Below are 140638 nucleotides of genomic sequence, written 5' to 3'. Positions count from 1 at the left end.
AGTCTTCCAGTCTCTGTCAGGGACCTGGAGTAGAAGATGAAGACAAGCTGGAGAGAGAACTTCCCGGGTTTTATAGGCTCATAATTCACCTACTAGATGTCACTCGCAGTTCAAATGAAAGACATCTCCAATAACAAACTGGTACATCTGCGGCAAGAGAGAGCAGCCCCGGGGGGCTGGGACAACTGCTTGCTGGGGGGCGGATGGGTTGCAGGAGGGCTTGCTGGGTTAACAAACGCCAGCTGCCTCAGGGGAGTTCAGAGAGACCAGGGCAGAAAGTGAAGACCGCAAAGGGAAGTGAGAGCCACGACTGGGCTAGGGGCCTACTTCTCAGGTGGCACAAAGCAGCTGGCAACCCTGAGCTCAGACCCTCCCAGGATTCCCCCTGGGCAAGGGAGAGCTCCAGGGAGCTAACCCGTCCCTTTCCCAGCCCCCAGCAGAGGGGGCACTTCTGGGGAGAAGGCATGGCCGGAGCAGCCTTACTCTTGGCTGTCAGAACAGCCCCTTGGGTCTGGGGGCTGCTCTACCTTGTGCCAGAGGGCTAGAGCCAAACTGCAAAATCACCTGGATCGCCCTTCCCAGATCTGTGCGGAGTCCCAGAGAGTCTGGGACCAAGCGCAGGAAGAGAGACTCTTCTCCCCAGGAAACACTGGGGACCTGCCATGCCAAGAGACGGGGAGACAGAAGCAGCCACACGAGGCCAGCGCTCAGGACAGAGAAGCTCCACCCTAGACAGCTATAATATCGCCAACCCTCTGCATTCAGGTCATGAGTCAGCCCCCTCTTCACCACCACCCCAATCATGGGCTTGGGCTTAAAAATCATGAGATTAGAAAAGCCACAATAGGGTGGGTTTGTTTATTTATTTATTTGCCCTCCAGTTTCTGAGCCCATAGGTTACACTCAGACCATGTCTTCAAGATTTCTTCCTCTGCAACCACAGGGTTGAGAAACTTTTTAAAAAAAACAAAAGCCGAGATCCTCAGAAAACACATGACTCCAGGAGCTGAGGCTTTAAGCAAGATACCAAATACGACGGCACAGTCACTAGAATTGCAAGAGCAACCCTAGATTTACGGCAAGCTGGGGACGGCTGTGTCTGGCCTTATTTCACACACGTCAGGGACGCTGCTGGGCTAGAACAGAAAGTCAGTGGAACTTGCGCTCTGGAGTCACATAGGGGTTTGAGAGTCCCATTCTGATTGCTTACTGACTGAGGATTCCTGCTTGTAGCGGGGTGGTCACCCTGCTCCTGCCCGGAGGGGTTAAAACCAGCCCTGGAGAGGGCTGTGGCTGGGGAAGCAGGCACAACTATGGCCACGCCCCAAACAGACCTCAGCTAGCCCTTATAAAAGGGCTGTGAGTCAGAGGCTAGACGAGAGAGTCTCTCTGCCTGTAGAGAGGGAAGGGCCTGGCTGCTTAGGAGCTCACACGGTACCTGGAGTGGAGCAGGGCTGGGGAAGGCCAGAGGAGCTGGGGAGCTCCGGTCTGGAAACCCCTCCAGGCTGCAGGCCTTCTTAAAGGCCCAGAAGGGTACTGGGGTTGAAGAGGGCAGCCCAGGGGTAGGCCAAGGCAGCAGGTCCAAACCCCCCTTGCCAACGATGAGTGGCAGACTGCCCCAGTGAGCGGGAGCTAGATGGTGACTGGCAGTAACCGAAGACTGAGGCGAGGTGGGGATAGGGGATTGGGGGTTCCCTGGGGAGGGGAGACCCAGTGAGACTATGGGGTACTGCAGGGGGCACCCCAGCCTGAAAGGGGCACTGGGGTCCAGGAGGGACTCGGGACTCAGCGGGAAATGGGACACTGGCCTGCAGAGGGCACTCTGGAGCTGGAAAAAGAGCTAATTCCCCTGACACCAGCAGAAGGCGCCACAGGGGTGAGTCCCGCCACGCAACACTGCTCTAATCAGGAACGCCGCCAGCTTTTCCGCCGCCCTAGGCGGCAGAAGGTCCCACCCCGAAATGCCGCTCCCCCACAGAGGTGGCGGAAGATCCCGCCGCAGAAATACCACCACAGTCGCCGCCCCCCAAATCACAGCGCCCTAGGAGACCGCCTAGGTCGCCTAATGGGTTGCGCTGGCCCTAGCTCTAATACCACCTCCTTTTCATGTGGGCCCCTTAGCCCATAACCCTCCCAGGAGGCAGTCAGCCAGTTTCACCTGTATTCTCTCCTGGGGCCTGAGAACATTTCCCTCTGGTCTTGGCAGGGAGAGGGGAAGCCCATCTGATTAGAGCAGAGGCCACAGCTGAAGAAGCAGTGTAGGAAAGTCCATGATTAAATATCAGAAGAGGTCGACTTCCCTTCCTGTACCAGAGGAACATGGGCCTCGCAGTGTGACACTGGTGCCCTCTAGTGTAGCAATGTGGGGGAAGCCAGGGCTGAATGTGGGAAATTCCTTTTGCCCCAGGGGACAGTGAGCGATGAAGGGCTCTCGCCAGGGCACAGCAGGGCACGGCCAGGTCTGTGCAGCTGCTGCGGCCCTTGGCTGTAAGCAGGAGTTTGTTACAGTTCCAGCCGTATATTTTAGCTGCACAAATATCCCCCACCCACCCAACACATGGCCTGAGCAGAGGTAAAACTGGCCATGGGGCACTCAGCTCACATCACTGATACAGCTAGACCAGGGGTCAGCAACCTTTCAGAAGTGGGGTGCCGAGTCTTCATTTAGTCACTCTCATTTAAAGTTTCACGTGCCAGTCATACATTTTAACGGTTCTAGAAGGTCTCTTTCTATAAGACTATAATATATAACTAAACTATTGTTGTATGGAAAGTAAATAAGGTTTCAAAATGTTTAAGAAGCTTCATTTAAAATTCAATTAAAATGCAGAGCTCCCCAGACCGGTGGCCAGGACCCAGGCAGTGTGAGTGCCACTGAAAATCAGCTCGTGTGCCGCCTTCGGCACCTGTGCCATAGGTTGCCTACCCCTGAGCTAGACACTCAACAGATAGGAGACGCTTGGTGAGCGCAGTGCATCCCCCATCCAGTATAAATACTGGATCATGTAGAGATTGTCAACATATCTATGGATGACTTAAAGAACATTAATGTTGAAATCCAAATTATGCCATGCCATCTGCCGCTGGGAATTCTCCCTAGGTTTGCAGTAAGGCCTCTGATACAAACGATGCATGCAGGTAAATGATTGGGTGCATTGTAAATATCTAGGTAGATGCAATCAGCCAGGTAGCCTGGTGCAGTACTAGTACTATGCACTCCACCTTCCATCTGCGGATCGCAGAGCACAGCATAGAGAGCAATGCAGTTAGACAAAGGGCTGGTCTACACTGGGGGGGCGATCGATCCAAGATACGCAACTTCAGTTACGCTATAGCTGAAGTCGAAGTATCTTGGATCGAATTACCTGGGGTCCAGACAGCGCGGGATCGATGGCCGCGGCTCCCGCGTTGACTGTGCTACCGCCGCTCGCTCTGGTGGAGTTCCGGAGTCGACGGTGAGTGCGTTCGGGGATCAATATATGAAGGAAGGCTGAAAGAATTGGGTTTGTTTAGTTTGGAAAAGAGAAGACTGAGAGGGGACATGATAGCAGTTTTCAGGTATTTAAAAGGGTGTCATAAGGAGGAGGGAGAAAGCTTGTTCATCTTAGCCTCTAAGGATAGAACAAGAAGCAATGGGCTTAAACTGCAGCAAGGGAGGTCTAGGTTGGACATTAGGAAAAAGTTCCTAACTGTCAGGGTGGTTAAACACTGGAATAAATTGCCTAGGGAGGTTGTAGAATCTCCATCTCTGGAGATATTTAAGAGTAGGTTAGATAAATGTCTATCAGGGATGGTCTAGACAGTATTTGGTCCTGCCATGTGGGCAGGGGACTGGACTCGATGACCTCTCGAGGTCCCTTCCAGTCCTAGAATCTATGAATCTATGAGACGCGATATATCGATCCCAGATAAATCGATTGCTACCTGCCGATACAGCGGGTAGTGAAGACGTACCCAAATATTCAGAGCCCCATTTCACAGACAGGGAAGTGGAGGCACAGAGTGGTTCTATGCGTTGCCCGAGGTCACACAGTGAGTCAACAGCAGAACTGGGACTAGAACCCAGCAGTGCTGACTCCCATCCGGTGCTTTAGCCATAAGACCCTCCTTCCTCTGATGGGGAATTTGTTTTGTACAATCCCTAGAAGTTTGTTAGGTTAAAAGAATAAAGTGAATGACTGAGGCTCCTCCGGTTCTAAACTGGGTTTATTCCAACTGAGTGTGGTTCCTCCCCGCACCAGGGAGCTCCACTAAGGTGCACACACACCTATATAGCATTACACAAACTCAAACTCTCTACTTGGAAGGTGCAGGAGGGAGGCCAGCACAGAGCTTCAGGGAGAAAATTGCTCCAAGGTTCCAAGCGACGTTCAAGGCTTCAGTCCTGATCTTCATAGTACCGCTTGGAAGAGGCTAAAGCTACCCAAGGGGCTTCCTCACACTCTGATCCCGATTGCCCTTTGCAACAATGGACCCATCACGTAAAAGGGAAATGCCAAGTGCTGGGGACACAGCTCTCTCAGAACGACTATGCAACTCAGTCCCAGTGGAGACAAACATCCACAGGTCTGGCTGCTGGAAGAACGTAACATGCTTCCTGCCTCTCCTCCCCCCACCCCCAACAGCAGCAGGCACAAGACTCTCCACACACAGACCAACTGACCGTGGGCATTTATTAATCCAGCCAGCATTTAGAAGGTGCAGTGGAAAGCAGCTATCCAACTCCCAGTCTGATGCCTGTATCCTCAACACCCCCGAGAGACCGAGCAGGGCTGTTAGGCCCCCTGTCCGGGGGTGGGGGGGAACCGGGGCATCCGAGAAGCTAAGTGACTTGCCTAAGGGAATCTGTGGCAAAGCAGGGAATTGAGGCCAGGTCTCCCAAGTCCTAAGCTAGTGCCTTAACCTCTGAGCATCCCTCGTCTCTGCCTCTGAGCCCCAGCCCTGCTGTACATTATTCCTGCATGTATCTCGGTTTTTCCTACGGGGTGTTACTCACTTTGTTCCCTTTCAGTGGTAGCTGGGGAACAAGCCCAGGGGTTAAGTAATGTTTTAACCCCTCTAGGCACCAGCTCTGTTAGAGAAGCTTCTCCTAGAGGGCATGTCCAAAGAGCCAGCTAGCTTTAGCCAACAGAGGGCATCTCACTTCACGTGCAGGAGCTCCATCACAGCCTAGTGTCTGAGCAAAAGGCAAAGGGGTGGAAAGCCCAGGGTGGAAACCTCACAAGCAGGCAGCAGCTCATGGCCCAGCACAGAGACAAGGCTGGACTTCGGGAGCCCAGCGTTGGAAAAAAAAATTAGGGGTGTTAAGACTACTCCAATGACAGCTGCACAAACATTTTGCCAGTGCTACATGGTGACTCATTCACTTGTGCAGCACATGGAGGGTCTGCTGGCTGCCGGGGGCAGGGCTCTCAGGCATCGGGGTGGGGTTCTATCACCTTGTCACAGACATTACATTATAACCAGGCCGGCTTCATTCTCAGTGCAAGCGGTGGGTGTTAATAACTGGTATGTTACAGAGACACTGAAATGCAGTTGGGTTCAGGACTACTATTGACAGTAACACTCATTTGTTTTCTGCTTTAGATTCAGAGCAGGGGAAACCAGGAGTTCACCTGCTACAGACACCAGTAACATTCACTCAGTTCCCCAAGGCAAGTCCCAAAAAGATGTGACCCCCTTGCCTATCGAGAGCCAGCCAGGATCGATCGCTGGCTATGTCCTTAAGGTGGCTGGATAATCAGTCCATCTTATCACACCAGGGCTTTCGGCACCCATCCGATCACTGCCGTGTAGTGGATTCTTTGGTAGTGTCGCAATTCACTGGTCTCCATTCTAACAATACATCCATACCAAGAAAGCCGCCAAAACCGAACTAGTGCTGATGGAGGTGACTGCTGCGTTCAGCTTTGGATTTCCTCATTTCTGATCTTGTCCTGCCCATGATGAAGATGAGAATCACGTTGCATCATAGCGATTCCATTAACTTCTCTGCATCTCTGAAAATGGCCGAGAGACTGGGTCTGTCTGACTGGGTCTGTCTAAAGCCAGTGCCTGGCCAAGTAGGGGTCACATGACAATCCTTCTCTGTAGTATGTTCGGTGGGGCGTTAGTCATCGTTTCATTAGAAGGTGGCTTCTTGTTAATAAATATGAAAACTAACTTTCAGATTCCTTGTTTCCCAAAGATCCCTGGTTAGAATGTGCCATTGCCCCAGAAGTAAAAATGGGAACCATAATGGATGGTAGGAACATAGGAACAGCCGTTCTGGAGAGGACCACCTAGGCCTGTATCCTCTCTCCACCAGTAGCCAGTGCTAGTTGCTTGAGATCCAGGTGTAAGAAACCCAGAAGTGGGCAATTATAGAATAACCCATCAAGAGGAGGAAGTTTCTTTCCAACCCCTTCAGTCAGAGGTTGGTTTATGTTCTGAAGCAGGGGGGTTTATATCGCTTGCTTTTGAACCTTACCCTTGTAAGTCTGGATGTCCTCATTACCCATAAATGCCAGTCTTTAAACCCTGCTCTGCTCTTGGCCTCGATGATACCCTGTGGCAGTGAGTTCCAGGGGCCAATCATGCAGTCTGAGAGAGACATTTTTGGTAGTACCGAATTGGAGCATTAGTTTGAAGTGTGCTGCCTTTCATTTTCATCGATTGTCTTCATGTTCTTGTGCTAGGAGAATGGGCGCTTCTACGCCCCTTACCTACCTTCTCGATGCAACTCACCTGTCCTTTTCTATCCCAGTCATCATCTTATAAAGCTTTATTTGAGCTGATTAAAAAAAATTGGGGAATTTTGAAATTCCAATGAGATGTTGACCTTTGAAATTTCAAAATTAAAATGAAAAATTCAATTTTTTCCTGAAAAAAAATTCTAGAGTCAGATAAATGTCAAACATCACAATATAAAGGAAACATTTTCGTGACTTTTTTCTCCCCCTCTTCTTCCCTCCCCCTCCCCCCCAAACTGCTATCATGGCACCTCTCGTGCTTATAGCAACAGAGAGTCCTGTGGCACCTTTAAGACTAACAGATGTATTGGAGCATAAGCGTTCGTGGGTGAATACCTACTTTGTCAGACGTAATGCCCACTTTGTCAGACGCGGTGGGTATTCACCCACGAAAGCTTATGCTCCAATACATCTGTTAGTCTTAAAGGTGCCACAGGACTCTCTGTTGCTTTTTACAGCTCCAGACTAACACGGCTACCCCTCTGATACTCTCATGTTTATGTAACCCTTCTGCCCGTGACAGTTGGCAGCAACAAGGGCCGGGTTCACTATCTAGGGGTCCCGTTTCAATAACACAACGCAAAACCGACTCGAGCCCCCACCCAGTGACCTGGGACAATTACATACCACCCCTCTGGTCACCTCTAAGAGGCACTACTTCCCCTCTCACAAGCACAGAGTCTGAGTGTAGCAAAAGCCTTTTAATAAAGGAGGGAAACAATGTGGCATTATATGGGGAAACACCACGGACAGGATTCATAACACAAACCATGAGCAAAAGACCCACCCCCCAGTAAGTTTGGCAGTATCCTTTTCTCCTCAGGGTCTTAAGTCCAGCAACCCAACAGTCACCCCACCCCACTTGGTCAGTGCAGCCCCCAGAGTTCAGAAGTTCATCTGCAGAGTTTACCTCCCAGCCTGGGTGGAAGGGGGGATGTATGGGGGGGCCTTACATGCTCCGCTGCTTGGGTCGACAGCCGATTGCCACGCCTCTCCATGGGGTTCTGCTACAGTCTTCACCGCCAGCCGCGCCTCTCCAGCAGCCGCCCAGCTGGCCGCTCCTCTCCGCTAGCCCTCCTGCTGGCCACTCCTCTCCACTAGCCGTTCTACTAGCCACTCACCAATATGTCTTCAGCCCACCCACCCTCCACTTAACACAGCGCTCAGTGATTTCAGCTCTTAGTAACTTGAGCTCTCAGTGATTTTGCTGTTAGTCGGGGAGCCTCCGTGCTGGTGCACTCAGAGCCACTAGCCCAGTAGTTCTCAAACTTTTGTACTGGTGACCCCTTTCACATAGCAAGTCTCTGAGTGTGACCCCTCTTATAAATTAAAAATGCTTTTTTATATATTTAACATCATTATAAATGCTGGAGGATTTAGGGTGGAGGCTGACAGCTCACAACCCTCTGTGGGGTCCCAACCTCCAGGTTCAAAACCCCTGCACTAGCCCAAAGTAGTTCTAATGCTTCAACCTAGGTATCAGTGATTTCAGCTCTGCGGCATGTAATAAGACTCCTATTAGAGTCAAAATTAGCTCTGTTATTACACTGTAGAGAAATCAAAGAAGAGCCATCACAAGACGCTCATACTGCCAAGTACACATACATGTCCCCAGATTCCCTCTGAATTCACTGGGCTTTGGAACCTATGTCCCTTGCCTAGCGAGTGCTACTTAGGTGAAGGCGAGTCCCTCCGTCATAAAATGCCAAGTACAGTTCTACTGTCCTTGATTCACATAACCAGGATAACAACCCTTTATTACTCCTGCCCTGATAACAAAGAGATGGGGGTCCCACAGCAGCCGAAGTGACCATTTGGGCAAGCAGTCCATCATGCTAGGCAGGGTGGGTGAGCCTACGCAAACGAGATCAGTCCCTGAAGTCCTTTTCCACAACTCACCACCAGATGTCAGGGTAGAGCTCATTCTGACTCTGCTTATTCTTACGAGTACACACCGGCAGGAAGAAAGGAGATGCAGCAGCCAGATGCAAAATGATCACTTTAGAGCTCTAGTGACTTTGTGCTGACAAATATAAAGGGTCAGCCCCAGACAGGATGCCGGAAAAAGCTCCCTATACAACAGCAGTCCTTTCCTGGGGAGGGAAAGCAGGGACTGGGTGGTTGTGAAGGAAGGTGCAGGTAGAAGAGGCTGTCTCTGGGTGTTGTATATCACCACTACATCTCACTCCTCCTCTTAGGGTGAAGCTCTGACCTCATCCTCCCCTTGGAGCATGTGAGTGTGCTGCTCATTCAGATGTCAGCGGTTCTCAAGCTGTGGGTCGGAACCCCAAAGTGAGTTGCAACCCTGTTTTAATGTGGTCGTCAGGGCTGGCTTAGGCTTGTTGCCAGGGGCAGCTCTATGTGTTTTGCCACCCCAAGCACGGCAGTCAGGCCGCTTTTGGCGGTGCGCCTGCGGGCGGTCCGCTGGTCACGCCGATTCGGCGGCATGCCTGCGGGGGTCCGCCTGTGCCGCGCCTTCGGCATCCCCGCCGCCGAATTGCTGCTGGCTCCGCGGGACCAGCGGACCTCCCGCAGGCATGCCGCCGAAGGCAGCCTGACTGCTGCCTTCACAGGGACCGGCAGGCCGCCACCTTCAGCTTGCCGCCCCAGGTACGCGCTTGCTGCGCTGGTGCCTGGAGCCGCCCGTGCTTGCTGTGGCCTGGGGCTGAAGCCAAAGCTTCTGCCTCACCTTCCGGGATCAAAGCTGAAGCCTGAGGCCTCTGCTCTGAGCAGCGGGGCTCAAGTTACCGGCCCCCTGCCTGGGGCTGACGCCCTTGGACTTCCGCTTTGGGGCAGTGGGGTTTGGCTTTGGCCCTCCTAACCCAGGGCAGCGGGGCTCGGACAGGCTCCGGCTTTGGTCCCCCATCCTGGGATCGTGGAGTAATTTTTGTTGCCACAAGGGGGCCACGGTGCAACGAAGTTTGAGAACCCCTCAACTAGCTAAAGATTCCAGACGGGAGGGCAGATTAGTCAAAAGGTTCCTATGGGACAGAGATCCCTTTGGGAGCTGGGTTACCCTGTCACTCCAATCCCCACCAGTATACACCACTTCCGACCTGATTGAAAGTCAGGTAGGTAGCAGAGGGCGCCAATTAACTCAGTAGTGATACAGCAGAGGTGCTAATTGGGTGGAAGTAACTCCAGCAGGCACAGCTGGGATTACATAAACAGACAGGAAGTGCTAGAGAGGAGAGGAGTGAACCTGAGGCAGGACTGGTGACTGCTAATTCTGTCCCCTTCCTGAAAAGCAAGTGGGGACATGTCTTGATTGACACTCCAGGCTGTGGCTTGCTGAAGGGATGTCAGAAAGCACAGAGGTGTAAAACACTTGGGTTGTGGTGGTCATTTACTGAGACTGGAAAAGACTTTCAGGGGACCATCCTGTGACAAGCTGTACAAGAGATTTCCCGGGATGGAGGGGAGAAGAGCGGGAGCAGATATGGCAAAAATAAATACAGTGGAAAGTGCAAAATTCACTCCTGTGCCGAGGGGCCCCTCTGAAGTCCCACTGAATCCCCCAGAATGGGGCCGGAAGAGTGTGTGGGCCGTGGGGCAGCCCACTGCGCAGGGTCACTCTGATCTCCTGGATACTGTGCTTGTGAAAAGCAAGAAGAGGTGGTACATGGTGAGCTGCACCAAGTCCCCCCCCGCCACCAGTTAGTCACGACAGCTGCCTGTGCAAGCTAAGCTTGGGAGAGGGCTGAACAGAGGAGATATAGAAATGGGTCCACACTAGAGCTGGGTGCAACTTTTCAACCAAAATCCCCCCCTCCCCGAGAAAAAGGCAGATTCGGGGACATCTAAAAATTTCATGAACTTGCATCAATTTCACCTGCCTGCACATTTTGATTTTTTAGGATACTTTTTTCAAAGTCAGTAAGTTTGAAACAATGCTATTCTAAACACATTTCCCTTCCCGGTTATTTATGAAAAAAATGAGCAGCATTAAAATGCTCAAGATCACAACGAATATTTTGTTCGACCCACAATGATTTCTCACCCCAATTTCTCAGAATTTCCTGGGAACAAAACAAAAACAAAACAAAAAAGAAAAACAAGAAAAAAATACAACCTTTATTTGCTTACCTCAGGTAATCACTAGATGGCAGCCACACACCAGGGAGCTGCTGCGGAGAACCCGCCCGTCTGTCTGTGTGGTTGATTAAATTGAGATCATCAGCGGTTAATGACTTTGGTTCTGCACGGTGCTTCTGGCTTCCTCTGGGACAGCACAAAGTTCAGCGTTGACTGGTCTCGCGATTGTTCCTTTGACACACGCATTAACTAGATAGTCCCTGCAACTGTTCTGGGAGGCAGGCAACTGTACTCATCCCATTTTCACAGATTTGGGAAGTTGACTCAGAGATGGAGGCATTTCCTCAAGTCGGCACGCTGAGTCAGAGCAGAGCTCATCTCAGTGGCTCCTGGCTCAGGCCACTCCCAATGACTCTGCCTCTCACAGGAAGGTGACAGAAGGAAGACTAAGGAAAGATATGAAAAAAAAAAACATCAAAAATATCAAGGCAAACGTTATTCATGAAGTACAACACATCAGCAGTATAAGCCCTGAAGGAAATCCCTTATGGAAAATTCTTACAGAATTTAATAAAGAGGGAGACTATTTCTATGGAATTTTGGGACCATCCTAAATACATGAACAGATTTCTATCCCTGCTATAGAATTCCATAGGATTATTCAGAAAACCTAGAGAAAGAACTGAAGGGAGCAGGGGTACGGGAACAATTTTTATAGTGGGGGCGCTGAGAGCCATTGAACCAAACTGTAAACTCTGTATATAATGGAATCCACTTCCAGCCATTTCCACACACACACCGCCCCAGTTCCAGCATCTATGGAAGGGAGAGCGAGAACCTATAGGTTTTTAATTGTCCTATAGGAGTGACTATTGAAGTTCTATAGAACGTCATCACTATTCAGTCTGATGGGGCTCTTCAGTTATGAGAATGAGTGGGGTCAGGGTACCTAGCACCAAAGAGGCCAGGGAGAGCTCAGAGTAGCAAAACGATGTCTCGCCACTTGCAGTTGCGGCCAGAGATGAGGAAGTGAAGTGCTGGAGAGGTGATTAAAAAGAGACGTGATAAGAAAAAAACTTATGAAATTTAGATTGAGTAAATGTGCAGTGTGACAGACCCAGACCAGTGGGGTACAGGAGTCTGGTAGAGGGCAAATATACTGGTCACTGGATGAGTAGCTTTCTGTTCCCTGAGTGACCAGAGCAGGGGCTGCACTAGAGTAATCAGGAACCTGCTAGAACCAGTTAAGGCAGGCAGGCTAATTAGGACACTTTAGAAAATTAAGAAGAAGCTGCTAGAATCAATTAAGGCAGGCTAATCAGGGCACCTGGGTTTTAAAAGGAGCTCACTTCAGTTTGTGGTGTGAGTGTGAGGAGCTGGGAGCAAGAGGTGCGAGGAGCTGAGAGTGAGAGGGTGTGCCGCTGGAGGACTGAGGAGCACAAGCGTTATCAGACACCAGGAGGAAGGTCCTGTGGTGAGAATAAGGAAGGTGTTTGGAGGAGGCCATGGGGAAGTAGCCCAGGGAGTTGTAGCTGTCATGCAGCTGTTACAGGAGGCACTATAGACAGCTGCAGTCCACAGGGCTCTGGGCTGGAACCCGGAGTAGAGGGCGGGCCCAGGTTCCCCCCCAAACCTCCCAATTGACCTGGACTGTGGGTTCTTCCAGAGGGGAAGGTCTCTGGGCTGTTCCCCAACCCACATGGTGAATCTCTGCGGCAAGAAAATCCGCCAATAAGCGCAGGACCCACCAAGATAGAGGAGGAACTTTGTCACAGCAGAAGTAAACGGCATTCATCTCCCTTCCCCTCCCTCACCCCCACCCCCACAGTCTGCAAGGCACAAAAAGACTGAAGTACCAGTAGCTGGGCTTCACACATCTCATTTGTCATCAAAGACCGTTACCGCGGGTGACTTATGTCAGGTAGCATGACTCCTAGTTGAGAAAGGATGAGGAGCTCATTAATGGAGCACTAAGCACTGGAATGACTAACAACAGGGACAGATTGCTGTGATTTCTGGAAGTGTATGAGGCATCTTTCTAACCTGCTAGAATTTGACAACTGCCCAAATACACAGTGGCTAAAGGATCCTGACTACATAAGTCTGATTAGACATTTTAAAGCTGCTTTGGGTAGAGGGACTGCCCAGAGGGTATTAAAGGGTGGTTACGGTGACTGAAAATGGCATTGTGGGGTCCCATATTTACTACCTCTGAGAAACTCCAGAGAAAACAGAGGTGGCTAAATGCTCTTCAGAGTTTACCAGACCCAGTGGAGGGAGATGAGCCAGAGACATCATGAAGTCCCCTCTTCGACAATTTTATGTGGGAGGCAATCAGACCTACAATGAAGGCACCAGTACAAAACTAAGATAGAGAAATGGCATTTTTTGTCAAATTATATGCATTGGGGTTTTTTGCAGTATCCAATGGCTCTATTTGGCCAGGTCTACACTACAAAATGATGTTGACCTAAGTTACATCAGCATACAGCTGCCACAGTGATTACATCACCTCTGAGTGTCCACACTACACGCTTTATGTTGGCGGTGCGCATCCTCACCAGGAGCGCTTGTATCGATGCAGAGTGTGGTGCACCGTGGGTGGCTATCCAGCACAGGGTGTTTTGGGACGTTTTTGCCTCGCCTCATGGGGCCAAAACAAGTCGTTGGAAGCCTGGGTTCAACTTCCCATCATGCCGTGTTCTCCATCCCATAATTTCATTTGCATCCCATACTATTTCGCGCCTCTTTTCAAAATCCCCGGAAACCTGCGTGTCCCTCCTTGCTATCTGCCATGAGCAGTGTGAGCATGGGTCACCTGATTCTGCAGTATTTGCAGAGCCGCAAGAGGAGCTATGGGGAACCTGATTCCTTGGTGCCTAGCTTGCTGTGTGACGTAGAAAGGAGCAATTCAAGATTGTTGGCGGCGCTCACGGAGCAGCTGCAGATGGTGGGGCGCTGGTTCGGGGCCCGAGAAACAAGCACTGACTGCTGGGATCGCATTGTCATGCAGGTTTGAGATGACCAGCGGAGGCTGGAGAACTTTGGGATGCACAAGGCCGCATTCCTGGATCTGTGTGCTGAACTCACCCCAGCCCTCCAGTGCAGGGACACCAAAATGAGAGCTACCCTGACAGTGGAGAAGCGAGTGGCAATTGCACTGTAGAAACTTACAATGCCAGATTGCTACCAGCCAGTCGGGAATCAATTTGGAGTTGGGAAATCCACGGCGGAGGCTGTTGTGATGCAAGTGTGCAGGGCAATTAATTGCCTCCTGCTATGCAGCACTGTGACCCCAGGCAACATGCAGGACATAGTGGATGGATTTAGTGCAATGGGGTTCCTAAAGCATGATGGAGCGATAGACGGCACGCGTATCCCTATTTTAGCACCAGACCACCTTGCCACAGAGTACATCAACAGAAAAGGCTACTTTTCCATGGTTATGCAAGTGCTGGTAGATGGCCAGAGATGCTTTCCCAACATCAGTGTTGGCTGGTCAGGGAAGGTGCATGCCACTCTCATCTTTAAGAACATAGGACTGTTCAAAAAGCTGCAAGCAGGGACATTCTTTCCCGACTGGCAGATTACCATTGGGAATGTTGAAATGCCAATAGTGATCATGGGAGACCCAGTCTACTATCCCTTGCTCCCTGGTTCATGAAGCCATGCACTGGCCACCTCAATTACAGGCTAAGCAGGTGCAGAATGATGGTTGAATGTGCCTCTGGTCATTTGAAGAGTTGCTGGTGTTGTCTACTTACGAGATTGAACCTCAGTGAAAAAAAAATCCCAATGGTTATAGCTGCCTCCTGTGTCCTGCATAATATCGGTGAAGCAAAGGAGGAAAAGTTTCTGCCAGGATGGAGGTGGAGCGGCTCTCTACTGAATTTGAACAGCCAGATTCAAGGGCTATTAGAAGAGCTCAGTGCAGAGCTATACGGCTCAGGGAGGCTTTGAAAACCCCTTTTAATAGTGAGCCTGAGTAATGTGTCAGTACTGGTTGCGGGCTCCTAGGCTGAAGAGCCCATTTCCAAAAAGGGGTAACAGTCAGTTCCCAGGCAGTGTCCCAAAGAGGCCAAGGAAGGGACCAATGCTGCAGCCTGCTGAGGGATCCAGAGAAGAGAGGCTTGGATTCTCCCTCAAAGCAAACCTAATGGGTGGGCTGGAGGAGACGGTCGCTAGGATCTGTGGCTTATAGACTGATGAGTACTGGGTTTGCCTTCTGGAGAGATCACAGCTATCTAGTCATCCCTGTAGATACCTCAGTAGTGGCCTCCGCTTTAGATACAGCTTAAATAGTCATTGTAATAAAAGTAAGTATATATGTACAAAGGGTAAATGCAATTCATAGGACTCAAGAGTGGGCCAGATTCTTAGCTTTGCTCCATTGACTTCAATGGGGCTATGCTGACTTACGCCAGCTGAGGATCTAGCCCAATATCTGCATTTATATTTGGTAGGCTAAAAGAGGAATATCTATTCTCATGCTCTGGGGCATAAAATGACCTCCAGAAGAGGTCAGGAAGTAATTTCCCCCTATGGTTTAAGGTAACGTCTGGACAGGTGCATTATGGGTTTCCTCACCCCCTGGTGACACATCCAGCTGAGGCCACTGTCAAGGACAAGATGGAACCAATGCCCAATATGGCAATTCCTTGTAAAGTTAAAATGTCTGAAGATGAGAACGCTGACTGGCTACTGCTCTCCAGTACTGAGTAGGAGACCTGGGTTCAAGTCCCAACCTCCAGCTCCTCTGGCCACGAACATGAGTAAGACAATGATGTATTCTCATGGTAGAGAGCAATGCCTTCGGTTTCTCAGTGTAGTGACTCCTTCATCCTACTGCTGATTAGATAGTCTTGAATGGCCTCTGCTCAGTTCATTGGCTCAGAGCTAACTGACTGATTCCAAGGAGTAGCTGGCCACTTGGGCCTGCTGAAGAAAATCATGGGGAGTTGGCTTAGGACCTCATGCTGCCCAGCCTATGACGGGGAGCAGTTCCAGGCCCTGTTCTTACTACAGCTTTTAACAGAGTGTAACCAGCTGCTGCATGGTTGACTCCAAACATGGTTTGCATTCACCCACAATAGGAGTAACACTCTATTAGTAATCATGATGGCTAGCGGTGCGTTAGCTCCACAGATGGCTACACCGACACATGGTACCTTCCTGTAATTGGTCCAGCAAGCTGTCTATTTACAGACAGGACCCTGTAACTGTGCCCTGTAACCAAGTTGCCAGGTCCCCCATCCTCACCCTCTTTTTGTGGTAGGGCATCCCAGCATGCATTGCTCCAGGTGCTGCTGCTCTGAGCACCCTTTCTCACGCTGAAGCCCTGACCACATATTCCCAGAATGCAGTAATGCAAGAAGGGTTAGACTGTAGTAGGGGTGGGAGTACAAAGGGCAGCTGTGCTGTGACAAAAAGGCTGTTTCTCTGACATTATTCAACAACGCTGAGTGTAACAGGGTCAGATGAGTGTGTTATGAGCTGGCTACAAACACATGGTTCTGCTTGAACTGTAGAAGAACATGGGGATGCAGAAGGAGACAGAAATAGACCTTGGGGGAAGAAGAATATGGACTTGGCAGCAGCACCAGAGTAGCTTGCTAACCGACACTCAGATGGGTTCAATCCTGCTCTGTTATTCACCCATGCAAATCCAAAACAACTTGACACCAGAGCCAAGAGCAACGTTTGGCCCAGAAAACACACTAGGGTGCCTGCCACTAGTGCTGAAGGAGCCAGGCAGATAAACAGCTTATCAGTGATTCTGTTTTTTATGGAGTCCTTCCTTCCTCCCTGTTAAATGGGAAGGCAGACGATTTGTGGGAACATAAAGAAGTCACTCACTCTCTTTCTTTGTACGGTGAAAGAGAGAGTCTTACTTTCAATTTCTCCTCTTAGGGGTGATTATAAATTCATTCCTTCTCGGCTTGCCAGTTCCTCTTTGGGGAGTTTCAGCATTTCATTTGCTATGTCAGCTGGGCCACAAAGTCTCCAAGGGGTTCACACTTCAGGAGGTTTCCTTGATTGCTAAGGGCCAGTCTAGAGGGGATTTTCCTCTCCTCAGGCACCTCCCTTTCTCCAAAACAAGCTCTTTCTATTCCCTCAGACAGTCTTTTACTTTCCCTATCTTAGGCACTTATATGGTCCCCATTACTGGGGTACCTCCACTCACCCCTGTGAGGTGGGGAAGTGCCATTATCCCCATTTCACAGATGGGGAACAGAGAGGTGAAGGCTCAGATCCTAACTCTGACTGATTTCAACTGGAGGTTGAGCTTTGAGGATCTGGATCTAAATGACTTGCCCACCATCACGCAGGAAGTCTGTAGGAGAGCACAGAATTGAACCCAGCTCAACCAAGTCGTAGCCTAGTGCCTAAGCACTGGACTCTCCTTCCTATCTTTTCTTCACCGTGGCTTTCTTCTCCCTCTCTCCTCTTTGCCTTCACAAACTGCCCCTCTTCCACTCAAGCTGTCCCCTTCTGCAGTGTTACAAGACAGCTCCAGGGCTGGACCCATGCAAGTTCCCATGTTAAATCACTCCTGCATAGACCACACTTGATGCCAAAAAATAATTCAACGCCCATTTCCAACGGTGGTTTGAAGAGTTGTCTTTTCACGACTATCCAGCAACAGCTCTCTAGAATCCTGAGTGAGGAGGAATCTAGAGGTCCAAGATGTGCTTTTAAGAGTCACTTAAGAAAAACAGCTGTGTGACGTTGCACTCCCTATGTTTTATGGAAATATGTTTCTAAGTGTAAATATGATGTAACTGGAATATGCTTCATGCAAAAGGTCTCTTGTAAGGTATCATTACAAAGCTTATGATCTACCAAGTGTGTTCATCCTATTTGTTTGCAAGTATGAAATCTGTCTTGAGTTAGGAGAATAAAATATAAACTTGTATTACTGATGCAAACATGTTAAGTGGAAGCCATTAAGAGTGCTTCAGAATCAATGAACTGTGAATGGGTTTGTTTTTCTGCAAGCCTTCCTATGTACCTGTCTTCCAGCTCCTAGGTAATGAAGCAGGAGGTCTTACAGTGACATGTGATCATGTCACCTGAACTGGAATCCATCTTTAACCTGGTGCTTTTCCATTTAGAGGGAGGGGTGGGAACTCAGAGAGAGACAAAGGATTCCGGCCTTGTGCCAAAGCTATAAAAGGGGGTGGAATGGAACACAAGGGGCTGCCAGTCATGAGAAATCCCCGAGTTACCACCTTACCTGGAACTAACAAGGGCTGTACCAGGGGAAAGGATTGAGGTCAGTAGCGTAGCTAGGGGGGTTCAGGGGAAGCAGCTGCTTCCCTCAGTACATTTTTCAAAAGCGGCGCCTGCCGGGCCGCCGCTGGGGTCCTGCAGGCAAGTGGGGGGGCAGCACGGCCGGACTCCGGAGGAGCCATTGGGGGGGGGAGGGGGCGGCGAGTGCGGCCAGAGGAGTCGGCTCCTCGGCCATTGCGCCCCACGCGGCCTCAACATCGCTGCCGCGGCCACCTTCTGCGGCAGCTCAGGGCCGAGGGAAGCAGGAAGCTGCTGGGGAGAGGGGATCTGCCCACCAGCTGTGGAGCGCTCGGCCACTGAGCCCTGAGCCGCCGCAGGAGGCGGCCACCCTGAGCGTGGGGCGCGATAGCCGAGGAGCCCAGCCGCTTCACTCCTCCGGCCGCGCCCGCCGCCCCCGCAAATGGCTCCTCTGGAGTCCGGCCGTGCTGCCCCCCCCCCCCCCCCCCCCGTTGCCTGCAGGATCCCAGCGGTGGCCCGGCAGGCTCTGCTTTTGAAAAAAATGCTGGGCTGCCTGGGCCGAGGGAACCAGGAAGCTGCCGGGTAGAGGGGATCTGCCCGCCAGCTGCTGCCTGCCCCACTGCTCCACTCCCCCCAGCCTCCGGGAGAAGCGAGCAGTGCCCACCCGCCACCCCTGCCCCCGCACCCAGCCCCCCCACCGAGCCCCTCTGAGCGGGGGCAGAGGAGCCAAGGGGGGGGGGCGCGGAGCGGCCAGAGGAGGAGCCAAGGGGGGGGCGCCTTTTTTATGTTTGCTCCTCCTGCACTGAGAAGCTGGCTACGCCACTGATTGGGCCCAGACTAGGAAGGAGTCTAGTTAGTGAAAGAAGCTTCTTGGAACATCTCTGAGGGTGAGATTTACCTGTATTCAGTTTCTTAATGTATTAGGCTTAGACTTGCGTGTTTTGTTTTGTTTTTTTTGCTTGGTAACTTTGTTCTGTCTGTTATTACTTGGAACCACTTAAATCCTACCTTTTATACTTAATAAAATCACTTTGGTTTATCAATCAACCCAGAGTAAGTGATTAATACCTGGGAGAGCAAACAGCTCTCTATCAGTGTTATAGAGGGAGGACAATTTATGAGTTTACACTGTATAAGCTTTATACAGAGTAAAACGGATTTATTTGGGGTTTGGATCCCATTGGGAACTGGATGTCTGGGTCTGGAGATAGGTGACCAGATGAGCAGTTTTTGGTTAAAGTCTGCAGCTTTGGGGGCATGGATCAGATCTGGGTCTGTGTTGCAGCAGGCTAGTGTGTCTGGCTCAACCAGGCAGGGTTCTGGAGTCCCAAGCTGGCAAGGAAAATGGGCTCAGAGGCAAATTCAGCACGTCAAGTGACAGTCCCAAGGGGGTCTCTGTGACCGAACCTGTCACAAGCTGCCTCTGTGGTATTTTATCATCCTATCGTCAGTCTGAACCCACTATTGCATCTGCTTGACACAAACCGAAGACCCCATCCAATTAAAGAAACTGCATCATCTCTAGAATCCTCAGAGTCAGGACAGCAGGAGCACATGCGCTGTGAGGTGCTTTAAAGCCCTTTGCTGGCACAGGCAACAGGTTGGACAAACAGCTGCAGGGATGGTCTAGGTTTACTGGCCCTGCCTCAATGCCGGGGCTGGACTTGATGACCGCTCCTCATGGTCCCTTCCAGCCCAACTGTGACACCGCACCCCATATTCTTCACAGTGATATTATTAGGACACGATTATGACATAGATATGATGTATTCTATGCAAGATAAGTCATGTGAGATGTCACTGGAAGGGTTAGGATTTGCTGAATATAATTATCCTATTTGTATGCATGTATCATTTTTGTATCTCATGTTATGAATATTGACTATGTATCTATTTCACACATAGTTACACCTGGGTAACGCCCACTAGACAAAATGTTTTCATTCTAGACAGTGAGTGGGGAATGGGCCATTCGGAACACAATAGGCCTTTGGAAAAGCTTATCTCCCACCTGTGGAATCTTCCTGAGAATGCTACAGACAGCCTCTGAATATGGCTGTTATGACTCTACAAGGACATGTGATATGATCACATGTCTTTAGACTCCATCTTGGAATGTCCGTGTTTTTCCACAGACCACTCTGGGAACCAAGCTTTGGAACAAAGGGTTCCTGCCATATGAAAAAGCTATAGAAGGCGGAGAGAGAGACTGGGGCTCTTTGCGCCCCACACAAGAAGACCCCTGAAAACACCTGAGGAACAAAGACTGACCTGGGGGAAGTGCTGGACCCAGGCTAAAGGGATTTTTAGCCTGCGAATGGAACACGTGGGGATTTCAAGCTGTAAGCAAGTGCAGCTTGCCCCTTCAGAAGCTGCAGCCTGCTTGTACCATCACTTAGGATGAAAATCTGCTATTCATATCCCATCTATTTAGTATATTAAACGTAGTTTGTGTTTTCTGCTTATTTACTAGGTAATCTGCTTTGTTCTTGTGTAGTTAATACATTTGTTTTTGCTTTATCTAAACCAGTCTGTGGGAATCCTAACTCGGGGGCAGAAAGCTGTTGCATATTCCTCTCCACATTGAGGGAGGGGGCGAATATCGTGAGCTCCCGCTGTACAGTTCCCCGTGCAGTGCAAGATGGTATAATTTGGGGTTTATACTCCAGATGGGGTGTGTGCCTGAAGAGCTGGTTGTTGCCCTAGCTGTTGCCTGCAGCTGGGTGTGTTCCTGCCTGTATGTATGTTGGTGAAAGTGCAGGCTGAAGCCTGGAGGCCTTGACAGCTTGTCACAGCAGTACAGTGTAAGAGAGCCCAGGCTGGTGGGTGAGGGAGGCTCAGTGGTACCCCACTTCCAGCTGGCACCCCAGGGGGAATCCGTCACACCAACGTCTCTATGATTCTACATAATGAACTAGAGGAGAGTAGCTGGGGCAGGCTGGGATGCTATTATGTTAGAACAAGGCTGTAGATGGGAATGCAGGGATGGGGTTTATCTGTAACCTCGCTCCCAGTAAACTAAACGTTTCAAAACTGAAACTGTTGCTTCGAAACTGGGGACAATCAGTACGTGCACAAGACAAACTCAGAACCACAGACCCTGGGGGACCGGGAACAGATATTGCTGAGAGCCCAGATATTGGTTAGCCAATTGAGTCCGGGATGTTTCTTCTTTTCTCTTTACTAGTAAAGAAGCCCAAGGTTAGGGTTCAAGTTCAGCAGATGGGGGGAGGGGAGGAAGCTTACCCTGATCAAGGCAGAGGGGAAAAACAACTGAGGAGAGTTGGCAGTTTTTCAAAGGGACACTATTAAGGGCCCAAAAGCAAGCTATTCCGCTGGTTAGGAAAGATAGAAAATGTGGCAAAAGACCACCTCGGCTTAACCACGAGATCTTGCACGATCTAAAAAATAAAAAGGAGTCATATAAAAAATGGAAACTAGGACAGATTACAAAGGATGAATATAGGCAAACAACACAGGAATGCAGGGGCAAGATTAGAAAGGCAAAGGCACAAAATGAGCTCAAACTAACTACAGGAATAAAGGGAAACAAGAAGACTTTTTATCAATACATTAGAAGCAAGAGGAAGACCAAAGACAGGGTAGGCCCACTGCTTAGTGAAGAGGGAGAAACAGTAACAGGAAACTTGGAAATGGCAGAGATGCTTAATGACTTCTTTGTTTCGGTCTTCACCGAGAAGTCTGAAGGAATGCCTAACATAGTGAATGCTAATAGGAAGGGGGTAGGTTTAGCAGATAAAATTAAAAAAGAACAAGTTAAAAATCACTTAGAAAAGTTAGATGCCTGCAAGTCACCAGGGCCTGATGAAATGCATCCTAGAATACTCAAGGAGCTAATAGAGGAGGTATCTGAGCCTCTAGCTATTATCTTTGGAAAGTCATGGGAGACGGGAGAGATTCCAGAAGACAGGAAAAGGGCAAATATAGTGCCCATCTATAAAAAGGGAAATAAAAACAACCCAGGAAACTACAGACCAGTTAGTTTAACTTCTGTACCAGGGAAGATAATGGAGCAAATAATTAAGGAAATCATCTGCAAACACTTGGAAGGTGGTAAGGTGATAGGGAACAGCCAGCATGGATTTGTAAAGAACAAATCATGTCAAACCAATCTGATAGCTTTCTTCGATAGGATAACGAGTCTTGTGGATTAGGGAGAAGCTGTGGATGTGGTATACCTAGACTTTAGTAAGGCATTTGATACGGTCTCGCATAATATTCTTATCGATAAACTAGGCATATATAATTTAGATGAGGCTACTATAAGGTGGGTGCATAACTGGCTGGATAACCGTACTCAGAGAGTTGTTATTAATGGTTCCCAATCCTGCTGGAAAGGCATAACGAGTGGGGTTTCGCAGGGGTCTGTTTTGGGACCGGCTCTGTTCAATATCTTCATTAACGACTTAGATATTGGCATAGAAAGTACGCTTATTAAGTTTGCTGATGATACCAAACTGGGAGGGATTGCAACTGCTTTGGAGGACAGGGTCATAATTCAAAATGATCTGGACAAATTGGAGAAATGATCTGAGTTAAACAGGATGAAGTTTAACAAAGACAAATGCAAAGTGCTCCACTTAGGGGAAAAAAATCAGTTTCACACATACAGAATGGGAAGAGACTGTCTAGGAAGGAGTACGGCAGAAAGGGATCTAGGGGTTATAGTGGACCACAAGCTAAATATGAGTCAACAGTGTGATGCTGTTGCAAAAAAAGCAAACATGATTCTGGGATGCATTAGCAGGTGTGTTGTGAGCAAGACACGAGAAGTCATTCTTCCGCTCTACTCTGCTCTGGTTAGGCCTCAGCTGGAGTATTGTGTCCAGTTCTGGGCACCGCATTTCAAGAAAGATGTGGGGAAATTGGAAAGGGTCCAGAGAAGAGCAACAAGAATGATTAAAGGTCTTGAGAACATGACCTATGAAGGAAGGCTGAAAGAATTGGGTTTGTTTAGTTTGGAAAAGAGAAGACTGAGAGGGGACATGATAGCAGTTTTCAGGTATCTCAAAGGGTGTCATAAGGAGGAGGGAGAAAACTTGTTCACCTTAGCCTCTAAGGATAGAACAAGAAGCAATGGGCTTAAACTGCAGCAAGGGAGGTCTAGGTTGGACATTAGGAAAAAGTTCCTAACTGTCAGGGTGGTTAAACACTGGAATAAATTGCCTAGGGAGGTTGTGGAATCTCCATCTCTGGAGATATTTAAGAGTAGGTTAGATAAATGTCTATCAGGGATGGTCTAGACAGTATTTGGTCCTGCCATGCAGGCAGGGGACTGGACTCGATGACCTCTCGAGGTCCCTTCCAGTCCTAGAATCTATGAATCTTCCTCGGGGCTACCACGATGCAGCCACTCTGTAGGCTGCAGGAGCCGTAGGGGTTTACTGCAATGCTGTTCTGTAGAACCGGCAGATTCCTTGGCCACAACTTCCTCATCCCCCCTCGCCCCCCCATAAACACTCTGCAGGGAGCCCACCCCCTCAGCACAGTGGGGACTCAGACCCAAATCCTACATCCATCTGCAGTGCAGTTGCATTGGTTCCACTGCATCTGGGGCCTTCCAAAGCTGTGGAGAAGGGGCAGGATTTGCCCTGCAGAAGTGAAACCGCAGGTAAAAACAAGCAGGAGGATCTTGGAACACTGGGCCAGATACTCAGCTGGTGCAAATCAGCCTATCTACGCTGCTAACAACGGAGCTATGTTGATTTACACCAGCTGAGGAACCGGCCCCAAATGTTCCCTTAACCTAAATATAGATTGGGGGGGGAGGGGGGAGGGGGGGTTGAAGTTAACAAAGCATTAGAAACTGGCAATTTTTGCAAAAAAAAAAAAAAGTCTCCTCTGAAACACAGAGAAACACAGTTATTGTCTCGGATCTTATCATGGCAGATGAGGTGGTTTGCCAGCCCCAGCCCACAGCATCGACCTCGCGCAGCTTCTTTTACATCAATGGCTGTCTGAGATAAGCCCGAAATATCTTCTAGCCGAGGCAAGCTGCTGGGTCAGACAAAGCAAGCAAGGCCCCCGCTGCCTCCGTTAGCGGAATGACACACTAGAACCCTGCAGGTTTGGTGCACATCCCACCTGCGGTAACACACATGCTTGCACAGCTCCCCCCCCACCCGACTAGGGAAAACCTGCTGCTTATGTCTGTTCTGCTATCTGGCCACAAGTCAGCTTACACAGCAAGTTGCATTATACGGGTCAAATTCAGGGCTGTCATGGAAGTCAATGGAGTTGCACCAGCTTACGTATGGCCCATGCTTCCTCACAGCTGAGGGAGGAGCCGTTTCCCATCACAGGCCCGGCCGTGCGGCTGACTGCTAGGAAACTAGGAGGAGAGGGTGACAAAAGACGCCTTTGTTACCTCCCTTCCTATAGAGCTTTCAGTGCAGCCTTTCCTCTCCCTCTGCTCCTCTGGAGACAGACGCAGAGATCCCAGCGCTTACTCGTAACTTCCGAGGCTTGGAACTTGTCACACACCTCAAGAGAAACCTCACCCGCACAAACACACTGACAAAGAGGAAAGTTCCTTCTGTCTCACACGTGGTAGCGCTACTGCGAAACAGGGCTGTGCTCAGCGCAGCAGAGGGAAGCATCAGACTTCTGTGCTTTACCAAAGCCACTAGTACGCGCTGAACAGCAGTTCAACCAATTCCATGTGTATTTGTATTTCAGTCGCCTCTGGAAGTCCACCCCATGGTGTTAAGTGCTGTACAAATGTAGAACTAAAGGCAGTCCCTGCCTTGAAGAGCTTACAGTCTAAGACAAGATAGAACAGGTGGACACTGGCAGATAATAGGGCTAAGGAAACAATGTGACTTTTGCGGAGGGAAGAGATTTTCTGAGGTTTCATAATTGTGGAAGAGGGAAATTGAATCGTAATACAGCTGAACCTTGTTAGACCGCACTAGCATCTGGAAGACCAGCTGTGAGTCACCACAGTCACTAACCAGTGCGATAGGGTCCCATAGGGCCTTCTAATTTGGTGAGTGTGGTGGGGGGAGGTAGCAAAAATTCCCCCCTCTGTACCATCATAGAGTTACATTGGTGTAAAAGAATGGAGCACCAGTCCCCTGGTCTGGGGGTGGTGGGTGGGGATCCAGGGAATGGGGAGGGCCAGCTCTGTGGCATGCTTCTCTTTCCCCTGACCCAGCAGAAGCCTCTCCATGGGTTCACCATGATGATCAGGATCTGTAGGCGGGGAGGGGATGAAACAACTGCTGTCTACATCCTCAAATCTCCCATCACCATCAAGCCTGACACTGCAGTGCAGACATACACCGAATAGCCTTAAAAATGGATGACCCCCAGCCAGAGCAGCTACGGTTTAAGACCAGCAGGACCTTGGTGTGGACAAGGCCAATAAGGACGCTGTGGATTTTCGATTTTGTTCTAGCTGTTGCTTATCTGAGGCAGGTGGGAAGCTAGACAAGAGCCAATCAATCTGTAATAATATCAGTAATTTGCATATTAATTCCCATCCTTTCTATACTTCTCACTGACTTGTTAACAGAGCCGTCCTCTCCTTCCCCTCCTGCCTGGGCCTCACACCAGGGTGCAGTTATCAAGCCATCCATTTCAGTAATGATAAGCAGTGCATTAAACACTAGTGCATTAAACCTCAGGGGACGGTGAATACTGGGGAGGGAGAGATATGAGGTACCGTCAGTGTCTCTCTGGCATGTGTGTAGGGGTCTGAGGGTGCCTATGTGTGTGTGTAGGGATGTAAGGGTGCCAGTTGTGTGTCTGTGTGTAGGGGTGTGATGAAGTGGGGGTGCGTGCAGGACCCTCTGGCTTCCCCAGAACCCCGCCTGGGCGGACTCGCTATGGGAAGTGCACGGAGGGGCATATGCTGAATGCTCCAAGGTCAGATCCAGGAAGGGCCGTGTGAGCTTCTTGCCCTGAAGACAGTCTGCTCCAAGGGAGAGGAGGCTCCCCAAAGTCCTGACTGGCTTTGTGGGGAGCAGTTCCAGAGCATCGCCCGGGGACTCCGTGACAAGGGGTCATCTGAGAGTGCCTGTGTGTGTGTGTGTGTGTAGGGTGTTTGGGTACGAGAGTGCCTGTGTGTGTGTGTGTGTGTGTAGGGTGTTTGGGTACGAGAGTGCCTCTGTGTGTGTGTGTGTAGGGTGTTTGGGTAGGAGAGTGCCTGTGTGTGCGTGTGTAGGGTGTTTGGGTAGGAGGGTGCCTGTGTGTGCGTGTGTAGGGTGTTTGGGTAGGCGGGTGCCTGTGTGTGTGTGTGTGTGTGTGTGTGTGTGTGTGTGTGTGTAGGAGGTGTGACAGTGCCTGTGTATGTGACAGTCTCTCCGTGCAGTGGGAGCTGCTGAGGGCTCAGGGTGGCAGGCAAGCAGCCAGCTCCGAGTCCCGCCTGTCCTTCAGACACGCCAACCCCCTGCTTCCTCCCCCGGCCGGGCGCGGGACCTCAGTCCCCGTCCTCGCTCGCCTCCGCCGGAGACTCCCCGCCGCGCTGCTCCCATCGCCCGCCGGCCTCAGCGCCCCTCGCCGGAGCACAGGTACCGGCTCTGCCGCCCCAGCGCGGTCCGGTCCGGTCCGGCCGGGCCAGGGGCGCCAGCGATCGGGGGTTGGTTAGCGGGGGGTGCAGCGATCAAGTCGCTAAATAAGGCGGCGCCAATCCCCCAGGACTCTTCCCTTGTGCCCGTGTGGACGCACTGGGCTCCGCTTGGGCAGGGCTGGGCTCTCGCATTGCCCCCCGGAGCCGTGTGGGGGGCTGCACCGCTCACCTGGGCCGAGGCGGGGCTGGTGAATCCCTTAGGAAGAGGCAGGTGTGGGTTTGCCTGGCAGAGGTGGGCAGCGCTTGGCACGGGGCGAGGGAATTGCCCTTTCAATCCCCAGGTGCCCGCCTGGGGAACCGCTGGCCCGCCCTTGATTGCAGCCAAAGGACGCTGCACCCAGGGGACTCAGCCGCCTGCAGGACTCTCGCATGAGGGGGCTGGCCGGGAAGGGGGCTAAAGTCCCACTTCTTTGAGCTGCGCTGCTGTGAAACTAGGAAAGGGGAATTTCCGTCTTCACAGGGTATGTCTACACTGCCCTTGGGAGCGCGCCTGGCTCGGGCTAGCTGCCGGCGTCCAAGCTCCCCCATCCCCCTTTGTCTGAGCTCCCCGGGCTAGCCTGAGTTTCTCCTGGAGCTGCAGTGTCCACACCCTTATCTTTAGCACACTAGCTCGAGTAAAGACTGTGTGCTCTGCTTTTCCAGTCAGCAGGAGCTAGAGGATAAGGGGTTCAAGCTGGGGGGGGGAACTTCCTTTGGGGGTTTGTATTAAAAAATCCAGAACGTTGCCAGCCCCGGGGTGTATGACAATGTGCTGCGAGTGGCTCGGGTTAGGATGCAAGGACAGTTCGGTGTGAGAGTGACTGAGTGTGTTTTTCCCATTTAAAGCTGTTTGTTGCCCATGCCTGCTGGAGCTGTCTGGCCAGCCCCTGGGAGCCCCCAGCTAAGGGTGGGATGAATTCCATTGCCATTAAACAGCAAATCCTCCAACTGCCCCCCACACCTACAGCTGCTCAACGCAGTTGAGCTAAAGGAACCTCGAAAAACTTCCCGTAGCAGCAGCAGGAGGGTAGGGCTCAGCTGTGTGAGCAACTGTGGGTCTGCTGACAAGGCAGGCCGGTATGGATAACCCGGCCTGGGGGCTGTGAAGGAGCATTAGGCAGTAGCTTCATTCCAGCTAGGGCCGAGCAATCACTTTAGTCACTGATCCAGCCACACAAGGTCTGAGTGCAGAGCCTAGTCCAGTGTTTTTCAACCTTTTTTCATTTGCAGCCCCCTAAAAAGTTTTGAGTGGAGGTGCGGACTCCTGTGGAAATCTTAAACCACTGGCCTAGTCCCAGCAAGTCAGTCTTTTCCCCTGCCAGGGGCCCTTCCATCGCTTGTCCCTATGACCCTGTAGCCGGTTCACCTCAGCAGACATAGTCTGGTGGTGTTGGACCGTGTTGAACTGTCCGGCGGTGCCAGCCCTGAAGAGATCTGCACTCTGAGGATTCACTGAACTTCTGGGCTCACCCACCCCTGCATTTTAACAAGGAGGACTGCATCTGCCCCTCCTAGTACCACCTCAAGTGAGGTCTACTCGGCCTTCCCTCGCAGAACACGGACACCCCAGAGAACCCTTGTTCTCCCAAGGGATGCCTAGTGTGGATGTCAGATCATGCCAGCTGGCTCCTGCTAGTTCCAGCTAGCAGTTAGGATTTGTCCAGAGCAACAAGTGCTTTGATCTGCTGGTTGCTGATCTTCCAGCAGAAGCCACAAGAAACCAGTTAGAATCCTCGGAGAGGTTCCTGCAATGACTGCTAGGCATAGGTCTCTGCTCCAAATTTCTGCCTTGAAGGGGCATAGCTGGAGTTTGCACTGTTGTATCTGTGTTGATGACAGGATATTAGAGACACAAGGTGGGTGAGGTAATAGCTTTTATTGGACCAACTTCAGTTGGTGAGAGAGACCTGAATAAGAGCACTATGTAAGCTCGAAAGCCTGTCTCTTTCACCACCAGGAGATGGTCCAATAAACGAGATCACCTCACCCACCTTGTCTCTCTAATAGCTGGAATTTGTGTATTTCCTGTCTTGTACATCACAATGCCCTGCTAGAAACATCTTTAATGCACTGAGAGCCACCTGCGTTTCTGTAGCCCCACATGACCTCAGTGGATGGTTCTCAGAAATAGGATTGCAAAAGGCAAAAGGCATAGGTCTCCAGGATAGCAGTAATGCAGTTGTAACTTTGTGTATTTTACCATTTACTTACTATTTCATTGATTTTCATAAAAAGTCTTTAAGGCTATATCTGCTTCAGTGTGAGCTTCCTGTCATACCCGCGAGAGTCCTTTATAAATTCTGTGGAGCCTGATTCGGGACAAGAACTTTTATCTTCTGATCAAACAGATTGGCGAGCCTAAAACCCATACTATTAATATTAATAATTAATTACCATTAATATTACGAATTAAATTAAAATTACATTGATAAATTAAATTAATCTTATCAGTACACCCTAAATCAGGCTACAGACTGGTGAGCCAGCCAGGAGTCTCGAGAAGTGTGTGACAGGAATTTTCAGGGATTCCAGGCATCCTTAGACCCCCTAAAAATCTCACCTGAGGCATACGTAAAAAGTTAAAGTTACAGGGAGTTATCATAGTGTACTTAGATTTCCAGAAAGCCTTTGACAAGGTCCCTCACCAAAGGCTCTTACGTAAATTAAGCTGTCATGGGATAAGAGGGAAGATCCTTTCATGGATTGAGAACTGGTTAAAAGACAGGGAACAAAGGGAGGAATAAATGGTAAATTTTCAGAATGGAGAGGGGTAACTAGTGGTGTTCCCCAAGGTTCAGTCCTAGGACCAATCGTATTCAACTTATTCATAAATGATCTGGAGAAAGGGGTAAAAAGTGAGGTGGCAAACTTTGCAGCTGATACTAAACTGCTCAAGATCATAGAATATCAGGGTTGGAAGGGACCTCAGGAGGTCATCTAGTCCAACCCCCTGTTCAAAGCAGGACCAATCCCCAGACAGATTTTTGCCCCAGATCCCTAAATGGCCCTCTCAAGGATTGAACTCACAACCCTGGGTTCAGCAGGCCAATGTGTTACCCGGGGTTCTTTCAACCCAAAGCTCTTGGTAACTTTTACTCTGTGCGAGGAGGTGTCAGGAAATAAATCAGGGGAGACACAGCCGTCCGACCGATAGATGGCTGGCACAAATAGGACAACACAAGAGTTTCACTTAAAGCTAAACTTTACTTAATCTCAAGCACTTACACAAGTCTGCAACAAGATTAGTAAAACACCCCCAACCCTTGATAATTACCAAAGCTGAGTGTGGCTTTCGAGTGCTGCTGGGGAACACAAGATGAGAGGCCAGTCCTGAAGAGTCCCACTATCTCAAGCTTTTCCCCCTTATTTATACATTAGTAATACAATGACATGTCCCTTAAAGAAAACTTGTCAAGCAAACAGTTCCAATGGGCAAGCAAGAGGCTCCTTCTGATTATTGATTAACCAGGTGTGGGTTTTTCCAGAGTCTGCAGCCTTGAGACCCCAATAGACATTCCTGAGGGTACATCCTGCTCTTTTAAAATGCATGTATCAGCAACTTCAACACAGTTCTTATCAGGAAGGAAGCGGGGTCAAGCTGCCCTTTCTGTGGCACCCAAAACCCCCTCCCCTCCTGCCTTGGTGAAGCTGAGACTTGCTTTTAACAGCTTGCTTTTAACAATAAGCCATAGCACTTTACTGGTTTGCCAAAGTCTCCCCGTACAAATGCTTAATCTGTGTCCCCCCCCCCCCCGATAGTTAAGACTAAAGCAGACTGTGAAGAACTTCAAAAAGATCTCACAAAACTAAGCGATTGGGCAACAAAATGACAAACGAAATTTAATGTGGATAAATATAAAGTAATGCACATTGGAAAAAATAACCCCAACTATACATACAATATGATGGGGGCTAATTTAGCTACAACTAATCAGGAAAAAGATCTTGTCATCGTGGATCGTTCTCTGAAGACGTCCATGCAGTGTGCAGCGGCAGTCAAAAAAGCAAACGGGATGTTAGGAATCATTAAAAAGGGGACAGAAAATACGACGGAGAATATCTTATTGCCCTTATATAAATCCATGGGATGCCCACATCTTGAATACTGCATACAGATGTGGTCTCCTCATCTCAAAAAAGATATACTGGCATTAGAAAAGGTTCAGAGAAGGGCAACTAAAATGATTAGGGATTTGGAACAGGTCCCATATAAGGAGAGATTAAAGAGGCTAGGACTTTTCAGCTTGGAAAAGAGGAGACTAAGGGAGGATATGATAGAGGTCTAGAAAATCATGAGTGATGTGGAGAAAGTGAATAAGGAAGAGTTATTTACTTGTTCCCATAATATAAGAACTAGGGACCACTAAATGAAATTAATGGGCAGCAGGTTTAAAACAAATAAAAGGAAGTTCTTCTTCACACAGCGCACAGTCAACTTGTGGAACTCCTTGCCTGAGGAGGTTGTGAAGGCTAGGACTGTAACAGTGTTTAAAAGAGAACTGGATAAATTCATGGAGGTTAAGTCCATTAATGGCTATTAGCCAGGATGGGTAAGGAATGGTGTCCCTAGCCTCTGTTTGTCAGAGGGTAGAGATGGCTGGCAGGAGAGAGATCACTTGATCATTACCTGTTAGGTTCACTCCCTCTGGGGCACCTGGCATTGGCCACTGTCGGAAGAGAGGACACTGGGCTGGATGGACTTTTGGTCTGACCCGGTACGGCCGTTCTTATGTTCTTATGAGAGTTAGAGAGCAAGACAGCGTGTCTTACTCATTCTTAAGAACACAGGAACCTCATTTCCTGTGGCTGCGGCTTGGCAGCAAGCTCAATATTTCCATTTTGTATTGTGGTTTAACTTAAAGTTTTACTTATAAATTTTGAAATTTAATCTTGCAAGATAAAGTAATGATATTATTTCAAGTAATAGTGTTATTATTTACATAATGATATTATTTAATGTGATATGCGCGTTTAAGGGGCTTTGTTAAAGGTTAAAGTTGTAACAAATGGTACCAATAAGATATTAACAGTAGCATCGGGCTCAATGATCCACACTAAGTGGTGGCAGGGGAGTTGATAAATATATGTATTACTTGCCGCCAAAAGGCTGCAATAACTCAGAACTTGTATAGTTCTTCAGTCCCCACAACTCTCCCGGGCTGCACCTCTGATCCGTCTGCCTCAGTTCCCCAGCTGTTTGGCAGGTCCCGACAGAGCGAAAAGACCTCTCAATCAGCTACGAGCCATCAAGGGAAGAGAGGGGAACATGCCCCCACCCCTCTATCATTTACTTGGGACTTATTAAACTAGGTGTAAAACCGGTTTGGGGTATTGTTTCCTGTTGTTTCTGTGAAGGGACCCCTTCAGTTACAGGGTAAAACAGAAGAGCATTCATTATAGTTTATTACATAAGCTAGTGAAGCTTTAAAATTCAAATTAGTTCTATGTTACGTGTTAAGGTGAGTGGAGCAAGGGCAAGAGTAAAGTCTGTTGGCGTTACCAGCAGTCTGGCTTTAAAAAACTTTGCCAAAAAATACATTCAGGAACACGGAGGAGGTTTAGAACAGCTAAGAATAGCGAGATAATATCTAAGCATTGTAACCCATGGGGTTTTGTAAGTGAAATATTTAAAGAAAAGAAAAGAAAAGCTAAACTGGTGAAGGGAATAGCCGTTAAATGTCTGCTCGTAGCTTATAGTTCGCTGGGAAAGAAATTAAATAAAAGCTTTAGAGTTACTCAGGAAAGCTCAGCAAACTTTGGATGCCAGTTGAAAATCGCTGGACGACTATAAATCAGACAGTGGTCGGCTGTTGGAAAGAATCAAAAAGTTTAAAAAAGATAAGAAATGTGTTAAAGAAGAATAAAAAAATCGGTTCCCATCCCTATTGGCATGGTGGAACCGACGGAAACAAAAAAATCTGCAGGGCCAATTACTAGAAGTAGTGTGAGAGAGTTAGCTCAGGCTAATACAGTACTTTTAGAAGCGGAATTGGAGACTAAGTCTGAGAAGCCACAGAGAAAGTTAGCAGTGCAGATGCTACTAGCAATCTGCAGGTAGGAAAGGAAGTCTCAAGGTGGCACCACAGGAGGTGGAGTTAAGTGTAATCATAAAGGAGGTGACTAGTCATGTAAAGGATAAGATAAGAAAAGCAAAGGGGGAGAAAATATCCTCTCCTCTATTAGTGTCCACCCCGATAGTAAAAACGGAGTGCCTTTAAAAACTGTGATTGTTCAGGGACTAGAAGATGCGGTGTCACAAGTGACATGGTAGCTAGTGCCTGTAATATAGTAATCTCTAGGTTACAACAGAGAAAGATATAACAACCACAGGATGCAATTCCTGCTCCTCCATCCAAGGGATGCATTGGCACCATATAGATCAGAAGATCTAGCCCCTTTGGGTGGACATTTATTGGCATTTTGGCAATCATCCTCATTGCCTCGGTCCCTAGAATTTTGTGAACCCTCTACACCCACTTGGTGTATGCTGGTATCACCTGATGTACCGGATTAAGGGACCCAGGGTTAGGCCAAGGTGTTCCTAAATTCCCTAAGTACCAGCATTGGCAAAATGACCCTAACCCACATAGTAACCCTGGACTCGACAGGGTTATGCTTTTAAATCCATATAGGGGCCCGGGACCATGTTCCTTTCTTTCCAGATGCCGCACAAAACAATTCACGCCTGCAGAGACCCAAGTCAAAAATGAGAACTCAGTTGTAATGATGTTTAAGCAGACGCTTGAGTCTCAATGATGGGATATCCAGAAACTCTGAGCCCACACGAATAAGCTAATAATGGAAGGCCAAGGCCAGGCACCCTGGAACCATCCGGTGGCCTCAGTTGACCCATTTCCTTCTCTCCGGTGGACAGCCTCTGGAGAGATAGAAGGAAAACCTGTAGACTATTTGTCTGCATACTCTACAAATTACTTGGCATAATGCCAGTCGGCCCTGAGCGTAGTCATAGCCCCTTTAGGCAGGGATGCAAGAGGAAGACCCACAGTATCTGCAGTAGTAGGGGGCCACCACAGGAATTTTAGTATAGATACTGGGGCAGCAATTAGTAATATCCATGTCAAGGATCCTAGATCCTTTTCTCTGTTAACAAAGCATACGAAAACAGTTGCAACTTTTGCAAGTAATCAGGTTGTTACCACACTTCTTATACCCATTAAAGTACAAACTGGTCATCTAAAAAAGGTTCATACGTTTGCATTGATGAAATTAGCAGACCCAGGGAATTGTCTATTGGGAACTAATTTCCTATACAAACAGGAATGTGTTCTTCATTTGGGTGACCAATCGTTGGGTCTTACCGTAAAACAGGCAAAGGATGACTCAACAGTAATCAGACCTGAGTGTGGCATAGTATCTCCAGTGGAGGACTCTGAACCTGAGGGGTATGATTTAAACAAAATAGTGACTAATCAGGCAGACCAACCAGAGTTACAGGCTTTACTTCGCAAGCATGCAAATGCCCTTGCTAAACACAAACATAATTGATGTATGGCAGTCACTATTGTTGTAGAAAAAGGAGATATATTAGCCCAAAGACAATATCCTTACCCAGAACAGGCAAACCCAGTCTTTATTGACATGGGGAGTGCTACGTAAATGTACTTCAACTGCCAATTCCCCTATTTGGCCCATAAAAAACCCCAATTCTTGGCATTTCACAATTAATTACAGCTGCCTGAATCAGGTCACACCCGCTTGTGCCCCTACAGTGGCCAAGATGCCAAATTTAATCAAGTCATTTGATCCAGAGGCTGTGTGGTTTACTGTCCTTGACATCAGTAACCACTTTTGAACATTACCATTGGCACGAATTTTACAGTACCGTTTTGCATTTTGTTTCCAGGGAGTCCAATATTCCTGGACACATTTACCCCAGGGCTATAAAAATTCTCCAGTTTTATTCCATGTGCAAATAAGGCAGGTACTGTTGCAATTTTTCCAAACCAAGAGATTTGTTTTGATATGTAAATAACCTGTGTTGTTTATAAATAACATATCCTGCAGATCCTAAAGAAAGCAGGGCTAAAGTACAATCCAGCACAGCGAATGGCCAACCATGTCTCTTTCTTGGATCTCACCCTGACAAAATGGGGTAGAACCCCAGCGCAACAAAAAGTAGATGCAATCCAAACATTGCCTTTACCACAGGACCCTTTAAAATCCTTTTTGGGGGGTTTAACTGGGTACCACAGGAATTTCATTCCCAATTTTGCTTCCATTGCAGGTCCCTTGTACCAACTATTAAAATAAGGTGTCTGATGGAAATGGACTGAGCAACACACGGAAGCAGTGTCCCAACTGAAACAGGCCATTGTCAAGGCTCTGGTGTTAATCACTCCAAATCCTGAGGTACCCTATCGTCTGGAGGTAGTGGTGAGTGTTAATGCGTTAGCGACTGTGGCGTCCCAAGAAAGGCATGAAAAAAATCAAATCTGTGGCCTATGCCTCACGTTTAATGTCATCAATTGAACTTAAGTATGACAATTGTGAAATGGGTCATACAACACTTTTCTTTTCTAATTGGCCTCAGTCCAATCATATTACACTCATCGCACACTCCCCTTCCATTCTTACTGTCCAAGAGGGTAAAAGATGGGCAAGTCTCAAATGCTCACCGAGCCCACGGGGCATTATTGCTGCAAGAAAAGATATTGCAGTAAAACCTATTAGGACCCCATCCTTGTTACCAACTGCCCTACTGTATCAAGGAGAGCCACGTGTGTGTCCCAATCTTGATCAATTGGATCTAAGGGGGGAGGAAAAACAAAAGCTTTTCCAACCATTAATGTAGGAAACAGATTCTGTTAATAGGTATCATTTCTTTGTTAATGGTTCTAGTTATTACCATCAAGGTAAACCTCAGACCGGATTTAAAAAAAAATGCAAAAATTGAATAAAAACATAGTAAAAGTGACCCTAAAGCTTTCCAAAACAAAAAAGGATCACTAACAATAGATCCTTTGTACAAAAAAAATGCACCATTAAAATCTCAGAAATAAGAAGGTCCTTGGATGGCTTTGCAGATTGACTTTGTAGGTCCTTTGCCAAGGACTCAAAAAGGTAACCAGTACCTATTAGTGGTTATCAATCCTTTTTCAAAGTGGGTAGAGGGATTTCCTCTTAAAGCCAATACGGCAAAAGCCACTGCCAAGGTCCTAGTAAAGCAAGTCTTCTCTCTATGGGGGATCCCTGCAAAGGTAAAATCGGACCAAGGATGACATTTCAGTAGACAGTTCTTTAGAAACTGTCTTAAATTAATGAAAGTCTCACAAAAACTACACATCCCATACAGACCATAGTCATCTGGGATGGTAAAACAAACCAATCAAACTATAAAAGTAATATTAACAAAACTGGCTAATGCCAATGAATGTAACTGGGACACTCTCATGCCTCTAATTTTAATAGCGTTGAGAGCGACACTGGCTGCATCTACTAATAAAACACCCTTTGAAGTGATGACAGGCCAAACAATACCAAAACATTTAATTTGGCACCTCAGTGGCACTCAATTAAAGAAAATAAAAATGGGTACCTACCTGCAAAAACATTTAAATCAAATACACTTGCAGGTAGCAGCTAAATTGGAAAAATCCAAACAAAAGGCAAAGGCTTATTTTAACAAAACCAAAAAGAAAATACTTGGAAGAGGAAAAAAACAAGTAATGTTGTTGTTGTGTAAATCACCAGAACGTGGGCTGCGTAACTGATGATTCAGACCCTTCCGAATCATCGATAAACTCAGTTCAGCAGTGTATAAAATTAAACTAACAGGAAGCAAGTGTACTAAAGACAAAATCTATCATACCAATCAGTTAAAGCGGAATAGATCATCCAGGTCGCAGGAACAATTTCCTCTTCAGGACGTAAGTAAACAGCAGCCAATGGAATCATGATAACTGGAGCCCAGCAGATTGCAACCGTAAAATAAACATTGAAATGTCTGATTTACTACACCCGTATCGGTGCTCTGAGGGTAAAACTAAGCCAAAATCACAAATTTGGGACTAAACCGTTACAACCCCATGAAACCAAACAACACGGACGTGCTCAATTGCCTGAGCATGTACAACAAAACATACCAAACACAAAGGAAACGAACTATTATACTCAACCCAGGACTTATCCACAAAAAAAAAAAACAATTTACTGTTTATAATATGTATAACATAACATAACTATTTAATAAGACCCAACGTAAAAGTCATCAGCTGATCACTTTAAACAATGATCAGCACAGGAAATCAACATTTAGAAAAGAAAATTACATGCTCTGCATATGGGAAATACGTCATAAATGCAATAATTCTCGGCTCTCTATGAGCTGAGGGGTGAAAACATTATCTACTATCTGATGCATTACGATCCTTAAGATTGGGAAAGGTTCCTAACTTAATTTAAAATGAGCAACTATTAAGTTAGTACTGTCCCAAGTGTTTTCAAAAGCTGGGAAAAGGAACAGTCCATATGTTTGGATTCATGCCAGCATTTATCAATAAGTGCTATAAAAAAAATAGAATCTGTAACACCTCACCCCAACCGAAACAGTTGTTTTCTTTCTAAAAAATTGTATAATGGCATGATCCTTGTATGTCTCATTTACAGTCTCGTCACCAGTATTTGACCCAGACAAGGACGTGTACAGACAATTGGCTGCTGTCCATTCTATAGGTCACCTTGAAGACGACATCTATAGGAAATGCATTAATGCACCGCCCCTGGTGGTCTATCACACTCCAACTCAAACTTGAAAAGTGCCACAGATGTTGCTCTAAAAAAAGCCTCAGTACATTTGTAGGTGTAACGTGTTTGAAACAAACACTGTTCTGTGTGGACTGCAGGGAAAAAAATACAAAATTCATCATCGTCATGCCTGGTGAGGCTAACCAAGAGAGACTCCGATGGATAGGGTGACCTATGCTGGAAATAACCAAGTTTGCGTGGTTACCAACCAAAAAAGTTATCAATATAGTCCCTTGGAGTGTCCTGTCACAGAACCAAATTTTTGTTTTACTCCAAAGCAACCTACTTTAATAAAAAATTAAGTTATTTCCCCTATTCCCACTTTTGAAAACATTACTATTATTCAGTCCGACCCACATCATCTTTATAAAAGTGGCGTTGAAACTGTCCCCATAAATACTTAACCATCTACATCCTACCTGTGTAATGCAAGAGACCTACAGGCCATATCCTGTATGTTAAGCTAAGGCAAAAGTTAGCATATCTATATTAAGACCTTTTACTCAGAAAGCAAAGTTGACCTGTACCTTGTTACCTAAAGAGATAAGTACCCACACCTATGTCCATGCCCTTTTATCTAGACCAATAGACAATGGAGAATGGCATAGGCGTTTTTTCAGTGTTGTACCCACAGACTTAACACGTACACTTCAAGTGCGTACATACATGTGATCCATACGCACATACATAATAGCCCATGGGGTAAGCGTACCCTAACATTTTGTGGTTGAGGAATGAAATTTGGGCATAGGAGGAAGGATTTCCGGTACTTTGCCCTATAAAAGAGGTGACCCACCTCGCTAAAGTATTCTCACTTTTACTCCATTCTCACTTTATTCTGCTCTATCATTCTCACTTGCATCATATTTCTACTCTCTCTCTCTCTATTCTATCTATTTATGATGACTGCTACTATTGGTAGGCTGTACTTGTTCTTAAACTTTACGTTTCAAGGGAACTAGGCTAAGCTTGGTTTCCCTAAGTTTTATTCTTAGTTTATTAGGTTCTGATTTTAAGTTTAAGTTAGTCAAGTAAACCCTAAGTAGCATTAGCTTTTTCTAAGCACTGCATCCCTCACTCAAGAATTGAAAAACCTGAACTGCAAGGCTGGTCCTGTGTCTCTTACCACCAGGTTATCAAGGAAGGGTGGGAGTATATTAACCAAAGCTTTGTTGCATATAATACTATATTATCATATGTATCTTTTGAATAGCAGTAATGCAGTTGTAACTTTGGGTATTTTACCATTTACTTACTATTATTGATTTTAATAAAAAGTCTTTAAGGCTATATCTGTGTGAGCTTCCTGTCATACCCCCGAGGGTCCTTTGTAAATTCTGTGGAGCCTGATTTGGGACAAGAACTTTTATCTTCTGATCAAACAGATTGGCGAGCCTAAAAGCCATACTATTAATATTAATAATTAATTACTATTAATATTATTAATTAAATAAAATTAAATTAATTTAATATTATCAGTACACCCTAAATCAGGCTACAATATTTCAGTGTGTTAGAACATAAATGAGCCTGTGTTGGCTGGTTTTATTATCTGAGAGCAGTAGCGTGGGAAGGCTGATCTACAAGTGCAAAGAACTCGCTGTGAAATCCTCCAGCCTCAGAGAAGCAGTAGAGTGGAGGAAGAAATCACAACCCCGAACGGGCAAACAGACTCCCCCTGCGCTCACACGTGATTGGTCAGCTAGTCCTGCTGGAAAGTTTGGTTAGTTGCTTTAGTGCTGGGTTAACAACCCTTGAGACTGGAGTCGTCCCTTGTAGCCACAGAACAGGTACAACAGGGGCAGTAGCAAACTTCCCTACCGCTCTCCCGCCAGTCTCCATGGCTTCCCTGCTGAGAGACCCTCCAAGGAAACATCACTTATGGGAAAACAGGAATCACCAGCCTGGATCAGATCAGTGATTCAACAAGGAACCTAAGAGCAGACCAGTGGAGAAGCCAGTCCAATATCCTGTCTCTGGGTATGTCTGCCCTGCAATAAGCTGAATGCAGCTCCTATAGCAGAGGTGGGCAAACTATGACCCATGGGCCACCGCGGGACCCTCCTGCCCGGCCCCTGACCACGACCCCCTCCCCTAACCAGCCCTCCATACAATTTCCAAAACCCGATGCGGCCCTCAGGCCAAAAAGTTTGCCCATCCCTGTCGTATAGGCGAACTCCCATCTGCACACTAGCATGGCTAAAAATAGCAATGCAGATACAGCAGCGTGGGCTGTACAAGCACACCGGGGACCCTGGTTTCCTACTCACATTGCTGAAACCCACGCTGCTATTGTTAGCCACGACAGCGCGGGTATATCTGCTGGAGCAGCCTCGCTGCTTTGATTTCATGATAGGCCTGGTCTACACTACGAATTTAGGTTGACATTAGCAGCATTAAATCGAATTAAGCCTGGACACGTCCACACGACGAAGCCCTTTCTTTCGACTTAAAGGTCCCTTTAAACCGGTTTCTTTACTCCACCTCCGACGAGGGGATTAGCGCTAAAATCGGCCTTTGCGGGTCGGATTTGGGATAGTGTGGATGGAATTCGACGTTATTGGCCTCTGGGAGCTATCCCACAGTGCTTCATTGTGACCGCTCTGGACAGCACTCTCAACTCAGATGCACTGACCAGGTAGACAGGAAAAGCCCCGCGAACGTTTGAATTTCATTTCCTGTTTGCCCAGCGTGGAAAGCACAGGTGACCATGCAGAGCTCATCAGCACAGGTAACCATGATGGAGTCCCAGGATCGCAAAAGAGCTCCAGCATGGACCGAACGGGAGGTACGGGATCTGCTCGCCATATGGGGAGATGAATCAGTGCTAGCTGAACTCCGTAGCAGTAAACGAAATGGCAAAATATTAGAAAAGGTCTCAAAGGCCATGAAGGACAGAGGCCATAACAGGGACGCACAGCAGTGCCACGTGAAAATTAAGGAGCTAAGGCAAGCCTACCACAAAGCCAGGGAGGCAAACAGAAGGTCTGGGGCAGAGCCACAAACATGCCGCTTCTACACGGAGCTGCATGCGATGCTAGGGGGTGCAGCCTCCACTACCCCAACCGTGTGCTTTGACTCCATCAATGGAGAAACATGCAACAGGGAAGCGGGTTCGGGGTACGCGGAAGATGATGATGATGAAGACAATGAAGATAGCTCACAGCAAGGAAGCAGAGAAACCGGTTTCCCCAACAGCCAGCATATGTTTATCACCCTGGACCTGGAACCAGTAACCCCCGAACTCACCCAAGGCATGCTCCCAGACCCAGAGGGCACACAAGGGACCTCTGGTGAGTGTACCTTTGTAAATATTACACATGGTTTAAAAGCAAGCGTGTTTAATGATTAATTTGCCCTGGCAATCGCGGCCAGTACAGCTACTGGAAAAGTCTGTTAACATGTATGGGGATGGAGTGGAAATCCTCCAGGGACATCTCCAGAAAGCTCTCCTTCATGTACTCCCAAAGCCTTTGCAAAAGGTTTCTGGGGAGGGCTGCCTTATCCCGTCGGCCATGGTAGGACACTTTAGCACGTAGTCTGGAATCATTGCATAACAAAGCATGGCAGTGTATGGTCCCGGTGTTTGCTGGCATGCAGACAACATCCATTCCTTATCTCTTTGTTAACCTCAGGAGAGTGATATCATTCACGGTCACCTGGTTGAAATGGGGTGATTTTATTAAGAGGACATTCAGAGGTGCCCCTTCCTGCTCAGCTGAACAGAAATGTTCCCCGCTGTTAGCCACGCGGTGGGGGGGAGGGGTGAAGTGATCATCCCAGAGAATTGGGTGTGTTTGTGTGGAGGGGGTAGTTGGGTTTGTACTGCATGTTAACCCGGAAACCCCAGCCCCTCCTTTTACATTGCAAACCCATTTTAAATGGCCAACCCAATGGGTCCTTGGTATGGGAAATGAGGGTGCTGCTGTTTGAAACCATTCCCACATGTTATGAAGGTTAAAAAAGACCAAAGACTGTGGCTCACCATGGCTGCCTGCAAGCCGAAATCTGTTGCCTGGCACTGCGTGAGTGATCTCTCACACCAAACCGGCAGGCCCTCAATATAAGAGGAAAAATGCGACCTTGTAACGAAAGCACATGTGCTGTGTAATGTGAACAGCAAAATTTAACGTGAAAGAGTGTACCCATTGTTCTCTAAAATGTGTCTTTTTTAAGCACCTCTCCCTTCTCCTCACCCAAACGCCCAAGAAAACGGTGGGGGGCCCTCTGGCCACCCAGTCACTCCACCCCAGATGATTGCCCAAGCATCGGAAAGCTGGCCTTCAATAAGAGTTAAAGTTTTAAACTGCAGTGTGTCCTTTTCCTTCCCTCCTCCCCCACCCATCCCGTGCTACCTTGGCAATTATCCCCCTAGTTGTGTGATGAATTAATAAAGAATGCATGAATGTGAAGTAACAATGACTTTATTGCCTCTGCAAGCAGTGCTCGAAGGGGGGTGGGGCGGGTGGGGTGGTTGGTTTACAGGGAAGTAGAGTGAACCAGGGAGGGAGGGCGGAGGGTTCATCAAGGAGAAACAAACTGAAGTTTCACACCGTAGCCTGGCCAGTCACAAAACTGGTTTTCAAAGCTTCTCTGACACGCACCGCGCCCTGCTGTACTCTTCTAACCGCCCTGGTGTCTGGCTGCACGTAATCAGCGGCGAGGCGATTTGCCTCAACCTCCCACCCCGCCATAAATGTCTCCCCCTTACTCTCACAGATATTGTGGTTCGCACAGCAAGCAGCAATAACAATGGGGATATTGGTTTCACTGAGGTAGCTCACAGCAAGGAAGCGGAGAAACCGGTTTCCCCAACAGCCAGGATATGTTTATCACCCTGGACCTGGAACCAGTAACCCCCGAACTCACCCAAGGCATGCTCCCAGACCCTGAGGGCACACAAGGGACCTCTGGTGAGTGTACCTTTGTAAATATTACACATGGTTTAAAAGCAAGCGTGTTTAATGATTAATTTGCCCTGGCAATCGCGGCCAGTACAGCTACTGGAAAAGTCTGTTAACATGTATGGGGATGGAGTGGAAATCCTCCAGGGACATCTCCAGAAAGCTCTCCTTCATGTACTCCCAAAGCCTTTGCAAAAGGTTTCTGGGGAGGGCTGCCTTATCCCGTCGGCCATGGTAGGACACTTTAGCACGTAGTCTGGAATCATTGCATAACAAAGCATGGCAGTGTATGGTCCCGGTGTTTGCTGGCATGCAGACAACATCCATTCCTTATCTCTTTGTTAACCTCAGGAGAGTGATATCATTCACGGTCACCTGGTTGAAATGGGGTGATTTTATTAAGAGGACATTCAGAGGTGCCCCTTCCTGCTCGGCTGAACAGAAATGTTCCCCGCTGTTAGCCACGCAGTGAGGGGGAGGGGTGAAGTGATCATCCCAGAGAATTGGGTGTGTTTGTGTGGAGGGGGTAGTTGGGTTTGTGCTGCATGTTAACCCGGAAACCGCAGCCCCTCCTTTTACATTACAAACCCATTTTAAATGGCCAACCCAATGGGTCCTTGGTATGGGAAATGAGGGCGCTGCTGTTTGAAACCATTCCCACATGTTATGAAGGTTAAAAAAGACCAAAGACTGTGGCTTACCATGGCTGCCTGCAAGCCGAATTCTGTTGCCTGGCACTGCGTGAGTGACCTCTCACACCAAACCGGCAGACCCTCAATATAAGAGGAAAAATGCGACCTTGTAACGAAAGCACATATGCTGTGTAATGTGAACAGCAAAATTTAACGTGAAAGAGTGTATCCATTGTTCTCTAAAATGTGTCTTTTTTAACCACCTCTCCCTTCTCCTCCACCAGCTGCAAATGTTTCTCCTTCGCAGAGGCTAGTGAAGATTAGAAGGAGAAAATGGCGGACTCGGGATGATATGTTCACGGAGCTCCAGATGTCCTCCCACGCTGAAAGCACAGCAGAATGCGTGGAGTCAGTCAATATCAGACTACAGAAAAGCACAGTATGAACGAGAGGAGAGGTGGCGGGCTGAATCGCGGGATGAACAGAGCAAGTGGCGGGCTGAAGATGATAGGTGGCGTCAGCTTGCAGACAGAAGGCAAGAGTCGATGCTCCGGCTGCTGGAGCATCAAACTGATATGCTCCAGCGTATGGTTGAGCTGCAGGAAAGGCAGCGGGAGCAGAGACCGCCGCTACAGCCCCTGTGTAACCAACAGCCCTCCTCCCCAAGTTCCATAGCCTCCTCACCCAGACACCCAAGAACACGGTGGGGGGCCCTCTGGCCACCCAGTCACTCCACCCCAGATGATTGCCCAAGCATCGGAAAGCTGGCCTTCAATAAGAGTTAAAGTTTTAAACTGCAGTGTGTCCTTTTCCTTCCCTCCTCCCACACCCATTCCGGGCTACCTTGGCAATTATCCCCCTAGTTGTGTGATGAATTAATAAAGAATGCATGAATGTGAAGTAACAATGACTTTATTGCCTCTGCAAGCGGTACTTGAAGGGGGGTGGGGCGGGTGGGGTGGTTGGTTTACAGGGAAGTAGAGTGAACCAGGGAGGGAGGGCGGAGGGTTCATCAAGGAGAAACAAACTGAAGTTTCACACCGTAGCCTGGCCAGTCAGAAAACTGGTTTTCAAAGCTTCTCTGACGCGCACCGCGCCCTGCTGTACTCTTCTAACCGCCCTGGTGTCTGGCTGCACGTAATCAGCGGCGAGGCGATTTGCCTCAACCTCCCACCCCGCCATAAATGTCTCCCCCTTACTCTCACAGATATTGTGGTTCGCACAGCAAGCAGCAATAACAATGGGGATATTGGTTTCGCTGAGGTCTATCCGAGTCAGTAAGCTGCCCCAGCGCGCTTTTAAACGTCCAAATGCACATTCCACCACCATTCGGCACTTGCTCGGTCCAGACTACTGTCCAGGCTGCCTGTGTACGGCTTCATGAGCCATGGCATTAAGGGGTAAGCTGGGTCCCAAAGGATAACGATAGGCATTTCAACATCCCCAATGGTTATTTTCTGGTCCAGGAAGAAAGTCCCTTCCTCCAGCTTTCGAAACAGACCAGAGTGCCTGAGGACGCGAGCATCATGTACCTTTCCCGGCCATCCCACGTTGATGTTGGTGAAATGTCCCTTGTGATCCACCAGGGCTTGCAGCAGCATCGAAAAGTACCCCTTGCGGTTTATGTACTCGGTGGCCTGGTGCTCCGGTGCCAAGATAGGGATATGGGTTCCGTCTATCGCCCACCACAGTTTGGGAATCCCATTGTAGCAAATCCATCCACTATGACCTGCACGTTTCCCAGAGTCACTCCCTTGATATCAGCAGGTCTTTGATTGCCCTGGCAACTTGGATCACAGCAGCCCCTACAGTAGACTTGCTCGCTCCAAATTGATTCCCGACTGACCTGTAGCTGTATGGCGTTGCAAGCTTCCACAGGGCTCTCATCGCCACTCCCTTCTCAACTGTGAGGGCTGCTCTCATCCTGGTATTCTGGCTCTTCAGGGCAGGGGAAAGCAAATCAAAGTTCCATGAAAGTGCCCTTACGCATGCGAAAGTTTCGCAGCCACTGGGAATCGTCCCACACCTGCAACACGATGTGGTCCCACCAGTCTGTGCTTGTTTCCTGGGCCCAGAATCGGCGTTCCATGCCATGAACCTGCCCCAGTAACACCATGATTTGCACATTGCTGGGGCCCGTACTTTGTGAGAGGTCTATGTCCATGTCAATTTCCTCATCACTCTCATCGCCGCGCTGCAATCGCCTTCTCGGCTGGTCCTGGTTTTGCTTTGGCATGTCCTGGCTCTGCATATACTCCAGGACAATGTGCGTGGTGTTCATAGAGCTCATAATTGCCGCGGTGATCTGAGCGGGCTCCATGATCCCAGTGCTATGGCATCTGGTCTGAAAAAAGGCGCGAAACTGATGGAGGGAGGGAGGGGCGAGTGACGACATGGCGTACAGGTACAGAGAATTAAAATTCACAAAGGTGGCTGTGCATCAGGGAGAAACACAAACAACTGTCACACAGAATGGCCCCCCCAAAGATTGAACTCAAAACCCTGGGTTTAGCAGGCTGTTGATTTCACGGAGGGAAGGGGAAGCAAATGAATACAGAACAAATCTGGTCCATCTATTTTTTACATCTTAAGCTGGTAGCAGACGGTGCAGCATGACTGATAGCCATCGGCATCTTCTGGGTGCTTGGCAGAAGATACTGTACTACGACTGCTAGCCATCATCATCAAGACAGTTCAATAGGACTGCCGGCAGGACTGAGTCTCCAGGAGACAAAGCATGTTTGCCCAGGTGCCTATGTTTGAACTGGAGTACGACGATGACGGATACCAGTCGTAATACACCATCCACTGCCAAAAGGCAAGGAGCTGCTGCTGTGTAGCAATGCAGCCCCACGTCTGCCTCTGCCAGCACCCAGATAGCCGATGAAGGCTACCAGTCATACTGCACCGTCTACTGCCAAAAGGCAATTAGCTGCTGCTGTGTAGCAATGCAGTACCACGTCTGCCGGCACCCAGATGACATATGGTGACGGTGAGCTGAGCTGAGCTGAGCGGGCTCCATGCTTGGCGTGGAATGTTGTCTGCACAGGTAGCCCAGGTAAAAAGGCGCGAATCAATTGTCTGCCGTTGCTCTGACGGAGGGGGAGGGGCCTGATGACATGTACCCAGAAAGCCCCGCGACACTGTTTTTCATCATTCAGGCATTGGGATCTCAACCCAGAATTCCAATGGGCGGCAGAGACTGCGGGAACTGTGGGATAGCTACCCACAGTGCAACGCTCCAGAAGTCGACGCTAGCCTCGGTACTGTGGACGCGGTCCGCCGACTTCATGCACTTAGAGCATTTTATGTGGGGGGACACACAATCGACTGTATAAAACCGATATCTATAAAACCAGCTTCTATAAATTCGACCTAATTTCATAGTGTAGACATACCCATAGACTTATCCTCTGGCAATGGCCAGTCCCACTTGCTTCAGAGGAAGGAGCCAAAACCCGGTGTTGGAATATTGTGGACTGACCCGCGCAGAGGGGCAGTTACTGTCCGTTGCAGCGATGGGTTTTGCGATGTGGACACCTGTCGTTTAGGAGCTGGATCCAGACCAGTAGCTCTTTCCGCACATGCCACTGAACAGCTGTCAGAACATTCTGTTCTTTCCTTGTGCTGGATTTCACCTCGTTATAATTTCAGCAGCGCCGCGAATCAAAAGGGGAGGAAGGAAAGATAGGAGCGAGCCAGGAATCAGGTGTAATGCAGTGAAATGGTTATAGAAAAACAGCTGGGGCAGACCTGCTGGCTGTAGAAGTAGGGGTTGAACTAGAGCAGGGTTTCTCACTCTGTGAAGCGCAACCCAAGATGGGATCGCTAGAATGTATCAAAACTTTGTGGGGCAGGCTGGGCTCAGTTCCCCACTCTGGACATTGTGACCTGGTGCATGGGGTCTCGGTGCCACTACGGTTTACCCCAGCCACCCCTCCATCATGATGACATGGGGACAGCTGGGCCAGATTGGAGTGAGTGGTCCTGCAACCCCAAGCACCAGGTCACAACTCCACTTACACAAACTTGGCCTGGCCAGGCCAAACCTGAGCAGCACTGCGACCCCAGAGGTCACAACACCCAGAGTGGGGAGCTGAGCCCAGCCAGCCCTGGGGACTAAGAGCTGGGAGAGAGCAGCTGGTGTCACATTCTCTGATAAATGCTTGCACTCCAACGTACCCCCAGCCTGCAGGACCTCCCAATGTACCACTCCCTTTGGCCCGTACTGCTTCCCGCAGCTCCCATTGCCCGGGAACAGCGAACCGCAGCCACTGGGAGCTGTGGGCAGCCGTGTCTGCGGACGGTCAATGTAAACGAACTGTCTTGCGGCCCACCAGCGGATTACCCTGACGGGCCACAGGTTGCCCACCACTGCTCTAGTGGCAGATGACAATAGAACAGTTGTGTCCAGCCTTCTTGCACGGATAGAGTGTCGTGGTCAAAGACACCCACGCATTGATTTTAGTTTACAGACTCAAGCCTGAGGCCAGTTTATTGACATACATACCCGTGCACTGGGGTGCAGTCCGAAGACTGACACACCTAGGTCAGCACGCAGGCTGCCTTTATTTCGTTAAACCGCAAGCACAGTACAAACAATATGTCATGAGTTAAGAAATTGGGGTTGGGATCCGTTCCCCCTTCCTGGCACCTTCCTCATTATTTTCTGAGAATTGGGTGTTTTATTTTGGTACGGGGGTGCTTGGTGGTTTTCCCCAGGGGTGGTACTTGGCACCACTTTAGGGCTATTTTTCGTCAGGGTACATATTATTTTCCGGGGCTTTACGGTTATGGGCACAAGGGGGTTAACATAGGACGCTCAAAGAGGATACATGATTGGCTAATTTTGCAGATAGCTGGAATCACAGGAGAAGTTGGCATTTGCAAAAGCAATTTCTTCATACAAGCGGTTATTATATTTCATAAACTTGCGGTTATTAGGTTGCCGAGGCCTTTACCGCTGTTACTTCCTCCTCCCTCCCTCCTCTGGTCATGACCCTTGACCGAGTTTGGCAGAGAACTGTGTTGTTCCGTCTTGCTCAGGCCTAGGCCTGTACTGCTTTGTGTAAGGGTAGTTAGAATAACAGATCTCTGTTGGAGGGTTTATTTTGGGGCCTTCAGATTCAAAGCTTTGGCTATTAAAAAGAAGGCCCCCCTGTTCTATTTCCCCACAAGAGCTACCATTCTGTCTTCTCTCTGGTACTCACAGGAACACAATTCCTGGCATTTGCAGGTGTCCCACACCTCGCGTGGTAGCTCAACTCAGCCCATGCCGATGCAGAAAGAACTACAGGCTTTTCTGTCTGTTCCAGGCCCTGAGCTGTGAAAAATTCCTGCAGTTCTCTAGACAAACTCACTCTGCTGTTGTGTGCTTCTCTCTCTCAGGGTCAAAGTCTCTCACTGAGGAACGTCAAGAGCTGGGAAAGCCGCCCACGATGGATCGCCTCCTTCTGGCTCTGCTTTTCCTGTTGCAAGGTAATATTCTCCCTGGTTATTGCCTCGCCTCTACGCTGGTCTATATGGCTTACAACAGCCAAGATGGCAAGGATGTAGCATTATCAACCTTCTGCCCCACCGCCAGTGCCAGGATAGCACCTGTTAGGAGGAAGCAGTGGTCCCAGTATGGTTGGAGTGAGGTGGGGGGCAGGAGGTATAGAGGGACTTTCCCTCTAATTAAGTTTCCTGAAAGACAGAGAGACCGTCATTGTGTTCCGAGATGGAATTCCCCTCTCCTTCCAGGACAGGCTGGAGGCATGTAGATGAATCAGGGCAGGAATAAGACTGGATGTACATGGAGAATGCATTATTGTTATCTGTGTTCCTCATGTCCTACAGCACACCTGGGAGCGATCAGCCACCTGGGTGAGGTTAGAGTCCATTTAGAGGAAGGATGGGCCTGGCCTGAGCCTCAGGAGAGCTGGGTTCCCATGCTTGTTCTGAAAACACCTCCCTGGGTGACCATGGGCAGTCACTTAGTCTCTCTGGGCCACACTTGCCCATCCATACCATGGGGATAACAGGCCTGCCCTGCCTCACTGGGGAGTGTGTGGCTGAAGACATGAAAGACTGGGAGGCACTCAGACACTATGGTAATGGGTTCTTCCATGGCTCCCAAGATTTTCAGAGCAGGAGCTCTCTCTCTCTCTCTCTCTCTCTCTCTCTCTCTCTCTCTCTCTCTCTCATATATGGGCAGAACCTACCACATTGGGGCCCCCGATGCTTCCTGTGATCCATGTAATAAATAGACAGCTGTGTCATGTGGAGTCACCGAGGTGAATAACCTGGGGAACTCCTGGCATATGGAGCCCCTCGGGCTGAGCTACACCTTACAGTGCGGTTTTGTGTAACGCAGGGGTCGACGGAAGCAGCCGCCATGGAGAAGACTTTAGATTTTGTGGCGAAAGAAACCAAACGAAGAAAAGCCATATCACTTATCAGATGCGGCCAGAGAACATCACCATCGAGAACAGTGCTGACACGCTGAAGATAAGTGCGCCATTCCCACCAAACCTTGTAAACTTTTCTTTACCCGACAAGCTGGGGAACTACTACTTCTGCCTCTACTGGTACCAAAGGGATAGGATTTTCAACCTCACATATGGCAGAAACAACTACACGCTGAGTACCGAGGCAGAGCCTTCCTTCAACATTTCAAACCCAAGCGCACCGCAGAATAGAAGTGGGGTTCCTGTGCTTTCCAGAGTGTCCTACGCCTACGGCAAAGGCCTGCGGAACACCTCCCTCAGCAGCGCCGCTGTTTACTCCTTCTCCATCCGTGGTACAGTTAAATCAATACGTTAAATGGGTTAGAGAACTTGCAATGGTACCACTGCAGCCTCTGAGCATGTTCAGTCTCGGAAGCTAAGCAGGGCTAGCTCTGTCTGCCCATGGATGGGAAGGTTCTGGGAAAACCCCCGAGGCAGCTGATGCTCCATTAGGAGGTAGAGAAGGGCAGCTGGCTTCTCCACTGGTCACTAATTCCATCATTTTTCAAAAATGGCCACTAGTTTTGAGTTCCTCATTTTTGGGGCACCCACATGCAGCGCTTTGTGGCCGATTTCCCCACGGTGTCGAAATCCAACCTCTCCCAGTGACAAGAACTGGAGTTGTGGGTTCTCAGCATCTCTGGAAATCCAGCCCAAAGTTTCTCTATGTAAGCACACAAAATAAGTGGCCACTTTTGAAGACGTGGCTGCAAAGGTCCTGCATTTCACCGGATAACCCCTCATCTAGTCACAATGTCCCACCTTTAATGGCCAGTTGTGCTGCCTTCCGCAGTGCAGGGGTCCTCAGGTCACAGCTGTATGGGAGCCTTATAGGGATCCATCATGACACCAGCAACACTCCATCCTTTAGAACAGAGGTGGGGAAACTACAGCCCGTGGGCCACATCTGGCCCACGGGACTGTCCTGCCCAGCCCCCGAGTTCCTGGCCCGGGAGGCTAGCCCCCAGCCCCTCCCCTGCTGTTCCCCACCCCCCGCAGCCTCAGCTCACTCACTCCGCCTCCGGGGCAAGGCTCTGAGCGGCGGGACTGTGAGCTCCTGGGGCAGCGCAGCTGCAGAGCCCGGCCTGACCCGGTCTCTGAGCTGCGTGCTGGAGGCGGTGAGGGCAGCGTGGCCTGGCTCCAGCCGGGCGGCACGGCTGTAGCGCTGCCAGCCACCAGTGCTCCGGGCAGCGCGGTAAGGGAGCAGGGGGGGGTTGGATAGATGGCAAGGGAGTTTGGGGTGGTGGTCAGGGGGCGGGGGTGTGGATAGGGTTTGGGGTGGGAACAGGGGGTTGAATGGGGGCAGGAGTCCCGGGGGTGGCCGTCAGGAATGAGAGGAGGGGGTGGATGGGGCGGCGGGGGTCCGGGGGCGGTCAGGGGACCGGGAGCAGGGTTGTGTGGATGGGGCAGGGGTCCCAGAGGGGCCGTCAGGGAACAGGGGGGTTGGATGGGGCAGGAGTCCCGGGGGAGCAGATAGGACAAGGGGGCCGGGCTATGACCCCTTCCCCTAACCAGCCCTCCATACAGTTTACTAGGGTTACCATATTTCAGCAAGCAAAAAAGAGGACGGGAGGAGCCCCGCCCTAGCCCCTCCCACTTCCCGCCCCCCCAGAACCCCCAACCCTCCCCCCGTTCCTTGTCCCCTGACTGCCCCCTCCTGGGACCCCTGCCCCTAACTGCCCCCCAGGACTCCACCCCCTATCTAAGCCTCCCTGCCTCTTGTCCCCTGACTGCCCCAACCCTTATCCACACCCCCACCCCCAGACAGACCCCTGGGACTCCCACGCCCCATCCAACCACTCCCCACCCCCTGACAGCCCCCCCCAGAACTCCCAACCCATCTAAACCCCTCTGCTCCCTGTCCCCTGACTGCTCCGATCCCTCTCCCCACTCCTGCCCCCTGACAGCTCCCCCCCAGAACTCCCAACCCTCCACACCCCACCCCGCTCCTTGTCCCCTGACTGCCCCCTCCTGGGACCCCTGCTCCTAACTGCCCTCCAGAACCCCACCCCCTACCTAAGCCTCCCTGTTCCTTATCCCCTAACTGCCCCCTCCTAAGACCCCCCCAACTGCCTCCCAGGACCCTACCCCCTACCTGTACCCTGACTGCCCAAAACTTTCTCCACTCCCCCCAAAAAGCCCCCCCCTGAACTCCCGATCCCCCCGTTTCTTGACTGCCCCCTCCAGAACCTCCCTGCCCCTTCTCCTGCCCCCTGGCCCCCTTACCCTGCTGCTCAGAACAGGGTGTTGGGCTCTGTGCGAGCCGGACACGTGGCTGCGCTCCCCAGCACAACAAAACCTGGTCCCTGGCCCTGCACTGTGCTGCGGGAGCGGGGCGCGGGGCTGCCGGGGAAGAGCTGCCGGCTCAGAATGCAGGGAGGGAGAAGGAGCTCCTCTACAGCTGCTCCGGAGTCCAGCCCGGGACTTTCCTGCAGCCCTCCCAGCCGCTCGCTCTGCTCTGCCGGGGGAGGGGGGAAATCCCGGACATTTTGAGTGCTTTACAAATTCCCCCCGGACGCTATTTTTAGCACAAAAAGGAGGACATGTCCGGGTAAATCCGGACGAATGGTAACCCTAAGTTTACAAAACCCGATGCGCCCTCAGGCCAAAAAGTTTGCCTGCCCCTGCTTTAGAACACCTGCACAGTTGGAGACCGCTGAGCTCAGGTGAAGCTCTGGGTGCTAGGACCTGCAGTCTCCATGGCTGCACATGGGCACTGGAGTGGCCTCGGCTGCATTCTGGTTAGAGACACGCAGAGTAAGAGAGATGGAAGAGCAGGCGCATGCAGACTGGAGATTGCACCTTGAGGTTCTCGGCCTGTGCAGCTAGGAATGACATGAGTTTGCACCTATGCTAGTGCTGCTGTAACCTAATGGCCTGCCAGACAGTGTGGCAAAGGGATTGTCAAAGTATCCATGACTGGCTATTACCCTCAGCTAGCCCATTCCTTACAGTTTGGTGCAGGCAGTTGGCTGTTCAGAAGCCCTCTGCAAACTTCAGCAAGCCCATCTCCCGGGCAATTGAAACTCAGAGAGGAATGAGACAGGCAAGAAACTCACCACCATGGGCTGTCTCCCCTCTCATGCGTCCCGGTGGATGCAAGAGGCTCAGGGATCACCTCATGCGAATTCTTCCTTTTGCATGGCCAGCCCCAGCGGCTCGACTCAAAAGAGCAGGTTTGTGAAGGTATTTAGGCACCAGAAGATGCCTAGAGGGGCTTTGGGGAATCCCCTTAGGTGCTGAATAACTTTGAAAGTCGGGCCCCAAATGCCTTAAGCCGTATCCATGCTCTGCTTTGCCATTTGGACCTACCCAGGCATAACCATTGCAAACAGCCCGCATCTGGCTCGCCACTCACTCATGCTGATGTAAATCTGGAGTGGCTCCATTGAATTCAGACCAGTCTTCATCACACCCATGATCAGGGCCTGTCAAGGCTACTTCCCCACTCTGAACTTTAGGGTACAGATGTGGGGGCCTGCATGAAAACTTCTAAGCTTAACTACCAGCTTAGATCTGGTCCGCTGCCACCACTCCCAATGTGCTAATTCCCTTCCCTGGGTAGCCTTGAGAGACTCTTCACCAATTCCCTGGTGAATACAGATCCAAACCCCTTGGATCTTAAAACAAGGAGAAATTAACCATCCCCCCTCCTTCCTCCCACCAACTCCTGGTGGATCAAGATCCAACCCCCTTGGATCTAAACACAAGGGAAAATCAATCAGGTTCTTAAAAAGAAGGCTTTTAATTAAAGAAAAAGATAAAAATCATCTCTGTAAAATCAGGATGGGAAATAACTTTACAGGGTAATCAAATGTAAAGAGCCCAGAGGACCCCCCTCTAGCCTTAGGTTCAAAGTACAGCAAACAGAGGTAAACACTCTAGTAAAAGGTACATTTACAAGTTGAGAAAACAAAGATAAAATTAACACGCCTTGCCTGGCTATTTACTTACAAGTTTGAAATATGAGAGACTTGTTCAGAAAGATTTGGAGAGCCTGGATTGATGTCTCGTCCCTCTCAGTCCCAAGAGCGAACAACCCCCAAAACAAAGAGCACAAACAAAAGCCTTCCCCTCACCGAGATTTGAAAGTATCTTGTCCCCTTATTGGTCCTTCGGGTCAGGTGTCAGCCAGGTTACCTGAGCTTCTTAACCCTTTACAGGTAAAAGGATTTTGGAGTCTCTGGCCAGGAGGGATTTTATAGTATTGTACACAGGAGGGCTGTTACCCTTCCCTTTATAGTTATGACAGGGCCGGATTAACTTTTTGTGGGCCTGGCACCAAACATATTGTGGGCCCCCATTGGGGAAATAGGGCATGTGATGGGGGGCGGTCCGCAGAGCGAGGGGCCGGTTGGGGGCAATGAGACACAGCGCAGCAGGAGTGGCCCCACTCAGCCCAGCACAAGGGCACTGTTTACAAACCCAAAACTGCTAGATGCACACTGGCCCGCCCAGCCCTGCGGTGCCAGTGTGCCCCTTCCACACTGCCCCAGGCCCGGTGCCCTGCCCTTATGCCAGTGCCCCCTCACCCAGAGACTTCCTCCACAGATCCCTATGCCCAGCACCCCCTGCCTAGAGACCCCTCCCACTGACATCCCACCACAACTCCACAGCACCCTGCACACCATACCCCCTGCCCAGCTCCCCCACCCACAGATCCCCTACTGTCCAGCACCCCCTTCACAGTCCCACCATCACAGCTGTACAGCACCCCATATTCCGGAGGGAATTCTGCAGCAAATTCTGTGCATCATATTTTAAAATTCTGATTTTTTTTTATAATAAATAAATGTGGAAACTCCACCATGGCAGTGGGGAGCACAGGCCACTGGCTGCATGGAGGTGGGAGATCACCCTGCAGCCTCACCCACCCCCCTGGGACAGGGACTTGGCAGTGAGACTGAACCTGACCCTGACACAGCACAAGGGCCAGGCCTGCCACAGAAACACCCTTGCTCATTCACACCTCATTCATTCAACATGCCAATTGATTAAGGGAGTGTCAGGAGGGGGAATCTTATTCTACTCCTAGCAAAAAGACATTTTTCTTCTACTTTAACTATCCTTAGGGGCTATAACATTATACCAAGCCTTAACACAAAGTTTTCTATAAGTTTTTCTACATAGGGATCTGATACAAAGTTCCTATATCAAAGGACTTGATACAAAGTTGTATGAAAATAGTTTAATACAGGGTTATATGAAGAGGCATAATACAAAGTCATATGAAAGTTAGAGGTTATATATGGATAGCCTTAATACAAGGTTATATAGAGAGGCATAATACAAAGTCATATGAAAGTTATGTGAAGATGCTTAATACAGAGCTTTATCTACAGGGTTCATTTGGGTGGGGGTCTAGGTGTAGGTGGTTGGGGCTCAGTGGGGAGGGTGTCTGGGGGGCTCATCGGGGTGGTACAGATGCAGGGGAGGTGGGGCTTGTCAGGGTGAGGGTTTGATGGGCCTGCTTAACAGGGGAGCCCCAGCTGCTGCCAAGGGGATCCGCATGCTGGGCCCCCGTTTCCCCTATCCCAGGGATCGGTAACCTTCAGCACGTGGCCCACCGGGGTAAGCCCCCTGGAGGGCCGGGCCGGTTTGTTTACTTGCCATGTCCACAGGTTCGGCTGATTGCGTCTCCCACTGGCCGTGGTTTGCTGCTCCAGGCCAATGGGGGCTGCAAGAAGCCGCGGACAGCACATCCCTCGTCCTGCAGCCCCCCATTTGCCTGGAGCCGCGATCGGCTGAACCTGCGGACGCGGCAGGTAAACAAACTGGTCTGGCCCACCAGGGGGCTTACCCTTGCAGACCATGTGCCGAAGGTTGCCGATCCCTGCCCTATCCCCTTCTCTTCCCCATCCCATGCCCCTTCCCCACCACTCCATCTCCTCCCCATCCCATCCCCTTCCTTCCACACTGCCTCTGTCCCCCTGCCTGCCCCACCCCGGGCACTCACTGTTGTACAAGATGAAGGATGGGGAAGGCTCCCAGCACACAGAAGGGAGCTCAACCAGCACTAGGACCCAGAAGGGGGTGTCCAGCTGCAAAGTCCGGGGAGCTGAGCAGCACCTTCTCTTTTCAGCCTGGCTGCGCAGCTCTGCAGTCAGAGTAGGTCTGCTCCTTCCACCCCCCTCCCCAAAACCCCACCCCCGCCTCTTCTCTGCCTCCTCTCCCCAGGTGAGCATGCTGCGGCTGTGCTCCTCCCCCACCCCCCTGCCGGCAAACAGCTGATCGGCGGCAGGGATGGGGAGGGCGGGAAGGGAGCAAGCTGTGAGAAGAGGCTGGGGAGTGGGAGCTTGGCTGCCCTACTGCAGCAGGAGCCTCAGTGCCAGGAGCATCAAGCTTCTGCCCCCCGCAGGAGAGAGCGGGGGGCGGAGAAGAGTGGGTCTGATCGGGGCCCCCCTGCAGTGTGGGCCCGGGTCCATGGCGCCAGTCGCTCCATGGTAAATCCGCTACTGCCCATGATTGTAGGGTTACCATTCGTCCGGATTCCCCCGGACATGTCCGGCTTTTTTCAGTTAAAAATAGCGTCCGGGGGGAATTTGTCAATGTCTGGACTTCCCCCGCCCCCCATGCAGAGCGTGCGGGGCTTACAGGGCAGCCGGCTGGGTGGTGCCACTCGCACGGGCTCCGGCAGCCAGAGCCCCTCCTCCACTTCCCCCGTCCTCTCCCCTGCAACTTGAGACCACTCCCCTCCTCTCCCTCCCTCCCCCCGCCCTGCATTCACAGATCGCCGGCCGCGGCCTCGGCCTCCGGCAGTCTGGAGCTCCGACCCTGCTCCCCTCCCCCGCTGCCGAGCACGCTGCTCTGCAGCACAGTAAGGAGGCCAGAGAGTCGGAGAAGGGGCAGGGGGGTTCTGGGGGGGCAGTCAAGAGACAGGGAGCAGGGGGAGGGTTGGATGGGTCAGGAGTTCGGGGGGGGCTGTCTGGGGGTTGGGGGTGTAAGGTTTTGGGCAGTCAGGGTACAGGTGGGGCGGGTCTCAGGAGGGGGCAGTAAGGGGACAAGGAACAGGGAGGCTTAGGTAGGGGGTGGGGTTCTGGAGGGCAGTTAGGAGCAGGGGTCCCAGGAGGGGGCAGTCAGGGGACAAGGATCGAGGGGGTGTTTGGGAGTTCTGGGGGGGGGCTGTCAGGGGGCAGGAGTGGGGAGAGGGATCAGAGCAGTCAGGGGACAGGGAGCAGAGGGGTTTAGATGGGTCAGGAGTTTTGGGGGGGGCTGTCAGGGGGTGGGGAGTGGTTGGATGGGGCGTGGGAGTCCCAGGGGTCTGTCTGGGGGTGGGGGTGTGGATAAGGGTTGGGGCAGTCAGGGGACAGGTAGGGGGTAGAGTCCTAGGGGGCCAGTTAAGATGTGGGGAAGGTCTCAGGAGGGGGCAGTCAGGGGACAAGGAGCAGGGAGGCTTAGGTAGGGGGTGGAGTCCTGGGGGGCAGTTAGGGGCAGGGGTCCCAGGAGGGGGGGAGGGTTGGGGGTTCTGAGGGAGCAGGAAGTGGGAGGGAGTGGAAGGGGCAGGGGCGGGGCTAGGGCAGGACAGGGGCGGGGCTCCTCCCGTCCTTTTTTTTGATTGTTGAAATATGGTAACCCTACATGATTGCCAAACAATTAATAACGCAGTCGCCTGAGAACACAGTATAAAGCACTTGCTGCCTGGGGGAGGGACGCTACAGAAACCAGCGTTGTCCCCTCTTCACAGAACTAATCACAGCATTCTCTTTTCTTTCCACATCGACTGCTGAAGACATCAGGGTGCATGCGATTGAAAAAGAATTAAGGACTTTAGCAAACTACATGAAGAAACCCACTGGAAGCATGACCATTGTACCATATGAGTGAGTACAGTATACAAACTATGTCCAGCTCCTCCTCTCCCAGATCAGGCGCTTCCCATCACTGTCTGTACAGCCTCACATGCCCGAGGAGTGTGTCTGTGGGGAGCTCTGGTTTTCGGGAGAGGTAGGTCAGATATACAGCCTCCCAACCCCAGCAGCGGGTCCTCAAAACTCTCCTCCTGTCACTTGGTGGTGGTACAGCCCCTGCTTTGAGGATCTCTTCCCTCCTACCCTCTCTAGACCCATGCTCTGTTCCTTCTTCCCCAAAAGGAGACTTCTGCGTTTGGAATCGGACCTGAGACAGGTGGTGTTTGAAGGGGAGAGCGAGACTTTTGGGACGAGTACAGTGCGGGCGACTGTTTTGAAGATAGGGCTCAGCAAAGCCTCTCAGGATCTGCCCTTCATGTCTGAACTGGAGGTGAGTGCAGGTGTGCCGGGGTCACAGAGCCACGACCATAGAGTTCAAGGCCAGAAGGCACCACCAGATCATCTAGTCTGACTTCCTGTACAGTACAGGCCACCAACACCTACCCAGTAAACCCAACAACTGAAACGAGACCCAAGTATTACAGCCTAAAGGAGACTAGCCTATTGTGTGCCACAGGCAGAGAACAGCAGGGACCGAGGTGCCCGAATGCCTGCGGACAGTAGGGAAATTATGAAGTCAGATAGACTCAAATGATCCTGGCAAGGGACCCGCGCCCCATACTGCAGAGACGGGTGAAAAGCTCTCCAGGTCACTGCCCATCTGAGCTGGGGGACAGTTCCTTCTCAACCCCCATACGGCAGTGATCAGTTAGACCCTGAGCATGTGAGCAAGAACCAGCCAGCCAAGCACCTGAGAGAGAGAACACTCAAGATCACCTCAGCACACCGGGCACCCCCATCAATGTCCCACCTCTGAGGCTTCAGAGGAAGGAGACAAAAAATGACCTGTGGGTAAGGGGAAACCCTCCCTCCAGATGCCTTCCAGTGACCACCAGTTGAAGCCCTGAAGCATGAGGGCTTCAGCTTTATTTTACATAAGAACAACCAGCACATATGCCATCTCAGCCATTCCTTCCCCCAAATTCAGGGGGTATCTGTTCCCTACAGGTCTCTTACCTGAGAGTCATGCCCTGCTCCAGAGCTTCCCACAGGAGTCCATCTGCTCCTTGTAGCTTTTCCTGATGGCTCCATACCCAGCTGGCCTGCCTGCTGGCTTCTAGAATCGCCTCATCCCTAGCTGATCATCACAGGCTGGGTCCTGCTCCCCTTAATGGCCCAGCCATCCAGGGACAGACTGAAATTACCTGCAGTGCCTAAAGCAGTGTCCGTGCTAGGTGCCTCGAGCAGGGACCCCAGACCAACCGGAGCGTTTGCAGAACCTCTTGATGCACTTGGCATGTTTCCAGGTGATGCCTTTTTCTCTGTGGAACCTTTCCAGGTCATGGTCCAGGTCCTGGGTTGGTCTTTGCAGCATTAGAGTTTGCAATGTAGAGGGGACCTGACTCCTTCCCATAACCAGGGTAACCTGGGAGGTGTCTGGTTACAGCGTGTAGTTAAAGGGATACTCTCACCCCGAAAAATCAGACTTCTGTTCTTTATACTGATTGCCAGGGAAATCTCCTCTTCACTCTGGTTTCACTTTCTTCCCTTGCCGCCTTGGGCAGCCCTTGGTGGAGGCCCATGCTCTGACTAGTCACACTTCCTGTCTCATGAGGGTGATCAGAGGAGCCCCCTGCCCTCACTCCCGAGGAGAGGTCGCTGGCAGGCTGTGCCGTGGGCCCTGCCAGAGGGCTGCGCACCCCTGTGAGGGCAGCCAGGATTGAATCTCCTTTCCTTGAGACTCCTGCATGGGGAGCTCGGCTCCGCCCTTCTGGCATGAGGCTGGGGAACAGCGGGAGGCAGGGGAGGCAGAGAATCCGCCTTTAGAGCCAGGGCCAGCTCCAGGCACCAGCCTAGCAAGCATGTGCCTAGGCCGGCCAATGAAGAAGGGGGGGACACGTCCAGCCATTCGGCGGCGGGGCCGTCACACCCTCTTGCCGCCGTAGAATGAAGCGGCGGTAGAGCTGCCGCTGCTTGCAATCGCGGCTTTTTTTTTTTTCCTGCTTGGTGCGGCAAAAACGCTAGACTGGCCCTGTTTAGAGCCCAGGGAGGAGCGTCAAAGTTGTGAGGCTTCATCTCGGTCCTGCTGTTGAAGGGAGGGAGCAGCAGGGAGCCGCCAGCCCGGCTAAACGACTGGAATAGAAACGTTCTTACCTCAAGTTGCCGGCGTCCCTTTAACACCCAGTCGGGTGCCGTCCACACTACAAACCAGAGCAGTGATGTGTGTGGGTCCCTGGCCTGGGCATCAGATCCTCAGCGGGGGTAAATCAGCGTAGCTCTGGTGATGCGATTTACCCCAACGGGTGTTGTGGGGCGTGTGTAGCCAGAGCCCGAGGCTTTCCCTAGCGCCCTGTGCTTGGGCAGCCTCACCGCGTGCGCCGGCCACTCTGAGGGCTCTGCTGGGCTTTGTTTTGCAGGTGGGCAGAGAGGTCCATGGCTTTGAGGTGAATCTGCCCAAGATCCTCTTTGCACAGGTGAGGGGCAGGCGGAGGAACGCTGAGGAGCGAGTGGTCCTGATGGATATCAACAACAAGGCCCTTTTCCAGGTAAGGGCTGGGCCCTGGGCTGGGAATGAATTTGGGGGCTAATAGTGCTGGGCAGCGCTGGGCCAGGTTTGGTTGGGAGCAGCTGCTGCGAATGGCGATGATGCAGGCTGTGCACAGCTCTGCCAGGGCAGCTCGAGAGCATCCCCGCTGCTGGTCCTGCTCCCTCGGTCTGCCGGTCCGTGGGAAATCCAACCTGCCGCGCAACCTCCTGCTCAGCCAGGTTTGGGCTGGCACCCAGCTCTGACCCCCGACTCACAGCACCCTCTGCTGTGCCAGCCCTGCCAATGCCCCTCCCCCCGACTCACGGCACCCCCTCTATGCCAGCCCTGCCAATGCCCCTCCCCCGACTCTCAGCACCCCCTACTATGCCAGCTCTGCCAATGCCCCTCCCCCGACTCACAGCACCCCCTGCCATGCCAGCCCTGCCAATGCCCCTCCCCCGACTCACAGCACCCCCTCTATGCCAGCCCTGCCAATGCCCCTCCCCCGACTCACGGCACCCCCTGCTATGCCAGCCCTGCCACTGCCCCTCCCCCGACTCACAGCACCCCCTCTATGCCAGACCTGCCAATGCCCCTCCCCCGACTCACAGCACCCCCTCTATGCCAGCCCTGCCAATGCCCCTCCCCCGACTCACAGCACCCCCTCTATGCCAGCCCTGCCAATGCCCCTCCCCCGACTCACAGCACCCCCTGCTATGCCAGCCCTGCCAATGCCCCTCCCCCGACTCACAGCACCCCCTGCTATGCCAGCCCTGTCAATCCCCCTCCCCGACTCACAGCACCCCCTGCTGTGCCAGCCCTGCCAATGCCCCTCCCCCAACTCACAGCACCCCCTTCTGTGCCAGCCTTGCCAATGCCCCTCCCCTCCGACTCACAGCACCCCCTGCTCTGCCAGCCCTGCCAATGCCCCTCCCCTCCGACTCACAGCACCCACTGCTATGCCAGCCCTGCCAATGCCCCTCCCCCGACTCACAGCACCCCCTGCCAAGCCAGCCCTGCCAATGCCCCTCCCCCGACTCACAGCACCCCCTGCTGTGCCAGCCCTGCCAATGCCCCTCCCCCGACTCACAGCACCCCCTGCTATGCCAGCCCTGCCAATGCCCCTCCCCCGACTCACAGCACCCTCTGCTATGCCAGCCCTGCCAATGCCCCTCCCCAAACTGACAGCACCCCCTGCTGTGCCAGCCCTGCCAATGCCCCTCCCCCGACTCACAGCACCCCCTCTATGCCAGCCCTGCCAATGCCCCTCCCCCGACTCACAGCACCCTCTGCTATGCCAGCCCTGCCAATGCCCCTCCCCCGACTCACAGCACCCACTGCTATGCCAGCCCTGCCAATGCCCCTCCCCCGACTCACAGCACCCCCTGCCAAGCCAGCCCTGCCAATGCCCCTCCCCCGACTCACAGCACCCCCTGCTGTGCCAGCCCTGCCAATGCCCCTCCCCCGACTCACAGCACCCCCTGCTATGCCAGCCCTGCCAATGCCCCTCCCCCGACTCACAGCACCCTCTGCTATGCCAGCCCTGCCAATGCCCCTCCCCAAACTCACAGCACCCCCTGCTATGCCAGCCCTGCCAATGCCCCTCCCCCGACTCACAGCACCCCCTGCCAAGCCAGCCCTGCCAATGCCCCTCCCCCGACTCTCAGCACCCCCTCTATGCCAGCCCTGCCAATGCCCCTCCCCCGACTCACAGCACCCCCTGCTATGCCAGCTCTGCCAATGCCCCTCCCCCGACTCACAGGACCCCCTGCTGTGCCAGCCCTGCCAATGCCCCTCCCCCGACTCACAGCACCCCCTGCCAAGCCAGCCCTGCCAATGCCCCTCCCACAACTCACAGCACCCCCTGCCAAGCCAGCCCTGCCAATGCCCCTCCCCCGACTCACAGCACCCCCTGCTATGCCAGCCCTGGCAATGCCCCTCCCCCAACTCTCAGCACCCCCTGCTATGCCAGCCCTGCCAATGCCCCTCCCCCGACTCTCAGCTCCCCCTGCTGTGCCAGCCCTGCCAATGCCCTTCCCCCAACTCTCAGCACCCCCTGCTGTGCCAGCCCTGCCAATGCCCCTCCCCCGACTCACAGCACCCCCTGCTATGCCAGCCCTGGTCCCCACCCCTGCCCCTGAACTGTCCCCAGCGGCACACTGTCCTGTGTGAACAGGTTGAGTCGGATGAGACCCAATAGCTTCTTTTTGCTGTGTGCCTTTAGCCAGGCCCTGAGCTCCCTTTCCCAGAGGAGCCAGGCCAGTGTACTCACGGTGCCTCCCCACTGGGAAACACTGTGGGCCCATCATAGCCACACACCGGGACAGTGCTAGGAGGGTCCCCAAATTCAGGTTCCGGCCAAAGCTCTGCCGGTTGCGATCTCCCTTTGTGCCTAGCGACTGCAGCTCAAACCGGTCCCTGGCTGGGCTCCGGAAGAAATGCCTCCACCCCAGGCCCCGGCAGGGTATTGTACAGCTAGGGGCAGTATGGAAGGTGGCACCTTACCCTGCAGCTCCTCTCAGCGTCAGGACCCCGGAGCAGCTGGACCATTGGGGGTTGTGATCTGGCCTTTGCCACAGTAAATAGGAGGCCACCTGGTGTCCTGATGCCCTCCCCCAGATGCCTGTGCTACGTCAGCTGTGACAGCGGCGAGGCACAGCCTGAGGAGAGACTGCGCCGGCTCCCGTAGCCTGTGAGCGCAGACCCTCCTTGGGTCTGTGTGGTCTGCTGAGGAAGGTGACAAGGAAGCTCTCTGGGTCTGAGATCTCCGGGAGGTTTAGAGCAGCTTGGTGCCCGGCAGCTGTCACTCTCCCACGCTGGCATCACGGGCTTTCCATCTCTTTCAGGACCAGAACAGCAGCAGGGTGCTCGGTGAAAAGGTGATTGGCATCACCGTGGGGAACACCCCCGTATCAGGCCTCCCACAGGACGTGGTCCTCAAATTCTTTCATGTCCAGCTGCCGGTAGGTGTGAGAAACGGCCCCATTCCAATCAGTCTGCCCAGGGTGGGGGCGGGGGCTGAGACCTGCCAACTCAGCTTCTGCCTCGGCTCTGTCGCCCCATCCTCTCTAGGGGATCCCCTTCCAAAACACGTAGCTCAGGCCAACTAGCCACTTCCAGAGAGACGGCACAGCCGGTGTCGGATCTTTCCCTGCCCCATAGGCTGTTGCTGGGAGCAGCCTCCCTCTTGAAAAAGGAGGTGACCGACTGGACTGCTGGGGAGAGAATGATCTTTGTTTCCTGGCCCCAGTCACATGACAAGGGCCAGAGTTTCTTTTCTCCTCCTGCCCCATCTGCCCCTTGATCTGCCCCTCAGCCAAACTCGCCTGCCCCGTGAATAACCCAGAGAGGCTCAGGCATCACCACCCATGTTCTTGTCCTTTCAGAGGAACGTGACTCCACAGTGCGTGTTCTGGGACGTGGACTCCAGCCGTGAGTATCTCCGAGAGAGCAGGCAGTGACTGACACCTGTGCAGTGGGGGAGTCCAGTGCTACCCTCCCGATTTGACAGCACCTTATGCTGGCTTTGCACAGGTGTGAGGTGGGAACCAGACCCCTAGCCTAGCTGCCCAAGGAAGGGAGTGAGCATCAGTCACTTTACAACCTGAAGCATGGGACTGGACTGTCCTTGGTATTTTAACTCTTGTAGAGACAAACTCTGGGCCAAGTCCAACTCCCATTGGAGTGGATGGAAAGACTCCCGTTTACTTCAGTAGGAGTGGGATTGGCCCAGCACATGGTCAGTGGCTGGATACATCCATCCCTTCTCCATCAGGAGACGCTGATTGGTTTTCACTCTGTCCTTCTCCAATCTGTGTCACTCACTCCAGCTCCCTGTGACTTCTCCTTTTCAGCCTCAACAGGGCTTGATTTGACAGCCTCCCCTTATCTGTGAATCCTGCCATTCCTCTTAATGCCAGGGATACAGTCCCTAGATCTCTGTGGATGGCTAGATATCCATGGGGGAACCACCTGAGATCCTAAAGAATCTGTCCCAGGCCCTGCTCTCCACCCAGATATGGGTGAGGGCGATTTCGGGTGCTAAGACTCCCCACTATAGCACTGCTGCCATGTGGTCTGTATGGGAGTCACTGGGCCCCATGGCAAAGCACTCTCTCATTCTCACCTGCTGGCAGACACCGTGGGTCAAAGACTTTCTGTGAACATTGACTTGGGCTGAGTGTGTGAAACCTCCCACCTTCAAGAGGAAACTGCTTTTCTCTTTGCAGATGGCCGCGGCAGCTGGAAAAGTGATGGCTGTGAAACAGAGACGGGTAATAACCAGACAGTCTGTCGTTGCAACCATCTCACCTATTTTGCTGTGCTGATGGTGGGTACCGGGTACCAGCTCCCACTCGCGCGCTCATCCTCACTGTATGGACTCCATGTGATGGGTAAAGCTCTCAGCTCTTGCCCAGCATGGCTCTAACACCTCCCCTGTCCTCTCCATTCTCAGATGTCCTCTCCAGAGATAGATTACATCCACAAGGAGTACCTGACGATTATCACCTACATTGGCTGCATTATCTCAGCTGTGGCTTCCCTCTTCACCATCATCTTCTTCTTCTGCTGCTCCAGGTACAGTACTATGGTTCGGGGCCGGGGATTAGCTAGCAGCCTGTAACTCGTGCTCATGCTGACCAGTTCGCTACCCCATGCAGGTAGCATCCCCCTCGGCTGCCATTACACACAGATAGGCCAAGATTTTCTAAAGGGACTGGTGATTCTGGGGGCCCAACGTGAGATGCCTGAAAGGGGCCTGATATTCAGGAAGTGCTGAGCACCCACCCCTAGAAACCAGACCCCTTAATGGGGTCTCCAGATGGGCCCCCAGAACCACCTATCATGTTTAATAATCTTGACCGCCATCTTGGTCTTTAGCACTAATGCAGCGACCGCGGGCACGCACAGATCTTTAGCAATGTGTTAACAAGGGGCTGACGCACAGGGCCGGGGCTTCCACTAGGCGACCCTAGGCGGTTGCCTAGGGCAGCAGGATTTGAGGGGCGGCATTTTGCCACCCTCGGCGGAAATTCGGCGGCGGGGGGTCCTTCTGCTCTGGGTCTTCGGCCGAAATTTGGTGGCGGGTCCTTCACTCGCTTCGGGACCCGCTGCCAAAGTACCCTGAAGACGGGGAGCGGAAGGACCTCCGCCGCCGAATGCTCAGAGGAGGAGCGCTGCTGCCTAGAGTGGCAAAAACCCTGGCACCGCTCCTGCTGACGCAGGCTAAAAGAGGCTTCCTTTGAGAAATTAGGCTGTACGCAATGGCCAAACCCGTCGCCTGCACACATGGTTCAAAGGCCAGCAGAGATGTAGCTTCCCAGTGGAACAAGGGGACCAGGATCGCTCACCTGTTGCAGTTACCAGTGGCTCAGCGTGTTCACCCATCACAGCCATCAGCTGGCCATCACATTTGGAATAGGCACTGGGCTCACAATCTCCTGTTGTTAAGTCACAGATCTCTTGCGTGTCTCTGGTTAGGGTGAACTGCTTGAATCCAAGCACTGGGACCCCATCGTGGGGTTTTGTGGGTGCTGAGTCTGGGACTCCCAGATAGGAGCAGCAATGAAATCTCTTCCTTTCCCTTTCCCAGGAGGAAGCACAGAGACGGCACCGTAAACATCTACATTCACATGAACCTGCTGGGGGCCATCTTCCTGCTGGACGTGAGCTTCCTCATCACTGAGCACTTGGCCTCCATCGACAGCGAGGCAGCCTGCAAAGCCAGCGGCATGTTCCTGCACCTCTCTCTGCTGTGCTGCCTGACCTGGATGGGCATTGAGGGCTACAATCTCTACAGGCTGGTGGTGAAGGTCTTCAACACCTACGTGGAACACTTCATTCTCAAGCTCTGCCTGGTGGGCTGGGGTGAGTACGAAAGGAGGCCGAGATGGCCCTGAGAACGCCAGGCCTCTTCCCCCCGCCCCCAGAAGACTTTCCTCTTGCAAGGATAAGAGGATGATTTGCTCACCATCCACAAGTACCTACACGTGCAAGAGATTTCTGAGGGCAGAGATTGTTTCATCTAGCAGGCAAAGGCATAAGACGAACCAATGTCTGGAAACTAAAGCTAGAGAAATTCAGGCTAGAGATCAGTCCCCTCACTAAAGCATTGGCGGCAGTGGTGTCTCCATCACTAAGGCTTTAAGTCAAGACTGGCTGTGTCTGTAAAAAAACACACTGTCGCTCAAACACAAGCTATGGGCAGGAGGCACTGGGGGAACTTCTCTGGCCTGTGCTGTGCAGCAGGTCACACTAGATGATCACAGAGGTCCCTTCTGACCTTAACACCCAGGAACCTATGAGCAGTGTGGACATGAGGACCCAAAGCTGTACCCAACCATCCCTTTTCAATGCACTGTCCTCAGTCCACCGCTAGGGTGACAAAGGGTATGGGAGAACAACACGGTCAATTCCTTAGGAGTAGAAAGGATGGGCTCCTTTTTCAGGGACCTGCAAAGACAGGAATTGGGGCTAGCGGAACTACCTAATGCTGTTCTCTGCATCCAGGGCTTCCCATCTTTATCGTGGGTGTGATCTTCCGGGTGGATCAGACAAATTATGGACCATTCCACATTGAAGTATTTGAATCCCTTGAGAAATCCACCAATGCAACCATGTGAGTAATTGAAATGGCATCACCATGTTTCTGGTTATACCATCGCTAGCAATGTCCCCTCCCGTGAGTCAGTTAACACACGGTCTGCACCCTGCATCAGACCAACAGACATAGGTGTGCCGGGTGTGCCCAGGCACACCCTAATGCAGGGGTGGGCAAATGGCTCCACTCCCCGGCGCAGCAAGCTGCGGGGTCCGCGCTCCCGGGCCGGAACGCCCGGCCGAACGCAGCAAGCCGCCGGCCCTTCCCCCGCCTTCCCTCTCCCCTGGAGCCATGCCGCCGCGCACAGCGCTCTGTGGGCCGGGGCTCCACGATGAGTCAGACACGCTCCCCATGAGCCATGCCGCTGTGTGCACAGCGCTCTGGGGGCCGGGGCTGCGCGCTCCCGCGGGGCAGTGTTTGGCTCCACAGGGAGGCTAGGAGCCTCATCTCATGGTAAGGGGTCCGGGGCCAGGGTGGTTGGATAAGGGGTGGGGGCAGTCAGGGGACAGGGTGGGTTTGATAGGGGGTGGGATCCCGGGGGGGTGGTTAGGGGCGGGGGGGGTCTCTGGAGGTGGTGGTCAGGGGACAAGGAGCTGAGGGGGGGGGTCGGATGAGTCAGGAGTTCTGGGAAGGCTGTCAGGAGGCAGGGGTGTGGAGAGGGGTTGGAGGAGGCAGGAAGCTGGGGGGGTTGGATGGGTTGGGAGTTCTGGGGGGGGCTGTCAGGGGGTGGGGAGTGGTTAGATGGGGCATGGGAGTCCCGGGGGTCTGTCTGGGGGCGGAGGTGTGGATAAGGGTAGGAGAAGTCAGGGGACAGGTAGGGGGTAGGATCCTAGGGGGGCAGTCAGGGGACAAGAAGCAGGGGGGGTTGGAGGTTCTGAGGGGGGAAGTCAGGGGGCGGGAAGTAGGAGGGCGTGGATGGGGGCGGGACTAGGGCAGGGTGGGACTAGGGCGGGGCTCTCTGGCTGCACACCTAATGAAATGGGCTGCGTATGCCTATGCCAACAGATTACATCCCCTCTGCTGGGGTTTTCCCTGAAACCTTTTCTTCCTCCCGCCTCTCCCTCCCGCCAGATCCCCAGCTGGAGGAAATCAGCAAAGCTCTCGTGACTTCAGTGGAGCTGTACTGCCTTACATCAGCTGGGAGACCGGCCTCCATGTTTAACTCTGGGCTGGAGGCCGAATGTGCCAGGGGGTCCCCCGAGCTCTAGCAGAGGATTACGGACCTTAACTATCTGCCTTTCTCTTCCCTCCAGATGCTGGATCACAGCCCCCCTGATCCATAACATAGTCAACCTGGGCTTCTTCAGCCTGGTCTTCCTCTTCAACATGGCCATGCTGGGAGCCATGGTGCGGGAGATCCTCAGGCAGAGGAACAGAGGCCACGAGCTTAAGCACGCCCTGGTTCTCCTGGGCCTGAGCCTCGTGCTGGGCATCCCCTGGGCACTGGCGTTCTTCTCCTTTTCCTCGGGATCGTTCCGGCTCGTCGTCATCTACCTCTTCACCATCATCAACACTTTGCAAGGTGAGCGCGCAGGGCCGGGCACGCTCTGCCCATCTCGCCCTCTCCCGGCGACGTGGGACCTGGCGTATGTGCCGTCACCCCGGGGCGAGTTTTGGGGTAAATGGCTAAGGAGTCTGGAGTCTCTCTGAGGAGCAGCTGATGAGGCTCTGACACAACCCTGTGCCCTATTCCTCACCGTGGGGAAGAGGCTCCCCTCCGTACTAGAGCGTGCCTCGTTGTACCTAGCCATCTCGCCTGCGGGGCCCTGGGATTTTCTGTGCGACAGCACCCAATGGCCACACGAGGGTGCCACCAGCTAAGGCGCGAGACAGTGCTCTGCTACGTTAGTACAGTGATGGATCCGAGACACTGTTAGCTCAGTTCATCTGACGTGTAGTTTGTTCCTTTAAAGTGGCAGTAGTGATGGGCTGAGCTGACAGGGTGCACCCATGCTCAGGCAGGGTGCCAGCCTCCCCCTGCCACCAGGTGACCCATTGTCCTTCTCTCTGCATTACCCCTGCCCAGTGAGCGCTCTCCTATTTCTCCCATCTCTCGCAGGCTTCCTCATCTTCCTCTGGTACTGGACAATGGTGCTGCAGGTCAGAAAGTCGAAGTCCTACCCCTCACTGAACAACTCCGACAGCGCCAGGTTGCCAATCAGCACCAGCCGCACGAGCGCAGACTGAATCACCCACTTTCTCTGGTCACAGCTGGGACTGTCTCTGCCCCGTGAGTCAAGAACCAGGGATCGCACTCCCGGAGGGGAGGTGGAGGCATCACATTTGTCTGATGCTCCTGCTTTGCTACACGCGGCCACGTATAATCACAAGGAATGTAGAGTTTCAGAGTAGCAGCCGTGTTAGTAGTCCACGAAAGCTTATGCTCTAATAAATTTGTTAGTCTCTAAGGTGCCACAAGTCCTCCTGAAGCAATGTAGAGAAATTCACACACTCCCAGACACTCTGAACTGCCAGCATAGAGTCTGTTATACGCTAAGAGCACGGCAGCAGCTCGGTTTCTCTCGCACATTCCCTTCTGGATCTCTCCGGTCCAGCCCTGCCTGGTTCCCATTGCATTAAACACCATTCTTGTATCACACGCACACACCTGGGCTCCCAGGTAGATCACCACTTCAGTATAAAGTCACTGGAAAAGACAGAGGGTGTTATAAGCCAGCAAGGGCTGCAGCCTTCTCTGACAGGGGATCGGGGACCTAGTCTGTTTCATGCTCCTTTCACAGCTCTTTCCACATCACAGCCTAGAGGAAGGGCAGGGGAGAGTCCAGGGCTGGCCCAACCATTAGGCGACCTAGGTGGTCGCCTAGGGCGCTACAATTTGGGGGGCGGCGACTGCGGCGGTATTTCATTGGCAGGATCTTCTGCCGCCTCTGTGGGGGGCGGCATTTCGGGGTGGGACCTTCCGCCGCCTAGGGCGGCAGAAAAGCTGGCAGCACTCCTGGGAGAGCCTGGTATCCATCTCTCCCAGGGCTCCAGTCACATCAGGCAGCTGCCAAGTGAAACCACAAGTGCAGAGGAGCGACTGGGCAGAGTTGATGCTAGAGAGTTGGAGGGATGCTCCAGAGGCCATGGCAGAGCTGGAGATCGCGGATCCCATTCCTGAAGGGGGCTGGTCCTCCTGTCGCATTGTAATGTGGTGATGTCCTGGGGTTCTTCACGTGGGCCTAGAATCCCAGCTTGCTTCAATGATTGTGAAAGCCTCTTTTCATCAGCAGCTGGCCAGGAACTGTCACCCTTCTCTTGCACATCTGGCTTTCACTTATCCAGGCTTGGGTCACTTCTGGTTTGGTCTAATATAATGTGGTCTGTTTGGGCCTATACTTGTGGTCCACTCAGAAGCTACAGCCGGTGGAAGATGTTGATAGATCAGTAAATATGAAACCAGTACTTACATAGATTCCGTGACTGCTTCTTTGCTTCTGGGTGCAATTCAAGGTGTTCACTTTAAATCCCATAAGGTCGGGGTCCCAGCTACCTGAGTGGGACCCCCATGATCCAGTATGTGGCTGTTGAGATCAGCTGTGGCACTGGATCTAGCCGTCCTAAAGAAAGATTATCCTGGACAGGGCCGTCCTTAGGATTTATGGGGCCCTACGCAGTATTATTAAACTGGTGCCCCTGTGCCGGATGGCATCCCGGGCTCGCAGTCCAGGGGGGAGGGACGAGGCAGCAAAGGATACCGAGCCACCTGATCTGGGTGGAGAGTCAAAGTTCCCCGCAGAGACCCCCATATCTTCTCCCTCACGCAGAATGCGCGGCGCCAGCACATTCAGCTCTGTGAATACGGCCCCGCCTAAGGAGACTGCAGTGTGCACTGGGTGTGCGGGAGCCGACCCGCTCTTACCTGCGGTTCTTCATCTGCCTCTGGTACTGCACCATCTGCCGCCAGCCGGACACCGGCCCCTCCACCGGGAGTTCTCAGATGACAAAATAACCAGGCCAGGCAACTGGACTGTGCTCCCAAAGGGGCCCAGCTCACCCCCCAGGAGCAGATTCACTTGCTGGAACTGGCCTGCCCCAGTTACCCCAGGCAGGTCTGCGCTTCTGATGGGGGATTTAGCAAGGGAAGAGACACACTCCTCAGTGCCTTCACACACGAGGCCGCAAACAGCGCGACAACGAGCCTTCCAAGCAGCTTATGCAGAGTTTGTCGAGTAGGCGAACAGGACCTGGGCAAGACTGAGGGGTAACAGAACAGCCCCTCTCACAGCACAGGGAATTGCTGTTCCCTAGGAGGCTAGAGGCAGACAATGCTTGGGGCGTTGATTCCCCCTCCATTGCACCTTGTGTCTTTATTTACACCTGCGCACAGTGAGTGCAGAGAAGGTGCACATCGCTACCAAACCAGACCTCCCCACCCACTCACACCAGGGGTAACGTCGTGCACACACACTGAGGGGGGAAAACAAGGAGAATCAGAGCCTATGTGCCTGTCCCCCTCCCCGCCCCCCCCCCCCCCCCAGGAAGCTATAAACACCCCGGTTTGTTACATTTCCTTTTGAACTCATGCGATGATTCCCCCCGTCCCGGTCACTTCACCATGGAGAGAGATTCTATACTCAGCTAACTGCCCTGGTGAAGGTAACTACCGTTCAAGCTAAATGAGAGGATCTGTTAGCAGTACGGGGCTAATGACATACATTGGAGCAGTTCTGATTCCATTCAGTAGAGGGCAGTGGTGTATGCAGGTTCGTGCACACACCGACCTGCTCACCCCAACACCAACCCATTATGAACCAATCAGATGTACCCAAACACCCTGACTTTTGAGGAGGTTGAAACCCAAATCCTAACCCTGCTGCTCAAGCCCATCTCTGATTTAAAGAGGACAGGCGAACAACAGGGAAGGAGATGGAAGGAAACTGCAGAAAGAAAAGAACTAGAAATTGGAGAGGAGGAATTACAGAGCAGGGCAGTAAAGAAACAGACATGGTGAAACAGGGAGTGTAGGGAAAGGAAGTGATAGCAAAGGGGCTGTGAATTCCTGGATGCTGGAGACTGTATTGCGGGACATCAGCCGCCACTAACTGGTCAGTGAAGAGATCTTGCCGCAAAGGTAGACGCTGCAGCTGAGTTCATTCTCTCTCTCACACACAGACAAGTCCACAACCTGGATGGACTAAACCTGGAACCAATGTGCTTTTGCTTTTTTAATGACCGTGTGGGGAGTTTATTGCTCCTTTGTACCCAACCAGAGATTTCCATTAAACTGCTTTACAATGGGGCATCCACCCCACCCGCACCACTGCCTGCTCTGGCCAAAGCCCATTGCCGGTGTTGGACTTTGTTGCATGCAAGTGACTGTAGCCCGCCTGCTGGAGTAATAAAAACAAGCAATGACCCTAGTGGCTGCTCTTGAAGCCTGCCAGTCTGTTGTGCATTGGAAGCTGGGCCTGGGTCGAAATTTCCTTGCTGAAGGGTCCACCACAGAATGAGTCTGCTTAACCGTGGCCCTGCTACTCATGCCCCTTGGAAGCCTCCACAGACACATCACAGCTGGGATAGTATTTGCAGTGGGGTGGTCCTGTGATCATAGGAGTCCTTGTGGCACCTTAGAGACTAACACATTTATTTGGGCATAAGCTTTTGTGGGCGAGAACCCACTTCATCAGATGCGTGAGGTGGAAAATACAGGAGCAAGTATAAATACATGAAAAGGTGGGAGTTGCCTTACCAAGTGTGAGGTCAGTCTAACGAGACAACTCAATTAACAATAGGATACCAAGAGAGGAAAAATAACTGTTCTTGAAGTTTTTGAAGTTTTTTTGTTGAAGAATTGCCACTTTTAGGTTTGTTATTGAGTGACCAGGGAGATTGAAGTGTTCTCCTACACTTGAATCTCCCTGGTCACTCAATAACAGACCTAAAAGTGGCAATTCTTCAACAAAAAAACTTCACAAACAGACTCCAACGTGAAACTGCAGAACTGGAATTAATTTGCAAACTGGACACCATCAAATTAGGCCTGAATAAAGACTGGGAGTGGTTGGGTCATTACAAAACCAAAACCTAATTTCCCCCATACTAATTTCCCTCTCTCATTACCACTACAAAAGTGATTTTTCCTCCCTTGGTATCCTGTTAAGTGAATTGTCTCGTTAGACTGACCTCACACAACTCCCATCCTTTCATGTATTTATACCTGCTCCTGTATTTTCCACTCCATGCATCTGATGAAGTGGGGTTTAGCCACGAAAGCTTATGCCCAAATAAATTTGTTAGTCTCTACGGTGCCACAAGAACTCCTCATTGTTTTTGCTGATACAGACTAACACGGCTACCACTCTTGCTTGTAGGGATTCCTTTGCCTCCCTGCCCCTTACCCCCTATCTGACAGCCCTTCATACAAGTGATGGGAGCCTAGAACACCTGCATGGTGCCACGGGCAGAGGGGTTTTACATCCATCCCTCTGGGCTCATCGGTAACAGTGTTACTGTAACAAGTACAGAGCAACTGTACTGGTTGGAAAAAAATATATTCTTGCAGAAACTGGATGAAAATGGAAGAAATAATCATTTTCTTATAAATTTAAGTCTCCAATGACTGACTTGTATGTGGAGCACGTGAGAACAGCCCCAGTAGTTTGGGACACCGACTTGCTGGGGACAGGTGGGTCATGGGTCTCACTAGGTTTAATAGGCAAAGCCATTGAAAATTTTTTTTTTTTTGGCAAAAATTCAAAAAATGGAATACTTTGGTCAACCCCCCAAAATTTCCATTTGGATATGTTGCCAAAATGCCGTCTGGGAATCCTGGTGTGTCATGTACTCATTCCCATGACGGACTAGGGTTCCCCCTGAGGAGAGATAGGGGTGCATCCCGGGAGATGGAGTCCAGCTTGGGAGCCTGGTCCATAGAAGAGAAGGGGGGACATGAGGCAATTGAACTACAACTCCCATAAGGCACTATGGCAGCAAATCCAAACAGAAACATTTTGGTTTTCAGTTGAAATATTTCAGTTTTCGGGTGCTCAGTTTTTGACAGAAAATTGAAGTTTTCTATGAAAAGCAAACACTCTTTGTGAAAAACTTCTGTCAGAAACAAGTTCTGATGGGAAATTTTCAGCCAGCCCTAGCAGGGATGCAGTCCGTATTGACCAGGGACTGCTCCAATATTTATAGCTATTTTAACACAACATCCACCATTTTCTGACTCTGTCTCTGCGGCATGCTCCTCTAGGTACAACTTCACTTGGGATTTTTATCCCTAAATGTCCTTGGCACCAACCTTGCCCAAGGCAGTATGCTGGAAAGGGGAATCCCGTTAAGGCCTTCCCAGCCAGAAGGATGCTAATGAAGTCTTCCAGTCTCTGTCAGGGACCTGGAGTAGAAGATGAAGACAAGCTGTAGAGAGAACTTCCCAGGTTTTATAGGCTCATAATTCACCTACTAGATGTCACTCGCAGTTCAAATGAAAGAAGTCTCCAATAATAAACTTGTATATCTGCGGCAAGAGACAGCAACCCCGGGGGGCTGGGACAACTGCTTGCTGGGGGGCGGATGGGTTGCACGAGGGCTTGCTGGGTTAACAAACGCCAGCTGCCTCAGGGGAGTTCAGAGAGACCAGGGCAGAAAGTGAAGACCGCAAAGGGAAGTGAGAGCCACGACTGGGCTAGGGGCCTACTTCTCAGGTGGCACAAAGCAGCTGGCAACCCTGAGCTCAGACCCTCTCAGGATTCCCCCTGGGCAAGGGAGAGCTCCAGGGAGCTAACCCGTCCCTTTCCCAGCCCCCAGCAGAGCGGGCACTTCTGGGGAGAAGGCATGGCCGGAGCAGCCTTACTCTCGGCTGTCAGAACAGCCCCTTGGGTCTGGGGGCTGCTCTACCTTGTGCCAGAGGGCTAGAGCCAAACTGCAAAATCACCTGGATCGCCCTTCCCAGATCCGTGCGGAGTCCCAGAGAGTCTGGGACCAAGCGCAGGAAGAGAGACTCTTCTCCCCAGGAAACACTGGGGACCTGCCATGCCAAGAGACGGGGAGACAGAAGCAGCCACACGAGGTCAGCGCTCAGATCAGAGAAGCTCCACCCTAGACAGCTATAATATCGCCAACCCTCTGCATTCAGGTCATGAGTCAGCCCCCTCTTCACCACCACCCCAATCATGGGCTTGGGCTTAAAAATCATGAGATTAGAAAAGCCACAATAGCGTGGGTTTACTTATTTATTTATTTGTCCTCCAGTTTCTGAGCCCATAGGTTACACTCAGACCATGTCTTCAAGATTTCTTCCTCTGCAACCATAGGGTTGAGAAACTTTTAAAAAAAAAACAAAAGCCGAGATCCTCAGAAAACACATGACTCCAGGAGCTGAGGCTTTAAGCAAGATATCAAATACGACGGCACAGTCACTAGAATTGCGAGAGCAACCCTAGATTTACGGCAAGCTGGGGACGGCTGTGTCTGGCCTTATTTCACACACGTCAGGGACGCTGCTGGGCTAGAACAGAAAGTCAGTGGGACTTGCGCTCTGGAGTCACATAGGGGTTTGAGAGTCCCATTCTGATTGCTTACTGACTGAGGATTCCTGCTTGTAGCGGGGTGGTCACCCTGCTCCTGCCCGGAGGGGTTAAAACCAGGCCTGGAGAGGGCTGTGGCTGGGGAAGCAGGCACAACTATGGCCACGCCCCAAACAGACCTTAGCTAGCCCTTATAAAAGGGCTGTGAGTCAGAGGCTAGACGAGAGAGTCTCTCTGCCTGTAGAGAGGGATGGGCCCGGCTGCTTAGGAGCTCACATGGTACCTGGAGTGGAGCAGGGCTGGGGGAAGGCCAGAAGAGCTGGGGAGCTCCGTCCTGGAAACTCCCCCAGGCTGCAGGCCTTGTTAAAGGCCCAGAAGGGTACTGGGGTTGCAGAGGGCAGCCCAGGGGTAGGCCAAGGCAGCAGATCCAAACCTCCCTTGCCAACGATGAGTGGCTTTTACACTGCAGTCCGCCCCAGTGAGCGGGAGCTAGATGGTGACTGGCAGTAACCAAAGACTGAGGCGTGGTGGGGATAGGGGATTGGGGGTTCCCCGGGGAGGGGAGACCCAGTGAGACTATGGGGTACTGCAGGGGGCACCCCGGCCTGAAAGGGGCACTGGGGTCCAGGAGGGACTCGGGACTCAGCGGGAAGCGGGACACTGGCCTGCAGAGGGCACTCTGGAGCTGGAAAAAGAGCTAATTCCCCTGACACCAGCAGAAGGCGCCGCAGGGGTGAGTCCCGCCACGCAACACTGCTCTAATCAGGAGCGCCGCCAGCTTTTCTGCCGCCCTAGGCGGCGGAAGGTCCCACCCCGAAATGCGCCCCCCCCACAGAGGCGGTGGAAGGTCCGGCTGCGGAAATACCGCCGCAGTCGTTGCCCCCCAAATCACAGCGCCCTAGGAGACTGCCTAGGTCGCCTAATGGGTTGCGCCAGCTCTGGCTCTAATACCACCTCCTTTTCATGTGGGCCCCTTAGCCCATAACCCTCCCTGGAGGCAGTCAGCCAGTTTCACCTGTATTCTCTCCTGGGGCCTGAGAGCATTTCCCTCTGGTCTTGGCAGGGAGAGGGGGAGCCCATCTGATTAGAGCAGAGGCCACAGCTGAAGAAGCAGTGTAGGAAAGTCCATGATTAAATATCAGAAGAGGTCGACTTCCCTTCTTGTACCAGAGGAACATGGGCCTCGCAGTGTGACACTAGTGCCCTCTAGTGTAGCAATGTGGGGAAAGCCAGGGCTGAATGTGGGAAATTCCTTTTGCCCCAGGGGACAGTGAGCGATGAAGGGCTCTCGCCAGGGCACAGCAGGGCACAGCTCCCAAGTCCTAAGCTAGTGCCTTAACCTCTGAGCATCCCTCGTCTCTGCCTCTGAGCCCCAGCCCTGCTGTACATTATTCCTGCATGTATCTCGGTTTTTCCTACGGGGTGTTACTCACTTTGTTCCCTTTCAGTGGTAGCTGGTGAACAAGCCCAGGGGTTAAGTAATGTTTTAACCCCTCTAGGCACCAGCTCTGTTTGAGAAGCTTCTCCTAGAGGGCATGTCCAAAGAGCCAGCTAGCTTTAGCCAACAGAGGGCATCTCACTTCACGTGCAGGAGCTCCATCACAGCCTAGTGTCTGAGCAAAAGGCAAAGGGGTGGAAAGCCCAGGGTGGAAACCTCACAAGCAGGCAGCAGCTCATGGCCCAGCACAGAGACAAGGCTGGACTTCGGGAGCCCAGCGTTGGAAAAAAAAATTAGGGGTGTTAAGGCTACTCCAATGACAGCTGCACAAACATTTTGCCAGTGCTACATGGTGACTCATTCACTTGTGCAGCACATGGAGGGTCTGCTGGCTGCCGGGGGCAGGGCTCTCAGGCATCGGGGTGGGGTTCTATCACCTTGTCACAGACATTACATTGTAACCAGGCCGGCTTCATTCTCAGTGCAAGCGGTGGGTGTTAATAACTGGTATGTTACAGAGACACTGAAATGCAGTTGGGTTCAGGACTACTATTGACAGTAACACTCGTTTGTTTTCTGCTTTAGATTCAGAGCAGAGGAAACCAGGAGTTCACCTGCTACAGACACCAGTAACATTCACTCAGTTCCCCATGGCAAGTCCCAAAAGGATGTGACCCCCTTGCCTATCGAGAGCCAGCCAGGAACGATCGCTGGCAATGTCCTTAAGGTGGTCTGGCTGGATAATCAGTCCATCTTATCACACCAGGGCTTTCGGCGCCCATCCGATCACTGCCGTGTAGTGGATTCTTTGGTAGTGTCACAATTCACTGGTCTCCATTCTAACAATACATCCATACCAAGAAAGCCGCCAAAACCGAACTAGTGCTGATGGAGGTGACTGCTGCGTTCAGCTTTGGATTTCCTCATTTCTGATCTTGTCCTGCCCATGATGAAGATGAGATCACATTGCATCATAGCGATTCCATTAACTTCTCTGCATCTCTGAAAATAGCCGAGAGACTGGGTCTGTCTAAAGCCAGTCCCTGGCCAAGTAGGGGTCACATGACAATCCTTCTCTGTAGTATGTTCAGTGGGGAGTTAGTCATCGTTTCATTAGAAGGTGGCTTCTTGTTAATAAATATGAAAACTAACTTTCAGATTCCTTGTTTCCCAAAGATCCCTGGTTAGAATGTGCCATTGCCCCAGAAGTAAAAACGGGAACCATAATGGGTGGTAGGAACATAGGAACAGCCGTTCTGGAGAGGACCACCTAGCCGTGTAACCTCTCTCCACCAGTAGCCAGTGCTACTTGCTTGAGATCCAGGTGTAAGAAACCCAGAAGTGGGCAATTATGGAATAACCCATCAAGAGGAGGAAGTTTCTTTCCAACCCCTTCAGTCAGAGGTTGGTTTATGCTCTGAAGCAGGGGGGTTTATATTGCTTGCTTTTGAACCTTACCCTTGTAAGTCTGGATGTCCTCATTACCCATAAATGCCAGTCTTTAAACCCTGCTCTGCTCTTGGCCTCGATGATACCCTGTGGCAGTGAGTTCCAGGGGCCAATCATGCAGTCTGAGACAGCCATTTTTGGTAGTACCGAATGGGAGCATTAGTTTGAAGTGTGCTGCCTTTCATTTTCATCGATTGTCTTCATGTTCTTGTGCTATGAGAATGGGCGCTTCTACTCCTCTTACCTACCTTCTCGATGCAACTCACCTGTCCTTTTCTATTCCAGTCGTCATCTTATAAAGCTTTATTTGAGCCGATTAAAAAAAATTGGGCAATTTTGAAATTCCAATGAGATGTTGACCTTTGAAATTTCAAAATTAAAATGAAAAATTCACATTTTTCCTGAAAAAAAATTCTAGAGTCAGATGAATGTCAAACGTCACAATATAAAGGAAACATTTTTGTGACTTTTTTCTCCCCCTCTTCTTCCCTCCCCCTCCCCCCCCCCAAACTTCTATCATGGCACCTCTCGTGCTTATAGCAACAGAGAGTCCTGTGGCACCTTTAAGACTAACAGATGTATTGGAGCATAAGCGTTCGTGGGTGAATGCCCACTTCGTCAGACGCAATGCCCACTTCGTCAGATGCGGTGGGTATTCACCCACGAACGCTTATGCTCCAATACATCTGTTAGTCTTAAAGGTGCCACAGGACTCTCTGTTGCTTTTTACAGCTCCAGACTAACACGGCTACCCCTCTGATACTCTCATGCTTATGTGACCATTTGGGCAAGCAATCCATCATGCTAGGCCAGAGGTTCCCAAACTTATTTGGCCTACCACCCCCTTTTCAGAAAAAAAATTACTCAGCGCCCCCCTGGAAATCTACCTTCTTTAAGCGAACAAACAGAAAGATGCAGTGACAAATTTGTGTTCTTTTATGTATCTATATTTCTACCTACGTCCTACAATATAGTAAAGAAAGATGTGTTATTAGAATATCGCCCATGACATCAGGTATACAGTGGTTTTTGCGTAAGATGGCAAAAGACAACCAAACTAAAATACTAATGAAACTAATAAACTGGGTTTTGTTCTTTGCTCAGCATTAGATATATGTATTTGATATTAAACTGTCAAATATCAAACTAAATTTATCAAGAAATAATTAATTAAAATAATCAATATGCAATTAAAAATCAGTTAATAGTTTTAATTTAGTTTGCCCTTATTTAAATAATTGATCCTTATTAACACACGCCTTATTTACCAATTAACACAGATGATTCGATAGATATAAATAAATGTTAATAGTTAACAGTTTTTACGATTTCATTCCCGTTTTCGTTAATATTGTAATAAAAAATATGACAAATATATTGACTGTACACTTCAAATAGTACTGTACCGACACAAGCCTGCTACGATTTTATTATTAGTAAGCACTAGAGACACAGAAACGTACGGTAGATATGTAAGAAAATGTATAAAAATACTCACGTGTAAATTGCTGTTTTATTGAAACAACAATAATACAATTTGCTTTGTATGTGATCCGTAATCCATAAAGATTGAAGGTATTGAATATGAATAAAAATTTTTAAATACTTATTGCACTATTGTTAACTGCTTTTTACACAATTAAGAAACAATCTAAATTAGATTTCATACATGTCGCCTATTTATAGTATCGTATTGTAAACAAGTCATTACACGCACATATTCCTGCCGATGCATGCTGGACTTCCCGACAATGCACGACACGCTCGCCTGCCAACACTTGCTTGTTAAGAGCTGTTGGCGGACTTGACACCTGATCGGTTATAATTTGTGAATTTATTTGGAAAATAAAGTAATCACTACAACTTTAACTCTATGTTACACAACAGATGAAACATGTACGAACGGTTTTTCAAAATTTTCTTATATTCTTTCTTTATGCTTCCACCGCCCCCTTATTTTTATTCAATGCCCCCCAATTGCACCCGAGGCTACTACTGCCCCCCTGGATCATTCCAGCGCCCCCCAGGGGGCGGTATCGCCCACTTTGGGAACCTCTGTGCTAGGCAGTGTGGGTGAGCCTACGCAAACGAGATCAGTCCCTGAAGTCCTTTTCCACAGCTCACCACCAGATGTCAGGGTAGAGCTCATTCTGACTCTGCTTACTCTTACAAGTACACACCAGCAGGAAGAAAGGAGATGCAGCAGCCAGATGCAAAATGATCACTTTAGAGCTCTAGCGACTTTGTGCTGACAAATATAAAGGGTCAGCCCCAGACAGGATGCCGGAAAAAGCTCCCTATACAACAGCAGTCCTTTCCTGGGGAGGGAAAGCAGGGACTGGGTGGTTGTGAAGGAAGGTGCAGGTAGAAGAGGCTGTCTCTGGGTGTTGTATATCACCACTACATCACACTCCTCCTCTTAGGGTGAAGCTCTGACCTCATCCTCCCCTTGGAGCATGTGAGTGTGCTGCTCATTCAGATGTCAGCGGTTCTCAAGCTGTGGGTCGGAACCCTAAAGTGAGTTGCAACCCTGTTTTAATGTGGTCGTCAGAGCTGGCTTAGGCTTGCTGCCAGGGGCGGCTCTATGTGTTTTGCCGCCCCAAGCACGGCAGTCAGGCCGCTTTTGGTGGTGCGCCTGCGGGCGGTCCGCTGGTCACGCCGATTCGGCGGCATGCCTGCGGGAGGTCCGCCTGTGCCGCGCCTTCGGCATCCCCGCCGCCAAATTGCAGCTGACTCCGTGGGACCAGCGGACCTCCCGCAGGCATGCTGCCGAAGGCAGCCTGACTGCTGCCCTCACAGGGACCGGCTCGCCGCCACCTGCAGCTTGCCGCCCGAGGCACACGCTTGCTGCGCTGGTGCCTGGAGCTGCCCGTGCTTGCTGTGGCCTGGGGCTGAAGCCAAAGCTTCTGCCTCACCTTCTGGGGTCAAAGCTGAAGCCTGAGGCCTCTGCTCTGGGCAGTGGGCTCAAGTTACCGGCCCCCTGCCTGGGGCTGATGCCCTTGGACTTCCGCTTTGGGGCAGTGGAGTTTGGGCTTTGGCCCTCCTAACCCACGGCAGCGGGGCTCGAGCAGGCTCCGGCTTTGGTCCCCCATCCTGGGATCGTGGAGTAATTTTTGTTGCCACAAGGGGGTCACGGTGCAATGAAGTTTGAGAACCCCTCAACTAGCTAAACATTCCAGACAGGAGGGCAGATTAGTCAAAAGGTTCCTATGGGACAGAGATCCCTTTGGGAGCTGGGTTACCCTGTCACTCCAATCCCCACCAGTATACACCACTTCCGACCTGATTGAAAGTCAGGTAGGTGGCAGAGGGCGCCAATTAACTCAGTAGTGATACAGCAGAGGTGCTAATTGGGTGGAAGTAACTCCAGCAGGCACAGCTGGGATTACATAAACAGACAGGAAGTGCTAGAGAGGAGAGGAGTGAACCTGAGGCAGGAGTAGCAAGACTGGTGACTGCTAATTCTGTCCCCTTCCTGAAAAGCAAGTGGGGACATGTCTTGATTGACACTCCAGGCTGTGGCTTGCTGAAGGGATGTCAGAAAGCACAGAGGTGTAAAACACCTGGGTTGTGGTGGTCAGTTACTGAGACTGGAAAAGACTTTCAGGGGACCATCCTGTGACAAGCTGTACAAGAGATTTCCCGGGATGGAGGGGAGAAGAGGGGGAGCAGATATGGCAAAAATAAATACAGTGGAAAGTGCGAAATTCACTCCTGTGCCGAGGGGCCCCTCTGAAGTCCCACTGAATCCCCCAGAATGGGGCCGGAAGAGCGCGTGGGCCATGGGCCAGCCCACTGCGCAGGGTCACTCTGATCTCCTGGATACTGTGCTCGTGAAGAGCAAGAAGAGCTGGTACATGGTGAGCTGCACCAAGTCCCCCCCCCCACCAGTTAGTCATGACAGCTGCCTGTGCAAGCTAAGCTTGGGAGAGGGCTGAACAGAGGAGATATAGAAATGGGTCGACACTAGAGCTGGGTGCAACTTTTCAACCAAAATCCCCCTCTCCCCGAGAAAAAGGCAGATTCGGGGACATCTAAACATTTCATGAACTTGCATCAATTTCACCAGCCTGCACATTTTGATTTTTTAGGATACTTTTTTCAAAGTCAGTAAGTTTGAAACAATGCTATTCTGAACACATTTCCCTTCCCGGTTATTTATGAAAAAAATGAGCAGCATTAAAATACTCAAGATCACAACGAATATTTTGTTCGACCCACAATGATTTCTCACCCCAATTTCTCAGAATTTCCTGGGAACAAAAGAAAAACAAAACAAAAAAGAAAAACAAGAAAAAAATACAACCTTTATTTGCTTACCTCAGGTAATCACTAGATGGCAGCCACACACCGGGGAGCTGCTGCGGAGAACTCGCCCGTCTGTCTGTGTGGTTGATTAAATTGAGATCATCAGCGGTTAATGACTTTGGTTCTGCACGGTGCTTCTGGTTTCCTCTGGGACAGCATGAAGTTCAGCGCTGACTGGTCTCGCGATTGTTCCTTTGACACACGCATTAACTAGATAGTCCCTGCAACTGTTCTGGGAGGCAGGCAACTGTACTCATCCCATTTTCACAGATTTGGGAAGTTGACTCAGAGATGGAGGCATTTCCTCAAGTCGGCACGCTGAGTCAGAGCAGAGCTCATCTCAGTGGCTCCTGGCTCAGGCCACTCCCAATGACTCTGCCTCTCACAGGAAGGTGACAGAAGGAAGACTAAGGAAAGATATGAAAAAAAACCACATCAAAAATATCAAGGCAAACGTTATTCATGAAGTACAAGCACATCAGCAGTATAAGCCCTGAAGGAAATCCCTTATGGAAAAAAATTCTTACAGAATTTAATAAAGAGGGAGACTATTTCTATGGAATTTTGGGACCATTCTAAATACATGAACAGATTTCTATCCCTGCTATAGAATTCCATAGGATTATTCAGAAAACCTAGAGAAAGAACTGAAGGGAGCAGGGGTACGGGAACAATTTTTATAGTGGGGGCGCTGAGAGCCATTGAACCAAACTGTAAACTCTGTATATAATGGAATCCACTTCCAGCCATTTCCACACACACACCGCCCCAGTTCCAGCATCTATGGAAGGGAGAGCGAGAACCTATAGGTTTTTAATTGTCTTATAGGAGTGACTATTGAAGTTCTATAGAACGTCATCACTATTCAGTCTGATGGGGCTCTTCAGTTATGAGAATGAGTGGGGTCAGGGTACCTAGCACCAAAGAGGCCAGGGAGAGCTCAGAGTAGCAAAACGATGTCTCGCCACTTGCAGCTGCGGCCAGAGATGAGGAAGTGAAGCGCTGGAGAGGTGATTAAAAACGGACGTGATAAGAAAAAAACTTATGAAATTTAGATTGAGTAAATGTGCAGTGTGACAGACCCAGACCAATGGGGTACAGGAGTCTGGTAGAGGGCAAATATACTGATCACTGGATGAGTAGTTTTCTGTTCCCTGAGTGACCAGAGCAGGGGCTGCACTAGAGTAATCAGGAACCTGCTAGAACCAGTTAAGGCAGGCAGGCTAATTAGGACACTTTAGACAATTAAGAAGAAGCTGCTAGAATCAATTAAGGCAGGCTAATCAGGGCACCTGGGTTTTAAAAGGAGCTCACTTCAGTTTGTGGTGTGAGTGTGAGGAGCTGGGAGCAAGAGGTGCGAGTAGCTGAGAGTGAGAGGGTGTGCCGCTGGAGGACTGAGGAGCACAAGCGTTATCAGACACCAGGAGGAAGGTCCTGTGGTGAGAATAAGGAAGGTGTTTGGAGGAGGCCATGGGGAAGTAGCCCAGGGAGTTGTAGCTGTCATGCAGCTGTTACAGGAGGCACTATAGACAGCTGCAGTCCACAGGGCTCTGGGCTGGAACCCGGAGTAGAGGGCGGGCCCAGGTTCCCCCCCAAACCTCCCAATTGACCTGGACTGTGGGTTCTTCCAGAGGGGAAGGTCTCTGGGCTGTTCCCCAACCCACATGGTGAATCTCTGCGGCAAGAAAATCCGCCAATAAGCGCAGGACCCACCAAGATAGAGGAGGAACTTTGTCACAGCAGAAGTAAACGGCATTCATCTCCCTTCCCCTCCCTCACCCCCACCCCCACAGTCTGCAAGGCACAAAAAGACTGAAGTACCAGTAGTTAGGCTTCACACATCTCATTTGTCATCAAAGACCGTTACCGCGGGTGACTTATGTCAGGTAGCATGACTCCTAGTTGAGAAAGGATGAGGAGCTCATTAATGGAGCACTAAGCACTGGAATGACTAACAACAGGGACAGATTGCTGTGATTTCTGGAAGTGTATGAGGCGTCTTTCTAACCTGCTAGAATTTGACAACTGCCCAAATACACAGTGGCTAAAGGATCCTGACTACATAAGTCTGATTAGACATTTTAAAGCTGCTTTGGGTAGAGGGACTGCCCAGAGGGTATTAAAGGGTGGTTACGGTGACTGAAAATGGCATTGTGGGGTCCCATATTTACTACCTCTGAGAAACTCCAGAGAAAACAGAGGTGGCTAAATGCTCTTCAGAGTTTACCAGACCCAGTGGAGGGAGATGAGCCAGAGACATCATGAAGTCCCCTCTTCGACAGTTTTATGTGGGAGGCAATCAGATCTACAATGAAGGCACCAGTACAAAACTAAGATAGAGAAATGGCATTTTTTGTCAAATTATATGCATTGGGGTTTTTTGCAGTACCCAATGGCTCTATTTGGCCAGGTCTACACTACAAAATGATGTCGACCTAAGTTACATCAGCATAGAGCTGCCACAGTGATTACATCACCTCTGAGTGTCCACACTACACGCTTTATGTTGGCGGTGCGCATCCTCACCAGGAGCACTTGTATCGATGCAGAGTGTGGTGCACCGTGGGTGGCTATCCAGCACAGGGTGTTTTGGGACGTTTTTGCCTCGCCTCATGGGGCAAAAACAAGTTGTGCCGGAGTGACTGGAAACATGGGTTCAACTTCCCATCATGCCGTGTTCTCCATCCCATAATTTCATTTGCATCCCATACTATTTCGCGCCTCTTTTCAAAATCCCCGCAAACCCGCGTGTCCCTCCTTGCTATCTGCCATCCCAGCTCTGCACTATTGCGATGAGCAGTGTGAGCATGGGTCACCTGATTCTGCAGTATTTACAGAGCCGCAAGAGGAGCTGTGGGGAACCCGATTCCCTGGCGGCTAGCTTGCTGTGTGACGTAGAAAGGAGCAATTCAAGATTGTTGGCGGCACTCACGGAGCAGCTGCAGATGGTGGGGCGCTGGTTCGGGGCCCGAGAAACAAGCACTGACTGCTGGGATCACATTGTCATGCAGGTTTGGGATGACCAGCGGAGGCTGGAGAACTTTGGGATGCACAAGGCCGCATTCCTGGATCTGTGTGCTGAACTCACCCCAGCCCTCCAGTGCAGGGACACCAAAATGAGAGCCACCCTGACAGTGGAGAAGCGAGTGGCAATTGCACTGTAGAAACTTACAATGCCAGATTGCTACCAGCCAGTCAGGAATCAATTTGGAGTTGGGAAATCCACGGCGGAGGCTGTTGTGATGCAAGTGTGAAGGGCAATTAATCGCCTCCTGCTATGCAGCACTGTGACCCCAGGCAACATGCAGGACATAGTGGATGGATTTAGTGCAATGGGGTTCCTGAAGCATGATGGAGCGATAGACGGCACGCGTATCCCTATTTTAGCACCAGACCACCTTGCCACAGAGTACATCAACAGAAAGGGCTACTTTTCCATGGTTATGCAAGTGCTGGTAGATGGCCAGAGATGCTTTCCCAACATCAGTGTTGGCTGGTCAGGGAAGGTGCATGCCACTCTCATCTTTAAGAACACAGGACTGTTCAAAAAGCTGCAAGCAGGGACATTCTTTCCCGACTGGCAGATTACCATTGGGAATGTTGAAATGCCAATAGTGATCATGGGAGACCCAGTCTACTATCCCTTGCTCCCTGGTTCATGAAGCCATGCACTGGCCACCGCACCAGCAGCATGGAGTGCTTCAATTACAGGCTAAGCAGGTGCAGAATGATGGTTGAATGTGCCTCTGGTCATTTGAAGAGTTGCTGGTGTTGTCTACTTACGAGATTGAACCTCAGTGAAAAAAAAATCCCAATGGTTATAGCTGCCTGCTGTGTCCTGCATAATATCGGTGAAGCAAAGGAGGAAAAGTTTCTGCCAGGATGGAGGTGGAGCGGCTCTCTGCTGAATTTGAGCAGCCAGATTCAAGGGCTATTAGAAGAGCTCAGTGCAGAGCTATACGGCTCAGGGAGGCTTTGAAAGCCCCTTTTAATAGTGAGCCTGAGTAATGTGTCAGTACTGGTTGCGGGCTCCTAGGCTGAAGAGCCCATTTCCAAAAAGGGGTAACAGTCAGTTCCCAGGCAGTGTACCAAAGAGGCCAAGGAAGGGACCAATGCTGCAGCCTGCTGAGGGATCCAGAGAAGAGAGGCTTGGATTCTCCCTCACAGCAAACCTAATGGGTGGGGTGGAGGAGACGGTCGCTAGGATCCGTGGCTTATAGACTGATGAGTACTGAGTTTGCCTTCTTGAGAGATCACAGCTATCTAGTCATCCCTGTAGATACCTCAGTACAGGCCTCCGCTTTAGATACAGCTTAAATAGTCATTGTAATAAAAGTAAGTATATATGTACAAAGGGTAAATGCAATTCATAGGACTCAAGAGTGGGCCAGATTCTTTGCTTTGCTCCATTGACTTCAATGGGGCTATGCTGACTTACGCCAGCTGAGGATCTAGCCCAATAGCTGTATTTATATTTGGTAGGCTAAAAGAGGGATATCTATTCTCATGCTTTGGGGCGTAAGATGACCTCCAGAGGAGGTCAGGAAGTAATTTCCCCCTATGGTTTAAGGTAACGTTTGGACAGGTGCATTATGGGTTTCCTCACCCCCTGGTGACACATCCAGCTGAGGCCACTGTCAAGGACAAGATGGAACCAATACCCAATATGGCAATTCCTTGTAAAGTTAAAATGTCTGAAGATGAGAACGCTGACTGGCTACTGCTCTCCAGTACTGAGTGGGAGACCTGGGTTCAAGTCCCAACCTCCAGCTCCTCTGGCTGTGAACAGGAGTAAGACAATGATGTATTCTCATGGTAGAGAGCAATGCCTTCGGTTTCTCAGTGTAGTGACTCCTTCATCCTACTGCTGATTAGATAGTCTTGAATGGCCTCTGCTCAGTTCATTGGCTCAGAGCTAACTGACTGATTCCAAGGAGTAGCTGGCCACTTGGGCCTGCTGAAGGAAATCATGGGGAGTTGGCTTAGGAGCTCATGCTGACCAGCCTATGACGGGGAGCAGTTCCAGGCCCTGTTCTTACTACAGCTTTTAACAGAGTGTAACCAGCTGCTGCATGGTTGACTCCAAACATGGTTTGCATTCACCCACAATAGGATTAACACTCTATTAGTAATCATGATGGCTAGCGGTGCGATAGCTCCACAGATGGCTACACTGACACATAGTACCTTCCTGTAATTGGTCCAGCAAGCTGTCTATTTACAGACAGGACCCTGTAACTGTGCCCTGTAACCAAGCTGCCAGGTCCCCCATCCTCACCCTCTTTTTGTGGTAGGGCATCCCAGCATGCATTGCTCCAGGTGCTGCTGCTCTGAGCACCCTTTCTCACGCTGAAGCCCTGACCACATATTCCCAGAATGCAGTAATGCAAGAAGGGTTAGACTGTAGTAGGGGTGGGAGTACAAAGGGCAGCTGTGCTGTGACAAAAAGGCTGTTTCTCTGACATTATTCAACAACGCTGAGTGTAACAGGGTCAGATGAGTGTGTTATGAGCTGGCTACAAACACATGGTTCTGCTTGAACTGTAGAAGAACATGGGGATGCAGAAGGAGACAGAAATAGACCTTGGGGAAAGAAGAATATGGACTTGGCAGCAGCACCACAGTAGCTTGCTAACCGACACTCAGATGGGTTCAATCCTGCTCTGTTATTCACCCATGCAAATCCAAAACAACTTGACACCAGAGCCAAGAGCAACGTTTGGCCCAGAAAACACACTAGGGTGCCTGCCACTAGTGCTGAAGGAGCCAGGCAGATAAACAGCTTATCAGTGATTCTGTTTTTTATGGAGTCCTTCCTTCCTCCCTGTTAAATGGGAAGTCAGACGATTTGTGGGAACATAAAGAAGTCACTCACTCTCTTTCTTTGTCCGGTGAAAGAGAGAGTCTTACTTTCAATTTCTCCTCTTAGGGGTGATTATAAATTCATTCCTTCTCGGCTTGCCAATTCCTCTTTGGGGAGTTTCAGCATTTCATTTGCTATGTCAGCTGGGCCACAAAGTCTCCAAGGGGTTCACACTTCAGGAGGTTTCCTTGATTGCTAAGGGCCAGTCTAGAGGGGATTTTCCTCTCCTCAGGCACCTCCCTTTCTCCAAAACAAGCTCTTTCTATTCCCTCAGACAGTCTTTTACTTTCCCTATCTTAGGCACTTATATGGTCCCCATTACTGGGGTACCTCCACTCACCCCTGTGAGGTGGGGAAGTGCCATTATCCCCATTTCACAGATGGGGAACAGAGAGGTGAAGGCTCAGATCCTAACTCTGACTGATTTCAACTGGAGGTTGAGCTTTGAGGATCTGGACCTAAATGACTTGCCCACCATCACGCAGGAAGTCTGTAGGAGAGCACAGAATTGAACCCAGCTCAACCAAGTCGTAGCCTAGTGCCTAAGCACTGGACTCTCCTTCCTATCTTTTCTTCACCATAGCTTTCTTCTCCCTCTCTCCTCTTTGCCTTCACAAACTGCCCCTCTTCCACTCAAGCTGTCCCCTTCTGCAGTGTTACAAGACAGCTCCAGGGCCAGACCCATGCAAGTTCCCGTGTTAAATCACTCCTGCATGGACCACACTTGGTGCCAAAAAATAATTCAACGCCCGTTTCCAACGGTGGTTTGAAGAGTTGTCTTTTCACGACTATCCGGCAACAGCTCTCTAGAATCCTGAGTGAGGAGGAATCTAGAGGTCCAAGATGTGCTTTTCAGAGTCACTTAAGAAAAACAGCTGTGTGACGTTGCACTCCCTATGTTTTATGGAAATATGTTTCTAAGTGTGAATATGATGTAACTGGAATATGCTTCATGCAAAAGATCTCTTGTAAGGTATCATTACAAAGTTTATGATCTACCAAGTGTGTTCATCCTATTTGTTTGCATGTATTAACTCTGCCTTGAGTTAGGAGAATAAGCTATAAACTTGTATTACTGATGAAAACATGTTAAGTGGAAGCCATTAAGAGTGCTTCAGAATCAATGAACTGTGAATGGGTTTGTTTTTCTGCAAGCCTTCCTATGTACCTGTCTTCCAGCTCCTAGGTAATGAAGAAGGAGGTCTTACAGTGACATGTGATCATGTCACCTGAACTGGAATCCATCTTTAACCTGGTGCTTTTCCATTTAGAGGGAGGGGTGGGAACTCAGAGAGACAAAGGATTCCCGCCTTGTGCCAAAGCTATAAAAGGGGGTGGAATGGAACAAAAGGGGCTGCCAGTCATGAGAAATCCCCGAGTTACCACCTTACCTGGAACTAACAAGGGCTGTACCAGGGGAAAGGACTGGGTTCAGTAGCGTAGCTAGAGGGGTTCAGGGGAAGCAGCCGCTTCCCCTCAGTTCCTGCTTCCGGGCCGAGGGAAGCAGGAAGCTGCCTGGGAGCGGGGATCTGCCCACCAGCTGCGGAGCGCTCGGCCGCTGAGCCCTGAGCCGCCGCAGGAGGCAGCCACGCTGAGCGTGGGGCACGATGGCCGAGGAGCCCAGCCGCTTCACTCCTCCGGCTGCGCCCGCCACCCCCGCAAATGGCTCCTCCGGAGTCCGGCCGTGCTGCCCCCCCCCCCCTTGCCTGCAGGAGCCCAGCGGCGGCCCGGCAGGCTCTGCTTTTGAAAAAAATGCTGGGCTGCCTGGGCTGAGGGAACCAGGAAGCTGCCGGGGAGAGGGGATTTGCCCGCCACCTGCTACCCGCCCCACTGCTCCGCTCACCACAGGGAGAAACATAGCAGCGCCCACCCGCCACCCCTGCCCCCGCACCCAGCCCCCTCCCCCAAGCTCCTCCGAGCGGGGGCACAGCATGGCCACAGCGTGGCCAGAGGAGCCAAGGGGGGGGGCGCGGAGAGGCCAGAGGAGGAGCCAAGGGGGGGTGCCTTTTTATGTTTGCTCCCCCTGCACTGAGAAGCTGGTCACGCCACTGATTGGGCTCAGACTAGGAAGGAGTCTAGTCAGTGAAAGAAGCTTCTTGGAACATCTCTGAGGGTGAGATTTACCTGTATTCAGTTTCTTACTGTATTAGGCTTTGACTTGCGTGTTTTGTTTTGTTTTTGCTTGGTAACTTTGTTCTGTCTGTTATTACTTGGAACCACTTAAATCCTACTTTTTATACTTAATAAAATCACTTTTGTTTATCCATCAACCCAGAGTAAGTGATTAATACCTGGGAGAGCAAACAGCTCTCTATCAGTGTTATAGAGGGAGGACAATTTATGAGTTTACACTCTATAAGCTTTATACAAAGTAAAATGGATTTATTTGGGGTTTGGATCCCATTGAGAACTGGGTGTCTGGGTCCTGGAGATAGGTGACCAGATGAGCAGTTTTTGGTTAAAGTCTGCAGCTTTGGGGGCGTGGACCGGACCTGGGTCTGTGTTTACAGGTGGCTAGCATGTCTGGCTCAACCAGGCAGGGTTCTGGAGTCCCAAGCTGGCAAGGAAAATGGGCTCAGAGGCAAATTCAGCACGTCAAGTGACAGTCCCAAGGGGGTCTCTGTGACCGAACCTGTCACAAGCTGCCTCTGTGGTATTTTATCATCCTATCGTCAGTCTGAACCCACCATTGCATCTGCTTGACACAAACCGAAGACCCCGTCCAATTAAAGAAACTGCATCTTCTCTAGAATCCTCAGAGTCAGGACAGCAGGAGCACATGCGCTGTGAGGTGCTTTAAAGCCCTTTGCTGGTACAGGCAACAGGTTGGACAAACAGCTGCAGGGATGGTCTAGGTTTACTGGCCCTGCCTCAATGCCAGGGCTGGACTTGATGACCGCTCATCATGGTCCCTTCCAGCCCAACTGTGACACCGCACCCCATATTCTTCACAGTGATATTATTAGGACACGATTATGACATAGTTATGATGTATTCTATGCAAGATAAGTCATGTGAGATGTCACTGGAAAGGTTAGGATTTGCTGAATATAATTAACCTATTTGTATGCATGTATCATTTTTGTATCTGCTGTTATGAATATTGACTATGTATCTATTTCACACGTAGTTACACCTGGGTAACGCCCACTAGACAAAATGTTTTCATTCTAGACAGTGAGTGGGGAATGGGCCATTAGGAACACAATAGGCCTTTGGAAAAGCTTATCTCCCACCTGGGGAATCTTCCTGAGAATGCTACAGACAGCCTCTGAATATGGCTGTTATGACTCTACAAGGACATGTGATATGATCACATGTCTTTAGACTCCATCTTGGAATGTCCGTGTTTTTCCACAGACCACTCTGGGAACCAAGCTTTGGAACAAAGGGTTCCTGCCATATGAAAAAGCTATAGAAGGCGGAGAGAGAGACTGGGGTTCTTTGCGCCCCGCACAAGAAGACCCCTGAAAACACCTGAGGAACAAAGACTGACCTGGGCTAAAGGGATTTTTAGCCTGCGAATGGAACACGTGGGGATTTCAAGCTGTAAGCAAGTGCAGCTTGCCCCTTCAGAAGCTGCAGCCGGCTTGTACCATCACTTAGGATGAAAATCTGCTATTCATATCCAATCTATTTAGTATATTAAACGTAGTTTGTGTTTTCTGCTTATTTACTAGGTAATCTGCTTTGTTCTTGTGTAGTTAATACATTTGTTTTTGCTTTATCTAAACCAGTCTGTGGGAATCCTAACTCGGGGGCAGAAAGCTGTTGCATATTCCTCTCCACATTGAGGGAGGGGGCGAATATCGTGAGCTCCCGCTGTACAGTTCCCCGTGCAGTGCAAGATGGTATAATTTGGGGTTTATACTCCAGATGGGTGTGTGCCTGAAGAGCTGGTTGTTGCCCAGGCTGGTGGGTGAGGGAGGCTCAGTGGTACCCCACTTCCAGCTGGCACCCCAGGGGGAATCCATCACACCAACGTCTCTATGATTCTACATAATGAACTAGAGGAGAGTAGCTGGGGCAGGCTGGGATGCTATTATGTTAGAACAAGGCTGTAGATGGGAATGCAGGGATGGGGTTTATCTGTAACCTCGCTCCCAGTAAACTAAACGTTTCAAAACTGAAACTGTTGCTTCGAAACTGGGGACAATCATTACGTGCACAAGAGAAACTCAGAACCACAGACCCTGGGGGACCGGGAACAGATATTGCTGAGAGCCCAGATATTGGTTAGCCAATTGAGTCAGGGATGTTTCTTCTTTTCTCTTTACTAGTAACAAGCCCAAGGTTAGGGTTCAAGTTCAGCAGATTGTGGGAGGGGAGGAAGCTTACCCTGATCAAGACAGAGGGGAAAAACAACTGAGGAGAGTTGGCAGTTTTTCAAAGGGACACTATTAAGGGCCCAAAAGCAGCTATTCCGCTGGTTAGGAAAGATAGAAAATGTGGCAAAAGACCACCTCGGCTTAACCACGAGATCTTGCATGATCTAAAAAATAAAAAGGAGTCATATAAAAAATGGAAACTAGGACAGATTACAAAGGATGAATATAGGCAAACAACACAGGAATGCAGGGGCAAGATTAGAAAGGCAAAGGCACAAAATGAGCTCAAACTAACTACAGGAATAAAGGGAAACAAGAAGACTTTTTATCAATACATTAGAAGCAAGAGGAAGACCAAAGACAGGGTAGGCCCACTGCTTAGTGAAGAGGGAGAAACAGTAACAGGAAACTTGGAAATGGCAGAGATGCTTAATGACTTCTTTGTTTCCGTCTTCACCGAGAAGTCTGAAGGAATGCCTAACATAGTGAATGCTAATAGGAAGGGTGATTCTGGGATGTATTAACAGGTGTGTTGTGAGCAAGACACGAGAAGTCATTCTTCCGCTCTACTCTGCGCTGGTTAGGCCTCAGCTGGAGTATTGTGTCCAGTTCTGGGCAACGCATTTCAAGAAAGATGTGGGGAAATTGGAAAGGGTCCAGATAAGAGCAACAAGAATGATTAAAGGTCTTGAGAACATGACCTATGAAGGAAGGCTGAAAGAATTGGGTTTGTTTAGTTTGGAAAAGAGAAGACTGAGAGGGGACATGATAGCAGTTTTCAGGTATCTAAAAGGGTGTCATAAGGAGGAGGGAGAAAACTTGTTCACCTTAGCCTCTAAGGATAGAACAAGAAGCAATGGGCTTAAACTGCAGCAAGGGAGGTCTAGGTTGGACATTAGGAAAAAGTTCCTAACTGTCAGGGTGGTTAAACACTGGAATAAATTGCCTAGGGAGGTTGTGGAATCTCCATCTCTGGAGATATTTAAGAGTAGGTTAGATAAATGTCTATCAGGGATGGTCTAGACAGTATTTGGTCCTGCCATGCGGGCAGGGGACTGGACTCGATGACCTCTCGAGGTCCCTTCCAGTCCTAGAATCTATGAATCTTCCTCAGGGCTACCACGATGCAGCCACTCTGTAGGCTGCAGGAGCCGTAGGGGTTTACTGCAATGCTGTTCTGTAGAACCGGCAGATTCCTTGGCCACAACTTCCTCATCCCCCCTCGCCCCCCCATAAACACTCTGCAGGGAGCCCACCCCCTCAGCATAGTGGGGACTCAGACCCAAATCCTACATCCATCTGCAGTGCAGTTGCATTGGTTCCACTGCATCTGGGGCCTTCCAACGCTGTGGAGAAGGGGCAGGATTTGCCCTGCAGAAGTGAAACGGCAGGTAAAAACAAGCAGGAGGATCTTGGAACACTGGGCCAGACGCTCAGCTGGTGCAAATCAGCCTATCTACGCTGCTAACAACGGAGCTATGTTGATTTACACCAGCTGAGGAACCGGCCCCAAATGTTCCCTTAACCTAAATATAGATTGGGGGGGGGAGGGGTTTGAAGTTAACAAAGCATTAGAAACTGGCAATTTTTGCAAAAAAAAAAAAAGTCTCCTCTGAAACACAGAGAAACACAGTTATTGTCTCGGATCTTATCATGGCAGATGAGGTGGTTTGCCATCCCCAGCCCACAGCATCGACCTCGCGCAGCTTCTTTTACATCAATGGCTGTCTGAGATAAGCCCGAAATATCTTCTAGCCGAGGCAAGCTGCTGGGTCAGACAAAGCAAGCAAGGCCCCCGCTGCCTCCGTTAGCGGAATGACACACTAGAACCCTGCAGGTTTGGTGCACATCCCACCTGCGGTAACACACATGCTTGCACAGCTCCCCCCCCACCCGACTAGGGAAAACCTGCTGCTTATGTCTGTTCTGCTATCTGGCCACAAGTCAGCTTACACAGCAAGTTGCATTATACGGGTCAAATTCAGGGCTGCCATGGAAGTCAATGGAGTTGCACCAGCTTACGTATGGCCCATGCTTCCTCACAGCTGAGGGAGGAGCCGTTTCCCATCACAGGCCCGGCCGTGCGGCTGACTGGTAGGAAACTAGGAGGAGAGGGTGACAAAAGACGCCTTTGTTACCTCCCTTCCTATAGAGCTTTCAGTGCAGCCTTTCCTCTCACTCTGCTCCTCTGGAGACAGACGCAGAGATCCCAGCGCTTACTCGTAACTTCTGAGGCTTGGAACTTGTCACACACCTCAAGAGAAACCTCACCCGCACAAACACACTGACAAAGAGGAAAGTTCCTTCTGTCTCACACGTGGTAGCGCTACTGCGAAACAGGGCCGTGCTCAGCGCAGCAGAGGGAAGCATCAGACTTCTGTGCTTTACCAAAGCCACTAGTATGCGCCGAACATCAGTTCAACCAATTCCATGTGTATTTGTATTTCAGTCGCCTCTGGAAGTCCACCCCATGGTGTTAAGTGCTGTACAAATGTAGAACTAAAGGCAGTCCCTGCCTTGAAGAGCTTACAGTCTAAGACAAGATAGAACAGGTGGACACTGGCAGATAATATGCCTAAGGAAACAATGTGACTTTTGCGGGGGGAAGAGATTTCCTGAGGTTTCATAATTGTGGAAGAGGGAAATTGAATCGTAATACAGCTGAACCTTGTTAGACTGCACTAGCATCTGGAAGCCCAGCTGTGAGTCACCACAGTCACTAACCAGTGCGATAGGGCCTTCTAATTTGGTGAGTGTGGTGGGGGTAGGTAGCAAAAATTCCCCCCTCTGTACCATCATAGAGTTACATTGGTGTAAAAGAATGGAGCACCAGTCCCCTGGTCTGGGGGTGGTGGGTGGGGATCCAGGGAATGGGGAGGGCCAGCTCTGTGGCATGCTTCTCTTTCCCCTGACCCAGCAGAAGCCTCTCCATGGGTTCACCATGATGATCAGGATCTGTAGGCGGGGAGGGGATGAAACAACTGCTGTCTACATCCTCAAATCTCCCATCACCATCAAGCCTGACACTGCAGTGCAGACATATACCGAATAGCCTTAAAAATGGATGACCCCCAGCCAGAGCAGCTACGGTTTAACACCAGCAGGACCTTGGTGTGGACAAGGCCAATAAGGACGCTGTGGATTTTCGATTTTGTTCTAGCTGTTGCTTATCTGAGGCAGGTGGGAAGCTAGACAAGAGCCAATCAATCTGTAATAATATCAGTAATTTGCATATTAATTCCCATCCTTTCTATACTTCTCACTGACTTGTTAACAGAGCCGTCCTCTCCTTCCCCTCCTGCCTGGGCCTCACACCAGGGTGCAGTTATCAAGCCATCCATTTCAGTAATGATAAGCAGTGCATTAAACACTAGTGCATTAAACCTCAGGGGACGGTGAATACTGGGGAGGGAGAGATATGAGGTACCGTCAGTGTCTCTCTGGCATGTGTGTAGGGGTCTGAGGGTGCCTGTGTGTGTGTGTAGGGATGTAAGGGTGCCAGTTGTGTGTCTGTGTGTAGGGGTGTGATGAAGTGGGGGTGCGTGCAGGACCCTCTGGCTTCCCCAGAACCCCGCCTGGGCGGACTCGCTATGGGAAGCGCACGGAGGGGCATATGCTGAATGCTCCAAGGTCAGATCCAGGAAGGGCCGTGTGAGCTTCTTGCCCTGAAGACAGTCTGCTCCAAGGGAGAGGAGGCTCCCCAAAGTCCTGACTGGCTTTGTGGGGAGCAGTTCCAGAGCATTGCCCGGGGACTCTGTGACAAGGGGTCATCTGAGAGTGCCTGTGTGTGTGTGTGTGTGTGTAGGGTGTTTGGGTACGAGAGTGCCTCTGTGTGTGTGTGTGTAGGGTGTTTGGGTAGGAGAGTGCCTGTGTGTGCGTGTGTAGGGTGTTTGGGTAGGAGGGTGCCTGTGTGTGTGTGTGTGTAGGAGGTGTGACAGTGCCTGTGTATGTGACAGTCTCTCCGTGCAGTGGGAGCTGCTGAGGGCTCAGGGTGGCAGGCAAGCAGCCAGCTCCGAGTCCCGCCTGTCCTTCAGACACGCCAACCCCCTGCTTCCTCCCCCGGCCGGGCGCGGGACCTCAGTCCCGGTCCTCGCTCGCCTCCGCCGGAGACTCCCCGCCGCGCTGCTCCCATCGCCCGCCGGCCTCAGCGCCCCTCGCCGGAGCACAGGTACCGGCTCTGCCGCCCCTCCGCGGTCCGGTCCGGCCGGGCCAGGGGGCGGGGGCGCCAGCGATCGGGGGCTGGGGGGCGGTTAGCGGGGGGCGGGGGGGTGCAGCGATCAAGACGCTAAATAAGGCGGCGCCAATCCCCCGGGACTCTTCCCTTGTGCCCGTGTGGACGCACTGGGCTCCGCTTGGGCAGGGCTGGGCTCTCGCATTGTCCCCCGGAGCCGTGTGGGGGGCTGCACCGCTCACCTGGGCCGAGGCGGGGCTGGCGAATCCCTTAGGAAGAGGCAGGAGTGGGTTTGCTTGGCAGAGGTGGGCAGCGCTTGGCACGGAGCGAGGGAATTGCCCTTTAAATCCCCAGGTGCCCGCCTGGGGAACCGCTGGCCTGCCCTTGATTGCGGCCAAAGGACGCTGCACCCAGGGGACTCAGCCGCCTGCAGGAGTCTCTCATGAGGGGGCTGGCCGGGAAGGGGGCTAAAGTCCCACTTCTTTGAGCTGCGCTGCTGTGAAACTAGGAAAGGGGGAATTTCCTTCCCCCTGTAGGGCTGAGTGCAGGGTCACTGGATTTCAACTCTGAACACAGCCCACTGCACTCCGCTGGTCTCTGTTCGCACCAGAGCAGCTCCTGTCACCCCCAGTAACACATGAACAACATCAGCTGACGTTGGGCCAAATCTTGGTACCTTACGCACGGGTACTCATGTAAAACGAACAGGCTGGGGCCAGGTGTGGCTTTGATCCCTCAGGAAGGACGTGAGTTTTAAGGCGCACCTGGCTATGTGGCTGTATGGGTATTTTTCAGCCTGGAGTGGGGTTTTGGTCAGAAATGTTTTGATGGCTCTGGGACTGGCAGGCTACTGGTGAGCAACTCCAGAGATCACAGAGGAGTCTTCACAGGGTATGTCTACACTGCCCTTGGGAGCGCGCCTGGCTCGGGCTAGCTTTGTCTGAGCCCTGGGCTAGCCTGAGTTTCTCCTGGAGCTGCAGTGTCCACACCCTTATCTTTAGCACACTAGCTAGAGTAAAGACTGTGTGCTCTGCTTTTCCAGTCAGCAGGAGCTAGAGGATAAGGGGTTCAAGCTGGGGGGGGGGTAACTTTCTTTGGGGGTTTGTATTAAAAAATCCAGAACGTTGCCAGCCCCGGGGTGTATGACAATGTGCTGCGCGTGGCTCAGGTTAGGATGCAAGGACAGTTCGGTGTGAGAGTGACTGAGTGTGTTTTTCCCATTTAAAGCTGTTTGTTGCCCATGCCTGCTGGAGCTGTCTGGCCAGCCCCTGGGAGCCCCCAGCTAAGGGTGGGATGAATTCCATTGCCATTAAACAGCAAATCCTCCAACTGCCCCCCACACCTACAGCTGCTCAACACAGTTGAGCTAAAGGAACCTCGAAAAACTTCCCGTAGCAGCAGGAGGGTAGGGCTCAGCTGTGTGAGCAACTGTGGGTCTGCCAACAAGGCAGGCCGGTATGGATAACCCGGCCTGGGGGCTGTGAAGGAGCATTAGGCAGTAGCTTCATTCCCGCTAGGGCCGAGCAATCACTTTAGCCACTGATCCAGCCACACAAGGTCTGAGTGCAGAGCCTAGTCCAGTGTTTTTCAACCTTTTTTCATTTGCAGCCCCCTAAAAAGTTTTCAGTGGAGGTGCGGACTCCTGTGGAAATCTTAAACCACTGGCCTAGTCCCAGCAAGTCAGTCTTTTCCCCTGCCAGGGGCCCTTCCATCGCTTGTCCCTATGACCCTGTAGCCGGTTCACCTCAGCAGACATAGTCTGGTGGTGTTGGACCGTGTTGAACTGCCCGGCGGTGCCAGCCCTGAAGAGATCTGCACTCTGAGGATTCACTGAACTTCTGGGCTCACCCACCCCTGCATTTTAACAAGGAGAACTGCATCTGCCCCTCCTAGTACCACCTCAAGTGAGGTCTACTCGTCCTTCCCTCGCAGAACACGGACACCTCAGAGAACCCTTGTTCTCCCAAGGGATGCCTAGTGTGGATGTCAGATCATCCCAGCTGGCTCCAGCTGGTTCCAGCTAGCAGTTAGGATTTGTCCAGAGCAACAAGTGCTTTGATCTGCTGGTTGCTGATCTTCCAGCAGAAGCCACAAGAAACCAGTTAGAATCCTCTGAGAGGTTCCTGCAATGACTGCTAGGCATAGGTCTCTGCTCCAAATTTCTGCCTTGAAGGGACATAGCTGGAGTTTGCACTGTTGTATCTGTGTTGATGACAGGATATTAGAGACACAAGGTGGGTGAGGTAATAGCTTTTATTGGACCAACTTCAGTTGGTGAGAGAGACCTGAATAAGAGCACTATGTAAGCTCGAAAGCCTGTCTCTTTCACCACCAGGAGATGGTCCAATAAACGATATCACCTCACCCACCTTGTCTCTCTAATAGCTGGAATTTGTGTATTTCCTGTCTTGTACATCACAATGCCCTGCTAGAAACATCTTTAATGCACTGAGAGCCACCTGCGTTTCTGTAGCCCCACATGACCTCAGTGGATGGTTCTCAGAAATAGGATTGCAAAAGGCAAAAGGCATAGGTCTCCAGGATAGCAGTAATGCAGTTGTAACTTTGGGTATTTTACCATTTACTTACTATTTCATTGATTTTAATAAAAAGTCTTTAAGGCTATATCTGCTTCAGTGTGAGCTTCCTGTCATACCCGCGAGAGTCCTTTATAAATTCTGTGGAGCCTGATTCGGGACAAGAACTTTTATCTTCTGATCAAACAGATTGGCGAGCCTAAAACCCATACTATTAATATTAATAATTAATTACCATTAATATTACTAATTAAATTAAAATTACATTGATAAATTAAATTAATCTTATCAGTACACCCTAAATCAGGCTACAGACTGGTGAGCCAGCCAGGAGTCTCGAGAAGTGTGTGACAGGAATTTTCAGGGATTCCAGGCATCCTTAGACCCCCTAAAAATCTCACCTGAGGCATACGTAAAAAGTTAAAGTTACAGGGAGTTATCATAGTGTACTTAGATTTCCAGAAAGCCTTTGACAAGGTCCCTCACCAAAGGCTCTTACGTAAATTAAGCTGTCATGGGATAAGAGGGAAGATCCTTTCATGGATTGAGAACTGGTTAAAAGACAGGGAACAAAGGGAGGAATAAATGGTAAATTTTCAGAATGGAGAGGGGTAACTAGTGGTGTTCCCCAAGGGTCAGTCCTAGGACCAATCCTATTCAACTTATTCATAAATGATCTGGAGAAAGGGGTAAAAAGTGAGGTGGCAAACTTTGCAGCTGATACTAAACTGCTCAAGATCATAGAATATCAGGGTTGGAAGGGACCTCAGGAGGTCATCTAGTCCAACCCCCTGTTCAAAGCAGGACCAATCCCCAGACAGATTTTTGCCCCAGATCCCTAAATGGCCCTCTCAAGGATTGAACTCACAACCCTGGGTTCAGCAGGCCAATGTGTAACCCGGGGTTCTTTCAACCCAAAGCTCTTGGTAACTTTTACTCTGTGCGAGGAGGTGTCAGGAAATAAATCAGGGGAGACACAGCCGTCCAACCGATAGATGGCTGGCACAAATAGGACAACACAAGAGTTTCACTTAAAGCTAAACTTTACTTAATCTCAAGCACTTACACAAGTCTGCAACAAGATTAGTAAAACACCCCCAACCCTTGATAATTACCAAAGCTGAGTGTGGCTTTCGAGTGCCGCTGGGGAACACAAGATGAGAGGCCAGTCCTGAAGAGTCCCACTATCTCAAGCTTTTCCCCCTTATTTATACATTAGTAATACAATGACATGTCCCTTAAAGAAAACTTGTCAAGCAAACAGTTCCAATGGGCAAGCAAGAGGCTCCTTCTGATTATTGATTAACCAGGTGTGGGTTTTTCCAGAGTCTGCAGCCTTGAGACCCCAATAGACATTCCTGAGGGTACATCCTGCTCTTTTAAAATGCATGTATCAGCAACTTCAACACAGTTCTTATCAGGAAGGAAGTGGGGTCAAGCTGCCCTTTCTGTGGCACCCAAAACCCCCTCCCCTCCTGCCTTGGTGAAGCTGAGACTTGCTTTTAACAGCTTGCTTTTAACAATAAGCCATAGCACTTTACTGGTTTGCCAAAGTCTCCCCGTACAAATGCTTAATCTGTGTCCCCCCCACACACACACCCGATAGTTAAGACTAAAGCAGACTGTGAAGAACTTCAAAAAGATCTCACAAAACTAAGCGATTGGGCAACAAAATGACAAACGAAATTTAATGTGGATAAATATAAAGTAATGCACATTGGAAAAAATAACCCCAACTATACATACAATATGATGGGGGCTAATTTAGCTACAACTAATCAGGAAAAAGATCTTGTCATCGTGGATCGTTCTCTGAAGACGTCCATGCAGTGTGCAGCGGCAGTCAAAAAAGCAAACGGGATGTTAGGAATCATTAAAAAGGGGACAGAAAATACGACGGAGAATATCTTATTGCCCTTATATAAATCCATGGGATGCCCACATCTTGAATACTGCATACAGATGTGGTCTCCTCATCTCAAAAAAGATATACTGGCATTAGAAAAGGTTCAGAGAAGGGCAACTAAAATGATTAGGGATTTGGAACAGGTCCCATATGAGGAGAGATTAAAGAGGCTAGGACTTTTCAGCTTGGAAAAGAGGAGACAAAGGGAGGATATGATAGAGGTCTAGAAAATCATGAGTGATGTGGAGAAAGTGAATAAGGAAGAGTTATTTACTTGTTCCCATAATATAAGAACTAGGGACCATTAAATGAAATTAATGGGCAGCAGGTTTAAAACAAATAAAAGGAAGTTCTTCTTCACACAGCGCACAGTCAACTTGTGGAACTCCTTGCCTGAGGAGGTTGTGAAGGCTAGGACTGTAACAGCGTTTAAAAGAGAACTGGATAAATTCATGGAGGTTAAGTCCATTAATGCCTATTAGCCAGGATGGGTAAGGAATGGTTTCCCTAGCCTCTGTTTGTCAGAGGGTAGAGATGGCTGGCAGGAGAGAGATCACTTGATCATTACCTGTTAGGTTCACTCCCTCTGGGGCACCTGGCATTGGCCACTGTCGGAAGAGAGGACACTGGGCTGGATGGACTTTTGGTCTGACCCGGTACGGCCGTTCTTATGTTCTTCTGAGAGTTAGAGAGCAAGACAGCGTGTCTTACTCATTCTTAAGAACACAGGAACCTCATTTCCTGTGGCTGCGGCTTGGCAGCAAGCTCAATATTTCCATTTTGTATTGTGGTTTAACTTAAAGTTTTACTTATAAATTTTGAAATTTAATCTTGCAAGATAAAGTAATGATATTATTTCAAGTAATAGTGTTATTATTTACATAATGATATTATTTAATGTGATATGCGCGTTTAAGGGGCTTTGTTAAAGGTTAAAGTTGTAACAAATGGTACCAATAAGATATTAGCAGTAGCATCGGGCCCAATGATCCACACTAAATGGTGGCAGGGGAGTTGATAAATATATGTATTACTTGCCGCCAAAAGGCTGCAATAACTCAGAACTTGTATAGTTCTTCAGTCCCCACAACTCTCCCGGGCTGCACCTCTGATCCGTCTGCCTCAGTTCCCCAGCTGTTTGGCAGGTCCCGACAGAGCGAAAAGACCTCTCAATCAGCTACGAGCCATCAAGGGAAGAGAACAGGAGTACTTGTGGCACCTTAGAGACTAATAAATTTATTAGAGCATAAGCTTTCGTGGACTACAGCCCGAGAGGGGAACATGCCCCCACCCCTCTATCATTTACTTGGGACTTATTAAACTAGGTGTAAAACCGGTTTGGGGTATTGATTCCTGTTGTTTCTGTGAAGGGACCCCTTCAGTTACAGGGTAAAACAGCAGAGCATTCATTATAGTTTATTACATAAGCTAGTGAAGCTTTAAAATTCCAATAAGTTCTATGTTACGTGTTAAGGTGAGTGGAGCAAGGGCAAGAGTAAAGTCTGTTGGAGTTACCAGCAGTCTGGCTTTAAAAAACTTTGCCAAAAAATACATTCAGGAACACGGAGGAGGTTTAGAACAGCTAAGAATAGCGAGATAATATGTAAGCATTGTAACCCATGGGGTTTTGTAAGTGAAGTATTTAAAGAAAAGCAAAGCAAAGCTAAACTGGTGAAGGGAATAGCTGTTAAATGTCTGCTCGTAGCTTATAGTTCGCTGGGAAAGAAATTAAATAAAAGCTTTAGAGTTACTCAGGAAAACTCAGCAAACTTTGGATGCCAGTTGAAAATCGCTGGACGACTATAAATCAGACTGTGGTCGGCTGTTGGAAAGAATCAAAAAGTTTAAAAAAGATAAGAAATGTGTTAAAGAAGAATAAAAAATGGGTTCCCATCCCTATTGGCATGGTGGAACCGACGGAAACAAAAAAATCTGCAGGGCCAATGACTAGCAGTAGTGTGAGAGAGTTAGCTCAGGCTAATACAGTACTTTTAGAAGCGGAATTGGAGACTAAGTCTGAGAAGCCACAGAGAAAGTTAGCAGTGCTGATGCTACTAGCAATCTGCAGGTAGGAAAGGAAGTCTCAAGGTGGCACCACAGGAGGTGGGGTTAAGTGTAATCATAAAGGAGGTGACTAGTCATGTAAAGGATAAGATAAGAAAAGCAAAGGGGGAGAAAATATCCTCTCCTCTATTAGTGTCCACCCCGATAGTAAAAACGGAGTGCCTTTAAAAACTGTGATTGTTCAGGGACTAGAAGATGCGGTGTCACAAGTGACATGGTAGTTAGTGCCTGTAATATAGTAATCTCTAGGTTACAACAGAGAAAGATATAACAACCACAGGATGCAATTCCTGCTCCTCCATCCAAGGGATGCATTGGCACCATATAGATCAGAAGATCTAGCCCCTTTGGGTGGACATTTAGTGGCATTTTGGCAATCATCCTCATTGCCTCGGTCCCTAGAATTTTGTGAACCCTCTACACCCACTTGGTGTATGCTGGTATCACCTGATGTACCGGATTAAGGGACCCAGGGTTAGGCCAAGGTGTTCCTAAATTCCCTAAGTACCAGCATTGGCAAAATGACCCTAACCCACATAGTAACCCTGGACTCGACAGGGTTATGCGTTTAAATCCATATAGGGGCCCGGGACCATGTTCCTTTCTTTCCAGATGCCGCACAAAACAAGTCACGCCTGCAGAGACCCAAGTCAAAAATGAGAACTCAGTTGTAATGATGTTTAAGCAGACGCTTGAGTCTCAACGATGGGATATCCGGAAACTCTGAGCCCACATGAATAAGCTAATAATGGAAGGCCAAGGCCAGGCACCCTTGAACTGTCCGGTGGCCTCAGTTGACCCATTTCCTTCTCTCCGGTGGACAGCCTCTGGAGAGACAGAAGGAAAACCTGTAGACTATTTGTCTGCATACTCTACAAATTACTTGGCATAATGCCAGTCGGCCCTGAGCGTAGTCATAGCCCCTTTAGGCAGGGATGCAAGAGGAAGACCCACAGTATCTGCAGTAGTAGGGGGCCACCACAGGAATTTTAGTATAGATACTGGGGCAACAATTAGTAATATCCATGTCAAGGATCCTAGATCCTTTTCTCTGTTAACAAAGCATACGAAAACAGTTGCAACTTTTGCAAGTAATCAGGTTGTTACCACACTTCTTATACCCATTAAAGTACAAACTGGTCATCTAAAAAAGGTTCATACGTTTGCATTGATGAAATTAGCAGACCCAGGGAATTGTCTGTTGGGAACTAATTTCCTATACAAACAGGAATGTGTTCTTCATTTGGGTGACCAATCATTGGGTCTTACCGTAAAACAGGCAAAGGATGACTCAACGGTAATCAGACCTGAGTGTGGCATAGTATCTCCAGTGGAGGACTCTGAACCTGAGGGGTATGATTTAAACAAAATAGTGGCTAATCATGCAGCCCAACCAGAGTTACAGGCTTTACTTCGCAAGCATGCAAATGCCTTTGCTAAAAACAAACATAATTGATGTATGGCAGTCACTATTGTTGTAGAAAAAGGAGATATATTAGCCCAAAGACAATATCCTTACCCAGAACAGGCAAACCCAGTCTTTATTGACATGGGGAGTGCTACGTAAATGTACTTCCACTGCCAATTCCCCTATTTGGCCCGTAAAAAAACCCAATTCTTGGCGTCTCACAATTAATTACAGATGCCTGAATCAGGTCACACCCGCTTGTGCCCCTACAGTGGCCAAGATGCCAAATTTAATCAAGTCATTTGATCCAGAGGCTGTGTGGTTTACTGTCCTTGACATCAGTAACCACTTTTGAACATTACCATTGGCACGAATTTTACAGTACCATTTTGCATTTTGTTTCCAGGGAGTCCAATATTCCTGGACACATTTACCCCAGGGCTATAAAAATTCTCCAGCTTTATTCCATGTGCAAATAAGGCAGGTACTGTTGCAATTTTTCCAAACCAAGAGATTTGTTTTGATATGTAAATAACCTGTGTTGTTTATAAATAACATATCCTGCAGATCCTAAAGAAAGCAGGGCTAAAGTACAATCCAGCACAGCGAATGGCCAACCATGTCTCTTTCTTGGATCTCATCCTGACAAAATGGGGTAGAACCCCAGCGCAACAAAAAGTAGATGCAATCCAAACATTGCCTTTACCACAGGACCCTTTAAAATCCTTTTTTGGGGGGTTTAACTGGGTACCACAGGAATTTCATTCCCAATTTTGCTTCCATTGCAGGTCTCTTGTACCAACTATTAAAAAAAGGTGTCTGATGGAAATGGACTGAGCAACACACGGAAGCAGTGTCCCAACTGAAACAGGCCATTGTCAAGGCTCTGGTGTTAATCACTCCAAATCCTGAGGTACCCTATCGTCTGGAGGTAGTGGTGAGTGTTAATGCGTTAGCGACTGTGGCGTCCCAAGAAAGGCATGAAAAAAATCAAATCTGTGGCCTATGCCTCACGTTTAATGTCATCAATTGAACTTAAGTATGACAATTGTGAAATGGGTCATACAACACTTTTCTTTTCTAATTGGCCTCAGTCCAATCATATTATACTCATCGCACACTCCCCTTCCATTCTTACTGTCCAAGAGGGTAAAAGATGGGCAAGTCTCAAATGCTCACCTAGCCCACGGGGCATTATTGCTGCAAGAAAAGATATTGCAGTAAAACCTATTAGGACCCCATCCTTGTTACCAACTGCCCTTCTGTATCAAGGAGAGCCACGTGTGTGTCCCAATCTTGATCAATTGGATCTAAGGGGGGAGGAAAAACAAAAGCTTTTCCAACCATTAATGTAGGAAACAGATTCTGTTAATAGGTATCATTTCTTTGTTAATGGTTCTAGTTATTACCATCAAGGTAAACCTCAGACCGGATTTAAAAAAAAATGCAAAAATTGAATAAAAACATAGTAAAAGTGACCCTAAAGCTTTCCAAAACAAAAAAGGATCACTAACAATAGATCCTTTGTACAAAAAAAATGCACCATTAAAATCTCAGAAATAAGAAGGTCCTTGGATGGCTTTGCAGATTGACTTTGTAGGTCCTTTGCCAAGGACTCAAAAAGGTAACCAGTACCTATTAGTGGTTATCAATCCTTTTTCAAAGTGGGTAGAGGGATTTCCTCTTAAAGCCAATACGGCAAAAGCCACTGCCAAGGTCCTAGTAAAGCAAGTCTTCTCTCTATGGGGGATCCCTGCAAAGGTAAAATCGGACCAAGGATGACATTTCAGTAGACAGTTCTTTAGAAACTGTCTTAAATTAATGAAAGTCTCACAAAAACTACACATCCCATACAGACCATAGTCATCTGGGATGGTAAAACAAACATATCAAACTATAAAAGTAATATTAACAAAACTGGCTAATGCCAATGAATGTAACTGGGACACTCTCATGCCTCTAATTTTAATAGCGTTGAGAGCGACACTGGCTGCATCTACTAATAAAACACCCTTTGAAGTGATGACAGGCCAAACAATACCAAAACATTTAATTTGGCACCTCAGTGGCACTCAATTAAAGAAAATAAAAATGGGTACCTACCTGCAAAAACATTTAAATCAAATACACTTGCAGGTAGCAGCTAAATTGGAAAAATCCAAACAAAAGGCAAAGGCTTATTTTAACAAAACCAAAAAGAAAATACTTGGAAGAGGAAAAAAACAAGTAATGTTGTTGTTGTGTAAATCACCAGAACGTGGGCTGCGTAACTGATGATTCAGACCCTTCCGAATCATCGATAAACTCAGTTCAGCAGTGTATAAAATTAAACTAACAGGAAGCAAGTGTACTAAAGACAAAATCTATCATACCAATCAGTTAAAGCGGTATAGATCATCCAGGTCGCAGGAACAATTTCCTCTTCAGGACGTAAGTAAACAGCAGCCAATGGAATCATGATAACTGGAGCACAGCAGATTGCAACCGTAAAATAAACATTGAAATGTCTGATTTACTACACCCGTATCGGTGCTCTGAGGGTAAAACTAAGCCAAAATCACAAATTTGGGACTAAACCGTTACAACCCCATGAAACCAAACAACACGGACGTGCTCAATTGCCTGAGCATGTACAACAAAACATACCAACACAAAAGAAACGAACTATTATACTCAACCCAGGACTTAGCCACAAAAAAAACAATTTACTGTTTATAATACGTATAACATAACCTAACTATTTAATAAGACCCAACGTAAAAGTCATCAGCTGATCACTTTAAACAATGATCAGCACAGGAAATCAACATTTAGAAAAGAAAATTATAGGCTCTGCATATGGGAAATACGTCATAAATGCAATAATTCTCGGCTCTCTATGAGCTGAGGGGTGAAAACATTATCTACTATCTGATGCATTACGATCCTTAAGATTGGGAAAGGTTCCTAACTTAATTTAAAATGAGCAACTATTAAGTTAGTACTGTCCCAAGTGTTTTCAAAAGCTGGGAAAAGGAACAGTCCATATGTTTGGATTCATGCCAGCATTTATCAGTAAGTGCTATAAAAAAAAATAGAATCTGTAACACCTCACCCCAACCGAAACTGTTGTTTTCTTTCTAAAAAATTGTATAATGGCATGATCCTTGTATGTCTCATTTACAGTCTCGTCACAAGTATTTGACCCAGACAAGGATGTGTACAGACAATTGGTTGCTGTCCATTCTATAGGTCACCTTGAAGACGACATCTATAGGAAATGCATTAATGCACCTCCCCTGGTGGTCTATCACACTCCAACTCAAACTTGAAAAGTGCCACAGATGTTGCTCTAAAAAAAGCCTCAGTACATTTGTAGGTGTAACGTGTTTGAAACAAACACTGTTCTGTGTGGACTGCAGGGAAAAAAATACAAAATTCATCATCGTCATGCCTGGTGAGGCTAACCAAGAGAGAGACTCCGATGGATAGGGTGACCTATGCTGGAAATAACCAAGTTTGCGTGGTTACCAACCAAAGAAAGGTACCAATATAGTCCCTTGGAGTGTCCTGTCACAGAACCAAATTTTTGTTTTACTCCAAAGCAATCTACTTTAATAAAAAATTAAGTTATTTCCCCTATTCCCACTTTTGAAAACATTACTATTATTCAGTCCGACCCACATCATCTTTATAAAAATGGCGTTGAAACTGTCCCCATAAATACTTAACCACCTACATCCTACCTGTGTAATGCAAGAGACCTACAGGCCATATCCTGTATGTTAAGCTAAGGCAAAAGTTAGCATATCTATATTAAGATCTTTTACTCAGAAAGCAAAGTTGACCTGTATCTTGTTACCTAAAGAGAGGAGTACCCACGCCTATGTCCATGCCCTTTTATCTAGACCAATAGACAATGAAGAATGGCATAGGCGTTTTTTCAGTGTTGTACCCACAGACTTAACATGTACACTTCAAGTGCGTACATACATGTGATCCATACGCACAAACATAATAGCCTATGGGGTAAGCGTACCCTAACATTTTGTGGTTGAGGAATTAAATTTGGGCATAGGAGGAAGGATTTCCGGTACTTTGCCCTATAAAAGAGGTGACCCACCTCGCTAAAGTATTCTCACTTTACTCCATTCTCACTTTATTCTGCTCTATCATTCTCACTTACATCATATTTGTACTCTCTCTCTCTCTCTCTCTCTCTCTCTTCTATCTATTTATGATGACTGCTACTATTGGTAGGCTGTACTTGTTCTTAAACTTTAAGTTTCAAGGGAACTAGGCTAAGCTTGGTTTCCCTAAGTTTTATTCTTAGTTTATTAGGTTCTGATTTTAAGTTTAAGTTAGTCAAGTAAACCCTAAGTAGCATTAGCTTTTTCTATGCACTGCATCCCTCACTCAAGAATTGAAAAACCTGAACTGCAAGGCTGGTCCTGTGTCTCTTACCACCAGGTTATCAAGGAAGGGTGGGAGTATATTAACCAAAGCTTTGTTGCATATAATACTATATTATCATATGTATCTTTTGAATAGCAGTAATGCAGTTGTAACTTTGGGTATTTTACCATTTATTTACTATTATTGATTTTAATAAAAAGTCTTTAAGGCTATATCTGTGTGAGCTTCCTGTCATACCCCCGCGGGTCCTTTATAAATTCTGTGGAGCCTGATTTGGGACAAGAACTTTTATCTTCTGATCAAACAGATTGGCGAGCCTAAAACCCATACTACTAATATTAATAATTAATTACTATTAATTAAATAAAATTAAATTAATATTATCAGTACACCCTAAATCAGGCTACAATATTTCAGTGTGTTAGAACGTAAATGAGCCTGTGTTGGCTGGTTTTATTATCTGAGAGCAGTAGCGTGGGAAGGCTGATCTACAAGTGCAAAGAACTCGCTGTGAAATCCTCCAGCCTCAGAGAAGCAGTAGAGTGGAGGAAGAAATCACAACCCCGAACGGGCAAACAGACTCCCCCTGCGCTCACACGTGATTGGTCAGCTAGTCCTGCTGGAAAGTTTGGTTAGTTGCTTTAGTGCTGGGTTAACAACCCTTGAGACTGGAGTCGTCCCTTGTAGCCACAGAACAGATACAACAAGGGCAGTAGCAAACTTCCCTACCGCTCTCCCGCCAGTCTCCATGGCCTCCCTGCTGAGAGACCCTCCAAGGAAACGTCACTTATGGGAAAACAGGAATCACCATCCTGGATCAGATCAGTGATTCAACAAGGAACCTAAGAGCAGACCAGTGGAGAAGCCAGTCCAATATCCTGTCTCTGGGTATGTCTGCCCTGCAATAAGCTGAATGCAGCTCCTATAGCAGAGATGGGCAAACTATGACCCATGGGCCACCGCGGGACCCTCCTGCCCTGCCCCTGAGCTCCTGGCCTGGGAGGCTACCCCCGGCCCCTCCCCTGCTGTTCCCACTCCCCCACAGCCTCAGCTTACTCCGCCGCCGGCGCAATGCTCTGGGGCGGTGGGGCTGTGAGCTCCTGGGGCAGCACAGCTGCAGAGCCCGGCCTGACCCGGTGCTCTGTGCTGCGCGGTGGCGACGGCGTGGCTGGCTCCAGCAGGGTGGCGTGGCTGTAGCACTGCCAGCCACTGGTGCTCCAGGCAGCGCGGTAAGGGGGCAGGGAGCGGTGGGGTGGTGGTAGATAGAGGACAGGGGAGTTCAGGGTGGTGGTCAGGGGGCAGGAGTGTGGATAGGGTTCGGGGCGGTCAGAAGGAGGGGAACGGGGGTTGGATGGGGCAGAGGTCCCGGGGCGGGGCAGTCAGGAATGAGAGGAGGGGTTGGATGGGGCGGCGGGGGGCAGTCAGGGGCAGGGATTCCGGGGGTGGTCAGGGAGTCGGGAGGGGTGGATGGGGCAAGGGTCCCAGGGGGGCTGTCAGGGAATGGGGGGGGGTTGGATGGGAGTCCTGGGGGGGGACCACGACCCCCTCCCCTAACCGGCCCTCCATACAATTTCTGAAATCCGATGTGGCCCTCAGGCCAAAAAGTTTGCCCATCCCTGTCCTATAGGCGAACTCCCATCGGCACACTAGCATGGCTAAAAATAGCAATGCAGATACAGCAGCGTGGGCTGTACGAGCACACCGGGGACCCTGGTTTCCTACTCACATTGCTGAAACCCACGCTGCTATTGTTAGCCACGACAGCGCGGGTATATCTGCTGGAGCAGCCTCGCTGCTTTGATTTCATGATAGGCCTGGTCTACACTACGAATTTAGGTCGACTTTAGCAGCATTAAATCGAATTAAGCCTGGACACGTCCACACGACGAAGCCCTTTCTTTCGACTTAAAGGGCCCTTAAAACCGGTTTCTTTACTCCACCTCCGACGAGGGGATTAGCGCTAAAATCGGCCTTTGCGGGTCGGATTTGGGATAGTGTGGATGGAATTTGATGTTGTTGGCCTCCGGGAACTATCCCACAGTGCTTCATTGTGACCGCTCTGGACAGCACTCTCAACTCAGATGCACTTACCAGGTAGACAGGAAAAGCCCCGCGAACGTTTGAATTTCATTTCCTGTTTGCCCAGCGTGGAGAGCACAGGTGACCATGCAGAGCACATCAGCACAGGTAACCATGATGGAGTCCCAGGATCGCAAAAGAGCTCCAGCATGGACAGAACGGGAGGTACGGGATCTGCTCACCATATGGGGAGATGAAGCAGTGCTAGCTGAACTCTGTAGCAGTAAACGAAATGGCAAAATATTAGAAAAGGTCTCAAAGGCCATGAAGGACAGAGGCCATAACAGGGACGCACAGCAGTGCCACGTGAAAATTAAGGAGCTAAGGCAAGCCTACCACAAAGCCAGAGAGGCAAACGGAAGGTCTGCGGCAGAGCCGGAAACATGCCGCTTCTACACGGAGCTGCATGCGATGCTAGGGGGTGCAGCCACCACTACCCCAACCGTGTGCTTTGACTCCATCAATGGAGAAACATGCAACAGGGAAGCGGGTTCGGGGTACGCGGAAGATGATGATGATGAAGACAATGAAGATAGCTCACAGCAAGGAAGCGGAGAAACCGGTTTCCCCAACAGCCAGGATATGTTTATTACCCTGGACCTGGAACCAGTAACCCCCGAACTCACCCAAGGCATGCTCCCAGACCCTGAGGGCACACAAGGGACCTCTGGTGAGTGTACCTTTGTAAATATTACACATGGTTTAAAAGCAAGCGTGTTTAATGATTAATTTGCCCTGGCAATCGCGGCCAGTACAGCTACTGGAAAAGTCTGTTAACATGTATGGGGATGGAGTGGAAATCCTCCAGGGACATCTCCAGAAAGCTCTCCTTCATGTACTCCCAAAGCCTTTGCAAAAGGTTTCTGGGGAGGGCTGCCTTATCCCGTCCACCATGGTAGGACACTTTAGCACGTAGTCTGGAATCATTGCATAACAAAGCATGGCAGCGTATGGTCCCGGTGTTTGCTGGCATGCAGACAACATCCATTCCTTATCTCTCTTTGTTATCCTCAGGAGAGTGATATCATTCACGGTCACCTGGTTGAAATGGGGTGATTTTATTAAGAGGACATTCAGAGGTGCCTCTTCCTGCTCAGCTGAACAGAAATGTTCCCCGCTGTTAGCCACGCGGTGGGGGGGAGGGGTGAAGTGATCATCCCAGAGAATTGGGTGTGTTTGTGTGGAGGGGGTAGTTGGGTTTGTACTGAATGTTAACCCGGAAACCCCAGCCCCTCCTTTTACATTGCAAACCCATTTTAAATGGCCAACCCAATGGGTCCTTGGTATGGGAAATGAGGGCGCTGCTGTTTGAAACCATTCCCACATGTTATGAAGGTTAAAAAAGAACAAAGACTGTGGCTTACCATGGCTGCCTGCAAGCCGAATTCTGTTGCCTGGCACTGCGTGAGTGATCAGTCACACCAAACCGGCAGGCCCTCAATATAAGAGGAAAAATGTGACCTTGTAACGAAAGCACATGTGCTGTGTAATGTGAACAGCAAAATTTAACGTGAAACAGTGTACCCATTGTTCTCTAAAATGTGTCTTTTTTAACCACCTCTCCCTTCTCCTCCACCAGCTGCAAATGTTTCTCCTTCGCAGAGGCTAGTGAAGATTAGAAGGAGAAAACGGCGGACTCGGGATGATATGTTCACGGAGCTCCAGATGTCCTCCCATGCTGAAAGAGCACAGCAGAATGCGTGGAGTCAGTCAATATCAGACTACAGAAAAGCACAGTATGAACGAGAGCAGAAGTGGTGGGATGAATTGCAGGCTGAACAGAGCAAGTGGCGGGCTGAAGATGATAGGTGGCGTCAGCTTGCAGACAGAAGGCAAGAGTCGATGCTCCGGCTGCTGGAGCATCAAACTGATATGCTCCAGCGTATGGTTGAGCTGCAGGAAAGGCAGCAGGAGGAGAGACCGCCGCTACATCCCCTGTGTAACCAACAGCCCTCCTCCCCAAATCCCATTGCCTCCTCACCCAGACGCCCAAGAACACGGTGGGGGGGCCTCTGGCCACCCAGTCACTCCACTCCAGATGATTGACCAAGCATCGGAAAGCTGGCCTTCAATAAGCGTTAAAGTTTTAAACTGCAGTGTGTCCTTTTCCTTCCCTCCTCCCACACCCATCCCGGGCTACCTTGGCAATGATCCCCCTAGTTGTGTGATGAATTAATAAAGAATGCATGAATGTGAAGTAACAATGACTTTATTGCCTCTGCAAGCAGTGCTCGAAGGGGGGTGGGGCGGGTGGGGTGGTTGGTTTACAGGGAAGTAGAGTGAACCGGGGAGGGAGGGCGGAGGGTTCATCAAGGAGAAACAAACTGAAGTTTCACACCGTAGCCTGGCCAGTCACAAAACTGGTTTTCAAAGCTTCTCTGACGCGCACCGCGCCCTGCTGTACTCTTCTAACCGCCCTGGTGTCTGGCTGCACGTAATCAGCGGCGAGGCGATTTGCCTCAACCTCCCACAATGGGGATATTGGTTTCGCTGAGGTCTATCCGAGTCAGTAAGCTGCGCAAGCGCGCTTTTAAACGTCCAAATGCACATTCCACCACCATTTGGCACTTGCTCGGTCCAGACTACTGTCCAGGCTGCCTGTGTACGGCTTCATGAGCCATGGCATTAAGGGGTAGGCTGGGTCCCAAAGGATAACGATAGGCATTTCAACATCCCCAACGGTTATTTTCTGGTCCAGGAAGAAAGTCACTTTCTCCAGCTTTCGAAACAGACCAGAGTGCCTGAGGACGCAAGCATCATCTACCTTTCCCGGCCTTCCCACGTTGATGTTGGTGAAATGTCCCTTGTGATCCACTAGGGCTTGCAGCAGCATCGAAAAGTACCCCTTGCGGTTTATGTACTTGGTGGCTTGGTGCTCCGGTGCCAAGATAGGGATATGGGTTCCGTCTATCGCCCCACCACAGTTTGGGAATCCCATTGCAGCAAAGCCATCCACTATGACCTGCAGGTTTCCCAGAGTCACTACCCTTGATATCAGCAGGTCTTTGATTGCCCTGGCAACTTGGATCACAGCAGCCCCTACAGTAGACTTGCTCACTCCAAATTGATTCCCGACTGACCGGTAGCTGTCTGGCGTTGCAAGCTTCCACAGGGCTCTCATCGCCACTCCCTTCTCAACTGTGAGGGCTGCTCTCATTTTGGTATTCTGGCTCTTCAGGGCAGGGGAAAGCAAATCAAAGTTCCATGAAAGTGCCCTTACGCATGCGAAAGTTTCGCAGCCACTGGGAATCGTCCCACACCTGCAACACAATGTGGTCCCACCAGTCTGTGCTTGTTTCCTGGGCCCAGAATCGGCATTCCATGCCATGAACCTGCCCCAGTAACACCATGATTTGCACATTGCTGGGGCCCGTACTTTGTGAGAGGTCTATGTCCATGTCAATTTCCTCATCATTCTCATTGCCGCGCTGCAATCGCCTTCTCGGCTGGTCCTGGTTTTGCTTTGGCATGTCCTGGCTCTGCATATACTCCAGGACAATGCGCGTGGTGTTCATAGAGCTCATAATTGCCGCGGTGATCTGAGCGGGCTCCATGATCCCAGTGCTATGGCATCTGGTCTGAAAAAAGGCGCGAAACTGACGGAGGGAGGGAGGGGCGAGTGACGACATGGCGTACAGGTACAGGGAATTAAAATTCACAAAGGTGGCTGTGCATCAGGGAGAAAAACAAACAACTGTCACACAGAATGGCCCCCCCAAAGATTGAACTCAAAACCCTGGGTTTAGCAGGCTGTTGATTTCACGGAGGGAGGGGGAAGCAAATGAATACAGAACAAATCTGGTCCATCTATTTTTTAGATCTTAAGCTGGTAGCAGACGGTGCAGCATGACTGATAGCCATCGGCATCTTCTGGGTGCTTGGCAGAAGATACTGTACTACGACTGCTAGCCATCATCGTCAAGACGGTTCAATAGGACTGCCGGCAGGACTGAGTCTCCAGGAGACAAAGCATGTCTGCCCAGGTGCCTATGTTTGAACTGGAGTACGACGATGACTGATACCAGTCGTAATACACCATCCACTGCCAAAAGGCAAGGGGCTGCTGCTGTGTAGCAATGCAGCCCCACATCTGCCTCTGCCAGCACCCAGATAGCCGATGAAGGCTACCAGTCATACTGCACCGTCTACTGCCAAAAAGCAATTAGCTGCTGCTGTGTAGCAATGCAGTACCACGTCTGCCGGCATTCAGATGCCATATGGTGATGGTGAGCTGAGCTGAGCGGGCTCCATGGTTGCCGTGGTATGTTGTCTGCAGAGGTAGCCCAAGTAAAAAGGCGCGAATCGATTGTCTGCCATTGCTCTGACGGAGGGGGAGGGGCCTGACAGCATGTACCCAGAACCCCCCACGACACTGTTTTGCATCATCAGGCATTGGGATCTCAACCCAGAATTCCAATGGGCGGCGGAGACTGCAGGAACTGTGGGATAGCTACCCACAGTGCAACGCTCCAGAAGTCGACGCTAGCCTCGGTACTGTGGACGCGGTCCGCCAACTTCATGCACTTAGAGCATTTTATGTGGGGACACACACAATTGACTGTATAAAACCGATATCTATAAAACCAGCTTCTATAAATTCGACCTAATTTCGTAGTGTAGACATACCCATAGACTTATCCTCTGGCAATGGCCAGTCCCACTTGCTTCAGAGGAAGAAGCCAAAACCCGGTATTGGAATATTGTGGACTGACCTGCGCAGAGGGGCAGTTACTGTCCGTTGCAGCGATGGGTTTTGCGATGTGGACACCTGTCGTTTAGGAGCTGGATCCAGACCAGTAGCTCTTTCCGCACAGGCCACTGAACAGCTGTCAGAACATTCTGTTCTTTCCTTGTGCTGGATTTCACCTCGTTATAATTTCAGCAGCGCCGCGAATCAAAAGGGGAGGAAGGAAAGATAGGAGCGAGCCAGGAATCAGATGTAATGCAGCGAAATGGTTATAGAAAAACAGCTGGGGCAGACCTGCTGGCTGTAGAAGTAGGGGTTGATCTAGAGCAGGGTTTCTCACTCTGTGAAGCACGACCCAAAATGGGATCGCTAGAATGTATCAAAACTTTGTGGGGCAGGCTGGGCTCAGTTCCCCACTCTGGACATTGTGACCTGGTGCATGGGGTCTCGGTGCCACTCCGGTTTACCCCAGCCACCCCTCCATCATGATGACATGGGGACAGCTGGGCCAGATTGGAGTGAGTGGTGCTGCAACCCCAAGCACCAGGTCACAACTCCACTTACACAAACTTGGCCTGGCCAGGCCACACCTGAGCAGCACTGCGACCCCAGAGCTCACAACACCCAGAGTGGGGAGCTGAACCCAGCCAGCCCTGGGGACTAAGAGCTGGGAGAGAGCAGCTAGTGTCACATTCTCTGATAAATGCTTGCACTCCAATGTACCCCTAGCCTGCAGGACCTCCCAATGTACCACTCCCTTTGGCCCGTACTGCTTCCCGCAGCTCCCATTGCCTGGGAATGGTGAACCGCAGCCACTGGGAGCTGTGGGCAGCCGTGTCTGCAGACGGTCAATGTAAAACTGTCTTGCGGCCCACCAGCGGATTACCCTGACGGGCCACAGGTTGCCCACCACTGCACTAGTGGCAGATGACAATAGAACAGTTGTGTCCAGCCTTCTTGTATGGATAGAGTGTCGTGGTCAAAGACACCCACGCATTGATTTTAGTTTACAGACTCAAGCCTGAGGCCAGTTTATTGACATACATACCCGTGCACTGGGGTGCAGTCCGAAGACTGACACACCTAGGTCAGCACGCAGGCTGCCTTTATTTCGTTAATCCGCAAGCACAGTACAAACAATATGTCATGAGTTAAGAAATTGGGGTTGGGGTCCGTTCCCCCTTCCTGGCACCTTCCTCATTATTTTCTGAGAATTGGGTGTTTTATTTTGGTATGGGGACGCTTGGTGGTTTTCCCCAGGGGTGGTACTTGGCACCAGTTTAGGGCTATTTTTCGTCAGGGTACATATTATTTTCCGGGGCTTTACGGTTATGGGCACAAGGGGGTTAACATAGGACGCTCAAAGAGGATACATGATTGGCTAATTTTGCAGATAGCTGGAATCACAGGAGAAGTTGGCATTTGCAAAAGCAATTTCTTCATACAAGGGGTTATTATATTTCATAAACTTCCGGTTATTAGGTTGCCGAGGCCTTTACCACTGTTACTTCCTCCCCCCTCCCTCCTCTGGTCATGACCCTTGACCGAGTTTGGCAGAGAACTGTGTTGTTCAGTCTTGCTCAGGCCTAGGCCTGTACTGCTTTGTGTAAGGGTAGTTAGCATAACAGATCTCTGTTGGAGGGTTTATTTTGGGGCCTTCAGATTCAAAGCTTTGGCTATTAAAAAGAAGGCCCCCCTGTTCTATTTCCCCACAAGAGCTACCATTCTGTCTTCTCTCTGGTACTCACAGGAACACAATTCCTGGCATTTGCAGGTGTCCCACACCTTGCGTGGTAGCTCAACTCAGCCCATGCCGATGCAGAAAGAACTACAGGCTTTTCTGTCTGTTCCAGGCCCTGAACTGTGAAAAATTCCTGCAGTTCTCTCGACAAACTCACTCTGCTGTTGTGCGCTTCTCTCTCTCAGGGTCAAAGTCTCTCACTGAGGAACGTCAAGAGCTGGGAAAGCCGCCCACGATGGATCGCCTCCTTCTGGCTCTGCTTTTCCTGTTGCAAGGTAATATTCTCCCTGGTTATTGCCTCGCCTCTACGCTGGTCTATATGGCTTACAACAGCCAAGGTGGCAAGGATGTAGCATTATCAACCTTCTGCCCCACCGCCAGTGCCAGGATAGTACCTGTTAGGAGGAAGCAGTGGTCCCAGTATGGTTGGAGTGAGGTGGGGGGCAGGAGGTATAGAGGGACTTTCCCTCTAATTAAGTTTCCTGAAAGACAGAGAGACCGTCATTGTGTTCCGAGATGGAATTCCCCTCTCCTTCCAGGACAGGCTGGAGGCATGTAGATGAATCAGGGCAGGAATAAGACTGGATGTACATGGAGAATGCATTATTGTTATCTGTGTTCCTCATGTCCTACAGCACACCTGGGAGCGATCAGCCACCTGGGTGAGGTTAGAGTCCATTTAGAGGAAGGATGGGCCTGGCCTGAGCCTCAGGAGAGCTGGGTTCCCGTGCTTGTTCTGAAAACACCTCCCTGGGTGACCATGGGCAGTCACTTAGTCTCTCTGGGCCTCACTTCCCCATCCATACCATGGGGATAACAGGCCTGCCCTGCCTCACCGGGGAGTGTGTGGCTGAAGGCATGAAAGACTGGGAGGCACTCAGACACTATGGTAATGGGTTCTTCCATGGCTCCCAAGATTTTCAGAGCAGGGGCTCACACGCGCTCTCTCTCTTGTATATGTGCAGCACCTAGCACAACGGGGCCCCTGAGGCTTCCTGTGATCCAAGTAATAAATAGTAGACAGCTGTGTCATGTGGAGTCACCGAGGTGAATAACCTGGGGAACTCCTGGCGTATGGAGCCCCTTGGGCTGAGCTACACCTTACAGTGCGGTTTTGTGTAACGCAGGGGTCGACGGAAGCAGCCGCCATGGAGAAGACTTTCGATTTTGTGGCGAAAGAAACCAAATGAATAAAAGCCATATCACTTATCAGATGCGGCCAGAGAACATCACCATCGAGAACAGTGCTGACACGCTGAAGATAAGTGCGCCATTCCCACCAAACCTTGTAAACTTCTCTTTACCCGACAAGTTGGGGAACTACCGCTTCTGCCTCTACTGGTACCAAAAGGACGGGATTTTCAACCTCACGTACGGCAGAAACAACTACACGCTGAGTACCGAGGCAGAGCCTTCCTTCAACATTTCAAACCCAAGCGCACCACAGAATAGAAGTGGGGTCCCTGTGCTTTCCAACGTGTTCTACGCCTACAGCAAAGGCCTGCAGATCACCTCGCTCAGCAGCGCCGCTGTTTACTCCTTCTCCATCCGTGGTACAGTTAAATCAATACGTTAAATGGGTTAGAGAACTTGCAGTGGTACCACTGCAGCCTCTGAGCATGTTCAGTCTCGGAAGCTAAGCAGGGCTGGCTCTGTCTGCCCATGGATGGGAAGGTTCTGGGAAAACCCCCGAGGCAGCTGATGCTCCATTAGGAGGTAGAGAAGGGCAGTTGGCTTCTCCACTGGTCACTAATTCCATCATTTTTCAAAAATGGCCACTAGTTTTGGGTTCCTCATTTTTGGGGCACCCACATGCAATGCTTTGTGGCCGATTTCCCCACGGTGTCGAAATCCAACCTCTCCCAGTGACAAGAACTGGAGTTGTGGGTTCTCAGCATCTCTGGAAATCCAGCCCAAAGTTTCTCTGTGTAAGCACACAAAATAAGTGGCCACTTTTGAAGACGTGGCTGCAAAGGTCCTGCATTTCACCGGATAACCCCTCATCTAGTCACAATGTCCCACCTTTAATGGCCAGTTGTGCTGCCTTCAGCAGAGCAGGAGTCCTCAGGTCACAGCTGTATGGGAGCCTTATAGGGATCCATCATGACACCAGCAACACTCCATCCTTTAGAACAGAGGTGGGCAAACTACAGCCCGTGGGCCACATCTGGCCCACGGGACCGTCCTGCCCGGCCCCCGAGCTCCTGGCCCAGGAGGCTAGCCCCCAGCCCCTCCCTTGCTGTTCCCCCTCCCCCGCAGCCTCAGCTCACTCACTCTGCCTCCGGCGCAAGGCTCTAGGCAGCGGGGCTGTGAGCTCCTGGGGCAGCGCAGCTGCAGAGCCCGGCCTGACCCAGTCTCTGAGCTGCGTGCTGGAGGCGGTGGCGGTGGCGTGGCCTGGCTCCAGCCGGGCGGCACGGCTGTAGCGCTGCCAGCCACCGGTGCTCCAGGCAGCGCGGTAAGGGAGCAGCGGGGGTTGGATAGATGGCAAGGGAGTTTGGGGTGGTGGTCAGGGGGCGGGGGTGTGGATAGGGGTTGGGGTGGGAACAGGGGGTTGAATGGGGGCAGGGGTCCTGGGGGTGGCCGTCAGGAATGAGAGGAGGGGTTGGATGGGGCGGCGGGGGCCCGGGGGAGCAGATAGGAGGAGGTGGCCGGGCCATGACCCCTTCCCCTAACCATACAGTTTACAAAACCCGATGCGCCCTCAGGCCAAAAAGTTTGCCCGCCCCTGCTTTAGAACATCTGCCAGTTGGAGACCGCTGAGCTCAGGTGAAGCTCTGGGTGCTAGGACCTGCAGTCTCCATGGCTGCACATGGGCACTGGAGTGGCCTCGGCTGCATTCTGGTTAGAGACACGCAGAGTAAGAGACGGGAGAGCAGGCGTATGCAGACTGGAGATTGCACCTTGAGGTTCTCGGCCTGTGCAGATAGGAATGACATGAGTTTGCACCTATGCTAGAGCTGCTGTAACCCAATGGCCTGCCAGACAATGTGGCAAAGGGACTGTCAAAGTATCCAGTACTGGCTATTACCCTCAGCTAGCCCATTCCTTACAGTTTGGTGCAGCCAGTTGGCTGTTCAGAAGCCCTCTGCAAACTTCAGCAAGCCCATCTCCTGGGCAACTGAAGCGCAGAGAGGAATGAGACAGGCAAGAAACTCACCACCATGGGCTGTCTCCCCTCTCATGCGTCCTGCTGGATGCAAGAGGCTCAGGGATCACCTCGTGCAAATTCTTCCTTTTGCATGGCCAGCCCCAGCGGCTCGGCTCCCAAGGGCAGGTTTGTAAAGGTATTTAGGCACCAGAAGATGCCTAGAGGGGCTTTGGGGAATCCCCTTAGGTGCTGAATAACTTTGAAAGTCAGGCCCCAAATGCCTTAAGCCGTATCCATGCTCTGCTTGGCCATTCGGACCTACCCAGGCATAACCATTGCAAACAGCCCGCGTCTGGCTCGCCACTCACTCATGCTGATGTAAATCAGGAGTAGCTCCATTGAATTCAGACCAGTCCTCATCACACCCATGATCAGGGCCTGTCAAGGCTACTTCCCCACTCTGAACTTTAGGGTACAGATGTGGGGGCCTGCATGAAAACTTCTAAGCTTAACTACCAGCTTAGATCTGGTCCACTGCCACCACTCCCAGTGTGCTAATTCCCTTCCCTGGGTAGCCTTGAGAGACTCTTCACCAGTTCCCTGGTGAATACAGATCCAAACCCCTTGGATCTTAAAACAAGGAGAAATTAACCATCCCCCTCCTTTCTCCCACCAACTCCTGGTGGATCAAGATCCAACCCCCTTGGATCTAAACACAAGGAAAAATCAATCAGGTTCTTTAAAAGAAGGCTTTTAATTAAAGAAAAAGATAAAAATCATCTCTGTAAAATCAGGATGGGAAATAACTTTACAGGGTAATCAAATGTAAAGAGCCCAGAGGACTCCCCTCTAGCCTTAGGTTCAAAGTATAGCAAACAGAGATAAACACTCTAGTAAAAGGTACATTTACAAGTTGAGAAAACAAAGATAAAACTAACATGCCTTGCCTGGCTGTTTACTTACAAGTTTGAAATATGAGAGACTTGTTCAGAAAGATTTGGAGAGCCTGGATTGATGTCTGGTCCCTCTCAGTCCCAAGAGCGAACAACCCCCAAAACAAAGAGCACAAACAAAAGCCTTCCCCTCACCGAGATTTGAAAGTATCTTGTCCCCTTATTGGTCCTTTGGGTCAGGTGTCAGCCAGGTTACCTGAGCTTCTTAACCCTTTACAGGTAAAAGGATTTTGGAGTCTCTGGCCAGGAGGGATTTTATAGTATTGTACACAGGAGGGCTGTTACCCTTCCCTTTATAGTTATGACAGGGCCGGATTAACTTTTTGTGGGCCTGGCACCAAACATATTTGTGGGCCCCCATTGGGGAAATAGGGCATGTGATGGGGGGCGGTCCGCAGAGCGAGGGGCCGGTTGGGGGCAATGAGACGCAGCGCAGCAGGAGTGGCCCCACTCAGCCCAGCACAAGGGCACTGTTTACAAACCCCAAACTGCTAGACGCACACTGGCCCGCCCAGCCCTGCGGTGCCAGTGTGCCCCTTCCACACTGCCCCAGGCCCGGTGCCCTGCCCTTATGCCAGTGCCCCCTCACCCAGAGACTTCCTCCACAGATCCCTATGCCCAGCACCCCCTGCCTAGAGACCCCTCCCACTGACATCCCACCACAACTCCACAGCACCCTGCACACCATACCCCCTGCCCAGCTCCCCCACCCACAGATCCCCTACTGTCCAGCACCCCCTTCACAGTCCCACCATCACAGCTGTACAGCACCCCATATTCCGGAGGGAATTCTGCAGCAAATTCTGTGCATCATATTTTAAAATTCTGATTTTTTTTATAATAAATAAATGTGGAAACTCCACCATGGCAGTGGGGAGCACAGGCCACTGGCTGCATGGAGGTGGGAGATCACCCTGCAGCCTCACCCACCCCCCTGGGACAGGGACTTGGCAGTGAGACTGAACCTGACCCTGACACAGCACAAGGGCCAGGCCTGCCACAGAAACACCCTTGCTCATTCACACCTCATTCATTCAACATGCCAATTGATTAAGGGAGTGTCGGGAGGGGGAATCTTATTCTACTCCTAGCAAAAAGACATTTTTCTTCTACTTTAACTATCCTTAGGGGCTATAACATTATACCAAGGCTTAACACAAAGTTTTCTATAAGTTTTTCTACATAGGGATCTGATACAAAGTTCCTATATCAAAGGATTTGATACAAAGTTGTATGAAAATAGTTTAATACAGGGTTATATGAAGAGGCATAATACAAAGTCATATGAAAGTTAGAGGTTATATATGGATAGCCTTAATACAAGGTTATATAGAGAGGCATAATACAAAGTCATATGAAAGTTATGTGAAGATGCTTAATACAGAGCTTTATCTACAGGGTTCATTTGGGTGGGGGTCTAGGTGTAGGTGGTTGGGGCTCAGTGGGGAGGGTGTCTGGGGGGCTCATCGGGGTGGTACAGATGCAGGGGAGGTGGGGCTTGTCAGGGTGAGGGTTTGATGGGCCTGCTTAACAGGGGAGCCCCAGCTGCTGCCAAGGGGATCCGCATGCTGGGCCCCCGTTTCCCCTATCCCAGGGATCGGTAACCTTCAGCACGTGGCCCACCGGGGTAAGCCCCCTGGAGGGCCGGGCTGGTTTGTTTACTTGCCATGTCCACAGGTTCGGCTGATTGCGTCTCCCACTGGCCGTGGTTTGCTGCTCCAGGCCAATGGGGGCTGCAAGAAGCCGCGGACAGCACATCCCTCGTCCTGCAGCCCCCCATTTGCCTGGAGCCGCGATCGGCTGAACCTGCAGACGCGGCAGGTAAAGAAACTGGTCTGGCCCACCAGGGGGCTTACCCTGGCAGACCATGTGCCGAAGGTTGCCGATCCCTGCCCTATCCCCTTCTCTTCCCCATCCCATGCCCCTTCCCCACCACTCCATCTCCTCCCCATCCCATCCCCTTCCTTCCACACTGCCTCTGTCCCCCTGCCTGCCCCACCACGGGCACTCACTGTTGTACAAGATGAAGGATGGGGAAGGCTCCCAGCACACAGAAGGGAGCTCAACCAGCACTAGGACCCAGAAGGGGGTGTCCAGCTGCAAAGTCCGGGGAGCTGAGCAGCACCTTCTCTTTTCAGCCTGGCTGCGCAGCTCTGCAGTCAGAGTAGGTCTGCTCCTTCCACCCCCCTCCCCAAAACCCCACCCCCGCCTCTTCTCTGCCTCCTCTCCCCAGGTGAGCATGCTGCGGCTGTGCTCCTCCCCCACCCCCCTGCCGGCAAACAGCTGATCGGCGGCAGGGATGGGGAGGGCGGGAAGGGAGCAAGCTGTGAGAAGAGGCTGGGGAGGGGGAGCTTGGCTGCCCTACTGCAGCAGGAGCCTCACTGCCAGGAGCATCAAGCTTCTGCCCCCTGCAGGAGAGAGCGGGGGGTGGAGAAGAGTGGGTCTGATCGGGGCCCCCCTGCAGTGTGGGCCCGGGTCCATGGCGCCAGTCGCTCCATGGTAAATCCGCTACTGCCCATGATTGTAGGGTTACCATTCGTCCGGATTCCCCCGGACATGTCCGGCTTTTTTCAGTTAAAAATAGTGTCCAGGGGGAATTTGTCAATGTCTGGACTTCCCCCGCCCCCCATGCAGAGCGTGCGGGGCTTACAGGGCAGCCGGCTGGGTGGTGCCACTCGCACGGGCTCCGGCAGCCAGAGCCCTTCCTCCACTTCCCCCCTCCTCTCCCCTGCAACTTGAGACCACTCCCCTCCTCTCCCTCCCTCCCCCCGCCCTGCATTCACAGATCGCCGGCCGCGGCCTCGGCCTCCGGCAGTCTGGAGCTCCGACCCTGCTCCCCTCCCCCTGCAGCACAGTAAGGAGGCCAGGGAGTCGGAGAAGGGGCAGGGAGGTTCTGGGGGGGCAGTCAAGAGACAGGGAGCAGGGGGAGGGTTGGATGGGTCAGGAGTTCGGGGGGGGCTGTCTGGGGGTTGGGGGTGTAAGGTTTTGGGCAGTCAGGGTACAGGTGGGGCGGGTCTCAGGAGGGGGCAGTTAGGGGACAAGGAACAGGGAGGCTTAGGTAGGGGGTGGGGTTCTGGAGGGCAGTTAGGAGCAGGGGTCCCAGGAGGGGGCAGTCAGGGGACAAGGATCAAGGGGGTGTTTGGGAGTTCTGGGGGGGCTGTCAGGGGGCAGGAGTGGGGAGAGGGATCAGAGCAGTCAGGGGACAGGGAGCAGAGGGGTTTAAATGGGTCAGGAGTTCTGGGGGGGGCTGTCAGGGGGTGGGGAGTGGTTGGATGGGGCGTGGGAGTCCCAGGGGTCTGTCTGGGGGTGGGGGTGTGGATAAGGGTTGGGGCAGTCAGGGGACAGGTAGGGGGTAGGGTACTAGGGGGCCAGTTAAGATGTGGGGAAGGTCTCAGGAGGGGGCAGTCAGGGGACAAGGAGCAGGGAGGCTTAGGTAGGGGGTGGAGTCCTGGGGGGCAGTTAGGGGCAGGGGTCCCAGGAGGGGGGGAGGGTTGGGGGTTCTGAGGGAGCAGGAAGTGGGAGGGAGTGGAAGGGGCAGGGGCGGGGCTAGGGCAGGACAGGGGCGGGGCTCCTCCCGTCCTTTTTTTTGATTGTTGAAATATGGTAACCCTACATGATTGCCAAACAATTAATAACGCAGTCGCCTGAGAACACAGTATAAAACACTTACTGCCTGGGGGAGGGACGCTACAGAAACCAGTGTTGTCCCCTCTTCACAGAACTAATCACAGCATTCTCTTTTCTTTCCACATCGACTGCTGAAGACATCAGGGTGCATGCGATTGAAAAAGAATTAAGGACTTTAGCAAACTACATGAAGAAACCCACTGGAAGCATGACCATTGCACCATATGGGTGAGTACAGTATACAAACTATGTCCAGCTCCTCCTCTCCCAGATCAGGCGCTTCCCATCACTGTCTGTACAGCCTCACATGCCCGAGGAGTGTGTCTGTGGGGAGCTCTGGTTTTTGGGAGAGGTAGGTCAGATATACAGCCTCCCAATCCCAGCAGCGGGTCCTCAAAACTCTCCTCCTGTCACTTGGTGGTGGTACAGCCCCTGCTTTGAGGCTCTCTTCCCTCCTACCCTCTCTAGACCCATGCTCTGTTCCTTCTTCCCCAAAAGGAGACTTCTGCGTTTGGAATTGGACCTGAGACAGGTGGTGTTTGAAGGGGAGAGCGAGACTTTTGGGACGAGTACAGTGCGGGCGACTGTTTTGAAGATAGGGCCCAGCAAAGCCTCTCAGGATCTGCACTTCATGTCTGAACTGGAGGTGAGTGCAGGTGTGCCGGGGTCACAGAGCCATGACCATAGAGTTCAAGGCCAGAAGGCACCACCAGATCATCTAGTCTGACTTCCTGTACAGTACAGGCCACCAACACCTGCCCAGTAAACCCAACAACTGAAACGAGACCCAAGTATTACAGCCTAAAGGAGACTAACCTATTGTGTGCCACAGGCAGAGAACAGCAGGGACCGAGGTGCCCGAATGCCTGCGGACAGCAGGGAAATGATGAAGTCAGATACACTCAAATGATCCTGGCAAGCGACCCGCGCCCCCTACTGCAGAGACGGGTGAAAAGCTCTCCAGGTCACTGCCCCTCTGAGCTGGGGGACAGTTCCTTCTCAACCCCCATACGGCAGTGATCAGTTAGACCCTGAGCATGTGAGCAAGAACCAGCCAGCCAAGCACCCGAGAGAGAGAACACTCAGGATCACCTCAGCACACCGGCCACCCCCATTCAATGTCCCACCTCTGAGGCTTCAGAGGAAGGAGACAAAAAATGACCTGTGGATAAGGGGAAACCCTCCCTCCAGATGCCTTCCAGTGACCACCAGTTGAAGCCCTGAAGCATGAGGGCTTCAGCTTTATTTTACATAAGAACAACCAGCACATATGCCATCTCAGCCATTCCTTCCCCCAAATTCAGGGGGTATCTGTTCCCTACAGGTCTCTTACCTGAGAGTCATGCCCTGCTCCAGAGCTTCCCACAGGAGTCCATCTGCTCCTTGTAGCTTTTCCTGATGGCTCCATACCCAGCTGGCCTGCCTGCTGGCTTCTAGAATCGCCTCATCCTTAGCTGATCATCACAGGCTGGGTCCTGCTCCCTTTAATGGCCCAGCCATCCAGGGACAGACTGAAATTACCTGCAGGGCCTAAAGCGGAGTCTGTGCTAGGTGCCTCGAGCAGGGACCCCAGACCAACCGGAGCGTTTGCAGAACCTCTTGATGCACTTGGCATGTTTCCAGGTGATGCCTTGTTCTCTGTGGAACCTTTCCAGGTCATGGTCCTGGGTTGGTCTTTGCAGCATTACAGTTTGCAATGTAGAGGGGACCTGACTCCTTCCCATAACCAGGGTAACCTGGGAGGTGTCTGGTTACAGCGTGTAGTTAAAGGGATACTCTCACCCCGAAAAAATCAGACTTCTGTTCTTTGTACTGATTGCCAGGGAAATCTCCTCTTCACTCTGGTTTCACTTTCTTCCCTTGGCGCCTTGGGCAGCCCTTGGTGGAGGCCCATGCTCCGACTAGTTGCACTTCCTGTCTCATGAGGGTGATCAGAGGAGCCCCCTGCCCTCACTCCCGAGGAGAGGTCGCTGGCAGGCTGTGCCGTGGGCCCTGCCAGAGGGCTGCGCACCCCTGTGAGGGTAGCCAGGAGGGAATCTCCTTTCCTTGAGACTCCACCATGAGGAGCTCGGCTCCGCCCTTCTGGCATGAGGCTGGGGAACAGCGGGAGGCAGGGGAGGCAGAGAATCCGCCTTTAGAGCCAGGGCCAGCTCCAGGCACCAGCCTAGCAAGCATGTGCCTGGGCCGGCCAATGAAGAAGGGGGGGACACGTCCAGCCATTCGGCGGCGGGGCCGTCACACCCTCTTGCCGCCGTAGAATGAAGCGGCGGTAGAGCTGCCGCTGCTTGCAATCGCGGCTTTTTTTTTTTCCTGCTTGGTGCGGCAAAAATGCTAGACTGGCCCTGTTTAGAGCCCAGGGAGGAGCGTCGAAGTTGTGAGGCTTCATCTCGGTCCTGCTGTTGAAGGGAGGGAGCAGCAGGGAGCCGCCAACCCGGCTAAACGACTGGAATAGAAACGTTCTTACCTCAAGTTGCCGGCGTCCCTTTAACACCCAGTCCGGTGCCGTCCACACTACAAACCAGAGCAGTGATGCGTGTGGGTCCCTGGCCTGGGCATCAGATCCTCAGCGGGGGTAAATCAGCGTAGCTCTGGTGATGCGATTTACCCCAGCGGGTGTTGTGGTGCGTGTTTAGCCAGAGCCCGAGGCTTTCCCTAGCGCCCTGTGCCTGGGCAGCCTCACCGCGTGCGCCGGCCACTCTGAGGGCTCTGCTGGGCTTTGTTTTGCAGGTGGGCAGAGAGGTCCATGGCTTTGAGGTGAATCTGCCCAAGATCCTCTTTGCACAGGTGAGGGGCAGGCGGAGGAACGCTGAGGAGCGAGTGGTCCTGATGGATATCAACAACAAGGCCCTTTTCCAGGTAAGGGCTGGGCCCTGGGCTGGGAATGAATTTGGGGGCTAATAGTGCTGGGCAGCGCTGGGCCAGGTTTCGTTGGGAGCAGCTGCTGCGAATGGCGATGATGCAGGCTGTGCACAGCTCTGCCAGGGCAGCTCGAGAGCATCCCCGCTGCTGGTCCTGCTCCCTCGGTCTGCCGGTCCGTGGGAAATCGAACCTGCCGCGCAACCTCCTGCTCAGCCAGGTTTGGGCTGGCACCCAGCTCTGACCCCCGATTCACAGCACCCTCTGCTATGCCAGCCCTGTCAATGCCCCTCCCCCGACTCACAGCACCCCCTGCTGTGCCAGCCCTGCCAATGCCCCTCCCCTGACTCACAGCACCCCCTTCTGTGCCAGCCTTGCCAATGCCTCCGACTCACAGCACCCCCTGCTCTGCCAGCCCTGCCAATGCCCCTCCCCTCCGACTCACAGCACCCCCTGCTATGCCAGCCCTGCCAATGCCCCTCCCCCGACTCACAGCACCCCCTGCTATGCCAGCCCTGCCAATGCCCCTCCCCCCGACTCACAGCACCCCCTGCCAAGCCAGCCCTGCCAATGCCCCTCCCCCGACTCTCAGCACCCCCTGCTATGCCAGCCCTGCCAATGCCCCTCCCCCGACTCTCAGCACCCCCTGCTATGCCAGCCCTGCCAATGCCCCTCCCCCGACTCACAGCACCCTCTGCTGTGCCAGCCCTGCCAATGCCCCTCCCCGACTCACAGCACCCCCTGCTGTGCCAGCCCTGCCAATGCCCCTCCCCCGACTCACAGCACCCCCTGCTTTGCCAGCCCTGCCAATGCCCCTCCCCTGACTCACAGCACCCCCTGCTGTGCCAGCCCTGCCAATGCCCCTCCCCGACTCACAGCACCCCCTCCTATGCCAGCCCTGTCAATCCCCCTCCCCGACTCACAGCACCCCCTGCTGTGCCAGCCCTGCCAGTGCCCCTCCCCCGCCTCACAGCACCCCCTGCTATGCCAGCCCTGCCACTGCCCCTCCCCCGACTCACAGCACCCCCTGCTATGCCAGCCCTGCCAATGCCCCTCCCCCGACTCACAGCACCCCCTCCTATGCCAGCCCTGCCAATGCCCCTCCCCCGACTCACAGCACCCCCTGCCAAGCCAGCCCTGCCAATGCCCCTCCCCCGACTCACAGCACCCATTGCTATGCCAGCCCTGCCAATGCCCCTCCCCCGATTCACAGCACCCATTGCTATGCCAGCACTTCCAATGCCCCTGCCCCGACTCACAGCACCCCCTGCCAAGCCAGCTCTGCCAATGCCCCTCCCCCGACTCTCCACACCTCCTGCTCTCCCAGCCCAGAGACTGCCCTGAGCTGTTGCTGCCGATCTGAACTGTCCCCAGCGGCACAGTGTCCTGTGTGAACAGGTTGAGTTGGATGAGACCCAACAGCTTCTTTTTGCAGTGTGCCTTTAGCCAGGCCCTGAGCTCCCTTTCCCAGAGGAGCCAGGCCAGCGTACTCACGGTGCCTCCCCGCTGGAAAACGCTGTGGGCCCATCATAGCCACACACCGGGACAGTGCTAGGAGGGTCCCCAAATTCAGGTTCTGGCCAAAGCTCTGCCGGTTGCGATCTCCCTTTGTGCCTAGCGACTGCAGCTCAAACCGGTCCCTGGCTGGGCTCCGGAAGAAATGCCTCCACCCCAGGCCCCAGCATTGTATTGTACAGCTAGGGGCAGTATGGAAGGTGGCACCTTACCCTGCAGCTCCTCTCAGCGTCAGGACCCAGGAGCAGCTGGACCATTGGGGGTTGTGATCTGGCCTTTGCCACCTGGTGTCCTGATGCCCTCCCCCAGATGCCTGTGCTACATCAGCTGGGACAGCGGCGAGGCACAGCCTGAGGAGAGACTGCGCCGGCTCCCGTAGCCTGTGTGCGCAGACCCTCCTTGGGTCTGTGTTGTCTGCTGAGGAAGGTGACAAGGAAGCTCTCTGGGTCTGAGATCTCCGGGAGGTTTAGAGCAGCTTGGTGCCCGGCAGCTGTCACTCTCCCACGCTGGCATCACGGGCTTTCCATCTCTTTCAGGACCAGAACAGCAGCAGGGTGCTCGGTGAAAAGGTGATTGGCATCACCGTGGGGAACACCCCCGTATCAGGCCTCCCACAGGACGTGGTCCTCAAATTCTTTCATGTCCAGCTGCCGGTAGGTGTGAGAAACGGCCCATTCCAATCAGTCTGCCCAGGGTGGGGGCGGGGGCTGAGACCTGCCAACTCAGCTTCTGCCTCGGCTCTGTCGCCCCATCCTCTCTAGGGGATCCCCTTCCAAAACACGTAGCTCAGGCCAACTAGCCACTTCCAGAGAGACGGCACAGCCGGTGTCGGATCTTTCCCTGCCCCATAGGCTGTTGCTGGGAGCAGCCTCCCTCTTGAAAAAGGAGGTGACCGACTGGACTGCTGGGGAGAGAATGATCTTTGTTTCCTGGCCCCAGTCACATGACAAGGGCCAGAGTTTCTTTTCTCCTCCTGCCCCTTGATCTGCCCCTCAGCCAAACTCGCCTGCCCCGTGAATAACCCAGAGAGGCTCAGGCATCACCACCCATGTTCTTGTCCTTTCAGAGGAACGTGACTCCACAGTGCGTGTTCTGGGACGTGAACTCCAGCCGTGAGTATCTCCGAGAGAGCAGGCAGTGACTGACACCTGTGCAGTGGGGGAGTCCAGTGCTACCCTCCCGATTTGACAGCACCTTATGCTGGCTTTGCACAGGTGTAAGAACTCAAGGTGCGGGGCAGGTGGGAACCAGACCCCTAGCCTAGCTGCCCAGGGTAGGGAGTGAGCATCAGTCACTTTACAACTTGAAGCATGGGACTGGACTGTCCTTGGTATTTTAACTCTTGTAGAGAGAAACTCTGGGCCAAGTCCAACTCCCATTGGAGTGGATGGAAAGACTCCCGTTTACTTCAGTAGGAGTGGGATTGGCCCAGCACATGGTCAGTGGCTGGATACATCCATCCCTTCTCCATCAGGAGACGCTGATTGGTTTTCACTCTGTCCTTCTCCAATCTGTGTCACTCACTCCAGCTCCCTGTGACTTCTCCTTTTCAGCCTCAACGGGGCTTGATTTGACAGCCTCCCCTTATCTGTGAATCCTGCCATTCCTCTTAATGCCAGGGATACAGTCCCTAGATCTCTGTGGATGGCTAGATATCCATGGGGGAACCACCTGAGATCCTAAAGAATCTGTCCCAGGCCCTGCTCTCTACGCAGATATGGGTGGGAGTGATTTTGGGTTCGAAGAGTCCCCAGTGCTGCCATGTGGTCTGCACGAGAGTCACTGGGCCCCATTGCAAAGCACTCTCTCATTCTCACCTGCTTGCAGACACCGTGGGTCAAAGACTTTCTTTGAACATTGACTTGGGCTGAGTGTGTGAAACCTCCCACCTTCAACAGGAAACTGCTTTTCTCTTTGCAGATGGCCGCGGCAGCTGGAAAAGTGATGGCTGTGAAACAGAGACGGGTAATAACCAGACAGTCTGCCGTTGCAACCACCTCACCTATTTTGCTGTGCTGATGGTGGGTACCGGGTACCAGCTCCCACTCACGCACTCTGCATCCTCACTACATGGTCTCCGCAGTGATGGGTAAAGCTCTCAGCTCTTGCCCAGCATGGCTCTAACACCTCCCCTGTCCTCTCCATTCTCAGATGTCCTCTCCAGAGATAGATTACATCCACAAGGAGTACCTGACGATTATCACCTACATTGGCTGCATTATCTCAGCTGTGGCTTCCCTCTTCACCATCATCTTCTTCTGCTGCTGCTCCAGGTACAGTACTATGGTTCGGGGCCGGGGATTAGCTAGCAGCCTGTAACTGGTGCTCATGCTGACCAGTTCATTACCTCATGCAGGCAGCATCCCCCTCGGCTGCCATTACACACAGATTGGCCAAGATTTTCTAAAGGGACTGGTGATTCTGGGGGCCCAACGTGAGACACCTGAAAGGGGCCTGATATTCAGGAAGTGCTGAGCACCCACCCCTAGAAACCAGACCCCTTTATGGGGTCTCCAGATGGGCCCCCAGAACCACCAATCATGTTTTATAATCTTAACCGCCATCTTGGTCTTTAGCACTAATGCAGCGAGCGTGGGCACGCACAGATCTTTAGCAGTGCGTTAACAAGGGGCTGACGCACAGGGCCGGGGCTTCCACTAGGCAACCCTAGGCGGTCGCCTAGGGCAGCAGGATTTGAGGGGCGGCATTTTGCCACCCTCGGCGGAAATTCGGCGGCGGGGGGTCCTTCTGCTCTGGGTCTTCGGCCGAAATTTGGTGGCGGGTCCTTCACTCGCTTCAGGACCCACTGCCGAAGTACCCTGAAGACGGGGAGCGGAAGGACCCCTGCCGCTGAATGCTCAGAGGAGGAGCGCTGCTGCCTAGAGTGGCAAAAACCCTGGCACCACTCCTGCTGACGCAGGCTAAAAGAGGCTTCCTTTGAGAAATTAGGCTGTACGCAATGACCAAACCCGTCGCCTGCACACATGGTTCAAAGGCCAGCAGAGATGTAGCTTCCCAGTGGAACAAGGGGACCAGGATCGCTCACCTGTTGCAGTTACCAGTGGCTCAGCGTGTTCACCCATCACAGCCATCAGCTGGCCATCACATTTGGAATAGGCACTCACAATCTCCTGTTAAGACACAGATCTCTTATGTGTCTCTGGTTAGGGTGAGCTGCTTGAATCCAAGCACTGGGACCCCATCGTGGGGTTTTGTGGGTGCTGGGTTTGGGACTCCCAGATAGGAGCAGGAATGAAATCTCTTCCTCTCCCTTTCCCAGGAGGAAGCACAGAGACGGCACCATAAACATCTACATTCACATGAACCTGCTGGGGGCCATCTTCCTGCTGGACGTGAGCTTCCTCATCACTGAGCACTTGGCCTTCATCGACAGCGAGGCAGCCTGCAAGGCCAGCGGCATGTTCCTGCACCTCTCTCTGCTGTGCTGCCTGACCTGGATGGGCATTGAGGGCTACAATCTCTACAGGCTGGTGGTGAAGGTCTTCAACACCTACGTGGAACACTTCATTCTCAAGCTCTGCCTGGTGGGCTGGGGTGAGTACGAAAGGAGGCCGAGATGGCCCTGAGAACGCCAGGCCTCTTCCCCCCCCCCCACCCGAAGACTTTCCTCTCACAAGGATAAGAGGATGATTTTCTCACCATCCATAAGTACCTACACGGGGAAGAGATTTCTGAGGGCAGAGGCTGTTTCATCTAGCAGGCAAAGGCATAAGACGAACAAGTGTCTGGAAACTAAAGCTAGAGAAATTCAGGCTAGAGATCAGTCCCCTCACTAAAGCATTGGCGGCAGTGGTGTCTCCATCACTAAGGCTTTAAGTCAAGACTGGCTGTGTCTGTAAAAAAAAAATACACTGTCACTCAAACACAAGCTATGGGCAGGAGGCACTGGGGGAACTTCTCTGGCCTGTGCTGTGCAGCAGGTCACACTAGATGATCACAGTGGTGCCTTCTGACCTTAACACCCAGGAACCTTTGAGCAGTGTGGACATGAGGACCCAAAGCTGTACCCAACCATCCCTGTTCAATGCACTGTCCTCAGTCCACCGCTAGGGTGACAAAGGGTATGGGAGAACAACACGGTCAATTCCTTAGGAGTAGAAAGGATGGGCTCCTTTTTCAGGGACCTACAAAGACAGGAATTGGGGCTAGCGGAACTACCTAATGCTGTTCTCTGCATCCAGGGCTTCCCATCTTTATCGTGGGTGTGATCTTCCGGGTGGATCAGACAAATTATGGACCATTCCACATTGAAGTATTTGAATCCCTTGAGAAATCCACCAATGCAACCATGTGAGTAATTGAAATGGCATCACCATATTTCTGGTTATACCATTGCTAGCAGTGCCCCCTCCCGTGAGTCAGTTACACACGGTGTGCACCCTGCATCAGACCAACAGACATAGGTGTGCCGGGTGTGCCCAGGCACACCCTAATGCAGGGGTGGGCAAATGGCTCCACTCCCCGGCGCAGCAAGCTGCGGGGTCCGCGCTCCCGGGCCGGAACGCCCGGCTGAACGCAGCAAGCCGCCGGCCCCTCCCCCGCCTTCCCTCTCCCCTGGAGCCATGCCGCCGCGCACAGCGCTCTGTGGGCCGGGGCTCCACGGTGAGTCAGACACGCTCACCCATGAACCATGCCGCTGTGCGCACAGCGCTCTGGGGGCCGGGGCTGCGCGCTCCCGCGGGGCAGTGTTTGGCTCCGCAGGGAGGCTAGGAGCCTCATCTCATGGTAAGGGGTCCGGGGCCAGGGTGGTTGGATAAGGGGTGGGGGCAGTCAGGGGACAGGGTGGGTTTGATAGGGGGTGGGATCCCGGGGGGGGATGGTTAGGGGCGGGGGGGGTCTCTGGAGGTGGTGGTCAGGGGACAAGGAGCTGGGGGGGGTCGGATGAGTCAGGAGTTCTGGGAAGGCTGTCAGGAGGCAGGGGTGTGGAGAGGGGTTGGGGGAGGCAGGGAGCTGGGGGGGTTGGATGGGTTGGGAGTTCTGGGGGTCCTGTCGGGGCAGGGAGTGGTTAGATGGGGCATGGGAGTCCCGGGGGTCTGTCTGGGGGCGGAGGTGTGGATAAGGGTAGGAGAAGTCAGGGGACAGGTAGGGGGTAGGGTCCAAGGGGGGCAGTCAGGGGACAAGAAGCAGGGGGGGTTGGAGGTTCTGAGGGGGGAAGTCAGGGGGCGGGAAGTAGGAAGGAGTGGATGGGGGCGGGACTAGGGCAGGGTGGGACTAGGGCGGGGCTCTCTGGCTGCACACCTAATGAAATGGGCTGCGCATGCCTATGCCAACAGATTACATCCTCTCTGCTGGGGTTTTCCCTGAAACCTTTTCTTCCTCCCGCCTCTCCCTCCCGCCAGATCCCCAGCTGGAGTAAATCAGCAAAGCTCTCGTGACTTCAGTGGAGCTGTACTGCCTTACATCAGCTGGGAGACCGGCCTCCATGTTTAACTCTGGGCTGGAGGCCGAATGTGCCAGGGGGTCCCCCGAGCTCTAGCAGAGGATTACGGACCTGAACTATCTGCCTTTCTCTTCCCTCCAGATGCTGGATCACAGCCCCCCTGATCCATAACATAGTCAACCTGGGCTTCTTCAGCCTGGTGTTCCTCTTCAACACGGCCATGCTGGGAGCCATGGTGCGGGAGATCCTCAGGCAGAGGAACAGAGGCCACGAGCTTAAGCACGCCCTGGTTCTCCTGGGCCTGAGCCTCGTGCTGGGCATCCCCTGGGCCCTGGCGTTCTTCTCCTTTTCCTCGGGATCGTTCCGGCTCGTCGTCATCTACCTCTTCACCATCATCAACACTTTGCAAGGTGAGCGCGCAGGGCCGGGCACGCTCTGCCCATCTCGCCCTCTCCCGGCGACGTGGGACCTGGCGTACGTGCCGTCACCCCGGGGCGAGTTTCAGGGTAAATGGCGAAGGAGTCTGGAGTCTCTCTGAGGAGCAGCTGATGAGGCTGCCACAACCCTGTGCCCTATTCCTCACCGTGGGGGAGAGGCTCCCCTCCGTACTAGAGCGTGCCTCGCTGTACCTAGCCATCTCGCCTGCGGGGCCCTGGGATTTTCTGTGCGACAGCACCCAATGGCCACACGAGGGTGCCACCAGCTAAGGCGCGAGACAGTGCTCTGCTACGTTAGTACAGTGATGGATCCGAGACACTGTTAGCTCAGTTCATCTGACGTATAATTTGTTCCTTTAAAGTGGCAGTAGTGATGGGCTGAGCTGGCAGGGTGCACCCATGCTCAGGCAGGGTGCCAGCCTCCCCCTGCCGTCAGGTGACCCATTGTCCTGCTCTCTGCATTACCCCTGCCCAGTGAGCGCTCTCCTATTTCTCCCATCTCTCGCAGGCTTCCTCATCTTCCTCTGGTACTGGACAATGGTGCTGCAGGTCAGAAAGTCGAAGTCCTACCCCTCACTGAACAACTCCGACAGCGCCAGGTTGCCGATCAGCACCAGCCGCACGAGCGCAGACTGAATCACCCGCTTTCTCTGGTCACAGCTGGGACTGTCTCTGCCCCGTGAGTCAAGAACCAGGGATCGCACTCCCGGAGGGGAGGTGGAGGCATCACATTTGTCTGATGCTCCTGCTTTGCTACACGCGGCCATGTATAATCACAAGGAATGTAGAGAAATTCACACACTCCCAGACACTCTGAACTGCCAGCATAGAGTCTGTTATACGCTAAGAGCACGGCAGCAGCTCGGTTTCTCTCTGCACATTCCCTTCTGGATCTCTCCGGTCCAGCCCTGCCTGGTTCCCATTGCATTAAACACCATTCTTGTATCACACGCACACACCTGGGCTCCCAGGTAGATCACCACTTCAGTATAAAGTCACTGGAAAAGACAGAGGGTGTTATAAACCAGCAAGGGCTGCAGCCTTCTCTGACAGGGGATCGGGGACCTAGTCTGTTTCATGCTCCTTTCACAGCTCTTTCCACATCACAGCCTAGAGGAAGGGCAGGGGAGAGTCCAGGGCTGGCCCAACCATTAGGCGACCTAGGTGGTCGCCTAGGGCGCTACAATTTGGGGGGCGGCGACTGCGGCGGTATTTCATTGGCAGGATCTTCTGCCGCCTCTGTGGGGGGCGGCATTTCGGGGTGGGACCTTCCGCCGCCTAGGGCGGCAGAAAAGCTGGCAGCACTCCTGGGAGAGCCTGGTATCCATCTCTCCCAGGGCTCCAATCACATCAGGCAGCTGCCAAGTGAAACCACAAGTGCAGAGGAGCGACTGGGCAGAGTTGATGCTAGAGAGTTGGAGGGATGCTCCAGAGGCCATGGCAGAGCTGGAGATTGCGGATCCCATTCCTGAAGGGGGCTGGTCCTCCTGTCGCATTGTAATGTGGTGATGTCCTGGGGTTCTTCACGTGGGCCTAGAATCCCAGCTTGCTTCAATGATTGTGAAAGCCTCTTTTCATCAGCAGCTGGCCAGGAACTGTCACCCTTCTCTTGCACATCTGGCTTTCACTTATCCAGGCTTGGGTCACTTCTGGTTTGGTCTAATATAATGTGGTCTGTTTGGGCCTATACTTGTGGTCCACTCAGAAGCTACAGCCAGTGGAAGATGTTTTGATAGATCAGTAAATATGAAACCAGTACTTACATAGATTCAGTGACTGCTTCTTTGCTTCTGGGTGCAATTCAAGGTGTTCACTTTAAATCCCATAAGGTCGGGGTCCCAGCTACCTGAGTGGGACCCCCATGATCCAGTATGTGGCTGTTGAGATCAGCTGTGGCACTGAATCTAGCCGTCCTAAAGAAAGATTATCCTGGACAGGGCCGTCCTTAGGATTTATGGGGCCCTACGCAGTATTATTAAACTGGTGCCCCTGTGCCGGATGGCATCCCGGACTCGCAGTCCAGGGGGGAGGGACGAGGCAGCAAAGGATACCGAGCCGCCTGATGGGGGTGGAGAGTCAAAGTTCTCCGCAGAGACCCCCATATCTTCTCCCTCACGCAGAATGCGCGGCGCCAGCACATTCAGCTCTGTGAATACGGCCCCGCCTAAGGAGACTGCAGTGTGCACTGGGTGTGCGGGAGCCGACCCGCTCTTACCTGCGGTTCTTCATCTGCCTTTGGTACTGCACCATCTGCCGCCAGCCGGACACCGGCCCCTCCACCGGGAGTTCTCAGATGACAAAATAACCAGGCCAGGCAGCTGGACTGTGCTCCCAAAGGGGCACAGCTCACACCCCCAGGAGCAGATTCACTTGCTGGAACTGGCCTGCCCCAGTTGCCCCAGGCAGGTCTGCGCTTCTGATGGGGGATTTAGCAAGGGAAGAGACACACTCCTCAGTGCCTTCACACACGCGGCCGCAAACAGCGCGACAACGAGCCTTCCAAGCAGCTTATGCAGAGTTTGTCGAGTAGGCGAACAGGACCTGGGCAAGACTGAGGGGTAACAGAACAGCCCCTCTCACAGCACAGGGAATTGCTGTTCCCTAGGAGGCTAGAGGCAGACAATGCTTGGGGTGTTGATTCCCCCTCCATTGCACCTGGTGTCTTTATTTACACCTGCGCACAGTGAGTGCAGAGAAGGTGCACATCGCTACCAAACCACACCTCCCCACCCACTCACACCAGGGGTAACGTCGTGCACACACACTGAGGGGGGAAAACAAGGAAAATCAGAGCCTATGTGCCTGTCCCCCCGCCAGGAAGCTATAAACACCCTGGTTTGTTACATTTCCTTTTGAACTCATGCGATGATTATCCCATCCCGGTCACTTCACCATGGAGAGAGATTCTATACTCAGCTAACTGCCCTGGCGCAGGCCCCTACCGTTCAAGCTAAATGAGAGGATCTGTTAGCAGTACGGGGCTAATGACATACATCGGAGCAGTTCTGATTCCATTCAGTAGAGGGCAGTGGTGTAGGCAGGCTCGTGCACACACCGACCAGCTCACCCCAACACCAACCCATTACGAACCAATCAGATGTACCCAAACACCCTGACTTTTGAGGAGGTTGAAACCCAAATCCTAACCCTGCTGCTCAAGCCCATCTCTGATTTAAACAGGACAGGTGAACAACAGGGGAAGGAGATGGAAGGAAACTGCAGAAAGAAAAGAACTAGAAATTGGAGAGGAGGAATTACAGAGCAGGGCAGTAACGAAACAGACATGGTGAAACAGGGAGTGTAGGGAAAGGAAGTAATAGCAAAGGGGCTGTGAATTCCTGGATGCTGGAGACTGTATTGCGGGACATCAGCCGCCACTAACTGGTCAGTGAAGAGATCTTGCCGCAAAGGTAGACGCTGCAGCTGAGTTCTCTCTCTCTCTCTCACACACAGACAAGTCCACAACCTGGATGGACTAAACCTGGAACCAATGTGCTTTTGCTTTTTTAATGACCGTGTGGGGAGTTTATTGCTCTTTTGTACCCAACCAGAGGCTTCCATAAAACTGCTTTACAATGGGGCATCCACCCCACCCCCACCACTGCCTGCTCTGGCCAAAGCCATTCCCGGTGTTGGACTTTGCTGCATGCAAGTGACTGGAGCCCTCCTGCTGGAGTAATAAAAACAAACAATGACCCTAGTGGCTGCTCTTGAAGCCTGCCAGTCTGTTGTGCATTTGAAGCTGGGTCTGGGTTGAAATTTCCTTGCTGAAGGGTCCACCACAGAATGAGTCTGCTTAACCGTGGCCCTGCTACTCATGCCCCTTGGAAGCCTCCACAGACACATCACAGCTGGGATAGTATTTGCAGTGGGGTGGTCCTGTGATCATAGGAGTCCTTGTGGCACCTTAGAGACTAACACATTTATTTGGGCATAAGCTTTTGTGGGCGAGAACCCACTTCATCAGATGCATGGGGTGGAAAATACAGGAGCAGGTATAAATACATGAAAAGGTGGGAGTTGGCTTACCAAGTGTGAGGTCAGTCTAACGAGACAATTCAATTAACAGCAGGATACCAAGAGAGGAAAAATAACTGTTCTTGAAGTTTTTTTGTTGAAGAATTGCCACTTTTAGGTTTGTTATTGAGTGACCAGGGAGATTGAAGTGTTCTCCTACACTTGAATCTCCCTGGTCACTCAATAACAGACCTAAAATTGGCAATTCTTCAACAAAAAAACTTCACAAGCAGAGTCCAACGTGAAACTGCAGAACTGGAATTAATTTGCAAACTGGACACCATCAAATGAGGCCTGAATAAAGACTGGGAGTGGTTGGGTCATTACAAAACCAAAACCTAATTTCCCCCATACTAATTTCCCCCTATTGTTACTCACACCTTCTTGTCAACTGTTTGAAATGGGCCACTCTCATTACCACTACGAAAGTGATTTTTCCTCCCTTGGTATCCTGTTAAGTGAATTGTCTCGTTAGACTGACCTCACACTTCGTAAGGCAACTCCCATCCTTACATGTATTTATACCTGCTCCTGTATTTTCCACTCCATGCATCCGATGAAGTGGAGTTTAGCCACGAAAGCTTATGCCCAAATAAATGTCTTAGTGTCTAAGGTGCCACAAGGACTCCTCGTTGTTTTTGCTGATACAGACTAACACGGCTACCACTCTTGCTTGTAGGGATTCCTTTGCCTCCCTCCCCCTTGCCCCCTATCTGACAGCCCTTCATACAAGTGATGGGAGCCTAGAACACATGCATGGTGCCACGGGGCAGAGGGGTTTTACATCCATCCCTCTGGGCTCATCAGTAACAGTGTTACTGTAACAAGTACAGAGCAACTAAAGCTGGTTGGAAAAAAATATATTCCTGTGGAAATTGGATGAAAATGGAAAAAATAATCATTTTCTTATAAATTTAAGTCTCCAATGACTGACTTGTCTGTGGAGCAAGTGAGAACAGCCCCAGTGGTTTGGGACACCGGCTTGCTGGGGACAGGTGGGTCATGGGTCTCACTAGATTTAATAGGCAAAGCCATTGAAAAATTTTTTTTTTTTGGCAAAAATTCAAAAAGTGGAATACTTTGGTCAACCCCCCAAAATTTCCATTTGGTATGTTGCCAAAATGCCGTCTGGGAATCCTGGTGTGTCATGTACTCATTCCCATGACGGACTAGGGTTCCCCCTGAGGAGAGATAGGGGTGCATCCCGGGCGATGGAGTCCAGCTTGGGAGCCTGGTCCACAGAAGAGAGGGGGGGACATGAGGCAATTGAACTACAACTCCCATAAGGCACTATGGCAGCAAATCCAAACAGAAACGTTTTGGTTTTCAGTTGAAATATTTCAGTTTTCGGGTGCTCAGTTTTTGACAGAAAATTGAAGTTTTCCATGGAAAGCAAACACTCTTTGTGAAAAACTTCTGTCAAAAACCAGTTCTGATGGGAAATTTTCAGCCAGCCCTAGCAGGGATGCAGTCCGTATTGACCAGGG

The 140638-nt window shown here is 51.1% G+C and overlaps 2 protein-coding genes across 4 annotated transcripts; both read left to right on the top strand.

Annotated features, from left to right (window-relative positions):
* Positions 1-26319: 26319 nt before the first annotated feature.
* On the top strand, positions 26320-69827 carry LOC135975557 (adhesion G-protein coupled receptor G1-like). 2 transcript variants are annotated; one of them, XM_065566865.1, is made up of 15 exons: positions 26320-26551; positions 34835-34983; positions 48278-48367; positions 49245-49670; positions 57095-57197; positions 57468-57615; positions 59702-59830; positions 62658-62774; positions 63198-63243; positions 64041-64141; positions 64268-64389; positions 65405-65679; positions 66322-66430; positions 67666-67934; positions 68472-69827. In XM_065566865.1, the coding sequence occupies exons 3-15, from the start codon at positions 48328-48330 to the stop codon at positions 68597-68599; spliced, it is 2013 nt and encodes a 670-aa protein (XP_065422937.1). In that variant the 5' UTR covers positions 26320-26551; positions 34835-34983; positions 48278-48327; the 3' UTR covers positions 68600-69827. The 2 variants fall into 2 exon arrangements, with proteins under 2 accessions (XP_065422937.1, XP_065422938.1); XM_065566866.1 differs by having other exon boundaries at positions 26322-26551; positions 57107-57197.
* Positions 69828-96238: 26411 nt separating this feature from the next.
* LOC101938267 (adhesion G-protein coupled receptor G1-like) lies at positions 96239-136896 on the top strand. Of its 2 annotated transcripts, none has more exons than XM_065566868.1 (15): positions 96239-96437; positions 105144-105292; positions 117443-117532; positions 118385-118810; positions 125063-125153; positions 125424-125571; positions 127653-127781; positions 129833-129949; positions 130363-130408; positions 131217-131317; positions 131448-131569; positions 132577-132851; positions 133499-133607; positions 134839-135107; positions 135643-136896. In XM_065566868.1, the coding sequence occupies exons 3-15, from the start codon at positions 117493-117495 to the stop codon at positions 135768-135770; spliced, it is 2001 nt and encodes a 666-aa protein (XP_065422940.1). In that variant the 5' UTR covers positions 96239-96437; positions 105144-105292; positions 117443-117492; the 3' UTR covers positions 135771-136896. The 2 variants fall into 2 exon arrangements, with proteins under 2 accessions (XP_065422940.1, XP_065422939.1); XM_065566867.1 differs by having other exon boundaries at positions 125051-125153.
* The last annotated feature ends 3742 nt before the right edge of the window (positions 136897-140638 follow it).

The sequence above is a fragment of the Chrysemys picta genome, chromosome 14 (assembly GCF_011386835.1).
Source record: "Chrysemys picta bellii isolate R12L10 chromosome 14, ASM1138683v2, whole genome shotgun sequence".
Taxonomy (NCBI): Eukaryota; Metazoa; Chordata; order Testudines; family Emydidae; genus Chrysemys; species Chrysemys picta.
This window is presented reverse-complemented; position numbering and strand designations above follow the sequence as displayed.

Excerpts from the sequence above, each read along its gene's own strand:
- LOC135975557 (XM_065566865.1), top strand. The coding sequence starts at position 48,328 with ATGGATCGCCTCCTTCTGGCTCTGCTTTTCCTGTTGCAAG. Across the intron at positions 57,616-59,701 it reads CCTTCATGTCTGAACTGGAG|GTGGGCAGAGAGGTCCATGG; the intron begins GTGAGTGCAGGT and ends TTTGTTTTGCAG. Across the intron at positions 63,244-64,040 it reads CTGGGACGTGGACTCCAGCC|ATGGCCGCGGCAGCTGGAAA; the intron begins GTGAGTATCTCC and ends TTCTCTTTGCAG.
- LOC101938267 (XM_065566867.1), top strand. The coding sequence starts at position 117,493 with ATGGATCGCCTCCTTCTGGCTCTGCTTTTCCTGTTGCAAG. Across the intron at positions 125,572-127,652 it reads ACTTCATGTCTGAACTGGAG|GTGGGCAGAGAGGTCCATGG; the intron begins GTGAGTGCAGGT and ends TTTGTTTTGCAG. Across the intron at positions 131,318-131,447 it reads CCTATTTTGCTGTGCTGATG|ATGTCCTCTCCAGAGATAGA; the intron begins GTGGGTACCGGG and ends CTCCATTCTCAG.